Source organism: Epinephelus lanceolatus, chromosome 6 (genome assembly GCF_041903045.1).
Source record: "Epinephelus lanceolatus isolate andai-2023 chromosome 6, ASM4190304v1, whole genome shotgun sequence".
Taxonomy (NCBI): Eukaryota; Metazoa; Chordata; class Actinopteri; order Perciformes; family Serranidae; genus Epinephelus; species Epinephelus lanceolatus.
The window spans coordinates 28812462-28939249 of record NC_135739.1 but is presented as its reverse complement, the minus strand read 5'-3'; the positions used below and the strand labels follow the sequence as shown (position 1 = coordinate 28939249).

General features: G+C 39.8%; 2 protein-coding genes across 8 annotated transcripts; one reads left to right on the top strand and one right to left on the bottom strand.

Moving 5' to 3' along the window:
* The first annotated feature begins 11037 nt into the window (after nt 1–11037).
* Nucleotides 11038–99313, top strand: fcho1 (FCH and mu domain containing endocytic adaptor 1). 3 transcript variants are annotated; one of them, XR_004501469.2, is made up of 28 exons: nt 11038–11143; nt 29846–29896; nt 53473–53564; nt 58785–58859; nt 59762–59903; nt 60239–60391; nt 62666–62770; nt 64874–64972; nt 69673–69817; nt 69999–70116; nt 70287–70311; nt 73126–73186; nt 75373–75566; nt 76204–76228; nt 76392–76448; nt 77418–77469; nt 82196–82320; nt 83662–84777; nt 87427–87533; nt 87932–88127; nt 88686–88800; nt 89596–89751; nt 89837–89969; nt 90166–90362; nt 92964–93028; nt 94331–94498; nt 95118–95233; nt 99183–99313. XR_004501469.2 is itself a non-coding variant. In XM_033622846.2 (27 exons), exons 2-27 carry the CDS (start codon nt 29870–29872, stop codon nt 95144–95146), a joined length of 3729 nt encoding a protein of 1242 aa, XP_033478737.2. In that variant the 5' UTR covers nt 11038–11143; nt 29846–29869; the 3' UTR covers nt 95147–95736. The 3 variants fall into 3 exon arrangements, 2 of the variants coding, with proteins under 2 accessions (XP_033478737.2, XP_033478736.2); XM_033622846.2 differs by lacking the exon at nt 99183–99313 and having other exon boundaries at nt 69673–69769; nt 95118–95736; XM_033622845.2 differs by lacking the exon at nt 99183–99313 and having other exon boundaries at nt 95118–95736.
* Nucleotides 95739–124671, bottom strand: rfx2 (regulatory factor X, 2 (influences HLA class II expression)). Of its 5 annotated transcripts, none has more exons than XM_033622847.2 (18): nt 124512–124671; nt 112504–112612; nt 112025–112114; nt 110523–110605; nt 109037–109307; nt 107656–107730; nt 106430–106611; nt 106111–106230; nt 104692–104813; nt 104129–104247; nt 101330–101442; nt 101021–101172; nt 100257–100354; nt 99553–99702; nt 99177–99385; nt 98913–99066; nt 98741–98783; nt 95739–97863 (listed from the first exon to the last, which is right to left on the bottom strand). In XM_033622847.2, exons 2-18 carry the CDS (start codon nt 112609–112611, stop codon nt 97742–97744), a joined length of 2211 nt encoding a protein of 736 aa, XP_033478738.1. In that variant the 5' UTR covers nt 112612; nt 124512–124671; the 3' UTR covers nt 95739–97741. The 5 variants fall into 5 exon arrangements, with proteins under 5 accessions (XP_033478738.1, XP_033478739.1, XP_033478740.1 ...); XM_033622848.2 differs by lacking the exon at nt 124512–124671 and adding an exon at nt 124061–124198; XM_033622849.2 differs by lacking the exon at nt 107656–107730.
* Nucleotides 124672–126788: the final 2117 nt, after the last annotated feature.

Sequence of the window (126788 nt, the reverse complement as noted above, 5' to 3'; positions counted from 1 at the left end):
CTTCACATCAATATGATTTTTTAAAACCAATTTTAAATTTATTTACATATTATTTATCATATTTACTGACCAATAATATATATATGTATATATATATATATATATATATATATACATATATGTTTCCTATCCACTAGCATGTTAGTTGTTCAAGGCTGAAAACAACTATAAGTTTATCATGAATGTCATAAAGGTGTGACTCCATAAGATGAGCAGTGTCTTCTCATGCCTCCTCATCAGTGTGCATAACGTTTACATGATGTGACCAGTGCAGCCAAAAGTAGATTTTTTATTTCTTCCGTCATCTTATTTGAATACTTTTGAAAAATTTAAAAACTGGAATATTATCCATCAATTCATAGGGGGACAAAATAAGATAAAAAGACAGTGGGGGGAAAAGCCAAATATGTCTGTCCTGCATTACTTTTTACCATCTCCTGACCTGCCGGATTTATCTAGTGACCACTTGACTGGGTCCTGAGCCCCAGTTTGGGACCTTCAGTAACCTCATAGCTGCTTATTTTACCCTGTTCATGTATTTAAACATTCTCATAAACACATCAGTTAGAGTTCTATTTGGCTATTTAATATTTTACAGTGTCTTTAGGGTGAAGTTAGCTAATTTGGGACATCAGGTAAAATGGGACAAATGAGGTTTTTTGGCACTTCAAATATTAGCTGCCCTCACTGAACATAGTGTTGCATTGTTGTTAGAAATGTGCTTTACACGAAACAATCGTTTGTATTTGTCTGAGATAACTATGATGGACAAAGCAAAGTCAGAAAACCACTGGTCCCAGAAGTTGCCAGGACAGCCATGTGGCATGTTGATTTTCTCATTTTTTGCCTACTACACCTGAAGCAATAAAGGTATACACCAAAAATGGTTGTAAGATGTTACATTTCATTACCTTTTTGACCTACAATTAAAATATTCTCACAATACACTTGGCTTTTCATGGGAAAGGGTTTTGAGCGAGTGCTTAATGCATTCAGGTAAAATGGGACATTTTTCTGAGCTGAAACCAGCATGTTTTAAAGCTACATCATAAGTTATTATGCCATATGCCACCCCATCACATCATATTTTTGTCACTTAAAAACTATTAAAGATGATGCAGTGAGTCCATGTGAGCCACACTAGTCCAGAATCAGCCATCATTGTTACACACATGTATGAACAAGAACAGGAAGAACAGGAAAAGCATGGCAGAAAAGTTGGATGACCTTTTTTAATGAATAGTTGGGTTACACTGAATTAATTGACTGAAGTAATAAATATATTTAACCATTAAAAAACAGACATTTTACCTGAAAACCTCTTAGAGTGTTTTAGGGTCCAACATTTTTTAAGTATTTCACTTTACATCATATTTTCTTCATAGAAATATCACAGAGGGCCATGACAAGTAACACTTAAGGTAGTCGTCAGAATTCTAGGTGGTTTTCTTAGCAATCTACCAAAAAGTACCTTAAATTACCTGACTTCACCCCTATGATGTTCTCCATACCAATTAACTACATCTGTCTGTGTTTACAGAGTTACTGTGGGGCTTTTTTCATTATAAGGGAACAACGTGCAGGGTCCTTCATACCATACCAGACTGATCACTGTGAGGATGTATTTTTATAATTCAGGGCTGGTCTGCACTGTGGGAATTTTGTGGTTGGAGGTGCTGATGGATCATATCATGGCTGTGGTATTTTCCCATCATGTCATGGTCCAATTAGAGGAAAAGCGCTTATTAGTGCACTTGTGTCAACACATTAATGATAACAGGATCTGGTTGAAATGACTCGGCCTACCAAACAGTCAGGTAAACATAGACACTGTAGCACCATGAGAAAAGGAAGTATCAAGCCCTTGATATCGTAAATTGAATAACACTGACCCAGAGACAGCTCATGTCACACTGAGAAGTTGCCGGGGTCAAGTTTACTTCAGTAGAGTCAGTGCGCCCCCTTGTGTTCACAAAAGAGTTTCATTTCTGCTGGGCAATAGTTTGACATCTATAAGCTCAAGAGAGAAGAGTTTCTGAACACAGTCTCAGTGTAAAACTTTTAACTGTCAAGCTCGTGGTCCCAATTAAAGTTTGACAATTAAAAGTTTTGCACGGTGGAAGCTGTCTCACTGTTGTCTCTTTGGTCTCCCTCAGTGTCGGCAAAAACTGCTCGCTAGTTCAGACAATTTGGAAAATGAACCTGCTTTGATGTACTCCAGAGGATGACATGGCAGGCTTAAGATAAGAGAAACCAACTTGTGGTCCATCTGGATAATGAGTGAATGAATGAATGACAGAGTGCTCCCTGATAATAATGTCCCAAATGCTTGAGTGGTGCAACTTTGAAGTAGAATGTGTGTTTAAATAAAGTTTAACTGTGGTCATGCGTCTTGTTTTTGTAGCTCTACTCCCCATCTGTGAATCAGGAACATAACAAAAAACAAACATTAATGTCACAGATATAAACATGTGTCCTTGCCACTATCTCTATCATCATATTTCAGTAATTTCCTCGATCTCAAGCCACAAATTCATTCTAACAATACCAGACAGTCTGGCCACATTTCCCTTCATGAATTATACATGATATGATTCATGGTGAATCTTAATGTGTAAATAATTGTTTCATTTTTTAAATGTTGTTTTGGCTGATTGGTGCTGCATTGCTCTGTTTATTTTGTTCGTTCTTTTGCTTTTGTTTGTTTTATCCATTTTTCAATTTTCCAGTTGATGTTTTTATATTATTTTTTGAAACAACTTTCTGATCTTTCCTGTCATATCTGTACTACTTCTTATTGCATTTTTTGCTGTCATGCACAAACTATTATTTAATTTGTTGATATCCAGTTTATTGTGGCACAGGAGAATTGTCTAATGAGTCCAGAATAGCAGCACACTGAGTCTTTTGCTTTAATATGGATGCTGAAGATATACAATAAGTAATGCCTATATGCCCACAAGATATGTATGTAAAGACAGTTATACATTCTTGACAATCATACAAAAAATACAAAATAATTATTGACCAGGGGTGTTAAATTTGATCTTCATGGAATTCCTTTTTTAAAAATGGTCCTGGTGGCTCACAGACATGAGCAGCAGCGTCCCTGTTCACCTCCCTGCAGGCCAACAGGCCCACAGAGAGACAGACACCTGACACAGAGGGCCAGACAGCAAAAGGCAATAATATCACTGAGACGATGCACAAAGCACTTATTATCACAGATGGATGTCACACACACTGGATCTCCTGGGGAGATGATGAGAGGACCCCTAAGGGGAGAGTCAGCTTCTTTTTCTGGATCCAAAACTGTGTCTGTGCTTTGTCAGCAGTGAAGGCCATCTTCTGTCTTGGCAGCTTTAATCAGCCAGTCTGTTCAGAGAGCTCGGTGCGAGGCAGAAACACAGAGACACGCAGGAGGAGAGGTGATGCAGAGCATGTGGGTGTACACATTGGGCCTCATTCAGTAGATAAATTTTGCTCTTGCCGTCTCCCAAGTCGAATAGAGGATCAGTAACTTTCTGGCTGCATGCAAAATGAACATGCTGAAGTTGAAAACAGGAAATAACACAACTATCTCAGCCTGCTATCAGCAGAGGACAAGCACGGCACTTTGTCTTTTTAGAAAGCAGTCTGTTTGAGTTTAATTTCTATTCAAATTTATATACATCTGTATTTTACATGCTTAATTAAGCAGTCAAAAAGTGATCACACAGCTTCTGGATGACCGAGCTATTGAAAGCCGTTCTTTTAGCGTCTGCAAAATCTAAATGAAATAATGAAAAAGCCTGTCACAATGAATAGTTCACAGCATATTGATATGATGAATGAAACATGATCACAAAGGACCTTTAGAGGGAGACAAATGAAAGCATATCGGCTGGTGTGTGAAGCAACACTCACTCAGGATAAGAATAGGAACGTCAACAGGTGACAGCCACTGATGATACATAATTAAATCCGACAGCTCATTTCATTTTATTTGGAAGATTTTACTGTGGATTAAAGGCTTATCCTCCGTTTCATTTGTGTAAGCAGATGGAAGCGGGGGACACTGCCAGTCAGACTGTTTACAGATATAGAGTTTGTGTATAATCACACAGCTTGTATTTCACCCTCCTGTATGTCATCTTACACTTAACATATGGATTAGGAAACACTCTACGTGATCTTAATCTTGTTTTGCTTATATCTTGTAACACAAACTCTTACAGATGTCTTAAAAAATATATCTCGCCTCGTGACTTTGTGGTAAAATGTTCTCTTCCTGGTTGCAGCTCGGTGCAAGTCTGAAGGTGGAAGTGATAACAATCTAATCATCTCTGATAGTTCACAGGAAATGTATTCTAACTATAACCTTGTGCTGCTCCGCCTCGCTGTCTTTGACATTATGATCTGCTGCACCCTGTGTTTTTGATTTTAATATTGCATCACTAAGCATCACATCAAGCATCAGCACCTCCAGCAGAGGCGTCTCACTGCTCGTGTCTTTGATGTATAAGAGCACCTGTGAGGACATGTGAAGATGAAGCAGTGAGTCAGAACAGCTGCGACTGTGACAGGGCTCTCAGTGTCAACCATGACACCAGTTGCATGTACTTAAGATAGAAAATGACCACAGTTAGACATTTTAAACGTCATTAAAAATAGTAACTAATCTGTGAGGTTTTGCACAGATATTCAGCAGCAGCCACTTTATCTAAATCCTGACCGGTGTGAGAACCAAATACATCATTTAATTCTCAACAGATATTTAAAGGAATATTTCACCCACAAAATGACAAATGGTTAATCAATTAGTCATGCCGTGTTACCATGAATTCATGAGGAAATCTTTTTTTCTCTAGCATGCCTCCAAAGAAAACATTGGCTTTGAAGAGAGCACAGGTAGGTTCCACTTTCAGTTCAGTTGTAAACAGTAAGGTTTTAGCAAATATGCATGTATGTTAGGAGGTACTTCGCACATGACTAGACAAATAAGACTTGGATTATACTGCATGAGTTGTGTGAGAGTTTGTAAACTGATGTTTAGATATAGTTTTGCTGTTTTATGTGGCCACCAATACATCAATATGTTTGCCTATTTCCATGGAGGCATGCGAGAAGAACACATTTTTTTGTGTTTAATAGTACTTTTATCAACTAGTCTTTACAGAACTTGTTGATGCATTTATATTAAAATAAATTCCATTCTCATTCTCATTCAGACCTAAAATCAATTCAGTTTTTCTTCTCTTACAAAGTCATTATGTAAGGGCCCCATGTGTGAAGCACAACACTGAGAGCTGCTATAATTCACTCTATTAGATCTGCAGCAGGGTTATAAGGAGAGATACAGCCTTGCTCTGTGTCCTGAGTCATCTAAGACAGACCCAACACTGACTCAGCTGTTGATGCCAAGGTGATGACACAAATTCTTGCTTGTTTGCAAGAACTGGTGTCCTTCACTCGTGAGGATCTGAACAGCAAAAATGAACTGCACCATATGTATGTTAAAGGCCACACTGAAGAACTGATGGGAAAAAACTGCTTTACCTCCTCCTCAACATGCACCCCACCAGTGTTGCTGCCTTACCCTCCTCTGGGACGACTGTCAGGATTTCAGTCATCTTATCTGAATTTGATAAGCAGGTTGATCCAGAGGTACATATTTTCCTGTCACTCAAACCCTGAAATATATCCTGTGTATGTCTGACAGACATGCTGTCGTACTATCCTTCCAGCTGCAGTTCTATCACATGCATACATTTAGTGATTTACAGCTCCAAATCATTATTTCAACGGCATTTAAATGACTATATTTAACTGTGTAAGTCCTAATTTGTCTTTTGACATGCAAATCACTGACTCAGTGCTAACTGGGATGTGTTTAAATTACATACTTGTTTTCTGCTTGCACACGACTGGTCATTTATACATGTCTTTAAAGCTAGCAAGTAGGATGAATTGTTGTTCAGGCCAACAGTGGCATTATAAAAGAAATCAGTGTTGCAGCTGTGTTTAATGACTTTCATAGGTAGTCAGACACATTTCTTTTTTTTATCACACTGGTACAGTGGGACCCTGGAGGTACAGTATAAGTGTGACTGGAGGACAAGTCTGTCCCAAAGACGCAAAACAATTGAACAAAAAGATTGTGTTGTGGTTATAAATTACGCCTGTTGTGACTGTATGCAAGAGGTAGCATAAACATTTCTGTCTGTATTGGTGGTAAATAACAGGGTCTATTTAGTGCCCCAAAAGGCCTGACTGCATGGACACACACACAGAAGTCGATATGATGGATGAGCATTGATTGAAAAGGAAGTCGAAGCTGTGTTCCTTATGTGTTTCCTCCTGTCTTCACCAGCTGACTTCCTGACCCCTTAAACCTCACTGAACCTTTGGTTAGTCATTACATTACATTTCCAACCATACAAATATATCAGGCTAAATTTAGGGGGAATGTACATAATGATGCACAAGATATGTATAAATGCATCTGTGTGATAGAAGGATTCAGGCATACAGAAAGCATGGAGTCTTGACTTCAGATAGGTGTACAAAAATACTTATTTATTTGCTAGTTTATTTAACAGGGACAATACAGTTGTCATGTATGACATACATACAGCTACTGCAACTTATAGCCCCATCCCTCACTAGGCTTTTGGGTTCACAAAAAATCAACTAAACAAACAATTTGATAAAACAGTGTCAGGATAAAAATAATAAAACAGATAAAAAACAAACTGTCTACATGTGTCTATGTATGTACATGACTGTGTATGCATTGATATTTAACCTATAAGTCTGTGTGAGAGTGTAAGTAGGTCTATATGAATATGTTGGGGTATATGCAAGGCCGTATGTTTCGTTTCAACATTGGGGGGGGACACATATGAAATGGAGATTTTGGGGGTCCTTCGACAGAAAATTCTGAGCATTAATCTCTTAATTTTCTTGCATGATATCAGACTGAGTTGTCAACTCGTTACGCTCCATTTCCATCTTCATTCTGACATTGCGTCCACTGTAACTGATTTCCACAGAGGAGCATGAGTCGATTTTCCCTAACCAATCACTAGAGACCCACATATCCGCCTGAAACAAATGTCATCCACTGTAGGTACACAGCGTTACAACGCTAAATTTCAGTGGTAAAAGCGGCGGATACGTCACCACGACTTCATGGCCCATACAAGCAAGTCAAGGGAGACTGAACTGATGAATGTCTTTCAGGCTTAAACAAAATTGCATTGTGCGCATCACTGTCCATGCATTTGTCAACTAGAAAAGCTGCCATTGCTTTTGCCCTGTAGGCTGACATTGTTGTTTGTTTTGTCAGCTGACAGTTATGTGGATGCCGCTGGCTTACAGATCATGCTCCATTCAAACAGATTCCCCTGGCCCTTACTGTTACATTTTAAGCAGTGCGCCGGGGCAAAGAAATGGAGTGAACCCAGATGTGTAGTCATGTGAACATACATGTTTTGCTGGGGTTTTAAGAGCGGAAAAGAGCAAAGTAAAGCAAACTGAAATATTGAGCGATTCTGAGTAAACATGTCAACTTAGAACAGCCTCAATCAGCTCTCACTGCATCAGGAAGGCTCAACACATCAACCCATCCTGGAAACGCACTTTTCGAACTGCTGCTCGGTCTCAGAAAACTACCAAATACCAACCTTGAAGTCAGGGAATCCGATTCTACAGACATGGAACCTCAGGTAGATTTTTATCTCAATTCATTTGAAGAACAACTCCAAAGTGAACTGAATGATAATAAGGCCAAGCTCAGCCAAAGTGCGGTTGAGGGTAGACTCCTCCTGAACATCAGAGAGGACATGCTGGCCAGTTTCCTCAACAGACTCCTGGAACAGCAGGAGAATGTCGAGTGGAAACAATAGAAAGGGCTTTTGCAGAGGCAGATCAGTGATCTAAAAGCCCAGCTGGATTTGGCTCAGGCCAAACAAGGCCAGCGTCCAACCAGCGATATGAACTACCTTAAAACGCAGTTGGCCAGGATCAGCTCAAAGCTGAGACAAGCGCAGAAAGATCTGGAGCAGCAGGCAACCACCAACAAAGACCTGCATGCTCAACTGGAACAGGTGAGGAGAGCCAAGGACGCCCATCCCAAAGAATCCAAGGCACGGCAGTTGGAGCTGAATGCCAGAAGACAGTTGGAGAGCAACATGTCTGAAGCTCGGAGAGAACAGCAGATGCTAACCTCCTCAGTTCACCATCTGCACGCCATACTGGAGCAGATGAAGGGTGAGAAATTGGCCCTTCATATAGAACTGGAGGCAAAGAAGGTGGAGGTGCATCGTCACCTTCAGTTCATTGCATCGGCTAAAACCAATTTTGAGTTGGAATCAGAAAGCCAACTTAAAGTCGAGCGGGAGCAAGCCCAGAAAAATCTGGAGCAGCAGGCTTCCATTATCAAGGACACGCTGGCTGAATTGGAAGAGGTAAAGGGAGCGAAAGCTGCCTTTGAAGCTGAGGTGGAGTCCATGAGGTCGGAGGTAAGTATTGCGAAGCAGTTGCAAGCAGCAGCTGAGAACAATGCTGAGACGACCAAGAGCAGAGCACAAGTACAAGAGTGCGATCTAGCATTTCAGAGGGCTCATACCAAGAAGCTCAAGCAGAGACTGACTCTGAAGGGGGAAGCTCTGCAAAAGCAGAGGGAAGAGGCCAGAAAGACTCCGGAGGTATCCCAGGCCTACCTTCAAGTACAACTGGAGAAAGAGAAAACAGAGAACAAGAGGATCGCAGCAGCCTTGAAAAAAGCAGAGGAGCTGCTAGAAAGTGAGCACGTCAGCTTCCAGCTTGAGGAGGAGAAATCCAGAGCCTCTCATGTGGCTGAGATGGCCAAACAAAGAGAGGACAGCAACAAGCTCACCTTCTCTCTAAAGAAAGCAGACCAGGAAATGGACGTGAGACATCGCCAGTGGCAGGAAGAAAAGTCTGTCCTCACTGCAAAGCTGGAGGAATTGCAAAACCTCCATTCTGCGCAACTGGAGTCGACTGAGAGGAACCACAAGAACTACATGGCTGCTCTAAAGGTAAAATACGACCTGAAGCTGCAGAGTGACTGTCTCCAATGGCAGCAGGAGAGAACCTCCCTGCTGGCAGAGGCAGGACGTCTGTCCGTCCTGGAAGAGGGATCCCTCCTCAGTTGCTCTTGCTGAGGTTTCTACCACCCTTTCAACCTCGTTAAAGTTTTTTTTTGGGTGAGTTTTTCCTCATCCGATGTGAGGGTCCAAAGGACAGAGGGATGTCGTGTGCTTTAAAACCATCTGACGCACATTGTAATTTGTGATAACTGGTCTTGTGAACTGAATTGAATTGAATTTTACACTCCTAACCCCAGGAGGTGATCTCTTGGGAGTTAGGAGTGTAAAAGTGTAAAGTTATCTCTACACATTCTTAAAAAAAATAAAAATAATTACATCATATTTGTTTGTCTGTTGTTGAAACATTACAGTCATGTTTAATATTAGATGCTTTGTAAGATAAAGGAATCAGGGAACAGACACTAAGGAGTTGTCGTTTGCAAACTATAGCCTGAAAATATAAGTGTGCCTGGTATATTTTGGTCCAAATATTGTTATTTTGTCCAGGGTTACATGTTGGTCATCCAAAGAAAAACAGTGATGACTAAAGTGGCTAAAGAGCTTAACGAAAGGCAGGTTTATTCTTCGTCACAGAACCTTTCAAAAACAGCTGCAAATTAAAGTTTCACCACAAAGAAACGTACGAGAATATTTGAAAACACAGTATAAATGTATCAGTCAAAATGATGACTTATGCCCATAAATTAAAGGGCCAATAACAGTCCTGTTTCTTAGTGTCAGCAAAGTGTGGTCCATGCACTTATTGAAAAAATGAAAGGGTAGAGAAAGAGAGACAGAGTACTGATGGAGAGTGAGAAACTCCAGAGGGAAAAAAAAAACATTGTTTGACATGATACACAGGTTATTGTATTGTTGTCAAGAATTTCCAAAAAAAGCATCAAGCATCAAGGAAATGGGTTGGATTTGCATCAGCTTCAAACCTGGATCATTTGGTAAAGGTCAATTATCAGTTTACTTTTTGCTTCAAGAGTAATCAATCCGCATCTGTGGAAACATTCTCCCCCTGCCCTAGCAATTAAACCCCTTTAGAAATTGTCAACTATGTTAGCACCACGAGCTGTTCTGACCCTGCTAATAGTGTCAATTTGTTGTTGTTACTCCTCATTGGTTTCAACGCACCACTTGACAACACTTGACAACAACTTTACAAATGTCTTAGTCCTGCCCGTGGTGCTGACTGGATAATCGTTAGTCCCCCCATGGTTGTTCTTTATTTTAACTAGGAAACCACTGTCTCCTGTCATGATGCCAAATCAGAATCAGTCCACTTACACTCAGTGGAGTTGGCAGATCCAAAGGTCTGGACCCAGGTGATTCATTCCTGCATTCTGGTAAATTTTTGTGCATCAATTTATGATGTAAATGTCTTTAATCTGATAAAAACAAAAGTCAGTTACTTTCATGTTTTACTTTGTGGCAAATTAACATTTTCCAAATATTAAGGGGGAGGTGCCCCATGCTTTCCCCCCACCCCAAAATCTACACACGGATGTATGTGTGGAACAAGTGCATCCATTTCAAACTCATTCAACCGTGATCCAATTGCTTCACTAAGGGACTAGTGCAAGCTGATAAATAACATTTATAATACTGCCAGACAGTGTGAGGTAAAAAAATAGGTTACAGAAGTTGTTAAATGTCTAAACTTTGTTCACCCTTTGTTTGATCTTGTTCCAGAAAGGCAGGTTACAGTAGCTACGTCCTTCAGGTCCCTTGCATTTCACTTGTGAGGTCTTATTTTGTGGGCGTTGCCCTGGAGACAAACAGCCAATGGGCTGCTAGTATACTCTCTAAGACCCGCCTTTTTATGGTTGCTATGCCTACTACGCGTTTCTCTCTGATTGAGTACCGAAGCAGCCAATCGGCGTCGAGCTGGGCGGGACTTAGCGAGCACACTGAAAACTGCCTGGTGAATTTCTACTACTACGAACACACCGCTCAGGGTGCATACAAGTGTCGGACCGTGGCTGCAGAAAAGACTGGGGATGGAAAATGTACTATAAACGCTGCTGGAAAAGTCTATACAGGTAATGAATGAGTCCTTGTCTTTCTTACCGCCTTCTGTTACATTAATATATTTCAGAAATTGGCCCGAAAGACTGAGCTAATGCTAGGCTATTAAAAATATCGAGTTGGTCATGCATGGCTGTGACATTGTTGAATTGAAACTGGCAGCACTAGTAGACACGTTTGTTTGACACATGAAGGGAGGGAAAACACTGAAAGAGAAACTTAACGAGAAACAAGTAAATGTATGAGTTCAAAATACGATGTAAATCCACAATTTAAACTTTATTAGGCAATGTTTAGTCTTAATAAATCAGAATATACAAGATAATGACTCAGAATGAACATAATCTGCCCAAGTGGGGCAGGGCTTTATTGATGTTATTACATTAATTTGACACTCTGGCTCCCACTCAGAGGATATTTCTGTCATTTTATGTTAACTTAGAGACATTTTTGGATGAGTGAGTGAATTGAAATGGATGAATTTAGCCAGTCAAAGAATCTTCCTGCATTTAATGGCGTTTCTTTGTAGTGAATAAGTTTGTACAATCAGTTGAACCCATGACTTGAGCCCTACCAATACATGACTTCTGAGGCTGATATCCATACTGATATTTGAGAGCTTGAAATACCTGCTAATGATGTATTGAGCTAGACATTTTACAGCTGACAGAAACTTGTCAGTGCTTTGCTGTGGACTCTTTATAATGACCTCTTTGGCATTCATGTACTGCAGTGTTTTCTGCCAACATATACACCAATAATGATATATTTGTGATAGGCTGAAATTGGCTGATAATATTGCCTTGGGGATAAAGTGAAAACACTGTCTATTCTTATGGGGTGTAAAAATATATGTATACACTTAAAGCAGTATCATGGTTTGTGATACTATAATGATTCTTGAAAAAATTTAATGATTTTCTATTGATAGTGTGTAGGCAAAGATTTGTGGCAGTGTTTCAGTTTGTGTTGTATTTATACCCTGACCACTAGATCCTTCAGTGCTGTTGTCTATCTTCAGCTATTTGACTCTTTCACTCCATCCTAACAACATATTGCTAGCATGAACATAAAGAACACAGGTCTACGCAACAGGTAGAGTCATAAGGGGCGCAACGCTAGCATTGACAATTTTCCTAAAATTAGATTTAGAAAGTTGTAGTATATCACTTTGCTTACATTACGGCAGTATATTGCAGTATATTGAGTTGTAACCCTTGTACTGGGATACATATCACCATATTCTTGCCAGTACTCAGCCCTACTTTTCTATAAGCCCACAATCTGAATCAGGACCAGTTTTTGGTTCACTGCGGGAGATCATAGATCAGAGACCCATGATGGAGTTTCTAGGTTAGATGGAGGGAGAGCTGCTCATGCCTGCAAATATTAACTGGTCTGTCCTATCCTATGTGAATTCTGAGTTATGGCAGGTATTTGTTTGCCTCCACTAGAGAGTACAATACAATTGGAGACACCCTGGCTCAGCTCTTGGAAACAATTTTCTACTCAGGAAGGATCAGATTAAACAGAGCTCTTGATAAGGAGTTGTTTAACTCAGTTTGATACTGTCTTGGATTGAAATCTAGTATCTTGCTGCTGTATTGTTTTGAATTGACAACACTACAGTGGTGCCTTCATGTCATGCAGTATCATTATGGGCCTATCTTAAGTTTGTTCTTTAAAGTTAAAAGACACAACCTGTAATCCAAAAGGGTAACCCATTCCTAAACAATCAAGTGGAGGCTGCCATCACCCTCAAAGTGATGGGTAGGTTTTTATATGACTAACACTAAACAACAGCTCAAATTGTTAATGTTTTCATTTATCAGTAATATTTGTAAGAATTTAATTAAGAATGTGAATTTGCCTCAAACTTTTATAGTAAAACAATACAATACATTGTCAAAACTATACATATTGGGGGTTCACTGCGGCCTACTTGTCTGTGACCACAATATCCCTTATTTCCTCTCTGTCAACATTTCCTGTTTGAGACTATTGTATGCTATCAAATGCGATAAAAATGTGATGGAATTCAACTCTAAAAAAATACAGATTGTGTCATATGTCACCCACTTTGCTTCATTCTACCGGTATTTTATTGGGCAAAATGTCTTAAGCAAGTCTGAATGTTTATTTTGTTGAGTTCGGGGTTTTGAGGAGGCCACACGCTTCATTGCATCACTTTCAGGAGGTGCAACCACTGTCTGGTTGCACCAAAGCAACCAGACAGGAATTCCCCTTTAACTGCCTGACAGATGTTTAATTTCCAAACAGCTATAATCTACACCACAGTATTTGCATCTTCACATTGCAACACAGCTGCCTTCTTATGCTACAATAGACTGTCTGCTGGCGTTGTTTTTCTCTCTCTGCCTCTGAAAGCAAATGGCAAGAGTTGAGAGTTGAGGGCTGCCAGGCCTTTTGATATCAGTCGTAAACAACGCTCTCCCTGGTGCCTTGACTTCAACAGGAGATAGACCTTTTCCTTGCTGATGCTCAGAATGTGAGTCAGGGTGTGTGGGATGGAGAGAAAGGAGACTTAGTAAAGGGAGGGGAGGAGGGGCTCACAGTCATTAAATAAAGAAAAGTGCACCAGTGTAGGGAGGAACAGTTGTCTTTTCTCACCTTTCCTCAATTTACAGGCACAGTCTTGGCAAGCCACATTTGGTGCTGGTTAGTTCTTGATGATTGATGCTCATTCACTGACCAAAGGCTGTTTTCTAGTGCCTGTCCGCTGAGGCTCGTCAGTAATGTAATTTATTTTAATTGTAAAGGCATGGTTATACATAGACACAAGTTAGATTTAGATCTCAACCTATAAGGGTAGGTGCATTGGCTTGAATAAAGATTCTTTGTTCAAATTGTATGAATTGTTGTTGCTGTTTGCTTTACCAGTTATACAAAAATGGCTGCTGACATACAGAAATGTTTTTACCCATCATAGCTAGTGCTTCAATGATTAGATGATTAATTGCTTAGTCAATCGAAAGAAAATAAATTGCCAACTATTTTAATAATCCATTAATCTTTGTAGTTCATTTTCAAGCTGTTCATTTTCAAAACTGTCAGACTTTTGTTGGTTTCAATTCTTAAATGTGAGACTTTGCTGCTTTCTTCAGCATTTATAATGGTAAATGAAGAGTTTTGAACAGTTTGTTGGACAAAAGAAGCAATTTGAAGATGTCACTTTGGGATGTAGGAAATTGTGATGAGCATTTTTCCTAATTTTTTGACATTTTATTGACTAAATGATCATCAGTTAATTGTGAAAATAAGCAGCAGATTAATCAATACTAAAAACTAATCTTACAGCCCCAATCATAGATTTGGGGCTCAATGGTAACGGCCTGTTTTTTGATCCAGAGTGAAATATATCAACAACTGCTAGATGGATTGCCATGAAATTTGGTACAGGCATTCATGGTGTCCAAAGGATGAATCTTCATGACTTTGAACCCCTGATCTTTTTTCAAGCACCATCATGAGGTTGTCATTTGTGGTTTAAAGTGAAATGTCTCAACAAGTATTTGGTGTAGAGACACTTGTGGTCGTTGTAAACTTTTATTGTCCTCTGACTCCTCTGACTTTTCATCTAGTGCCACCATCCAGTCAAAGTTTAATTATATGCAGTACTTTGGCCTGTGAGCATTACAGCCTCAAAATCTATTAGCATGGCTGTAGACTCAGTCTTGTTTAAACTGCTGCCAATACATGAATTTAAGCCTTTGTTGAAGACGGTGGACGTCTTGCAAGACTTAAGACCCAAAATCTAACACTGAATATTAAATGTAAAGATATAATATGACCATTAGTTGTCTTGGAGACACTCAGTTGGAGAGAGAGGCTTGGACATTATGTTAGGGTGAGTGAGGAAGCTCCGGGCTAGATGCTAGCATTGTCACTTTACCAAAGATTATGATAAATATTTCATGGTGACATATTGCATAGTTCTACTAATAGCTCAACAGTGACCCACACTGTGTGACATGTTTACCAGATTCACAGTTCTGCAAAGGCACTGGTGATAAGGTGGGGGCAGTTGGACGTCTGACCTAACATCCATTGTAAAGCTTGGATATTTTCAGATGCCAGTGCTAATATGTTTTTATTTTGGATGTGCAAAGTCAAATTTGGTTTGAATAAACCCAGGATTTGTCAGCTTGTGTTACACTGCCAGACACACTGTTATATTAACTATGATTCATTGTTTTGTTTTTTTTTTTGTTTGTATTGCTCAAATGTTGAAATTATTGTATTCTGCAAGATATTGGTGCTGTCACAGCAAAATGAATAGCAATGCGGCATTCAACCATAAGAAGGGACACTCCAGTTTAGATATGTAGTTACAGTTTGTCAATGCTGCAGTCGCAGGAAGTGAGGAGGCTGGCCACCTGAGAACACAATATAGGTGGTTAAAAAAAGCTTTTGTTGACTGGCTGCCTCCTCACAGCCATGCAGCACACAACCAATTACTAAAACCAGAAACACTTCAGGAAAGCCCGATGCTTTTCAAGCCTGAGTTTCGCCTACCCAGACATCAGCAATTGCGGCAGATAGAAAGAAGGGAAAAGGTGAAGAGAACAGAAAGAAGCAGGTGCATAAGAAGAGTGTTTTGCATTTATATTTGAATGGAGCAACAATATTCATGTGCACACGGTTGCAGCCATGCATAGTTAATCAGCCGGACTCTTCACCTTGCCTGATTACTCCTCTTTCCCTCTCTTAGAACCATAAGGATCTTCTTACTCTTACTTATTGTGACCCTGCCTTCCCTCCTCCCCTATTGGCTCTTCTACAACACATTATATGGTGCCAATGACAAATATTAATTATACATGTGTAGCCTCTCATATGTAGGCTAGAGTGCTGCAAGGCCTGCCCCCTGCTTTGCCAAACAGGGCAGGACTCAGAGGCAGGAAATCTGAGGCAGGAAACAGTAAGGCTAACCTGTTACATAATGAAAACACAAACAAAACTCTTTCACTTCAGAGCTCTTGATGTACAGTGCAAAAAACTTCCAGTGCTGCTATGATTACATGCCTGAAAGTTCAGGTGACACTCTGCTGTGAAATTTTGTAGCTTGTAAACCATGACCTATGCCTGAGGTTGTGAATAAGCCCAGCCAATGTCCCCTCATGGCAGATGGGAGGCTCCTGGGGCATAATGGTCCTGGATCTACTTCTGGGTTACTGGTTCATTTTATGCTCTGCTGTGCTCAGAGGGCAAAAAATGATAAGAAGAGGTGAAAGAAAATTATTTTGTCGATGCACTTGATAGCAGCATGGAGGGTGATTTCAATTTGAGATTATTTTAATGAAAAAGTAATCAGCCACAGCCACGAGGAGGGAAACCTCGAATATCATGATCGGTTTAAACTTTGTTTTCATTTACAGGCGGACTACATAATAATGTTTGTAATTACCTGTTTTAAAATGCTGTTTTATCTTTTTCCTGTTCATTATTCATGGAGCATATATCAGATAACTAAAGCTGAAACAATTAGTCCATTAATCAATAGACAGAAAATGAATCTGCAACAATTTAAATAATACATTAATGAAGTTACTAATCAAGTAAACGTATCAAACACTGGCTGGTTTCAGCTTCTCTGCTGTAGGATCTGCAGCTTTTTTTCTGTCTTAGATCATTGTAAATGGAATATGCTTTGGTTTTGGATGGTTGGTCGGACAAAACAAGAAATTTGAATATGATAACTTGACCTGAAAATTACGTTCTGTATTTTTCAGTGTTTTGGTATATTTTATAGACCAAATGACTGATCAGGTGATCAAGAAAAAAAAGTGCAGATTATTCAATGAGGAAAACAATTGTGTTTTTGTTTACATTGTTTTCCATAGAATTAGATTCTATTTGTGGTAGCGAATTTGAGTTAACTCTAATTCAGCCAACGCAAACCACGCTCCCAGGGGGTCAGATCCCAGACTGCTTTAACTCCCCACTTGATCAGCAAACTTTCTGTTGCTGCTGTTACACAGGTTAGACCCAGTGCTGCTGCTGGGACCCCCCCAGCACTGAGTTTACCTGACTGAATGCAAGTTGATTCAAGTTGATACTGAAGGTGCATCTTAAGAGCTGTGGCCCACTCTCTCCCTCGCAAAGAGGTCTAGGTGAGGCAGAGGGAATGTGGGAGTGCGCTGGCTAGCTAGCTTATCTCATTTAGCTTGTTTCATAGCTTGTTTCATTTCTGGTCAAGTAAACAGAGGAAGAGAGCGACAGCAGGGCAAGAGGGTGCTGAAAATAGAAAATCGATATATGTATTGTGGTTAGCCACCACAAATAAATTGATATATTTGAAACACTGTGTTTGTGTATTTAAAATGCAGTCTTATCTTTTTTCTTGCAACCGTTTTGATAATCAGTTGATCATTTTAAGTAATTCATCAAGCTAAAATGCAGGAAATGTGTGTTTTAAGTGTAAGGATTTGCTGTTTTCCTCTGTTTTACACAATTTAAATTGAATATTTTTGGGTATCTAAGTGTTGGTTAGACAAAACCAGTGACAATTTTGCTAATCAATTAGTTGTTTAAGTTACTTTTCTCACAAAAATGGCAACTATGTTATTTCATTGCAGTTTTTTAATTGTATGTATGTATAAGTAAACTGGATATCTTTTGCAGCTAAGCTGTTGGTAGCAATTTGATGATGTTAAACAGGCATTTCACACTTTTTTCTGTCATCTAAATGATTGATTGGGAAAATTAAATGATAGCAAAAATAATTGTTAGCTGACGCCCTGTTAGTTTTGTTGGTTGGCTGAACAGCAACATAGAGAGTTGTTGGCAGTGATTCCAAGGTAAGATAATTTTTTAACACAACAGAAAAAGGGATGAAAACTTATCTTTTTTTAACAATGCTGAAATGTCATTTCCCCAAGTATTTAACAAATATCAGATGTGCTGTGTTTAGTTTGTCAAGTATAAAAATGAGAGGGAGCTGTGTTAATGGGTTACTAAGAATAGAGGCGAGTACGACTAAGAGCTGTAAATTTGCCCTCTGTGTCTCCTCAGATACAATAAACTGCAGTGTTAGACTCAGCTCTGTCTTAATTCACAGCTGCACTGCTGCAAACATGCTCATCTCTAGCTGCGTGTGGACGTCGACGTGTCTTGTGAGAGTGGCTGCTGTCACGCTGTGCACTCTTATACAGCTGGTCATGCCAGAGCTTGGAAGTGATGCCCGCCTGGCATGTTGTCATAGAGTGGACTGGACTGGGGCTGTATGCTGCAGTGACAAAAGCACATTCAGGCCAGGACAATGGGGAGCTGACAGCCTGGGTTGTGTTTATCACTCTGCTTCTCTCTCTCTCACACCGCCTCCTGTCTATTGTGTTTGCTGTCTCACTGTTTCTCTTATACGGTCTCAGTCACTGAAGGCCCGTGCACATGCTCACCCAGCAGGCTGTTTATCGCTTTAAGAGAATAAGCATTGCGCAGTGTTGCTGAAGCTGCTTTAGTCATTAAATACAGGGTGTAATTCTGTCGTCAAGTTGGCGGTGATGTGATTGCTGGTTCCAGTGTGTCATCGTTAAAGTGCAGGCTCTGGTTTTAGTGCCTGTTGTTGACGCATTTATCTTTGTGGGCGGTGTCGACAATTTTGGGGGCACTGAATTTGTTGTTGATGATTGTAGCAATCATTAGCGACAGACAAACAATGAATCACCAGTAGGATACTGCATGAGGTCATGGTCTATTGCAGACAGTTGATCTGTAATTTCAGCATCATGCATAGATGTTGGTAAGTTCATGTCAAGATAAGACAGAACGTGGCAGTTTGTTGATAGGCAAACTTTATGATAACTGATTTATTGTTCCAGTGATACACCAGACTACTAAAGACTCTTTAGTGTACCTTCTAGGGCCCGACCGATTTATTGGCCAGCCGATTTAATCGGCCGATTATAGCCATTAGAGAATTATCGATTGATGCTGATGTTAACATTGCATTTAAATGAAACAAATGTGTGAAAAGCTGTTCCTGAACCAAAGAAGGTTAAAGCTGAAATGTCTCAATAGCTTAATAATGGACTGCCATGAGGTGTGTAACAGACATTGATGTCTTACTGAGGATGACTTGTTAAAATTGTGGTGATTCCGCAACTTAAAATTGATAACTCAATACCTCATTTAGCTGCTAGAATGCCTGTGGACTCTAAGTCTTGTGTATGTTTTCCACCTTGAGAAAGATCCTATTAGACTGAAACTGGTTGACATTTTAAATGATACACCAGACTACTAAAGACTCTTTAGTGTACCTTCTAGGGCCCGACCGATTTATCGGCTGGCCGATTTAATTGGCCAATTATAGCCATTAGAGAATTATCGGCAATCGGCCAAAAGTTGTCCGATTGACGCCGATGTTAACGCTTATATTTTCATCATTAATAAAATGCAGGGAATATGGTGTTTTACTTAGAAATGATGTCCTTGTGTTACTTTTTGCACTATAACCTACCTCTGTTAAATTGGCAATAATAAGAACTCTGGTACTGTGAACATACATGTGAATGTCTTGATTCATTTAGACTTTGCATGATTATTTTATTTCCCAGAGGTTTACTGCCTTTTTGCACATCATATTTTTGATTTATTTTGTGTTCAAATTGTTCATATGCTGCTTGTTCCACACAATTTCTGAGGGGGGGGGGGGGTGTTTAAATTGAAAAACGTAAAAATTTAATCGGCCGATATATCGGTTATCAGATTTTTTTATTCCATAATATCGGAATTGACATCGGCCCAAAAAATCCATAACGGTTGGGCCATAGTACCTTCTGGATCACTAAGTAAAAATGTTAAACAGTCTGTTTTCAGCTTCTAAAATGAAAATTTATGTTGTTATTACTGGTTAAATATGATAGGTGGACTGAATATTTTCAGGTTTTGCACTGATGGTCAGAACAAAGACAAAATTTTAAGATGCCCCAGTGGGTGATGTGATACTGTCATGGCATTTTTGTCTATTTTCTAAAAAATGTAATTGATTTAATCCTGAAAATAATCTGCAAATTGCAGTGTCCTACTAGCTCACCAGGTATAGCAGGTACCATTAAGGCTGAGTCCTTACTGCAGTGGACAGTGTTCAAGTCCAACCAGGGCCCTTTGCCTTTCCTATTTCTTTCCTAAGAAATACCAACAAAAAAAAACTTAAAGAAATAATAATCTGCATATCAAATATAATAAATATAGCCTGTAATGAAATAATTCTAATAAGTAATATTGTAATTAAAATGGTGGTTAAAGAATGTTTCCCCTGTACATGACCACTTGTTATCATGTGACCAAAAGTTCACATTCAGGTCATGTGATGACTTCTGAGCCAGCTCTGTTCACTGAATGAAGACCATGAGATGCATTGAAAGCTTCGAATCATTTGTAAGTCGACCTTTTGAGCTTCACCATATGTTGTCCCCAAAGGTCAAGCATTCACTGCTCCCGATCCCCCTGGAGTTTATGTGTTTGTCCCGACAGTCAATTGTGATCTGCAGACAGATGAGTTCGGTTGCAGAAATAGCCTTTTTGTTTCCCCTTTTTGTGCCAAAAATCTGTTCTGACAACTTTTTTGAATGACATCACTCAGTACAGACGAACTGAAAGCCCATATTGGAGCTTGATTGATCATAACAACCCACATAGGTTTTGTATTCATGAAAGAAACTAAACGTCCACAGTAAAGTTTTGCACTAAATTAACAGCCACAGCAGTGAGTCATCCTACACTGGAAGATGTGGCAGAGGAGTGCAGAAGGCTGTGTGGTGGCAGTGAAGGGGAAATTAGGCCTGACACAAAATGATCTCCCCTCCACGCTTCACCACATCAGGTTTAAAACTAATACTGAGGGACAGACGAGTCGATCTGCAGTGCAGTAGACTTCTCCGTAAGCCTCCAGCTGCTCCATAAATTCAGACTGTTTGTCCTTGTCCTACCTCTCTCGGCGCCTCACACCTGCACATGAGAAAGAGAAGTTTGACTGCATTGCTGGTATCTCAAATATTAATGGCTGAATATATTTTTACAAAACATATGGACACCAGGGACGCAACAACTTATTTCCATTATCGGTCAATCTGTTGATTACTTTTGTGAATCATTACTTGCATAGTGATAAACAGTTTCCCAGAGCCCAGGGGAATGTCCTCAAATGGCATGTTTTTATCCAACTAATAGTCCAAACCCCAATGATGTTTGAAATGCAATGGGTAAATCCACAGAATTTAGAATTGAATGAGTTATCACCACTTGTCAGTCACTTTGGGGATTCCTTAACTTTTTATGCCTGCCATTATGGACACGGAGAGTATAGAGGTGGATTTCTCCTTTCTCTCAAACTCAGACCAAACTCTGATCAAACAGTAAAACCTAGGCTGTGTTGATCAAATATAAACCAAGATCCTGTTACTGTATTGCCTATTTCTCACCTAAAATGCCCTCAGAAACATATTTTAGTGCACTGTTTGGTTTTAAGGTGAGAGTTTGTGAACAAGAAATGGGCTCCATACTGTTTCCCTCCATAAAAACAGAGGCTAAAATGAGATAAAGTGGTAAAACTAAGCAGCGGTGATAAAATATGAATCAAAATTCTGTCACTGTTGCTGATTTCTCACCTCAAATGTTTTAAAAAACATATTTTCACTTACTGTTCAACTGTAATTTGAGATTGTTTGTCACCAGCTGGCCTCTGTATTGTTTCCTGTGTCAAAACGACGAAGCTGCATTACGTCACCTACCAGTGTGAGCATTTATTGGTGCGCTGTGGCGCAGTGCATTCGGGTAGTTGTAGAGTTTATACCTCTCGAGAAAAAGCAAATGCCACAGCCCTTTTTCTCTGATTTCTCTGGTCATGTATGACACCAATTTAAAATGTATTTGTGTCTTTCTACTGCATAGGCAGCCTGGTTTTATGAAAAGACCATCTTTCCAGCAGTGAAAAACATTAGCATGTTAGCATTGTCATTCTTAGCATACTGATGTTAGCGTTTCTTTAAAGTAGAGCTGCACAGAGTTGCTTGCATGGTTGCATGATTGACTGAGTATGCAACTAATTGTTTTGGTACTAATGGAAACCAGCAGTTTGTGAGCTGAGATAGATTACGGACATAGATTTTAGCAAACAGGATTCACCAAACTGTCATAATCCCTTTTTGATTTAATGTTATTTTGAACGTACCTCTCTTCAGCCTGGCTTTGAATCTTTTGCTGCATGTTTTAGGGAACACTTTTTAAATCCATCCTACTTCTGCCACAGCCTCCATGTCACTTCTTTTTTTTTGTCTCATGTCTTCATCTTGCCCTTCACTCGTTTGAAGGCTTGTTTATGTTTACCTCTTTGATTCTGCAATACGGCTGTGTTTGTTTTATCTCTGAGTCTCACCATCCGCCCACCTGGCCTCACTTCTCTATTTTTCACCTCTACCTGTCCTTTTCCTTTTTCCCTCAATTCCTTTGTGTCATTTCTATCTCCCTCCTGCTTTGCCCCGTGAGCTTGTGACAAATGTGCCTGCTCGGAGGTTAGTGAAGCATCTTTATTCCACACTCCGCTGTGTCATTACATTTAACCCAGTTCCCTTTTTATTTTGCTCTTTGAGCCAGAGGAGGAGGCTGTACTCCGGCGCTTTCACCAACAGCGTTAGGGGAGTCATGGGGTGTAATTCCTGTCCAACCTTTCTCATCTCCTCTCTCACCCATAGGAGGGAGGGAGGCAGGTGGAGGTGGTGAGAAGGCGGGAGTTTGTGTCTCCCTCCCCTCCTTCAAAGAGACATCTGGTAGTCGCTTGCTCTCTGGCAAAAGAAAGAGGAAAGGGAAATAAAACCAGAAATGCTTAATATGGGCGGAGGTGATGCACCATTTATTTCCTGCAGGAATTAAATGGGTTGTGGATGGTGTTTATCTGTCTTTCTTTCACTCTTCCCCATCTGCTTTTCTTCAGTCCTATTTTTCTACGGCAGCCATCTGTGTGTTGTCAGGCAGTGTGAGGGTGGCAGAGAGCAGGAGTAGGGGTTAGTGTGTCTCCATTGATAAGGTTGATTGCCTTGTATCTCTGACTGGCCTGCTGTGTGTCTGTTAATGATATGATCCTCACCTCAAACACAGTTTCTTTTCTTACTGTACTGTCTGTGCTGCTGCTTCCTCTTGCGCCATGCTCCCTGGTGTGACTCTAAGACCCGCCACACATGATCATTTAGCATAAAAAACAAGGAATCGATCTAGCATGATTAAATATAAACAGAGGTAGGGACACAGGACAGACATGGATAGTAGTCTTTTTCATGTAGTTTGCATTTAAATGAAACAAATGTGTGAAAAGCTGTTCCTGAACCAAAGAAGGTTAAAGCTGAAATGTCTCAATAGCTTAATAATGGACTGCCATGAGGTGTGTAACAGACATTGATGTCTTACTGAGGATGACTTGTTAAAATTGTGGTGATTCCGCAACTTAAAATTGATAACTCAATACCTCATTTAGCTGCTAGAATGCCTGTGGACTCTAAGTCTTGTGTATGTTTTCCACCTTGAGAAAGATCCTATTAGACTGAAACTGGTTGACATTTTAAATGATACACCAGACTACTAAAGACTCTTTAGTGTACCTTCTAGGGCCCGACCGATTTATCGGCTGGCCGATTTAATTGGCCGATTATAGCCATTAGAGAATTATCGGCAATCGGCCAAAAGTTGGCCGATTGACGCCGATGTTAACAGGGAATATGGTGTTTTACTTAGAAATGATGTCCTTGTGTTACTTTTTGCACTATAACCTACCTCTGTTAAATTGGCAATAATAAGAAGAACTCTGGTACTGTGAACATACATGTGAATGTCTTAATTCATATAGACTTTGCATGATTATTTTATTTCCCAGAGGTTTACTGCCTTTTTGCACATCATATTTTTGATTTATTTTGTGTTCAAATTGTTCATATGCTGCTTGTTCCACACAATTTCTGATAATAAAAGTATTTGAAAATAGTAAAATGTTCTTCCTTCAATTTATATCTTTGTAACGAGTGTTTGAACTATATTTAAGCCATCAAAAACATATATTTCGGGGGTTTTTAAATTGAAAAACGTAAAAATTTAATCGGCCAATATATCGGTTATCAGATTTTTTTATTCCATAATATCGGAATCGGCATCGGCCCCAAAAAATCCATATCGGTTGGGCCATAGTATCTTCTCCTTGAACCTTGCTCTGACTTGAAGTGCCTGATGACCACCGTTTCCTGTGACCATTTTTTTTTCAAGCATCTTAAGGTTCCCTGCATTTACTGCATGGGAAACTAATTGAGCACATCTTGGCCTCTGCTTCTGTTTTTTGGAACAATTCTTGCATTTCTGTTATTGTTAGGGACGTTACCAACAACTAATACCTCTCATATTTAAACGTATGTCTAAACTTAGACTCCGCGACTAATCTAAAACTAAGAAAACACACAAAACAGTCACAATGGAGCACAATTTCATCTATAAGGTTATGCATTGTCCACAAAAATATTGTGTACATTTTAAGAGCCATTTGGTTCTGGTAATCACATTTTTCCATAACAAAATCAATTTGTAAAATGCCGTTGAAATGTATTGCACTTTGCACTGGGCATTATGAACATTGCACATTATCCTACAGAACATGGCAACAACTCACGTGACAACTCAACGTGACTGATTATTAAATTGGTATTTTTGTGGGGTAAATGCAATCACATAAAATAACAATTTTAATAAATAGTTCAACAGAATAGTATTTCTAGTGCTGACTAGTAAGGATAGCAATGATTAATCATTTAGTTGACTAACTGTGCACATCCCTTGTATTATATAACTTACATTGAAATTAATTTGAGTGGACTATTACAGATGTTGATTTGTTCCTCGCTGGTCTGTGTTAACTTCTGCATCAATGAACAAATGAATTTTCTAAGAATTCTGGTTCATTTGAAACAACTTGTTTGCAGCATGTCTACAATTAGCTGTGATTTATTGGTTAAGAAAGAAATGAAATCTGTGAAGCACTAAGTTTGGGATTGACCTGTTTGTTTCTTACTTTCAGTACAATTTTTGTAATTAACTTGTTGTTAACAGAAGAAATGGCATTTTTTTGGGACACCCTACTTCTTCCTTTACTTTTTCCTCCTTTAAGTGCTACCATGCAGCATCATGACTAATATAAATGTATCTTTCTGCCGGTGACCTGATTACACCTGCAGTGTTCATTTGCACTCACAGAGGACCAGTAGCTGTTGTAAGAAAAGGCGTCACGGTATTGGGCTGAATTATCAGTTGAAATTCCATTATTGGAACGACACTATGAATAATTTCGGTTTCTCATTTATCTCAGGATAATACATCAGCCACCAGTTTATAAAGAACATTCCTGTCCTGATGCTTGTCTTTTAAGTAAACACACTGAGAGTCAGAATACTCAAAATGCATTTATTTAAGTTGTTTGTGGGTGTCTCTGTCTGTTTAGGTTTCTTACAGTTTTGTATGTCAACATTAGGTTGACATTTGCTGTTGTGATTAAACCATGTGTGCATGGGGACACACACAGCAAGACTAACAGTTGTGCGGGCATTTAATTTCTGAGTAAAAAATGATCTTGAGCCTGAGGAATCAAGGTCACAGTGTGTCCCACTTCTTCTCCGGGCTGCTTTGTTTGCCTCAGAGCACAGCCGAACGTTTAGTTGAAACCAGATGGAGAATGCTGGATGTCAGCTACTTCTATACATCCCACCGTGGCTACTATCCGCATGGGGTCCCAGCGCACACCTCTCTCTATGTCTTTGTTTCTGGATCATGTCGTGTCACAACAGTGAGGATTAAAACAAAATGGCTAATTAGCTCAGGTCTACAGTATGTTTCAATATGGCGCACCAGGCTGTCATAAGAAGAAAACAAGAGGCTTCTGTAATCCCTCACCATCATGGTGTGTCTGTTTTTATCTGTGGTCTTCCCTCTGTCCCCTCTCTCTGCTCCCCTGAAAACCATCTGCTAGTTGGGTCTGGATCATAGTCCTGCTGTGTGGGTATTTTGCATTTATTGGCAGTGGGCTAGTGACCTTTAGAAATCTCTCTTCACTGATTGGCTGTGTTCAATTTTGTCTTTGGTTTGTGTATGGTTTTAGGCCTACATATTCTGCAGAGCCTGGTGAAATATGGACTTAATACCAATATTGTTATCAATCAAATTAGGTATTAGATGGAATTTTGGTGACGATAATGTCAAGACACCACATAGTTTCGTCTTTTCCTGGTCTAATATACTGCATTACAGATAAGTGACACACTTTTCATTTGCAGTTCAGTAAAAGGTACATACAGTGAAAGAACTGTCTCTAACTACTCATTCAGTGTCAATGTTTTGTTTTTCTAAAGTTAAACTAGTTAAAGGAAATATAAGTATTCAAAATGCCTTTTGAAAGTACAAATAGTTATTGCCAACATGTTGTTAAGATACTGTGAAGACTCACTGGAAGAAGAGATCTATCTCAATGGGACCTTCCTGGCTTAATAAGGGATAAATAAAATAAATCCACACTTTCCAGTGATAGATAACCAGTTCAGTCAACCAATCAGCCCGTGGTCAAGTCCAGAAGTCTCTTATGGTGGTAAAACTATAAATTAGGACATAAAAATCAGACATGACCGACTGCATGAGCCTGTATTTTCTGTTTAGAGTACCTCATGTTGACAGGGTTGTCCTTGATAAAACATCATGTGGTGCACAGAAATATTTCTTACATTATTCATTATCAAAGTTATGCATGACATCAGACAAATCTTGCCACACATGTAAAAGAAAAACTTAAGTCACTAATTTAGTTAGTTTTTAATTACAGTGTGCTTTGAATCATTACAGGATATGATCATACTGTCACCCTACCATACCACTAAAAGTCAATAAATGGTAATACTGAATTATCACCAAGCTCTGACCTTTAATATTTCTGTCCTTCTGTACCTTTCTCTCGTGCAGAGCTAACCTGCTCTGCCAAACAGAATGCCGTCTGCAGGGGCCTCCAGTCTCACTGCTGAGCTAATTAACAAGGTGTGAGGGTGTGTGCATGTGTGTGTTTGATAGGTCTTGCTGTGTTTGTTTGTGTGTGTGCATTGTGGCTGCCTACTGCCAGGTCACCAGGTCTGGGCTGAGGCTGTGCCAATGCAGGTAAAGGGCTGTTGTCAACACGCACATACACACACACACACACACACACACACACACACACACATACCAACAAACACACACACATACAGATTCAGCAGAAAAACAGAATCCCTGTGTGAGGGCAGCCCTGGGGAAACACTTGCATGGATTCTCTTGGAAAAGGCAGGACCGCATTCTAGTGTTTTTGTATGTGTGTGTGTGTGTGTGTGTGTGAGTAGGGGGTCAGGAGGTAGAGGCTCAGCTGCTGCTACAATATATTCCCTACTGAACGTCAGCCAATTAAAAGTGTCTTTTAAGGTTTTGTTCCTTTGTGACTTTCTTTTTAATTTTTATGACTTTGTAGGTTAGAATCGGACATTTTAAAAGTGAGCTAAGGGATGGAATCTAATTCAAGGTCATGTCCTACATTATAAAATAGTATCAAAAAAATAAATGACTAGAAATGAAATGACTAAATGTCCACAAATACCTCCTCAGTCTAGTTGTTGTGAAATCCTTGTGATGGCTTACTGCCTCTTAAACAAATGTTGTTGAGTTATGTTAGCAAAAAGTAAAGCATGTATATCTGCAACATATTCACTGTGTAAATGAATCTTCTGCTACTTTGTTGTGCTGCCTATCAAAATAACAGACCTCTAACTAATAGCCAGTTCATGAAAGATCAGCTGCAACATGACTTATGTTTTCTCTTTGAAACACCTCATATCAAGAAGGTTTTTTATGCAAAAAGACATTTTTAGTTGGCAGAAAGTATGTGCTTTAGGTTGTCACCAATTTGTTTGTGGCAAAAGAAGAGCTAGGTATAGTTTAAACAACAATTGTAAGAGCACCACAGCAGTCATTGCTTACATACTGTACACATTAGCAGCGTAAATCACAAGTTTCATCAAGATATATTATTTTTTTCAATTCTACGGACAATAATACGATATTTGCTGATATAACAATTTCGATTTGATTCAGGGCCCTGCGATTGAAATGAGATGTCTGTAAATATCCTCATTGTCTTTTTCTTTGCTGCCTACCACTGTCTGCCTGGCGTCAGGCCACCAGCACTGTTTGAATGTTTTGGAAAGAGGTGCGCTTGAACAGAAATGGTGACACAGACATGCCATGGAAATTTCAAAATAAAGGCGTATCTTAAAGATGATGATGTATCAATGTGCTTTGCTTCACTATACTATTGAATTGTGGATCATTGAATTGAACTGAATATATCACTCCACATAACATGTACAGTAGGCCTGCTCGATTGTGGCAAAAATTATTATCCTGATTATTTTGGTTGGTGTTGAGATCCTGATTATTTAACATGACATTGAGTTACAATTTTTTTGTCTCTCAAAAGGTCGATTTTCTTGAACTTGAGTCCTTAATATAATTCTACTGAAAAACAGGCTCAAGGTGAACTAAACCTGCCACAGCCTGGCTGAGAGTAAGTTTGGGCTTTTAGGGAGGGGCGAAAGCGCACTGTATTAAAGGAAAAGAGCACGCTGGATTCATAACACAACACAGGAGCATCTACGCGAAACAGATTTCAGCCCAATAATTGTTTCATCTCAATGATCTTTTTTTCAGAATTGTTGAAAGCCAAAGTCGTACATGAAAATTTAATTATTAATCGTCCAGCCCTACCATACTGTATATGATCATACCCAACATATAGGAAATATGACTAATAAATAAGCTGATGTTGTTACCTTTCATGTTAGCTGTCACTAGTCTTGGTGCTAAGCTAAACTAACCAGCTGCTGATAACAGCATCATCATCATTTTTTCTTTAGTGCTAAGTTGTCACTACTGTGATGTTTTTGCACTCTGAGTAAGATAAATAAACGTCATCTTTTCCATCACACATTGCAGTTTTGAATAGTAAATAAACAAAGCGGTTGTTATACAGAAGGGAGCATTAATAATGGTATTCAGCTGGCAGATATGAATGCAGTCACAGATGTGAGCTATCAGCAGCAGCATGTGACAGAGGATGACTCAGCCAATCAGAGCAGAGTGCTGCTGCCTCCAGTTTCACAAGCTGTGATTATCTCCTCGGTGGCTACCTCCGCTTCTCCTGCCTCGCTCCCTCCATCGATTTATCTTCTCCTCTGTATTCCCTCCCCCTCCTCCCCCATCTCCCCTGTCACTCCTCCTCCCTGCTTCCTTCCTCAGCGCCCTGCATCCTCTGAGTTTATCCTTTGAAGTCATTTGTTAAGCTCTCCTCTGTCCTCCCTCAGGAGCTCCTTTCCTGCACTGAAGGTGTCCGGGGAGTTTTTATAAAGTTAGGATTCTCTGGAAGCTTGTTTGTGTGTTATTTCCTGAGACTTTGATTCTGTAGTTTATTGTCAGGGGGCAGAGAAGAGGCTGAATATAAACACCTCACAGATTTTTACAAGGAATTCAAAAGACATCCTTGAGGTTAAAATCCCAAGCACTTAGACTGTGACGTGGAGGAAATGAAGGTCAAGTGAAGGAAAAGTATTAATGCCATCTTCCTCTCTAATGCCGCTCTACTTCTTTTTCTCTGCCTCTTTTTATAGATTGCTGTGAATCTCTGAGTGAAGATGGCCCTCTTTAAGAACAACTTCTGGGTAAGTGTCATCTTGAAAACACCTGGAAATGAGTCAGTATAATGATGTATATTATGCAGATGGACATATGCCATTGATGGCTACATTGATCGGTCTTTTACATCTTAAGCCACATATTACTTATTCACCTGTTACAGCTGAATCACAACCATGAGTCACTGAGCTTTTCATTTATATTCTCAGCCAAGCAGCCGAGCCTCCGGCTCCCTGCTGCTCGTCAGGGATGCACAGGAAGCGCTAGCTGTCTCCCTCCTCCACTCACTTGCAAATAATAGAGATCGATTTTGTATTGAGCAATCTGCTTACTTTCTGCTACATGGGGAGCAGTGTCATAGAGATAATTCTTGTTGGCAGAGACAGTATCACTTTCTGCAGTATTAATAATGTAAAAGGCTATTTTCTGGAGCAGTTTCAAATGCTTTTAACGTAGCTGTTACTTATTTCAGGGAAATTCTTAAAGCTAAATCCTTTTACTTGTTTGGTATAACTCTGTGGTCTCTAATATGTGTAACATAGTTTTGTCATTAGGGCCAGTATGATACCTGCATTTCAGCACCACACCATAACAGTACTTTAGTTTGGGCATTATAAACTTGTTTGAACAATCTAGGGCTGCACCTGACTCAGAATTATGTCAGAAAAATCAGATTTGGCTGCTCAGTACAAATATTAGACAGTTCTTTTTAACCCCCTCCATATAAAGTTTTAAAGTTTGAACAGGCTCAGTGCGACAGTGGCATTCAGGTAATATGGTAAACAAGCTAAAAGTGCTAATCATGGATCAGAAATGTTTGCCAACACTAGATATCAAACAAAGGCCAGACAGACACTGTGTCCCATTAGGTTACTATGAGCTATAAGTTCACCACCTCTAAGCAGAAGAGAGAGAGGAGAAAATGTTATCTCGAAGCCTAATGGGGCAGAGTCTCTCCTTCTTTGTGCTGCTGCATCGTGTCCCCAGCTATGTGTACCTAAGAGCAGCATGAAAGTCAAGAGTGCTCACCCTGCAGCGAAGTCTGGGGACCAAAACGTCCCCAAAAGTACACTGCAAAGCACACTAACAAAAAACAACAACCAAAAAAATCTGACTGCTGAACTTGAAGCAATTTCAGTCGACAAAGGGGTCTCCGACTGATGATTAGAATCTCTGACTTTCAAGCGGCAGCTCTAGAGGAAGTTTTGTACTTTACAAGAATACACCAAACTGCTTAATGTGTTAGGGTTAAACAAAAAACTCTACAAAAACAAAATCTAGTAGTCTAAGGTTTGAAAAAAAAACCCTAAAGGTGTGTTCAGACAACAAATTTGACCTCTAGACCGTTTGTGTTTGGTCACCTCAAACAGCCAAAATATCAACTGTACCTACGTTTACTGTAAGCTAGCCAGAAATGGAAGCTTTGTCCATATGTGTGGGAGTTTAGCTGTGTTTGTTTGTGCTCCGTTCAGCCTCTGACCGACCCGAGAACTCAACAGAAACTCCCACTCTTTCTGATATTCTCCTCTGCTCTCTTTACATTTCTCCTGTTGTCTTTGTACTTTTATGACACACATTCATAAAGCCCCAGAATAAGTTCAGATTTTACACTTAAGTTCGATTCACACCACAGACATGTCTTTATGTCAGTTTGCACCACACCAGGTAAAATTAAGCTAATCGCATGTTTCCATTGATTTTTTTTTTTTTTTTTTTTTTAAACACAATCAGGCTTACTCTAACATTTGCAATCAGTGTCAACTTGCCTGTGTGTCGCCAATACGACACTTTTCTATGGACATATTTCTGTCAGTGCTCAGAAAGTGTTCAGCTTTGATACCCAGCTCTAGTCTCTGTCTTTGCAAAGACACAGTTTTAGAAAACACAGAAACTCAAACACATAGTATGGCAGAAAGTTGATCCTGGCGCCTGATGTTTCCATGTGTCCCCCCAGATTTCCTATGTATTAATATTCTAACCGTATAATCAATCATGACCATAGAGTTGAATCAACATCTCTCTAATACAATGTCAACCAAAAGTTTATCATCATGAGCCCTGTTAAGTTAGGATTTCTTATATGCTGTGAGAATGCTTTAGATTTTGCAAGTGTCCCTATTAAACTGGTAACACCATACCGCAATGCTTGTCAATATTGGCATTAATTAGATTCATTTGTGCAGTAATCAATGGCCTCATTAGCAACTTTTTATAGTTGTGTTAAGTGGAGGAGGGATATCTCTCTTTCATCTCCCCCCAACACCACCCTCATCCCCCAGTGACTTTGTCAGCTGTTATAAGGTCTCTTTCCCTCCCTCATTTTTTCCTCCATCCTCACTTTCTCCTCTTCGCTTTGTCCCTGCACACCTGGTTCATCTATTTCAGGTCCGCCCTACTTCTTACCTTGCCTCATCACACTCTGAAAAGTCCTCAGTAATATTTTAGTAGTTGAACTATAAAGTGAAGTGCTCTGAGTTTTAATTCAGACACAGAAATTAAATTCAGCTTGGGCAATGAGCAAATGTAACCACAAGGATTTTTAGAACATATAAGGTTGTTAAATAAGAGTATTTTTTTCCCCTTACTGAGCCTGTATCCAGGTTTTTGTACCTGAGGCCAAGAAATGGTTGTCTGTCAATGTCAGCATCCCGCAGAATTAAGCTGATTAGAAAAGTGGAGTTATTCATAATTAAAGGTTAAAGCAAGACACAGTAAGACAATGGTACTCAGAACACTCTGTTTGTGGTTATGCATGTGCGTCTTTGATTAATGAATAATATTGTGAGCTTTGTAATTGTGGCTGTTGGTGTCTTTGTGCAGTCGTGCAGTGTTTTTTTAATGTCTATTTTATTGCCTGCATCCCTCTGTGATCCATGGATATTGCAGTCTTTGTGCTGCAGGCAGAGTAGCAGACAAGCAGGTCTGCAGGCACAGAGGCAAGTGGAAAAAGCAAAATGAGAGCAAACTGGCGGGGAGGGAAGCAGGCAGACAGAGTCATGCAGCAGAATTTCAGCCAGGCAGACAGACGAGGCTGGAGAACTGCTGTGCTTCTGTATCACAGAGACGATTAAATTTTAGGCTTTGTCACAGCTCCTGAAATACACCTACTTTTTTTTTTAATCATTTAAGCTTATATGTGTTATTTGTGTACCTTCATGTACTGTACATATTCATAACCATGTTTCCCATCCAGCCTTCTTTCACACACAAATAGCTGTGTAATACAAACCCTTCAGTTAATTAGGCAACACAGCCGCTCGGGAACATGCCGCACACACAGAGCCTCGTCTTGAACAAGAACATTCACGGACGCTCACAAAAGCCTCCTCATAGCCCGCCGTCCTTTCCCATTAACTATGTAAGAGCTGCGGTCATGGCCCACAGGGGGACCATCAGCTATAATTAAGTACATCTTTAGTAATTTAAGGCTCTGTTAAGTCTCAGGAATAGAAATTCTTAAAGGATTAGTGCTGTTTAGTTATTCATGGAATTTAGAGTTTTCATTTTCAGAAACAATTTATGCAACACATCACAATTTGCTCATGAGAGATGATGGGGAAGGTCAGCAGTTTTTTTCATATATGATAAAGGAGGCTCATAAAACTCACTACTGTGGTATCACTATTCTCTGAACTCATCAAGAATGGATAGTCACCCAATAAAGTGGGTACATGCCTCAGGTCCTGGACTCTTATGTCTCCAAAGGCTGCAGGTCTACTGTAGTTTGGGGTCATTTGATTGCCTGGAAATATGGGAATATGCACCGCACACTGTTGGTATTATGAAATCTGCTGTAAGCCTGGTTCCATACTAGTGCTGCACGATTTGATAAAAATGTGCGATTTTAGTGGACAATATTGCGATTTGCGTTTGCAATTACAATTCAGTTGTCTCTTTGTCTTTAACGTTACTTGGCTTGGCTTTCACTAGCATGCATTCTTCGTTCTTTTCTCTGTGCTGTCTCAAGTGTTTGGTTGTGTTTCCGCGGCACGTGGCGACTTTAACCTTGCAAGTTTTACACAGCATGTCTGCCTGTTCAACGTCGCCGTACCTGGATCCAAAATTTCTATAGATGTTGCGTTTTTTCCACCACCAACTCAGCCTGTTCATGGTCATGCTCATGCTCCCTCTTCAGCGTCCATGTTGGTCACTGCTGCATGCCGGGTGGTCCCCTGAACATACTTGCTGCACACACCAGGGTAGCTTGTGGACATAATGTCAACAAACTCCACACACTATAGGAGACGTCACGTTCACAGGCATACATGTTAACATTTATTTACATGAAATTGCAAATCACAGCCTTTTATGCGGTTATGTAATCGCACAGCCTGACATCACGATTGCAACTGCGATTAGATTAATCATGCAGCACTATTCCATACCCCTGAATCTGATTTGTTTAGAGACTCAAATAAGTCTGGTGTTGTGCCTATTAATGGCTGCCTCCTTAGTCTGGAGAAACAGATGACCAATCAGAGCGTAGTAAGCGGGATTCAGAATGGAGACATTGTCTTTCCATGAAAATTTTAAACTGAAGAATGGTGACTGAAATGACAACACGTGTTTATTGGACCGATGCAGCTGAAGTTGTTGTAAGTTCACTTACTGAATTAACAACTCTTAAATCGGCTGGATTAACAGTCCTTAGCAAGGCTTCTCAGCTTGTGTGTTGACTGAAAATGAAGTTGGCAAGACAAATACATCACTTGCTGCTCATTGTCTAGTGCAAAACAAAAGAAAAAATCCTACCCTATTAGAATTTGGCTGACATGAGCTCAGTGACAGAAACAGAAACAGAAACAATTTGTCTTCTGATTTGCCATTCGCACTGGTCCTGTTGGGTCATCAAAGGCAACAGGACACAGAGTATAAACAATGCATCAGAGGTCAATTCATTCTGACATCTTAGATGCTGTATGTTATTGTTTATTGTCCTTAATACTGGTGTATAATCAATAAAATGATTTGAGAAAGAAAGAAACGATGCAAAGAAAATCTAAAATAAAGTCAATAGCAGCCACAGCTCATATTTGACCTGGTGCTCCCCAGTAGATCAATCCAGTCCTGGTTCTCGTAACATCATACATGTATCAGTATACTGCTTTGTACATTTTCTAGGCCACATTTATCATGCCCTTTTTAGCAAGCACACATGGTTATAAGATGATCCCATCTACAATTACAAGTGCCGTGTCCTAATATCACACTACACACTAATTGTAAACAGTATGAACTATGAACTAATCTTTATCTGTACACAGTTTTTGCAGTTAGTAAGAAACAATTCAACATATGTAACCATTTTATACTAACAAGAAATTATACTATATACTTGTGCCATCACATGTCAGTCTAACTCCAACATCAGTGAGCTGATCGCATGTAAAGTTAGGAAAGAGACAGTAAAACGTTTTTCCACAAATGTTATGAAGTTATCTAGGGCCTCTGTGATTTAGTGGATTTGTGGGATTTGACAGTAAAAATGGAATCAGCTGTAAAATGTAGAAACTCGTGAAATTTGCCTTATGTAGATGCAGTTTATAAAAATCGGGACTTTACCTCACATTATAAGCGTGAGTTCTCACTGCGCCTAAGCTAAATGAACAGACAAAACTATGTTGCTATGTTTTGGTGTCATTTACGGGCACGCTGCTTCTGTCTGTGTTTCACTGAGGGCAAGGCCTAGCCCCCCACACACACCGGTGCCAGTTACGTCAGGCCAGTAAATACAATCAGCTAGTTGATAGGGCCAGTGCACAAAAATGAAAAGAAATGTCATTTCATTTAGGTAATTTTCCAGACATTGTACTGTATTGTGAGTGAGGTTACTGCTCTACTCACTGAGACTTTGCTCTGCTCTGTCCGTGTCTGTCTCCAACTCAAGCGGCAGCTCATTGACCACTGAGATGCGGGTGACAGCTAGCTTGACTGCAGTCTTTTTCTCAGTTGGCCAAGCTGAATCAGGTCCTGTCATCTGTGATTCTCAGGTTGTCCTGAGGCAGCATCTGTTGTTTCTGTATCAAGCTAGCCATTATTTGCAACTCCATCGTCAAACTGACCACCGCTAAAGTTGGACTGACCTGTAACTGCGCTGAAGTGGCCCAAGATACACAAGACGACATTCAGTATTAAATTGTTAGTGCAATGTAATTGCATACTGAAATAAGATTTATTGGATTATATTCACATGTTTCAAACACGTTACCTGTGCCCCTAACAATTAACTAACAATTCCACCAACTTGTGAGGGAAATTACTTAATTCTGTGATGTTAGGTTGCTGAAGAACAAAATCCTGACAATGAACGTTATTGTTGGACCTTGGAGTCTGTCATCCAAAAAACTGAGGAATTCAGCATACTAACAGCTAAATTTAGAGCAGAGCGATGTGAAGCTCAGATGTGAAGCACTTTGTTTTACAAAAGGATGTAATATTTTTTTGTAACTATATTTGAATTATTTCTTATGTAATTTTTAAAATTTTATTCATCTATCACATTATCTGATGACAAAAAATGCATAAGTGGTAAAGCACAGTATTCAGACAAATTAAAATGGAAAACACAGAATTTGGGAAAAATAAAAATGAAATTCAGATAAAATTTAAATAGATTTCATAGGGCCCTAGCTTGTTTGTTTTCTCCACAATTATTTTGCAGTTGTCAGCAGCTCCTCCATTTCTTTGTGCATTGATTGCACTGCAGAACAATAGTGTCCATCAACAGCACACTCATAAATAAAGGGCTTTTTAGTTTGCATTTTGGCTGTTTTGACTATATTTATTACACACTACATACTCAAAACATGCTCAGATTTAGTATGTAGTTTGGAATTGAGATGCTGCTATAAACGTTAAGCTCACTCATCATTAGGAAATTCAGTTTGAGGTTTCTTTGAGGATCGCATTGCTTTAAATGTGAAGAGAGGGAATAACTTGACTCTTTTCAACTGTGCTTTTGTGCCTGGACTGCTTCACTGCAGACAGCAGCCTCATTCTGGTGGGATCTCAGTTGGTGGAAATTAACGACACACAGCTGAGAAATGTTTGGATTCATTATTAAGGTGACCTGAAGAAGGGGTTTTAATGATATTCCCATCTCTCCTCTCAGTACAGACTGTGTATTCTCTCTCTACAGTGGTGAACAGACCAGAAAAAAGTCCTTGTTGTGAGTCTGCGTGATATCCAAGGGGATTTAAATGAACTATTTCAAAGAATAAAAGTAAAGATCTGCAAGCTGTTGGATTTTGAGACTGTACAGTTTACAGTATTGTTTTCTGTCTTCAAGTGTGTGTGTGTGTGTGTGTGTGTGTGTGTGCAGAAACACACAAACAAACAATGCCCAGTGGGTTTTTATTATTGCCTGCTTCTCAGTTTAATGATGCCAGCGTTGTTGCCCTCCCGTCACTTTGAGTCATGGGGTTTTTCTCTCCGGGTGAAGAACAGTGAACACACAGTGTGAAACTTTTTTTCCTCTCCATGTTTCCCCCTCTAAGTTGCTTCTGCCTCTTTTCTAATTTTATCTCTCCTCCCCTCCTCCTCTGTTTTTAACGTCCGCCCTTTTTGTTCTGTCTCATCGTCGGTCCTCGCAGATCTGTTCTGTGGCAAGTTGGATTAGGAGCCCAGACAGAAATCGATATAAGAGTTACTGTATTTGTGTTCATGTTCCAGAGTGTGATAAAGAAACGGAGAGTATAGGACACTTGGAGCATGAAATGGTTGTTGACAGATTGGAGTGGGTAAAAATTTGTCACCCATCAGAGATTTTACTGTATGTGATGCATTACCTGGAGTTTTTTCGGAAGTATTTAATTCGCTTGATCAGCCAAAAACAGACATTCTCATGTGATTGTTTTATCTACAGTACAGGCTAGATCATTTCTGATTCTAATTTTCAATAAATAAACTATATTATGTTATATATATCACGATCATTCAAATTATCACAAGGTATGTGAGCAGTTAAATGTCGCTAGAAATTCTATTTAGTTTAACTTATTATTATTTAAAAAGATAAGATTTAGTTATTAGGGGTGTAACGGTACACAAAAATCTCGGTTCGGTATGTACCTCGGTACACAACAGTTTGTTTTTTTAGGTACAGTAATGAAAAAAATAGACAACTATTACATATCTTTTACTTATTGGTAACCTTATTAAAACGTACCACCACAGCAGTTAACTCTTTTTACACAATTTTTGAATGAAACAAATATATATATATAAAATCCTGCTTTTTCACATTGTTTGAATGAAAATAGAAATATAAAAGTGAAAAATAAAATCCTGCTGTTTTTTTAACACATTTTTTGAATGAAAAATATAAATATAAATTTCTGCTTTAACAGTTTTACTCAATTAAAATAAAAAGTATAGTGCAGCTGGTCAGCTTTAAAGCCTGCTCAGATTCAGTTTTACTAGCAACTTACTTAGCTTTCCCACTTTGTTAAAGTGCAGTAAACAAAACATGCTTATATCTAAAGTGCAGCTTAAACAATTTTACTCAACTCCAATGGCGTTGATTATTTCTTTAGCGCGATGGTCAGGGAAACGCTCTTTATTTTTAAACGACGATGATATCGTAGTTTGCACCAGATTGCTTTTTCTAGTCGTGCCGGTTAACGTTCAAACTCGGGTGGTGTCGCTTTAGATGCGTTAGCATGTTAGACGTGTTTCCAAGTACATACCCGACCGCTGTTCTGCAGTGTCGACACACTGCTTTTGTCTTGTCCACTTGTTTATTTCCATCTTCGTATTTTACCCTGAAACCAAGTGTTCCCAAACGGAGGACTTAAGGTTTGCGGGTGGGTCTTCAGGTTCGTCAGGCTCACTTGCCATGTTGTCAAAATGCGAGAACGCGCTGCACAAAGTGAAAGCGGAGATTTACGGTCGGACTCGGTCCGTCACTCAATTATGTCTGTCGGGGAACTAGATATTTTAAATGGTTCGGCTCGCAAAAACAGAATTAAAATAAAATAAAATAAAATAATATCCTGCGCCCAATAATTCGGTCGTGGGGTCGTGCCGAACTGAAAGTCGCGTACCGAACGGTTCGACAGAAATACATGTACCGTTACGGCCCTATTAGTTATTGAAAAGTGTGATTAAAATTTTGAAATGGCGCTCATAACATGCAATATTTTTTTGGACGATGTTTAACCTGATAGAATAAATTGTGCTCCATTTCGATTGTTTTCTGAGTGTTTTCTTACTTTTAGAAAAGTCAGCTAGTATCATTTTAAACTTCCATTGAATTATCAGGGAAATAAGTCGTCAGGAACATCCCTAACCATCACCATTAAATATTGCATATAACATGAAAGAAGATAACTGCAGCATTCCAGGAACTATCCACACAGTCTTCTTATCCTGCTCTGAAACACAGCAGCATCATGCAGAGATGAATTTTTCAGATCGGCCTGCACAGCAAATTAGTCGAGAGCCATCAATGATGACAGGCTGCTGCTACCTGCTCCTGATGTTATTGACACCTCTCTGCTGTGGGACTTGTTCAGTCTGCTCGACCTGCCCAGTCAGCAGAAAAAGTTTCTATGAGTCAGCTAAAACTCACAGCAGCACTGACAAACTGGTCAGTCTGCTGGTGGGATGGCTCGGTGATATACTGTCTGATGCAGGGGTGGAATGTTTTCAGCTCTACTTTTGACTGCAGCCTGATTTATTGCAGCTACATTGTGTGACGTACAGAGCTGCATTGTATGCAGTCTCTATATTGATCCATTTGTCAAAAATTATGTGACAGAAGGTAAATTTGATGTAATTTACCTGTGGTAATTTTGGCCCCAATGGAAAGTAGTTCAAGTCGCATGAAGAATGTGATGTTTGAAACATTCACATACACAACCACAATTTTTTTTTTGGCACCTTGATCATGTTTTGTGGGACAAATACTTTACACAATACCTTGACAAGTACCTGTGACAAACATCTTGGGGCAGTTTTGCCCTTTCCTCCCCAGTTATTGGATATAAATTATATTTTAAATATATGTCTTTACACCCAAAATTATATTTTATAGAAAAAAATAATTATTCTGGCACAACTGAACTCTTCTTTTAGAACTGTTGTTCAATTTTAGATTTATTTCTCTCACAAAAAAAACTGATAAAATGTTCTTATCTTGTGCAGAAATTCAAATGCATTTTAATCTGACCTTCTGCAACAGTCACCTTAAACAAATTAGTGACACCATGAGCAGCTGTCCAGAGTGTGTGTGAATGTGAATTCTCATAATTCATGCTAGTTATAGACAGTTGTTACCTTTACATGTAAATTACAACCTGCTAGTTGTTTATAACAACTGAACATCTCAGAGCCAGGAGAAGCCTAATTCCAGCTTTGTCTTTTCTCTTTTGTTCTGCTGAGTACCTTAGTTTCATATGATTGAAGGGCCGTAGGAATGTCCCAGACACTGGATCCGGTCACAGACGGACTGTAAAGGCAGATTTGACAAATAGCCAGAACTAAAGGCACCACTCTAGACACTGCCAGAGAATGAAGCACTGTGTTATAAAGCCTGAGCCAAGCTGAGCAACACTTCACTTTCCTGGTCACACTGTTGAAATTGGAAGAACAAAGACCCACAAAGCAAAAAACAGAAGTCTAGAAGAAGCATCTTTTTCCACTGGGAATAGACATCTGTGGAGGAAATACTCAGATCTTTTACTTAAGTAAAGTAGCGATTCCACAATGTAGAAATGCTCTGTTTCAAGTAAAAGTCGTGCATTCAAAATTTACTCAGTTAAAAGAGCATCAAAATATTCAAATTAGTATTACCATTTCAGAATAATGAATGCCATTGTATTGGATTAAAATTATTGATGCAGTAATGTATACATTGATTGAAATGTTTCAGCAGGTAAAGATGTGTTTTTGTTTGTTTGTTTACTATATATACTGCTGGGTTGCTTTTAAATCTCAACAAGAGATCAATAAAATCTTTATTGACAATAATAAATCATGATTAATTTTTGATTATATTTTGCATTATTAATTAGAATCTGCAAATAAGTTTTCCAGCCCACATGACCATAGGTTGTCTATATATATCTTAGGTTGATTTACGTTGTGATATGGACAAGGGATGTTCCTGGCGACTAATTTCCCTGTTGACTAAATGAAAATATTAATTAAGACTAGTCAACTTGTCTAAAAAAGGAAAACACTAAAAAAAAGTCAAAATTTAGCACAATTTATTAAGTATTTGAAACATTGTCCCAAAAATATTGTATGCATTAAGAGCCCTTTGAAGGCTTCAGTCACAATCTTCAACAACCATGTTGGATTTTAAATGCTGCTGTAGTACGAGACACTTTGCGGCGTGCAGTATGAATGTGAACAAGACCGCAACTCAGTCAAAAGTTAACCACTAAAATAACATCTAAAATGCATAAATTGCCTCTGAAATGTGTGGCACATTGAACCTTGCATATTATATGACAAAAATGAAAGCACTTTAAACTTAATGTAACAACATCTAAATTATAATTGAATTTCAGCCAAAATGAGAGGCATTTAGCGCTATGCAGTATAAATGTAAACCCTGCACATTATCTGACCACAACTCACTTTAAGTTAACAAATAATATAACATCTCAAAAAAGATAAATTGCTGCTGAATTCATTTTCTAGATCAAAATACTGCCAAACTGCACTGGTTTTGCGAGAGGACATCTCTCCAGTTTCCCACTGTGCTGTTTTAAAACTCCGGTCTACTTGAGTATTACCGCAGTGAGGGAGACTGCTGTCTGACGGCTTTGTAGCCCCCACTAGTGGCGGGCAGCTGCATGACAGTTAAGCGGGCTTGTACATGAACAAAACACTAATTGGTTTAACCGACTGATATTTCTGGTGCTGGCTAGCGAGGGAGCGGACGTTTAGAGAATCGTTTATACGACTAATTGCGCGCATCCCTAATAAGGATTCAGATTGGTTAGGTTTAGGAAAAGATCATGGCTTGGCTTAAAATACCTAAGTTTGTATGGTACAGAACATGACAGATGTTTCGTCAATTAATGTTACTCACAATAACTACATTGACTTTGGCTTCACATGGGACATGGGCACCGCTCTCCTGGGTCAAAGTCCTGTGTTTGTTTGACATGTCTGTCCAACCTGACCACTTCCCTACAGACACTTTATTGCTCTTTATAATACGTTCACCTATGCTCCCGTCATAATTATAACAGTCACTAGAATTTGCGGCCTGATAATAATTGTAAATATGGGTTGTAATAAGCTGCTTTTACAAACAATTTATCGTGTCGCTTTTGGGGGGAGGACAGTCTCCCTGCAAACTAAGTAAAGACCTCCATAATGTAGTTGAGAAGTATAAAGTGGCATAATATGGAAATACTAAAAACCTTAAAACTGTATTAAAGTAGAATCATTGAGTAAATGTTCCTAAGCCCTAGGAATGGCTGAGGGTTTAGATAAACTACTTGTTGTAATGCTGAGATCACAGCGTCTTGTCTGTGTCATCAGTATACTTTTGTGACAAAGCATTTTCTGATGATGAATGATTTGAGTTTTTGGTACAGGTTAAACTGACGAGCTCCGCTAACTCCAGTGTTGAAATCAGCTGATTTTCTGGAGCACATGCTGTCCTGTAAAATCTAATTGATAAACACGTTGTTCAGGTTTTCTTAAATGTCCTACGTTTATTCCCTTGGGATGTTGAAGAAGAGCCTTGGAAAACTGTTTACTAATTTGATTTTGATATGCTTGTACTTGTCTCACGTTGCTCTGCGCCTCGCTTTGTGTGTTCTCACAGTTAAGCGGTACATCAGGTTAAGTCTTCCATTTCAGTCTGATCTTTTTGTACTCGCAGCACCACTTAAACAGTGTTCTCTCTTTTGTTTTTCTCTGTAGTTATATTTGTCTTTTGCCATTTTTATGTGGATTTTTGTGCCTCAAATATATTATTATACAAATTTTATTTTGGTGGACATTTCTGGAGGAATGTGATGTTTCTAAAAATATCAACCATATATTTCAAGTTTGAAAATCAGACGCAGAGTGATCACTGACAGCTCAGTGAGTAATGTGTTGATCCAGTCAGAGGGGTTCATGCTGATATCTGAGTGAAGGAGACAGCTATCAATCATGTGTTGTTCAGTTTATTTGAAAGCAGATGCCCTTTGTGTCAAGCACAGTGAAGAAAGCAAAAATTGTGGGCAGGTGTTGGTGTTGTTGGTTTTAGGCTTTTAGGTTTAACGGGGCTAGTTTTGCTTTATAGAACCTGATTTTGTGGATGAAATGTTTGCAACAGTATGTTTATTTCATGAGGAAACTTCAGCTGAAACCCCTCAACGCCTTCTTGTCACTCACTCCTTCTGTCTTTTTGTGGTTGACTGCACATCTCAGACATGTAAGGCAAACATGCAGATGAAGACCTTTTATTTGGAGTAGTGAAGCAACTGTGATGCAGCGCAGCACAGAGTTTAGTTCAGCTCGGGTTTTGTCACTGTCTGTAATTAGTTTCGTATAAGCCTGAGGGGAAGTCTAAAGATGCCTCTAATTAGAATCAAGTGAGAGCAGTTAGATCGGCAAAACTCTGGAGAGGCATAAAATGCACAGGCACACACACACACACATAGAAGTAATACAATGATTGCAGTGGAAAATTGTGCCAGTTGGCTCAGACAGTATAGAACAAGAAGCTTGTTTGATGAGTTATCTGAAAGACTGTGTGCCAAAGATAAATCATAGGAAAGATTAGCAGGCCTTGTTCTATTTTACATGTCCCTACAATAATGAAAACTTTTGTCTTATTACAGTTGCATTTCATAACAGCAGCCCTAAACCCCTGAGACCTTCTTTGAGCAGCAAGTTGATGTTGGGGATGGAGAAACGTTGGCTTGTTGGCCAAATGTGGTCTTAGATCTATTTTATTCAACTTGTTGGTAAAATCAGAAACAGTCCTTCATCTATCTACAACTAAACTTTTTGATATGTTTCGGAAATTGACTACAGGTATTACAATATAGATACTGGAAGAGCACTCAGAGAGCACAGACCTCCGCCAAGGCCAAATACCCTGCATCGCAATGTTAATTAAAGTGAAAAATAATTTGTGTTTTGGCCCAGGGATAAGGATATGCTCCGACATTTCTTCCTTGGCCCATGCTACAACCTTCCACCAAATTTCATTGAAATCAGGCCAGTAGTTTTTTGGTAATTCTGGTGACAAACAAACACACTGAACTGAAAACGCAGTCTTCTTGGCGGAGGTATAATTCCCTCTTAAAATTCATATGCCAGGCTATTTGTGGCTAAAATGAGGTCTAACAAAACAAAACAGATGACTAACAGAAGAAAAATAAACTCACGTCATTAAAATCAAACAGTACTCATTTCTTTCACTCTAAAATCCCATTTTCAACTAGAGAAAAAAAAGAACTGCGTCTCAGACACAAATGACGTGTATCATTTTCAAATGGCAATATTTGTGATGTAAAGACGATCACAGTGACTTTGCACTGCCAATAATAAGATGGAGATATACTTCTCTACCCTTCTTTTGCACCATTTTGAGTGCAACATATCTTAAAGGGAGCATGCAACGTCTTTAAAGGGATATTTATTTGATTTTCAACCAGCTTTGTGTCGTAACAGTGTGGGCAGAATGAACTGTGGTAAACTTCGCCCATCTAATCAGTGCCCAGATCTCCCTGCTCATCTCCCAGCTCAAATCCACTGGGTGATGTGTCCCCTCTGCTGATCAAATATAGACCAGGATTCTTACTTACCTCTTACTGTATTGACTGTTTCTCACCTACAATGTTTTCAGCAACATATTTTAGTGTACTGTTTGGCTGTAATATGAGGATTTGTGAACGATAAGTGGGTGCCAGACTGTTTACTGCGTTGTAAAAAGTGAGATCAAAACTGCTGATCAAATACGAACCAAGATTCTGTTACTGCGTTTCCTACTTCTGGCCTAAAACGCAGTGCAGCCCTGGTGGTTGTAGGTTTCTTCCTCTTGAGCAAACTTCTCTGTTTTTCTGGTCACGTAGCACCAATTTCAAAAGTATTTGCATCTTGTTACTGCATAGATGGCCCAGTTTTATGAAAAGACCCTCTTTCCAGCAGTGAAATACTTTTTAAACTGTAACCTGTGGCTAACAGAGGACATCATTAACTAATCAAACATATCGTGTTCAGTTTGTCAGTGTCTTAAATTCAGGTAGCCTATATCTTGGAGTATAATCTTACAATGAACTACTACATAGACCAGGCTAAAGAAAATATATTCAAACGTCAATCAAACTGTTTTCTGAATTCAGATATTTTTATTGTGTGAAAAATATAAATATTACAATGTTTTAGTTTTTAGAATAGTATAGAATAAATATATATGGCCTGTGTCTCCACAACACATCTAAGCCTGCAGTGTTTGCAGTGTGCTGAAAGAAGTGACCCCTGGCTGAACCTAGCTGTTGACCCATGTTAATATGTTTTTTCCTGAAGACCTCTGCCAGGCCTTGGATTTGCATTTTGAGTGTTTTGGAGTGGGAATACTTGGATGTCAAATAAACTGCAAATGTTTTTTATTGAAATTTGTTTTGCTTTGAGATTTGAGAGTAAAGACCATAACATTTGTTTTTTTTAAAAGAAAAACTCATTAAGTTTAATAGCCTGACCACCATAATAATAAACAGTTTGAGGAAGGGTTGGAAAACTGGGGATCCTAACCTCTTAACGGAGCAGTGTTGGTGTCTGATTTACTGAGATAAAATAGAATTTCCCTGCTGCTTACCATCCCCCTTAACAAATTTCAATAGATCCCCCACAGCTTTCAGCTGGTCATCAGGAGACTTCATGAGAAAATTGTCCCTGTACAGATTTTACACCTCCCCGTACATCCCCCCACTCCTCTGTTCTCCTCTCCCATCATCCCTCTCATTGTCATGGTAATGGACTCCATCGTGCGTGACCAAAACGGTCAACTTAATTGATGAAAAAGAGATCACCAAGAGGAGAGAGAAGAGGGGGTTTGCATATATCAAACATGAAGGATTTTCATTCACTGAAGGCTTAAGGAATACATTAGGGCACTTGAAGACACTTGAAGAAGACGGTCATTGGGTTTGCAGCTCTCATGTTATGTGCCATCAGATTGTTTGGCATGACTCAACTTCCACAAGTACTGACTTCCAGCTGTGCAATCAAGAAAATGCACACTTGAACATGTACGAGTATAGTTCCAAATCAGAGGAGAGTTTCTTGTCAGCGTGGCAGTCTGATAAATTCATTTTTGTTGTGCCTGCCAGTCTGAGGCATGTGTTCACATACAGTAACGCATATTATAAAAGCTGATGGGACTCTTCTGTCTCTGTCAAGTCTTTGACTTGGGGCAGTACATATGTGTTTTTATGCGAGTTATTTATAAATCTATAAAGAGCATATTCATTGTTATTGCCGGATGAGTCTGGTGATATTGGAAAGATTTGTTATTGTTCACAAATGTCAATATGAAAGCACCAAAACCAACAGTGACTTCTGACTTTCCTGTCTGTGGCACTCAGTCCCTCAACGTGTTTATTACTGTTGAACACATTTATCTTTAACAAATCACAAATAAATAATTACATATTATTAAAAAAGGCTCATTAATTTCATTAAACAGTTGTCATTTTCAGCAACAATTTTAAAACTGGAGTAAAGCTGCGGATTGGTAAACATTTAGTAACATTTGAGTGTTTAGAGTAGCAGGATGGTGCATTTGGGATTCATTCAAAACAAACTACACACACATCAACGTTTTGTCAAGATAATCAATAAATGAAAGTTATTTTCGGGAAGAATCTCATGTAACAGCAATAGCACTATCGGCAATTGGCATGGACCAAACAGTGCAGGGCAAATAAACTGAGTGAGCATTGAATATGATTATTGTCTCAACCAACACTCACCTGTAGAGATGATCGACATAGCTGGACATGTTTGCCATAGAATGACACAAGTCATGGGTATTTTTCTACAGGGGTGGACGGGGTGAAAGGCTGGCTGTTGTTGAAAGATGGTGGGGGAATGTATTTTTAAAATGAGTGTAACAGTGCACAGTTTTTCTTAGAAGACAATATTATTTACTCTATATATGCTTCCTTTAAGTAACATCATTAGAAATCACTCTATAAATTTCCATTGTTATGCGGATGATACACAGTTGTATTTATCGATGAAGCCAGAAGAAAGTAATCAATTAACTAAACTCCATAACTGCCTTAAAGACATAAAAACTTGGATGAGCACCAATTTCCTGATGTTAAATTCAGACAAAACTGAAGTTATTGTTCTTGGCCCCAAACAACTCAGAGACTCTTTATCTGATGACATAGTTTCTCTAGATGGCATTGCTCTGGCCTCTACCACTACCGTAAGAAACCTCGGAGTAATATTTGATCAAGATTTGTCTTTTAATTCTCATTTAAAACAAACCTCACGGACTGCATTTTTTCATCTGCGTAATATTGCGAAAATTAGGCCTATCCTGACCCGAAAAGATGCAGAAAAATTGCTCCACGCTTTTGTTACCTCTAGGCTGGATTACTGTAACTCTCTATTATCAGGTAGCACTAGTAAGTCCTTAAAAACTCTCCAGCTAATTCAGAATGCAGCAGCACGTGTACTAACAGGAACTAAGAAACAAGATCATATTTCTCCTGTTTTAGCTTCTCTGCACTGGCTCCCTGTAAAATCCAGAATTGAATTTAAAATCCTACTGTTAACTTATAAAGCTCTAAATGGTCAAGCATCATCATATCTTAGTGAGCTGATAGTGCCATATTATCCCACCAGAACACTGCGCTCTGAGAACGCAGGGTTACTGGTGGTCCCTAAAGTTTCCAAAAGTAGATCAGGAGCTAGAGCCTTCAGCTATCAGGCTCCTCTCCTGTGGAATCATCTTCCTCTTGCGGTCCGGGAGGCAGACACCGTCTCCACATTTAAGACTAGACTTAAGACTTTCCTCTTTGATAAAGCTTATAGTTAGGGCTGGCTCAGGCTTGCCCTGTACCAGCCCCTAGTTAGGCTGACTTAGGCCTAGTCTCTGTCTCTGTCTCTGTCTCTGTCTCTCTCTCTCTCTCTCTCTCTCGTATTCTATTACTGCATCTTGCTAACTCGGCCGTTCTGGATGTCACTTACTCGGCTTCTTCTCCGGAGCCTTTGTGCTCCACTGTCTCTCAGATTAACTCATATCGCAGTGGTGCCTGGACAGCGTGACGTGTGTGGTTGTGCTGCTGCCGTGGTCCTGCCAGATGCCTCCTGCTGCTGCTGCCATCATTAGTCATTAGTCATACTTCTACTGTTATTATACACATATGATTATTGTCACACATGTATACTGCCAGATATTAATACATACTTTCAACATATTGTACCACAGTAGCCAGAACTATAACTATAATATTATTACTTTCAATAATGTTGTTGTAAGCTACTGTCATTACCTGCATCTCTCTCTCTGTCTCTCTCTCTCTCTCTCTCTCTCTCTCTCTCTCTCTCTCTCTCTGTCTCATTGTGTCATGCGGATTACTGTTAATTTATTGTGCTGATCTGTTCTATACGACATCTATTGCACGTCTGTCCGTCCTGGAAGAGGGATCCCTCCTCAGTTGATCTTCCTGAGGTTTCTACCGTTTTTTTTCCCCGTTAAAGGGTTTTTCTGGGGAGTTTTTCCTTATCCACTGTGAGGGTCCAAAGGACAGAGGGATGTCGTATGCTGTAAAGCCCTGTGAGGCAAATTGTGATTTGTGATATTGAGCTTTATAAATAAAATTGATTGATTGATTGATTGATTAGTATATTCGATCAAAAAGTGACAGAAATAGTTGTGTAACAAATGAAAAAGGAGACGGTGTGAAGTGGGTGTGAGAGTTGGACCCCCTCCTCAATCTGAAGCTAGAGAGGTGTGTGGAGAGGTTTCTGACCGAAGCTATTTGACTATCTGACAGACACGTCTGATGAAGTACTCAGACAGCTTTAAGGGTGTAAAAACTGGAAACTCGGTGTGTCGACACTCTGAAACTACTTCATGTGAAGTTATGACGATGGAGTCTTTGTGAGCAGTTTTCCTGACAAGGTCATGAGTAAATATTAGATCATTGGCAAAAGTAAATATAATATGCTAAACAGTTCAAATGCTGCTGTGATAAAGTTACGGCGTATCGCTCAGAGCACAGAGGGCTCATATTTGCTTTGTCAAATTCTTCCCGACTTATCGTTACCAAATACTGTTTGCAAAACCCTTTGAGCGCTATAATAATCTCTATTTGCATACAGCCGACAGACTAGCCTGCTAGCAGCGGGGGACGGGTGCTGCTTCTAGCTGAAGAGAGGCGTGTGTGCTTGTGTGCGTGTGTGTGTGTGTGTGTGTGTGTGTGTGTGTGTGTGTGTGTGTGTGTGTGTGTGTGGCTTAGACTGGCAGCTCACCTTTCTGTGGTGAGGGTAGAGTTTCAACAAAAGGCGTCTGCCAACTGCACCTGCCAGTGAACAAGCTCATGTCAAAGCATTCAACAATTGTGTAATAATACAACTCCTCGTCCTTTTTTTTTTAAAAGGGGTGAAAATAGGATTGAACATGGATGAGAAAGGGACAACTGATATTGTGTGTTTGCTGTATTCATTTAGCATAACAATAACTATTAATCAAACTTAAGAAAAGTATAAAAGGTCAGTTAATCCAAATCATAAAAAAGACGAACATATTTTCTCACCTGTCACTTGTGGTATCTTCCCAGATGCAAATAGTTTCATTTTCACCTAATAAAATTCTTCACAAACATTGAGATATATGAAATATGAAGGTGAGGATTTCTGCCACCACCCTGATATTAGCACTTCTGGTGCTTGTAACACTGAAAAATGACATTTAAGAAACTAAACTCCAACATGTTTACCCAGAAACATTGTTCAAATAATCCACAACATCTTTCATTAAAAATGCACCGTGTTTTTTGCGTTCTGTGTGAACTGACCTTTCAAATACTCAGATCTGACATTTGCCTCAGAAGATGCAAATATTACCACAACCTTATTATTTGCTATTTGTTATGGGGGAAAAAAAGATGCAGGAAGGAAGCTGTGTGCACATTCTGCGGAATGTGACATTTTCAAATTGCTTGATTTGTCTAACAAATAACCCAAAACTGAAAGATATTCAGTTTACCGTGACATAAGAAAAAGACGAGAAGCAAGTACTCACAAGTGAGAAGCTGGATCCAGAGATTGTTTGGCTGATTATCAGCTAATGAGTCAACTGATTTTAATCAAAACTTTATCTGAAGGCAATGTTTTGACCCTACAGAATCAGTGTCAAAAATATTGTCATATCGTTGCCTCTGTCAAACATACTCTTTTTTTGGACATTATAAGGAAAAGCTCAGAGAAAGTGACCATTTTCATCTGATGTTAGCAGGGACTCTTCAGTGGCTGGACACGCCTGGTGTTTTCTGTCAGGTTTTGTGTCGTCCAGCTGTCTGAGACACCTCCCAGAACAACCGGTTCTCCTCCTGACCGCTGGGAGTCTAGAGCCCAGTGAATGCGTCTGTGCTTTGAATGTGCAGGTGGCCTGTGTGTGTGTGTGTGTGTGTGTGTGTGTGTTTTTGGGTGACCCTTTCTTGGCATTCCAGCCATTCCCCTGGTACCTGGGAACTGGTCTGTTCTCCGACAGGGTATTTTTAGGTCCTTAGAAGCAGCTGTCTGTGTCCCTGTCTGTAGAGACGGCCCAGCCGTCTGTTGACTGAAAAATGTGGTGGTGCTCAAGAAATGACACGTGCTATTTGTAATAGCGCTGCCTCAGTCAGGCTCTTTTTCGGATTATGAAGGCTTAGGTTAACACAGGTGTAGGTTTGTGTGGTTATGACAGTGATGGGTGTGATGTGATGCTGCAGTCTGAGTAAAAGCTGCAAGATAGGCAGCTTCTCTCTGTCTGAAAAACAGCCCTGCGCGCTGTGGTTTCCCCACATTTTACAGAGTCATGTTGGCATTTGCTCGACAGATGAACAGCAAACAGCGAGGTAATTTCCAGTGCAGCAGCAGCAGCATGTGCACTAGCTGAACCTGACAGTGAAACATCAGCAAAAAATGTTGTGTTGGGATTCATCACAGCTATTGTTTAAACCAAAAGCAACAAAATGCCTCGAGTCAACAAAAGATTATGAGAGAAGAACATAATTGGTCCTTTGGTTTTGTGATATTTCCCAAACCAACATTTAGACAGTTACGTTTCACATCCAGAATGCCTGTTAATGTTGTACATCAGATAACCAAGGTTAACAAGCAAGCATGTTGACAGAAATACAACATAGAAAAACATTTTAAATGTATAAAATGAGTCAAAAAAGGCTTAAGAAACAACACGGTGGAGAGAGGGTTTATTACACATGAGCTTCTGTGTAAAAATGATCTGTCAACATGTTGCTTATCTGAAAACTAGCTCAGTGAAGAGAGGGGGAAAGCCACTTGATTTTGTTTTCTATCTGTCAGCTGACAGAAAATTAGTGTTGTTAACTAAACAAAACTGGTACATATGTACTTATGAGCAAAGACTAATGTTTTGCTGTTAACTGCCATCAGTTTCTTACTATGAACAAAGGGGTCCTACATATATTTTTTGCCAAATGACTTTGGTCATGTCTGTAATTTCATTGTCTGTATTCTTCTGTCACAGACAGAAAACTATAACCAAAAAAACGTAGGGGAATACACATGGTTATAGACAGAAATATTAAGTAATTAAATGTATTTGCAAAAAATAGTAGCAAAACTAAGTATGTGTAATATTATCCAGTAAATCTGTGGGGTCTGTTTATGTAGTAGTGTCAGCTGTTGCACTAATGCATTCTCCACCTATCAGGAAGTAAAGGGAGACACAAATACACAAGTTGATGTTGAGCTCATAATAAATAATAACAAATCGCGTTCTTTCTTAGTTTAAACATTGATTGTTGCATATTCAGACTTAAATTTTGATTACCTCATAATCTGTTTCTCTATTAATAGTATACAAAATGACAGTGAGACAGAAGGGAGAGAATAAAAGAGGGTGCAGGAGCATGAGAGAAAGGGGGCGAGCATTATAACAAACTTAACAGAAACTAAAATGTAACTTTATTTGGTTTGTGTCTATAATTCAGGATTTATACTACTGCATCGAATTGATGTCGTACCTATGGTGTAAGCTCTACAGACCTCCTGTCTATTTTTGTAAGCTGAAACCATTTCCCTCAGTGGAAACAAAGCTTTTATTTACTTTAATTTCATAGATAAGAAACAAACTGTGAAGACAATAAAGACCACACAAAAATAGCATTTCAAGTCTTGTGTGTGATCTAACCTACAGGGATTTATACTTTGGAATTTGTCCTGGCTTTATATGAGTAAAGGAAATCCTCGCTCGCCACTATGCTAATTTATACAATGTAAAATGCCATAGGCTTGTGCGAATAACGTTAACATGTTATATTTGTCTGGAAAATGTATTTAGTAGAAGTCAGTTTTTTTGTCAGTGAACCTTGTGAGTTGTAACGGAGCCGAATTGTGTGATGTTACCTTTGTTAAATGTTGCTGTTGTCCCTGGCTTCATATGAGTAGAGAGAAGCCACTAGGCTAATTTATACAATGTAAAATGCCATAGGCTTCTGCTAAAAACATTAGCATGTTGTATTTGTGGGGAAAATGTGTCCAGCAAAAGACAAGTGCTTTGTCTGTGAATGCTGCGAGTTGTAGCAAAGCTGATTTGTGTACTTGTACTTGAAATTCTCCCTACTAAGCCATGTTTGAAGTGTGTTTTGCGTGTTTTGAATCAATTAAACTTTATAGCACTTCACAGAAACCTTTGCCGCCAACTAGTGTTTTGGAGGTGTAACTGCAGAGTGACACAGACACACAAGTATAAATCCCCTTAAGGTGGTAACACAGAAGGTCTTGTAGTGATGAGCTACTTTGTCTCAGAGTCAGTATATTGTTGTGTTGTGTGTGACAGCGAGTGGTGAGGCAAAATCTAACACTGATTGTGCCAAGTAATATATAAAGGTAAATAATTAATGTGTAGTGTTTTTGCCAAATCATATCTTTTTGTGTGTGTGCACAGATCACAGCTGGCATTTAGAATTTAGTTTAAAATGGGTCCATGTTTTCAATTATGATCAGCTGAAACACATAGATACAAGTTTTTTCTTACCTTACAGTAACACTTTGTTTACATATATTGCTGCCATAAAGCAAATGCCAAAATGGGCCTCTACACACAACTATGGATGTAGTATTGATGTCAGTGTTGTTTCACACTAAACAGAATTTAAAGCTGGTTTCATATGAGTGTTTCAGTGCTGTAGGTGTGCATGTGACTGATAGTGTAATATTTCCTGGGAGCCAGTGAGTCTGACTGACTCTCTTTTAGAGGAATATCAGTGGTAATGTGTAATATGGCAATTCAGCTAAAGCTCAAAACAAATACGATATTGCTGTACTGAAGCACCGACTGACATCACTCTCTTTGACTTTCAAATGTTGGTTTGATGTTCCTCATTTGGGTGCTAACAGACGGTGTGTGTGTGTATCTTTATTTCTACCTTGGCAGGGGGAGAAAAATGCCGGCTTTGACGTGCTTTACCACAACATGAAGCATGGCCAGCTGGCAACCAAGGAGCTAGCCGAGTTTGTCCGCGAGAGGTAAGGTTTGTGTGTATTTGTGAATATGTGTGGGAGGTGGTGCTAGTGATGGGACTCTGGTGGATAAATTCTGCATTCTTGACTCTGTATACTTATGCTCAGAGATGATATGTGAACTGTTTTGGATTTCATCCTTCGTTGCATCTAACAAGGTGTTTCAAAGTCCTGTCAGAGAACACCAAACAAGTCTGTCTTTGTTTAAACTGTGTTAGTGGTCCCTCTCTGCTCTGATCTCTGACCCCTGTCCTCACTTCTGTGCTACTTTTGAAGCTCTCAAACACTCAACACACTCACAGGTCTGAAAGGTTGATTATTTCTGTGCGACCTGCGGTACAGACTTTTATGTTTTATCCATGTTTGCATTTGCTGGGTTTAAATAATCTGAGTAAGAGTTGGATCGATTTCTAGTTCTGCTGTAACGGTCTGCTTAATTATTTTTCCGAGAATGGTGAAGGCATGACCCACCCTACTCTCCCTTCGGCTAATACTTGTTGCCTTTATTGGTTGAGTTGGTTAGGTTAAGGAGGAGTGAGAAAGGTAAGGGTAATGTAAGGGTAAGCCAATCAGAGGCAGAGTAGGGCGGGTAAGGCCTTTGCCATTCTAGGAAAAAAAAACTTTTGTCCAGTCTTGTGTAAGAGTTTAGACTGGTTTGATTTAATGCAAACCAGCTGAACCGATATTGGTCATTATGACACGTTCTAGTAAATTAAAAAGTAGCCTACATCAGCAACCTCAGCCTATTGTGTCACAGCGCTTGTATTGTGCTAGTAATAAACAATATGACAACATGATTAACATAATATTATGCTTGTAAATAAACAGACTAACTACTGTCTGACATGTCAATTTACTGCCGAGCTCAGAGTGACTCCATGAGGAACATAACATTTTTGTAGAGGTGGGAGAGGGGAAGATGAGAATGGCACACTTTGTGTTTGTTTACTAGAATGCTCATGTGTTTTCAGGGTGACAAGACATGGCAGAGTTAGTAAAAGAAAATTAAAACCGCAACCAATAAGGCAACATTTTGGATTTGAAGCTGATGAAAGCAGTTTGCCGAAAAACAGATGAGGCAACATCATTTGCCTGTTGATACTGGTACAGCTTAATTCTCCGCTTCCTCTTATTTAGGATTTATTTGTGGTTATCAGACCAATTTAGAGGTGCATTACCTCCACCAAGTGGACTGGGGTTGCGAAACTCTTATTCATGGGCTCTCTCAGTGTCAGTATGTTCCACTTGGGAGCGGCTGCTGAGTCACGTGCAACAACAGCAACCAAGGCTGCACAATCGATAAGGCACGCCTGTGAAGTGGAAACCATTTCAGGTGACTACCTCTTGAAGCTCATCGAGAGAATGCCAAGAGTGTGCAAAGCAGTAATCAGAGCAAAGGGTGGCTATTTTGAAGAAACTAGAATATAAAACATGTTTTCAGCTATTTCACCTTTTTTTGTTAAGTACGTAACTCCACATGTGTTCATTCATAGTTTTGATGCCTTCAGCGAGAATCTACAATGTAAATAGTCCTGAAAATAAAGAAAACGCATTGAATGAGAAGGTGTGTCCAAACTTTTGGCCTGTACTGTATATATCTAAACAGTTAACTAACGTTAGTTCAAGTGGGTAGCAAAACAACCCAGTTTTATACATCCAAAGAACTTATAAAGATTGACTATTTGGCAACCACACCAGGCGTCTAATTGAGACAGGCCTTTTTTGTCAAAATGTGTAGCTGTGCTGGGCTAGAAAAAGGGACTGAGCATTTCATTGGGACTAGGCTTTTGAGTTTGAGTTTTATGGTTTTTAATTGTAAGAGGCTTTGTTTATTTTTTGCATATCGTGCAGCCCTATTAATAATGGTAAACCTCATGATAACAGCATTACTTGTCATGAATAAACAGATCTTAAAGTGTACTCAATTCAGCCTTTCTGCTGCTTTCAGTATACTGCTAAAATACAACAGATAGCGTGCTGAAAAAATTAAAGAAAACTTTTTTCCACAATTTTTTTATTTAACAAATTGAACATTGAACTGAACACAGAAATCACCAATTAAAAAATCTCAAGTCTAACAGTTTTTTACTGATACTCTATTAACTAACTCAGCTCTTACTCTGGGTATTGCATGAGTTGACATTGCAAAAACAATTAACAAAGGATATATTGTGCAGCTCTAGTGAGAACTGACAGGCTAACTAGTAGTACCAAAGGGTGAAAGTCAATTACCTAATTAGAATTGTCCTCTCAGAGTGGGTAGTTTGTTAAATACTCTGTCCTCTAATTAGGAAGTTATCAGTGAGTAAATTGAGGGTATTAATGAGGTTCCCACAGGAGTTTTTGCTCTCACAGCTGGAAGTTAACATGCACACACACAGCGCTCTGTCAGAACAGTGATATAATCCTGACATTGATTCAGAGTGCCTGTGCACATTCCTCGCAGGGGGAAATTCACTTATCTGCTTGGACAGCAGCAGACAACAAATCAGCCGTCAGGAAATGAAATAGGGCCACTGTGGGTAAAATAGCGTGTGATCCCGCAGGACGTAGGAAAGGCAATTGTTTTGATAAATTTCCTCCATCTTTCTCTCCCTCCACTTGCCTTAAAGGTCAATTTGATAGAGGACACCATATAAAACACTCTGTTAAAGTACCACAACAACTCCAACCTCATTCTCAAGGCTTCTCAGTTAGTGCATGTTGTATTTACTACCTTCGCCCTGATGCTCAGTGTAATGGAGATATATTGCTGCTTCTTGTTAGCGAGGCACCATTGATAGTGGGAACACAATTGGCATCAGGCTTTTACAAGTGCTGAAACAATGACCATAGGGCTGAAGCAAGTAAGTAAGTCAATAAGGCTACTGACAGAAAACTATTTTGATGATCAGTTAATCCTTTCAGTCATTTTTTTAAGCAAGAATGCATCAAAACATTCCCCAGTGCTAGCTTTCTTTGTCTCCTTTATGATAGAAAATATAATATTTTGGGGTTTTGGACTGTTAATTGGCAAAACAAGACATCTGAAGTCATAACAGTGGGCTTTAGTAAGTATTGATGGACATTTTTCACTGTTTTCGGGCATTTTATAGACATAACAATCAATCAATTAATGGTGAAAATAACTTAAAGAATCGTTATTTGCAGACTTAAATTGATTAGTTGATCAATGGTGTGGTGCTCAAAGACCAATTATTTGCTGGTTCCAGCATTTCCAATGAGAGAATTTGCAGCTTGTAAAGAGAAAACTTTTGAATATAGAGGGTGTGGAATTATACACATCGTGTATGTAAAGGTACTCAGGTATGTATATTGGAAAGAAGTAGATGCAACAAAAAAGATTAGCGGCTGCACACTGACTCCAAACCACAAATTTATTCAATTTCAATCTGATTATGTGATCAGAAGCTCTTCAGAATGCTCCAGGAGTGAGTCACGAAACCTGGAAATTAGTTTTAGCATTTTAGCACTCCCCATTTCCTCGTTTCAAAGTTAGTGGGTTTTTTGAATGGGTTTTTGGTTAGATGCCTGAAATAAGGTCTGTGGTTAACACAAGCTTAACAGACTTTCACATTTTGTTCTACAACATAAAACACGTCAGTAAATACCCCACTTGTGAATTTTGAAGCCTTTGTGTCTTAAAAAAAAAGTTGCTAACAAGTGACTAAATTAGACAACAATACGTCATAACTTCTGGCGAGGCTTCAGAAGCATAAAAGTGGTGTCCATTTGTGAAGATTATCTCGTTGAACTAAATGTGTAAGTACCATAAATGTTTGTTTGTTGCAGAGCTTATTTTCTGCAATTATCTAAAATCCAAAGGAGAAATCCCATAGGTTTTTTGACGAGGGAACAGGACGACTCCACGCAGGCCTACAGAGAAATGTCATCCCTGGAGCACTCTTGTCAATTTTAACCTGCCATAAATGTTTTTTTGGCCACTTGGGGGCAGCAGAAACAATGTGTGAATGCAACAACACTGACATATCACCACCTTTTAAGTTGATATGAAAGCGAAAAGTTCTTTTTTACGTGTTCAGCAGTGAACATAACCATTCATGTGGAGTCGTGTTTCTGGACACCTGTTGAATTCAAGTGCAGCACTGACTCCCCTTTTTCTCTATATTTTCTGTCTCTATCAATTCCTGAGAGAAATAACAGGCTCTTTAGCTGCTAAATGCTCTGCTGTGTAAGCCAGCTAGTCCCTAACTGTGTCTGTCATTTGGTGCTGAGCATAAAATGGGCCATTTCTGGAGCCTTCACCTGCTGAGCCTGCTGCGGCTGAAAACTGTGCTATGAGAGCAATGAGAGTGAGCTGAAACAGTAGTTGCAGGACCCACAGCTAAACAATGAGCTGAAACTTGATGTATTATAAAGCTTTGTGAAGCCAAGAAGAGCTGTACATTTGGGTGATAATTTTGATCATAGCCACTTTGAATAAATTTGTAGTTTAAAAGACAATATGCAGGTGTTCTTTATTTTTATTTAGACGAATGAACAATTTGAAGGCATCACCATGAGCTTAATTAATTAAATATAAAAAAAACCCTGTGATTAAAAATCAAATATCTATAAAAACAAACTGTGAGAAAAAAAACAACAACAACAATGAATATAATTGAAAATTAAAATACCTGTTAGTGCTTCTCGTGATCCAATTTCTGTTCCAACACAATGTCAGCATCACTGCTCAAGACCGATATTCTGTTTGTTTATGACTCACAGGAGCAAGTTGTTGTGTTCGCCCTCAGGATATTTGGATCAATGCTCCTTCCTCCTTTCTCTTCAGGGTCTACAGATGGTTATTAAAGTTTCATGCCCAGCCTTGTAAAACCAGTCCATTTATCATTTAAATGTGGCTTATTGCAACATTTACCCAACACTGATGAATATAAATCTTTTTCTTGCCGACTCTGATGGTGGATGCACCGAGTTTGGGCCAAAGCAAGCTCCAGATAGGGAACATAACATATGAGGCCATTAGCAGAGGCAATAGTCTTGTTGGAAGTGCTACTGGAGTACATTACAAGCTCCAGTCTGAAAAGTCATTCAGACAAATTTACATTTTCATTTTTAAGAATGCACACATTATTCTTACTGCTGGGTTACTGGCAACCAAAAAAGAGACATGCATTTTCTGACCTGCTGCACTTCTCTTGGGCAGCCCTAAATTAGAATTATAGGTTACGCCATTAAAGGTAATGTGTGTGTTTGTTTTTGCAGTACTGCTATTGAGGAGACTTACTCCAAATCAATGAGCAAACTGGCCAAGATGGCGAGCAACGGAAGTCCACAGGGGTGAGTAACGTCACGTATAGATAGGACAGTACAGCGGCTTCACCCAACAAACCCTCATCATCCTCTTTAGTGCCTTATAACTGAATTTATACTGTTGGAAGGTGTTTGTTACTGTAATTAAACATGTAGTGGTCATATAGCTGCATATGAGATATGAACGAGTACCATCTGCATCAACAAATGTTTATATTTATGATTAACATAATGTCCTCTTCAATATTCATCTTATACAGTATTTATGTTTGCGCTCTTCTCATTGGTTTACATTAGACCAGGCTCAGTCCACACCCACACAGTCCTGATGGAGCACAGTTTTTGAGCGTTAATCTCTGTATAAATCATTCATAAGGATTTTTTTTCCCTGCTTTCAATTTCATTGTTGCCTTTGTAGTCTTGACTGTTGAAGGGTAAAGAAAAACACTTTCCAGAGGCTTTTAGATAAATGAAAGGGCAGCTTAACAGGAGCAGAAAATCTTGTTTTTGCTGACCTTCACTGGTTAAACCAACTCACCTCGCTGCAGTGATGTGGAAGTGTACACCAGGGTCGGTCAGCATACTGTCACATTGCTGCTGGATGTGGTAACAGGTGCAGCAGAGCAGTGATTCCCAACTTTTTCAAGTCACGAATCCCCAGAATAATCATCTTTGACTCTCACAGACACACTCAATAAAATCTGTTGAGTACAGGGAATGTGGTGTAAAAACCATTCTCCATTCTAAAATACGTTATTTTATTTTTAATAGGCTTTTTCTCTCCACAACTGTCTAGCAACCCTCAAGTTGAGAACCACTGCAGCAGAGCACACTGCTGAGTTTGGTTTTGGTATTAGAGTATATTTAAAAGGAAGGCAGAACATAGCAGTCTAATGTGTGTGCTTGATGCTTGTGTATGTATTTCCTAGGACTTTTGCTCCCATGTGGGATGTGTTCAGGGTGTCGTCAGACAAACTGGCCCTCTGCCACCTCGAGCTGATGAGAAAGATGAACGATCTCATCCGGGACATCAACAAGTACGGCGACGAGCAGGTCAAAATTCATCGCAAGGTACGAGAGAACTCAGATGCCTCACCACTAATCTTACGAAAAATTGGCCGATTTTTAATGCCTCTGAGAAAAAGTAGATAGACTTGTATGATTTCTCATTACTTGCCCTTCATGGAGAATCTGTCATCCTGATCTAATTTATCTCACAGAAGATCCCATTACTGTCTTCTCCCTTCGTGGTAATTGCTGCCGTTTCCATTAAGTATGAAGTTCAGTGATGATCTGTACAGGATGTCCATGTGTTGTCTTTTCATTTGTGTGTATGTGTGTGTGTGTGTGTGTGTGTGTGTGTGTGTGTGTGTGTGTGTATGTGTGTGCGCACGTGCATCACCTAGACAAAGGAGGAGATGGTGGCGACAGTGGAGGCGGTGCAGGCGCTGCAGGTTCAGAGCGGCCACCTTCAGAAGTCAAAGGAGGGTTACCATGCCAAGTGTTTGGAGCTAGACCGGCTCAGGAAGGAGGGAGCTCCACAGAAAGAACTGGAGAAAGTTAGTCTCTACTCTGTCTACTTTTACGATTGTTTTCAGGTTTTAAAGAGAACAGGAGCTAATCAAGTATCCTCTGAAAGAAAATCAAATCAAAGGGTTTATTCACACAAATTGGCAAAAGAGCCCTGATTTCTCACCCACTGCTTGTGTTGAAATAGGTTTTATTTTATTTGTTCAGGTGCACAGTACATTTTCAGAAAGATCTGCAGCATCTCTTTCCAGAAACTATGTTGTTTATTTACTGGATAATTCACTGAACGTAGCAAAGGATCAATACGCTTTGTTTACTTTGTTTGAAGTTCTTTTGAAGTTCAAATTGCTGTAACTTAAGTCTTTTCTGATGCAGAAGGAAACCATCAAACATATTTTTGCTAATGCATGAGCGCAAATCAGCTAGAAAAATTACTGAAGAAGTAATTCCCATAAAAACTCTTGACAGCATTATTTTGCAGTTTGGGGGATCAAGCTTCAAACAAACAACACATCTGATTTTAGAAGAGCTAAAATCCATTATTTACACTTGTTCAGAATTGAATTATTATCATTTGACAAAACAATCCCAACTCAAGATCCACTCATTTGTTTTTTCTGAAGTCTTAAACTGTATCAGTGGATGATGTTTGTTCAGTTGTCATCTGTTGACATTCAGTAGCTGTTATGTTTTCATCCATCTGTGTTAGGAATCAAATTTCCCTGAACAATGTTGGGCTAAAATGAATAAAACTCAGCTTGTTTAGAAGTTTTGACGGTAAGTGGAAGTCATTAGTAGTATGAACATGTAATGAGAAATATTTGAAACTCAGTCATCACTTGAAGCCCAGCTTTGATATGATCATTTATGGTTAGGTTAAGCCTGAAAGTTAATTCTTGACTTTGGAAATAAGTAGTTTGACCAAACACTCAGGGCGCAGTTACTACTTTTCCTGGTGCTTGCAACCATAACACACAGCCTACTTTATGATCTTTATTCATAATAATAAATCTGTTATTCCTTTGCTATGCAGCATATTTGTATGACTGTGATGATTATGAACTTATTTTTATATTAATAACACATAATACTTTTGAATAGTTGCCCCCTTCTTATAATCATCACAACGCACCCTGAGGAAAACTCGGTGATTGGGCTTTTAAAGGGATAGTTTGGATTTTTTGAAGGAGGGTTATATGAGGTACTTATCCAAACTATGCACTGTACTGCTGTGGACAGGGGCAGCAGCAGAACCTATTTTAGCCACCTAAAAAAAGTCCCACTTAAGATAAATTAAAATTAGTTCAGTGCTCTATGTTGGGAACATTTTCACTGTCAGACGACGACTTCCGACAGGGAACTAAAGTTGTAATCTATGCTCTCTTTAAGACCACCAGACTCCTTGAACAAAAAGCTTGAAGAACATGGGAGCTGCTTTTCTACAAAATTTCTACAAAATTACTGTTTTTGTCAAAGCAGTCATGTTGTTTTGAATAGAGCATAGATAACACCTGTAGGTAAGAGCTGTGTAACGCAAGGTAAAGTGTTGAAAATCTTCTAATTATAGCGTAGCCTTCTTGATTTTTAAAAAAAAAAAATTTTAAGGCCAAAATCTGTTTTCCTGCTGTCTTTCCACAGTGGTACATTGCTTAGTTTCAGTGGCAGTACTTCTGCCTTCTTTTACAAACTGGGGGTGTGCCTACTGTATGTAATTCACTGACTGTGGTACCTGAGAGCCACTTTAAAAATCTGATCTATCCCTTTAATCTCATAATTTCACAAAAGTAATGAATCAAAAAGCAAAAATATATAACAGTACTTTTTGCGAAATTGTATTAAAGTAAATAAGAGTCCAGATCTATTCCATATGTCTCTATCTTGTCGTCGGCCGGATGTGAACTTGACAGATCTCTGCAGAAGCGATTTCTTATTAAGCTCTGGGATGTCGGGTTATTATGATCTGTCTTGTGACCCTTAAATCCATCTTAAGTGTGTTTTTGTGGTCCACTCATGAGACAAGAGTGTCTGTTTAAATTGAGGTTAAATTAATTAGACTCATCTTGTCATCACAATTACGGAAAACAACATTTCGTAACCGCTGCGCTCCTCGCTGTCAGCTCTCTGAATAAATTGCTGTTCTGTCTTTTTTATGGTACGGACTGAATTGTGAATGCAGTAGTTGTAATCGTGTGGCAGAAATGGTTCTCACTCACTCATTGAGCTATTCATTCTTATTTCAGGTTTGTGAATGAGAGACTGTAGCTTAAGGCCATATTTTTTCTTTTCCTTTTCTTTCTCACTAGGCGGAGCTGAAGTCTAAGAAAGCGGCAGAGTCATTTGCGTTGTGCATCGAGAAGTACAACCGCGTGGGAGGAGAGTTTGAGCAGAAGATGAGCGAGTCCTCCCAGGTCAGCTCCGACTCCAGCAGGGCCGAGGACCACTTCTTCCTCTGTCTCTCTCCCACCCTCTGATGTGGTGTTTTTTTCTGCATCTCTTCTTCTCTTGGGCTTTATCGTTCTCTTTATCTCCCTGACTCACCCTCTCCGTAACCTCCCACCACACAAAAACTCCATCTTATCCTTTCATTTATTATCCTATCATGCCTTCCCCTAAAATGGCAACCTCAACCCCCGACTCCTAAACACCCACCCACTCGCACACGCATGCACATCCTGTCCCCCGCTCATTACCTTTAATCATTGCCTCCACACTTCCATGGTTACTGCTGCTGTTTCCATGGAAATCTTCAACAAACCTCAACGAGTGCTTCTGTGTTTTACATTTGAAATGATGACTGAAATCCTTGTGACCAATTATCTCTTGTAATAGCTTTGAGGGGGAAGATTCGGTCATTAGTATGAAGGGTTACGTGGTTCCTGCGAGAAAAACATGTGTCAATAGATAAAAGAAGAAACAGAGTAAGACCAAATAAATAACGGACCAGTAAATAAGAGACCAAGATACTTTTTATCAAACACAAAACTAAATTATTTTCACGCCTGTAGTTTGGTTCATTTGGTCCACACTAAGGGAAATTAAGACACATGGTTGTCTTTTAGTTTTGTTGCAGTTGTATTTTTACTTATCTCTATAATTAGATTCTGGATTTGTAACCCAAGCATTCTGATTTTCGTTCATAGTCCGTTTGTAATTCGAGTAATATTGACCAATCATGTTTGAGGCACAGGGAAGCAATCCATATGAAGAGCGAGCTGGCCGAAATGCAATCTCAGAACCCATCAGCTGTTGTCTGACAATGATTTGCATTTATAAATATCAGTTCACGGAGATTAGGAAAAGTCTTGGATCAGATATCTGCTGCCGACTCCGGATCTCCAAAAATACTGTCTGTTGCTCCCCAGAGGCTTATTGTCGTAAGAACGATAGCCGATGGGTTTTGAGATTGTATTCATACTGGCTTTTTTTACCAACAAACTAAGAGCTGTAATCATGAAGTCAAACAGACTGACAGTTAACTTGTTGATTGGACTGTTTTGGCAACATGGACCCATGTAGGGAAATTAAATGCCAGTGTCTGACGGCAACTTGTGCTGCACACTGCTTCTTATGAATATATTTATCTTCTCTGATGTTCACAAAGAGCTCTCTGAAATGTCTTAATGCAACCAGCCCCTGGAGTCGTGGCAGATGGGAATGAAATGCCCTGCTGAAGGCTGACAACAGTTGTGAGGAGTCAGCGGAGAATGTTTTATGTTTGCACTCTCTGCCCAGTTAATTGGGGAAAAGAAATTGGCAAAACTCTGCTCACGAACTCACTTCTCGAACAAAAGCCAATGGCACTATATCAAGACAATTCCTCTGAACCAGACAGCGACAAACGAGCTGGCTGAATAAAAAGCAGGATCAAACTTAAATACTAAATCCTCTCAAATTATCGCTGGTTTAACGACCTGGCAACCCGCTGCCTCCTCTGCTGGCTGATTGCCTCTCTGTAGCTGCTCCTGAATCCTCAGATGTCGTTAAAAGTGTTCTCACTTCATTGCATATATGTGGAGGGTTAAGTCTCTGTCTTATTTGATTGTGGCTGCTTCTCTGAATGCTCATGAGTGACAGGAGGAACAGAAACAAACAGTTACAACCACGACAATGAATATAAACAAAACACATACCAAAAACAAACAGACAACAACTGAAATAACACGACCAGACAAAAACACAAAATCAGTTGTACAGACGACCTCTTGTCAATAAACACATGCTGTCTATCACCAGGCCTAACCACATATTTATTATTACAAATAAACAAGACATTAAAAAAAGGACTAATTTAGTTGAAAACAGGAAAATGTCCTGTTTTTAGCGACTTTAAGTATCAGCTGTGTTTTTAATGTCGATGTAGGTTTGATGTAATGTGCTTGGTCTTGAAAGGATTTAATTGGCACAAAAGGTCAGAGAGAAATGTCAACCCACAGAGACAGATAAATTAACTGAGGTTTTTTTTTCCTTTTCTTCACCATGGTGTGAATGTGTGTACGTGTTTGTGTGAGCAGAAATTCCAGGAAATCGAAGAGGCCCACTTGCGGCAGATGAAACAGCTGATCAAAGCTTACTCCCACTCCATAGAAGACACCCATGTTCAAGTGGGACAGGTATGTTGTAGTGGACACTAAAACCTGCTCTGATAATGATGCAGCATTTGTTGTTACTCTCTAAGAGATTGTATTTTTAATTTCTTTATTTTATATATTTCTATAAAATGTTTTTCTCATATTCTTATGAAAGCATATAGGATATGTGTTAGAATTTAGGAGCATGTTGTAGAACTTACACTTGTGTCACTACTGAATCTCGTACCATCCTTACCGGTGCTTACCACTATCCGTGGAGTAATGTTTAGTGAAAGCTCAGTGTGATAACTTGGCACAACACTGGCAAAATGTAATGTAGTTCCTCCTGTTCCTCCATGATTGATGATGTTAAACAACAAGCAAGTGATCGCTTGCATGTTAAAAGTGGAATAGTTAAAATGCTTAATATCAACATTATTATCAACAGGATTTTAGTTTAAAAGTTAAAGGGGACCTATTATATTCTTTTTCAGGTTTCTACTAGAGTATGTTTACATGCTTTAATAGTCTAAAAACACTTAATCTTCCTCATACTGCCCGTGCTTTGACATCTGTATCACCCTTCATCTTGATTGCTCTGTTTTAGCACCTGTCTCTTTAAGACCCCCTCCCGGAAAAGCCCAGTCTGCTCCGGTTGGTCAGCTTTTCCAGATCTTCCACTTGTGTGCTCTTGGTATCCCTGCCAAGCCCTCAGGAATAGTGCCAGGCTTTGAAGCCAATTTTTCACAATGGCTAGACTTGAAATTACAAAGTGTAGGTGAAAGAGATGTCTGTAAATCAGTGGATACATTTTATTGAGCATCTCAACGACTAGTTTCATCATCCAGATTTGATTCATTTGGTGTGATAACATTTTGAAAGTCTAGATGTGTTGCATGAATAAATCATTTTACCCCCATTTAGTTTGTTGGAGCACTAAACCAGGAGTAGCTGCTTGGCCGGCAGAAGTAAGCCGCTATTGTTTCTTGAATGCTTACTGTATAGGGCCATGATGTAGAAGATATAAGTAATGTTATACCTAGGAAATCGAGTTTTTTCTTTGCCACAAAGCAACTTTGATAGGAATGAACAGGGCCTCACCTCCATGGCTGTATCCGGTCCTTCCCATACATCTGTGATCCCTTCACCATCATTGCAGCAGGGAAATGGCTTTAATGGAATAAAGCAGCACTTTCTACCATCAGAAATCACCAATAAAACCTTCTAATCCAAAATCATCACAGTCAGATGTGTTTCAGCACAAATATAATCAAATCAGCGAGAAATGAACATTGGTAACCAAGATTACATGTTTCGCCAACGTTAGCATGTAGCTACATGAAGCAGTGTAGGCGACAGTAGACTCACAAGTCAGCCTTTAGACGCTTTGCTTAACTAAAGACTGATGACTTTCTCCCTGATTTTGTGTTTGGATGGGCGGATACAATTTCAGAGTTTAAAAAAACTCCCTACGTTGCAGAACCAATAGTAAATCTGCAGAGTGGTCCTTCGGTGGCTCGCTGAACTCTTGTGCTTGTAAACATAGTCCCACTAGAAACACGTGTAGCGGTACAAAATGGCTCAGCCGCGCTTGCAGAAAACGCCGTCAAAGTTAGTGGATATTTGTCGCATTTGCGGCGACACATTCTCGCCAACTAAAAGAAACAAACATGATCTTTTACAAGGCCATGATTCATCCATCCGGCCGGGCTATAGAGGGAATCGCCTTGTTGTTCACAAATACTTCCGGGTAGAAAACCAGCAGAGCTTTTAGCTATATATATAGCCTATATATCACATTTTTCACATCACTGTATCACCGTTTGGACTAATCCGATGTTTGTAAAGTCTATAAACACAATGATTGAACAAACATTACTATTTCTGTGTGCAAGTTTAGCTGGGCTAACCGTTAGCTGTTAGCCGTTAGCAGTGTCTGTAATAGGTAATAACTCATTAAACGGTCCGTGAAAAAAATCTTTTCCAGCGGATATCTTAGTTACAACATGATTGAGCTAGCAAAGCAGTTTTGTGTTGCTATGTGTGGTATTTATTCAGTTTTGGGAAATCACGATGTCTAGAAAGCATCAGTGGCTGCAGCTGACAGGGACAGCTAACACTAGCAGCAAAGCTAACATCAGGACGTCATCTGTTAAAAGCCTCCTGTTGTCGGATAAGACATGAAACTACTCCAGTTAGCTCAATCATGTTGTAACTAAGACATCTGCTGGAAAAAATATTTTCTTCACGGATGAGCACACGTTTGATAAAACGGAGTTAAATCTCTCGGCATCCATTTTCAAGCTCTCTGTGTGTTTGTTTCCTTGCGGACGAGAAAAGGTGGAGCGCAGGCGTGTCCTTTTCAAAAATGCAAGAGGCGTTGCTTTGTTGCCGGCCGTTTTCGCCGGTGTGTTAAACACACTTTAGAAAGGAGTGTCCCCAGACTATCAGAAGGCGGAGATCTCTGATTGTCTGGTGGCGAGACTAAGGCGACAGTAGCGCACATGGAGCAGATGAACATGTAAAGATATCCATCAAGAGTTGACACCAGCTTGTCTCAAAAGTGGTAAACACAGTTGGAAGCAGAGTATTCAGAACAATCTGTCGCCTGAGGTTTTTGCTCACAGTTGTTACTTTTTACATACGTTTACCTCATTATTTAAAACTTTGGCTGCAGTTAATATGACCAGCATTGTAACTATATATATATATACATATACAGTACAGGCCAAAAGTTTGGACACACCTTCTCATTCAATGCGTTTTCTTTATTTTCATGACTATTTACATTGTAGATTCTCACTGAAGGCATCAAAACTATGAATGAACACATGTGGAGTTATGTACTTAACAAAAAAAGGTGAAATAACTGAAAACATGTTTTATATTCTAGTTTCTTCAAAATAGCCACCCTTTGCTCTGATTACTGCTTTGCACACTCTTGGCATTCTCTCCATGAGCTTCAAGAGGTAGTCACCTGAAATGGTTTTCCAACAGTCTTCAAGGAGTTCCCAGAGGTGTTTAGCACTTGTTGGCCCCTTTGCCTTCACTCTGCGGTCCAGCTCACCCCAAACCATCTCGATTGGGTTCAGGTCTGGTGACTGTGGAGGCCAGGTCATCTGCCGCAGCACTCCATCACTCTCCTTCTTGGTCAAATAGCCCTTACACAGCCTGGAGGTGTGTTTGGGGTCATTGTCCTGTTGAAAAATAAATGATCGTCCAACTAAATGCAAACCGGATGGGATGGCATGTCGCTGCAGGATGCTGTGGTAGCCATGCTGGTTCAGTGTGCCTTCAATTTTGAATAAATCCCCAACAGTGTCACCAGCAAAACACCCCCACACCATCACACCTCCTCCTCCATGCTTCACAGTGGGAACCAGGCATGTGGAATCCATCCGTTCACCTTTTCTGCGTCTCACAAAGACACGGCGGTTGGAACCAAAGATCTCAAATTTGGACTCATCAGACCAAAGCACAGATTTCCACTGGTCTAATGTCCATTCCTTGTGTTTCTTGGCCCAAACAAATCTCTTCTGCTTGTTGCCTCTCCTTAGCAGTGGTTTCCTAGCAGCTCTTTGACCATGAAGGCCTGATTGGCGCAGTCTCCTCTTAACAGTTGTTCTAGAGATGGGTCTGCTGCTAGAACTCTGTGTGGCATTCATCTGGTCTCTGATCTGAGCTGCTGTTAACTTGCCATTTCTGAGGCTGGTGACTCGGATGAACTTATCCTCAGAAGCAGAGGTGACTCTTGGTCTTCCTTTCCTGGGTCGGTCCTCATGTGTGCCAGTTTTGTTGTAGCGCTTGATGGTTTTTGCGACTCCACTTGGGGACACATTTAAAGTTTTTGCAATTTTCCAGACTGACTGACCTTCATTTCTTAAAGTAATGATGGCCACTCGTTTTTCTTTAGTTAGCTGATTGGTTCTTGCCATAATATGAATTTTAACAGTTGTCCAATAGGGCTGTCGGCTGTGTATTAACCTGACTTCTGCACAACACAACTGATGGTCCCAACCCCATTGATAAAGCAAGAAATTCCACTAATTAACCCTGATAAGGCACACCTGTGAAGTGGAAACCATTTCAGGTGACTACCTCTTGAAGCTCATGGAGAGAATGCCAAGAGTGTGCAAAGCAGTAATCAGAGCAAAGGGTGGCTATTTTGAAGAAACTAGAATATAAAACATGTTTTCAGTTATTTCACCTTTTTTTGTTAAGTACATAACTCCACATGTGTTCATTCATAGTTTTGATGCCTTCAGTGAGAATCTACAATGTAAATAGTCATGAAAATAAAGAAAACACATTGAATGAGAAGGTGTGTCCAAACTTTTGGCCTGTACTGTATATATATATATATATATATATATATATATATATATATATATATGTGTGTGTGTGTGTGTGTGTGTATGACAAAAAATAAAAAATATATAGGATAATAGGCCCCTTTAATATTAGCATCCACCAGGGCTCTATAACGTTTATGTTTAGTATTCAGAAGATAAATACAACTCAACATTTTTCGTACAGCACAACAGTTTCATGTATGTGTTCACCAATAGTATACTTGAGATCATAAGGCATTTCTGTCAGAGTCATGTGTTAAACTAGATGCATCATTGCATAAGACATCGTCACACTGAGCTTTGATAACAAACTATTTTTCATGGCACCTTTTCTAATACTACAAGCTTTTTAAAGGACCAAATAATCATTCTTGCTCTGCTCTGCTGCAGGTTCACGAGGAATTCAAGCAGAATGTGGAAAACATCGGCATTGATAACCTCATCCAGAAATTTGCAGAGCAGAAGGGCACGGGCAAAGACAGGCCAGGTACAATTCAGCTCCCTAGGATGGATTCTTGGCTTGCTTCTAGTAGAGGTGATACAAAAACACAACTTCAGCAGTTCACATAACGCTAAAAAAAACTTACAACACCAACACTCAAAACAGAATAATGGAGGCAGAATTATTCATTGTGACAAAATACAAGACTTGACTACATACATATATTGTGTTTTTGAATGCTCTTTGTTCTTGTCAAACTGTCTGTCGTCTGCAGCTCTGGTTGGTTTTGAGGAGTACATGACAGCTTTGGCACCAGAAGGTGGGAAGAAGAGTCGAGCAAAAGCCTTCAGGATCCCCGGCCTTGGCAAGAGGGACAAGGAGCCGGACTCTACGTGAGTGCACGCACACACTAACACAGAGGAACAAACATGCTGTGCTCTATGAGCCCTGATCTTCTGAAATTGAATCTTGATGTTCGTTCTTTGCCACTGACTTCGGTCCGAGTTACTGCTGAATAATGAAAAATAATACATCTATGTGTTTTGTTGTTTCGTATTTGCAGAGATTCAGCAGTGACGGAGACCCCGGTGAGTATCAGATATAATTCACACCCAAACACTGCAGCTCCAAAACCATTGACTCAATTATCAGTTCTGTCTGACTCCTAAAGCTGCAGTTATCCCCACAGACAAATGTGTTGTAGAGCACTTCTGTACTGTGAGAGGAGTGTGTGCGTGTATTTTTTCGCGGAGGTGCGAGGAGAAGCATGCACAGGAGTGTGTTTGTATTTGTGGAAAGAAGGTGAGTGGGAAATCACGAGTGTGTGTGATAATGACATTACTGACGGTGTGGGGTTTCCCAGGTTTATTCCAGTACTTCTGAGAAGAGGTTTCTGTGATTCTTTGGCAGTGACAGAGGAAATGCGTAACTGCGTGTGAGTGTGTGTGTGTGTGTGTGTGTGTGTGTGTGTGTGTGCGCGCGCGTGTTTGTTTGTGAAAGGGCTTTGGACGCTGCTATCTAACAGACTGATGTGGTAGAGTAAACTGCAGGTCACAGAGCCACTGGTGCTGCTATTTTATACTTTCAAGGGCATTAAGTTTCTGACTGTGGTGTAACAGGTATTAGTAATATTGGCAGAGGTCCATTCTACAGTCCATTCACCGTCTATATTCAACATTATGACAGTTATTATCAGAAGAAAAAGAAAAGTTGCAGTAATACAGATTGATTATTGTGTCTAGCTGCTGTCTTTAGATCATAATAGTCTGTTAATTACTTAAGTGTTTTACCAAAAATATAGAGTGCTGCAACGACAACGCTTTATTGAAGGTCAGCCCAGAAGCCTGGGTTGCCCTGGCTGGTGGGATTTTTCCATTGGCAAACAAAGATTTATTATACTCACACATTTTGTTCAGTATGATAATCTTAGAGAATGAACACCAATTTTATGATTTTTGGATGCGAAAGCAATTGCCATAGTTAGCAACACCCTTTTTTCCAAGACACCTAAAAGCTTCAAAAAATAAAAGTTAGTTAATTACTGCTGTATTTTATTTCAGAGAATAGAAATATCTCTTAAGATTGTGTTAACCACAGACATTTTTTCAGGCATTTAATCAAAAAAATTAAAAAATGTATTAAATTCAAGACATGCAAACATGCTAACACATCTCCAGGTTTTAGAATTGATTCCTGCAACACTCTATATTATCGGGTGTCTGAAGAGACGCTGACTTTAATGAATCAGTTGCTGGATGATATTTAGATACTGGGGAAAGTTACAGCCTGTACAACTTAAAGCTGCATTTATTGATTTTTGGCCACCAGAGGGCAAAAGACATATCATTGCCTTATAAATGTACGAGTAAGAAGTTGGCTGTATCAGTGTTAACAATTGCCTACTTAAGCCTCATTTCCACTGAGCAGAACAGTGCAGTTCAGTTTGGTACGCTTTTTTTCCGTTTCCACTGTGAAAAGTTGTGGATGGTTCCAATGCAACCGTTCCATACTGTCCCCATTTTTGGTCACTATAACTGTAGTAACTATATAATGAAAGGATGTTTAGCAGCAGCTGTAGTCTGAGAAAAAAATAACTTAATTCACATGGTTGACTGCTAGCAACTTTAAAGGTGGAATGTTATCTTGTTATTTTACTCAATGTGTGTGTTTGATGGGACTCATCAGCACACCCTAAACTTCATGTGACAACTTTGACCATTCCATTATTTTTCATTGTCTCTCATGGATGACATATTCTTTTAGTAATGAGTGGATCTTTAAGCGTTTAAAAATATATATTCATTTTGACTGGAATATGTGAACTGCATGTATCCCAATCCTCACTTGGAGGAAAAAAAAGCATTGCATAAGTCCATTATTCACTCTGACATATCTGACTCTTTAGCTGCTAACTCCACTTTGTTCACCAGCTAGTTGCTAACTGTGTCTATCTGCTGTTTGGTGCGGAGCAGGTAACAGGCAGTGGGTTTTTAGAACTTTTCGCTGAAAGACAACTATTTGTTGTAGCATAACGATGCCACGGGAGCACTGAGAGTGAACCAGAACAGTAAAGTTGCGGGCCAGACAGACTGACAAGATGAAACTTGCGATAAAGCTCCATAAAGCCAAGTTGACCTGCAGATTTAGGTGTAGGTTTATCACTACAAGCAACCCTTTTACTTTGTTTACTACTACCTGTAGTTAATTTGAGTCAAACTGTAGTTAAGCTGCTCCTGCAGTTATACTTTTAAAGTCTAATCACACAGTTATGCATTAACTACAGTGTTCTGAGTGTTCCTCAATCAGATTTCTTTCAGTGTGATCTGATCAAAAAAAAAGAATGGATACAGTTACACTTGTCATATCAACTTAACCTACCAAGATCTGTTTACTGAAATCAGAATCAAACACCATCTGTATATGTCCACACTTAGTCTAAAAATAACTGCTCCCACGTTGGCTGGATTGTAAATCAGGCCTCCCTCATGTCTTATTTTGAAGATCATATGACTATAGCTGACGTGTAACCAGACATCCCGGCACGTAGACATGATTTAAATCAAACTGGAAGCACACCTGCAGCTTTATCACACAGCTGTTTGTCCTCCTTGCAGTAACGTATTTAACAGTAGCTAGGCACTGACTAACACCTTTCATAACAGTTGTAGTGTCTGTGTTTTCACTCACACAGACTCCGATGGAAGCCTCTCAGCGGTACACGCAAGCTGCTGAGTTACACAGTACGACAAAGCACTTCTGTGTGTCAGATATGTGGCTGAAGTGCCATTTGTCTCCATGTTGCTGACCCAGCTGGTGTCTGACTCCCTCTCTCTCTCCTGTGTGTGTGTGTGTGTGTGTGTGTGTGTGTGTGTGTGTGTGTGTGTGTGTGTTCATTCATATAGAATTCACCCCTGGAAGTAGATGACGAGGGATTTGTCATCCGAGCTGACAGCACACAAAATGATATCCTTTTTCTGCTCAATAGGTTTTTTTCTGTGCCACACTGTGAATGTAATTACAGAGGGTGAAAAATTAAAGAAAAAACAATGATTGTCAATTAGTCAGATTTCTTATCGCTTGAGCTCTGTTGGACAGATGAACATCATTCTTCCAAAAGATTGAATGCAGGGATACTCAACCTGCTTTGCCCAGGGGCCACTTTTGCAAAATGACAGGAGACCAGCAGCCAGTTAATAAACAACCATTCATAATATTTATCAGTACAAGAATGTTCTGTTTTCAGCCTTTTGTTTGCTGTCCTCATTTTTGCAAAGTGGCAAATCCAGTCAATGCAGCCCCACACAGGTTAGCTGTATGCAGGGGCATTTTGCCCGGACCTCTGTCAGTGGGTCAGAGGGATCCTCCTCTGGCACTATTTTGTAAAATAAAAAACACTCTGGCACCTTATTTACATTCAAAGTAAAAAACAAAATCCCAGTGTGAACCAATTTATATTCATGTGAATTACAAAAACAGTTGACATCCAGTGCCCTGTTGTGGGCCAGATTTGGTTCACAGGCCACAAGTGTTTTATTGTCGTGATGATGGTGGAGAGTGCTGTCCAAGACATCAGTCCAAACTGTTCCACCAAATGACTGTGAATCTTTTTAAAAATCCAATTAAGTTGGAAACACAGACTAATTTTAGATTCATAAAGATATCACCTTGTGATATCGCTCGCCTCGCTGAATAGACTCCAAAAAGGCCCGTAACTAAGATGGAGGTTTTTTAAATGAGGAGTAATCAGAAAGCCAGAGGTGAGAGGCGGATTTAACCAATTTATTTACATAAATGGCCGAATTCATGGCCTCATTAGCTGTAGAGCTCTAGACAATTATAAAGGCCTCTACCCTATTTGTGGGTGCAAATGACTTAATGCATCCCCCTCGTTAAATGCAGATGCAGGGGATAAAAATGAATTGTCCTCCTAACCTCAATACTCCATGTCCTAACTCTCCAGCCCTGATCCATTTATCAGCAGCAGCTCTCAGTCTTGACAGCTCAGAGATAACAACTCTTCCTGACTTTGTCATCCCTCCCATCGAGCCCCCCGCCTGCTCAGAATAGATGGTTCACGTTCATCAAAAACCCCCATGTTGGAAAACGTCCCGTAGTTTCTCTGAATCTTCTAAAAAACACAAGACACACCTCACATAACATGACACAACACTTTCACGTGCAGCAGCGTGCCATCCAAACAAAGAGGAAGGAGAAGTGAATTTAGCTGTGGGGGTGATGGTGCGGCAGGAAGTGGCGGTTTTGCCATTTGAAGCTCTGCAGCCCTCACCTCCATTTGTGTTTTCAATTCAGTTCAGCTTTATTGTCATTTCACTGTATGTTTGTTGTGCAGGGCAGAATGAGAGGGCATTTCTCAGAGATCTCAGATGCAAATGGCAACAGGGGACAAAAAGTGTTTATGCAGAAGTCATTATCTGAAATAATATTGATAGACAACTTAGATATATATTGAATTTTACCGTACTACTGTAAATATAGGTAAGAAAGTCAAGACTCTGACCTCACACAGCAGAACATCCCACATTCATATGAGATGAAATGAAGACGAGAATGATTAGTAGACATTAGATGTTGATATTTACATCAACTTTAAGTTTTTCAATGATCATATAAAATACATTTGTCTTTCAGTAATACAACACAGTGATCCTGGAAAGTGATAACAGTACAGTAAACCACAATTAACTCTAATGTACAGTAACAGACGCTCAGTGCGTTGTAACATATTGACAGTAAGCAGTAGTTTTTAATCTTTCCACAATTGTGCACAAGTAAGTAAGGATTTATGCTGCTTACCTTTGAAATGTTATTAAGCTTCAAGGTCATTCTCGCCATATATGATACTCAATATACAGGAGAACTGATGCAGTAAAAAAAAGACAAAAAGAGAAAAGAAAGTAAAGTGCAAAAATAATAAGTAACAGAAAAATACAATGCTTGCAATCACATGTAGCACTGATTCAGTGATCTATACGCTTAGTATTAAATGTGTGCTGATATTAAGTGGCTGTATTTGGAGGTGTTTGCATTTGATTTAGTGTTTTGCACGTTGCATTAAGTTTCAGTTAAGCAACAATCATGAAATACTGAAACATGAGCTTGTTCTCCTTGACCGTCCTCTCTCTCTGTACGCTGCTCTGAGGAGAAGGAGAGCAACTTTTACTCCAGTGACTCGGACTTTGATGACGAGGAGCCCAAGAAGTTCCACATCCAGATCAGACCGGTGGCGAGCAGCAGTCGCAATAACTCCGCTGCCACAGAGAAAGAACTGAAAGCCACCATTGGGGCGCTCACTCTGCCGCCCAACAGAGGGGTCCGGCAACAGGTTGTGTTTCGTATTTCTGTCACGTTCTGTATGTTTGTTAGGATCCCTCTGAAGACATCAGCATTTTACCCCAACATGCATAAATCTAAAACTTCTCATTGTCAACAATTCCCACAAAAAAAAAAAAAACCAACAATGAATTGATCCTGCCCACAAGTTTTGTCTGTATAGCCATAGTCTGATATAGTATCTTAGTCATCCTCTTGTTACTATTAAAAACACATCACTGTCCCACTGGGAGACATGTTCCTTCATTTCGATCAACAGGGCACTGCAGATTATTTTGAACCCTGCTGCTGTAAATGCTAACAAGATCCCCAAATGCATGTTAATTTGCAGCTGAAAATAGTCCAGAACAATCACGATTTATTCCTGTTGGACTAACTCAAATCTACAGTGTCCAGCTGTTTTGGGAAATTACGTCCTTGTCTTCAACAATAGGAACCAGTGGGCTTGAACCTGAATGCAACAACCGTGTACAGGTGTCAGAAAGTACTGAGAAACTGATTTATTCTTTCTTGTTTTTTATCTTTTTGTGGGACTTTTTTACATTTAAAAAAAACAAGAAGAACACCATGTTTTTCCTTTACATGAATCCACTGTATTGACCAAATCTGTCTCCCTCTCTTGACTTCAGGTGTCAGTCAAGCGGCATCTCTCCAGTAAGTTCAAATGTGTCTGAATATTTTCTGAGTTATTAGTGTTTGTGAATGTGCAGCAAATCTCTTTCCTGCACAGTAAAGCAGTGTGAAAAATACAGTATGTTGTAGTCTATTTACTGTATCTTAAGGTAAAGACTTCTGTAAAGCTGTTGTGTCTCTGCAGGGAACTCGAGTACTGCGGGAGGTCGCTCAGAAGAGAGCGAAGGTGCCTCCCACAGGGGTGAGTCTGATTTTACTGTCTTGTTTTCCATGTTTATGTTCCATCTGTCTGTCAGGTTCTTTTTTATATATATATTTTTGTATAAAGCTGAAATGATGAGTTGATTAATCAGTCGATCAATCAACAGAAAATGACTCTGCAGCTCTTTTCATAATTTTGATTCTGTCACCTTTGGCCTTTGGAAATAATAATGGGATTATTTTTTGTTAACAATTTCCTATGTTCTTAAGGCCAAAAGATAAATTGGTTATCAAGAACATAATCATCAGATAATAATTATTGCAGCCTTAATTTTGTAGCAATCGGTCATGTCATGTTGTGCATTTCTACCTGGAATAGGTGTTTGAAGTTTCTATCCTTTCATTCATTAACAGGATGGAAAACTATTTCTTACACACAACCACATCTGTAGATCTTCAGTGATTATTTCTTCCTGCAGCGTCTCTCTACCTCCAGCAGCCTGTTTAGACCCCACCTTTCCCTCCAGACAGCAAATCTCCTCTTTGGCTGACCTTGCATGAACAGCCACCCTCCATTAGTCACACCCGGCCCTCTGCTCATGCTCCACAGCATGTTTTATCACCGTCAGGTTCGTTAGCTGCCAGCAGGTTAGACTGGAGGCTACAACCTGCTGCTTCACATCAGCGGGGAGTCGCACTGTCTTAAATCCAGAGGCGGCAGGATTAACAATAAGCACCTTATTAAAGCGGTTGCTGTGCAGTGGTGGCTGGAGCTGAGTGAGACCGGGCTAATTGCTGGTATTTATCAGAGAGAAGGTAATGGCTGATGGGTTTTCCCTCACGTCGCCTCATCGCTCGATCTCATCCTCCCATCAACGCTGTGACGAAGAACACCGAGCTGCTGATTAGTCCTGATTAGGGAACATCCTCTGCAGTGAGTCACTGCATCTCATTGTGTGTGTGTGTGTGTGTGTGTGTGTGTGTGTGTGTGTGTTTTGTCTCATTACAGATGGAGAGCAGGAGGGCCTACGCAGGTCCACCTCCAGTCCCGATCACAGCAGGTGAGACGGCTCTGCCCTTCATATCTCATATCTGTCTCTGAGTGGTACAGAGAGGGAGACGTATTTGGAGGTTAAATTGCGTCATCAGTGGCCTTTTCAGCGGTTTGAAGCTCTTCAGGTTTCCTCCTCAAAGTGTTTCCGATGTCACCATCCTTGTTTTATTTTTGTCCGTCTGCTGGTTTTACCTTTGTCACCTCACTTTTCTCACTCTTCTTTCCTTTGTCTTACATTCCCCTGCAGTTCAGACAGAGCACCATTTTCTTATACTTGATTTTAATCGTTTTAAAGAGCACCTTTGCAGTAGATACAATATATCATGTATGCCTATGTGGATATCTAAACATTACACCCATACGTGGTCTTGTTACAAAATCATGGGTATTAATCACTTGCAGTAACTGCCTCCCTTTAATCTACTGGGAAGATTGTGCAACCTGGCTGTAGGAGTTTGCTCCCATCCCAGGCGCAAGAGTGTTGGGTGATAAGGTTTGCCTTGTTGTCAGCATTCCAGATCCAGTACTCAGTAATTTATTTGTTGTATTGCATCCACTTTTCATAATGTCATAATGTCAGATGTCTAAGGTGCAGGACAAATTTCTGATTTTTTCTGATAATAAAGTGAATTCGAATCAAATGTTATGCTCAGAACTGCCACACTCAAAGGCGGAGTGAAAAGTGAGCCATCATAGAGAAGGAGGGAGACACAATAATGGTCAAAATATGAGTATAGTAGTGAGGGACAAAAAGAACATAAAATATCACTGTTTGCTGATGATTTATTAGCATTTATTAGCAAACCAACATCATCTATACCGGCTTTACTGGGAGTCTTAAATGAATATGGAAAAATATCTGGCTTTTTGACTAATGAAACTAAATCCACTACAATGATGCTATTTGGGGAGAAGCCAGCTATTAGAGGAAAAAATCAAGTTCCAGTGGACCAGGAAAGGGTTCAGGTATCTAGGTGTGACAATAACACCCAGGACATCACAACTATTTAGAACTAATTACGAAAAATTGATTACAGAGATAAGACGAGATTTGAAAAAATGGGAGCTGTTACCATTGACATTAATCGGCAGAGTGGAAACTATATGTATGAATATTCTACCACGCTTGCTCTTTATGTTTCAATCACTCCCATTAATCATTCCAAAGTCTTCCTTTATAGCTCTGGATAAAATGATTTTAAATTTTGTCTGGCAAAATAAAAGGGCAAGAGTAAGTTATAAAAGGCTACAAAGTTCTAAAAAGGATGGGGGCTTAAATTTACCAGACTTGCAAAAATATTATTGGGCAACACAACTCAAAACAATAATGTCATGGATAACAGAAGACACAGATACATTATGGGTGGAAATGGAACAGAACTCTTGCCCAGTACCACTAGGCTACTTACCATTTATGAGTTCGAAAGAATGGAAAAAACTTAAATTAACAAATGAATGGGCTGAGAAAACATGGAAAATATGGTCTAAAATAAGGAACAAGCTGGGAGTTTCAAACTCAGTATCAAGAGTTACCAAAATTGCAGTAAATCCAGATTTTCACCCATCTAAAACTGACAATGGATTTAAGAAATGGATGAACAAGGGGCTGGTGTACATTGATCAACTATTTGATGGACAAGTACTAAAATCATTTCAACAACTCATTCAAGAATTTAATTTACAAGTTCAAGACCATTACAGATTCCTACAAATTAGACACTATCTTCAGAAAAACAAAGAATGGGAAAGTATATTAAAGGAACCCTCTAAGACAGAACTGTTCTTGATAAAATGTGAAGGAGAAAAAATGAAGAAAGGAATTATCTCAAGGTTTTACAGAGCTTTGCAACAAGATCTTAAAAACAAAGATTTAGAGAATAAAAGAAAGTGGGAAATTGAACTGAACATACTAATTAGTGAAAATGAATGGGATGAAATGTGTTTGTCTGGTCATAAATTAACAAATAGCCCAAATTGGAGAGAATTTGACTGGAAGATTAAAAACAGATATTTCAGAACTCCAATTATAACAGCAAAACATGGCGTTTCATCAGCACTATGCTGGAGGGGTTGTGGCCACCAAGGGGACCTCTCACATATAATGTGGGCCTGTCCAAAATTGCAGGAGTACTGGGACAATGTTAAAAGGATAATAGAGTAAATTTTGGATATAAAAATAAAACTTGACCCAAAGTTATTTATTTTGGGCATCCCTTCAGGACTCCAAATGGGGAAAAAGAAAACATATTTACTGAGGACCCTGCTTTTAATAGCCAAAAAAACTATTACGGTATTATGGTTGCAGCCACAACCCCCCAACATAAAACAATGGCAACAAAAGGTGAATGAGGTATATATTATGGAAAAGATTACAGCTGAAATTCAGCTGAAAACTGACTTTTTTATGGAATTATGGTCACCTTGGATGTCAATGCAGAGCTCAAGATTTTTATTAATTTGATGGCATTTGCCACCAAAACTCTGTTCACTGCCAATAATAGGAATGAAAAGAAGGAAAAGGATGGAAGAGAAAAGAGAAAAAAATATATATATAATATGTGGTGTTGAGCCAATTCGTTTTTGTGTTGCTTCTTTTCTTTTTTTTTTTTTTCTCTGTTTTTCTTTCTTGCACAACTAAACGAAGTGCTATGCTACTAATTTAAAATTTTATGGCAGTAATGCTATCAGTGTAAAATATTACTTTTGAGCCCTGTAACTAAAGTAAGGGAAGGAGGGGAAGGAAGAGAGGGAAAGAAAAGGAAAAAAGGAAGAGAAGAAGGAAGGAAGGAAAAAAAAAAGAAATTGTACGAAAAACATAAAATGGTTATATCTTTGTCGCTTGCACACTTACTGTATATTTAGTTTTTTTTTTTGTTTTTTTTTCTCTTTTCGCCTTTTGTTTGTGTGTTTGTTTGTTTTTTAGTACTGGGTATTTGATTTATTGTATCGTTGTTTTTTTCTTTACTTAAATTCATACAAAGTTAAAGAGAAATGCGAAATGCTTATTTGTGAAAAGATGAAGGTATGAATTGCACAGCATAAATAAAAAGTTAAAAAAAATATATATATGAGTATAATAGTATTTTCACTCTGTTCATATGAAGTGACAAATAGTGTCAAGAATGAACAGAGACCTAAAGAGAGTGGTTAAAGTGCTGGCTCCTTTCTCACCTCCACTCACCCGATCAATCATGGTATGAAACGGGTAGGAATGTCAGATTGTTGGTTTCTGAAAGTTCTGGAGGCAGATCCTCCCAATCCAGTATTAGAAAGGTGTAGATGGAGGAGGTTTCCTAAGCTGTAGACCATTCGCCCTAGCCCAAACCATGTCTTTGGCCATATGCTGTAATTTCATTCATAATGAGGACAGGTTTATCTCATATTAAAGCTACAGTTGGTAGCTTTTATAAAAATAACTGTGTCATATTTGCTGAAACTGTCACTGAAAAAAATCATGTCTCTACTCCCCCCCCACTACTCCTAATGGCATTTGCTAGAATCAGATTGTGGTGCGGCAGCAACAATCAGTCAAAGCCAAGGCGTCTCAAGTGCAGCTTTCAGTCATATCAATTGCTCCATGAACTGCAGTCAAACTTGGCAGCGCTGATCAAATATGAATTTAGTCTGTTACTGCATTGCCTTTTTCTTGCCTCATATTTTTTTAGAAACACATTTTAGTGTAAGCTACTGTTACGCTGTAAAATTAGAAAGCCGGTCTGGCTTGTGGGCGAAGCTTGGTTCTCCGTCTAACTGTATTTCCATGGCCAGGTCACAAATTTTCTCATTTTACAGCTGAAAAGTACCTTAAAATATGTTTCTGAAAACATTTGAGGTGAGAAATATGTAATGTAGTTACAGAATCTGAATTTCTATTTGATCAGGGCTGCTTAGTTTGATAGATTAATCGCATTTCACGGAGTAATTGACAGCTGCTTTAGAGACTCCTTGGCTCTGGTTGTTTTTCTTCACACGCAGCAAGGTCATTAGAAGTGCTACATGGCAATAGAGTAGGCAGAGGAGTTGGATTTTCACAGTTTATCTGTCTCATGTAGTGCTGAGTGAATATAGTGACAGTTATAGCAAATATGAAAAAGGCTATTATTTTTTTTATAAAAGTTACCGACTGTGGCTTTAAGAGTTACTTTCCTAATTTTCAGAGAAATTGATGTGTAGTTTTTTAACTAGAAGGCCACAAATCTCTCAGAGTAGACCTTTGTATTTTAATTGTACATTGAGAAAATAAAATGCTGTACTCTGCATTCAGAATGTCAAGAACTGGAAAACTCCCAGTATTCTGAACTGGGAGTGTTCACTTATTATTCCAAGATGGTCAATGCACTGGTTTGTTGGTATGTCAGCAATTCTTCCTGCCAAGTAGGAGATATTATTTGAGTTACAACTCTGAGTTTGGTGTGAACGTTTTCATAAAACAAAATCATGGACAGTAAATCATTACAATACAGTTTCTTTAATTTTTATTCTTACATTTACAATTACAAAGTTTACAGACTTTACAGTTATGCAGAAGAAAAAAACAACTCAGGATTTAGAGCTGGATTGTGGTTATTTTCCTGTTTTACGATGTTTATTTTCATCCTTCACAATTCCCCAACTTCCTCAACTCTCACTTACACCCACATATCTGTTGTCACTTTATCACATCTCCTCCTCATCACTCTACTGCTCTCACTCTCCCTGATCTTCTTCTTCGCTCCCTCTTTGTTCTTCATCAGGTTAAGTTCAACGGCATCGGGTTCAGACAGTCTCTTCGGACCTCCGCTGGAATCGGCCTTCAAGTCCAAAAGCTTTGATGGTCGGGAACAACTCAGAGAGCAGAGCGCTTTTGGTGCAACTGAATGTAAGAGAATATTTTCATTGTCTGTTCATATTGAATATGTATTGGCCCAAATATAAGACCTCCCCTTTTCCAACTGCTTTTTTTTGATGTAAATAAATACTGCCACAATCAGACTAGTCCTGGTGGGAAACGTCCCTGGGAAAAGATGGTCTTTGTCCTTTATCCTCTCACAAAAGTTAAACATCAAATACTAAAATTAAAGGAAAGTCTGGTAATGTACAATGAGTATGACTGTAAAGATTGTTCAAATAAACTGTATATTAAGCCACACTCGAGGGCATGTAAATCAACTTAGTTGCAACCGAGCTGATTTGCTGTCTGATATGATCAAAAAATGGACCCCAAATGTGCAGTATGACTCAGATGACAAGTACTTAATCTCCCCTAAATAAAGACAGGAATCATATCAGTGAGCCACTTCTTAACACAAGAAGGCGAGGTAGATATCCATTGTCTCAAAATAACCCTTTTAGCTATAATCATAAAAAACATTAAAGCCTTCTGGGTCTCATATGGCAGCTTTTAGGGAGCGTTCAGAACATCTCAAAACAGCAAGTACTGTACACAGCCTGGTCCATTAGTTCCCCAATGATTATACTGAGTAAATGAAATATTTCCTCCCAAGCCCAGAAAGGATGAGCTTTTTTTTTCTTTTTTACAATTGTCCTTCGATCCTATTAGGTCCGGCATTCTAAAGTGAACTGGCTGAAGTCTCGCATTAATAGAACGCTCTTTAATCCTCCATCCCTTCATCCCAAAGCTCATCAGATAAAGTCGGAACCAATTTCCTTACTCCAAACCTCCTTCAGATGACTACAACAGATTGGGATATCAGATGTTCACAGACAGGGATGTGAGAGATGTGGTTGTAGGAAGTGTGTTGGAGGGGGTAACGTGTCAAACTGAACAAGAGACTGCTTTACAACGTTTTTAACCTGCAGGAAACAAAAGAAACGGCTATTGGAGAGACCAAATTTAGGCTATAGCTGGACAAAAGAGGCACTCTCTTCCTGTTTATAAAGAGGTCGCTGATTGTGAATCATTTTTTCAGACTCTCTTTGAGGTTTTTGGGTACTTGCTCCGCTCAAAGAGAACACCTGCTTTTATGAATATGTAAATGTGTAGTGCTCAGAATTAATATACCCCCACTCTTCATAAGAAATATCCAGGAAAAAATGTTATATTTGGGGCAATTTGGTAAAATGAGGCTCAGATGTTTGATATTTTGAACTTTTTTGTCCAATTACATTTTTACAAGTTCTCTGTTTACTGCTGGTATTGATAACGTCTGAATTTCTGCATAGTGTTGATACCCTGTAATGTGTTTAATGTGTGTGTCAGATGCCGCTTTCTCGTCTGACTCCTCCTCTCCGGAGAACGTCGAGGACTCCGGCCTGGACTCACCTTCCCATCAGCCCCTTGGGCCCTCCCCTGAGCCAGTGGGTTGGGCGGCTTGGCCTCCTGTGTCACAGAGTAAAGAGCAGACACAAACACTGGGACGACCTCCGGACCCTTTCCTCTCTGCTTTCCGTGACCCCTCCCCTGGTCGGAGCCCTCTCTCGCAGGACGACCCTGCCAGCGTCTGGTCCATCGCCTCATCACGTCCCTCTCGTGTCCCCCCAGACATGGACCCCTCATCCATGCGGTTCCCTGCTTTCTCCCAGTCCCTTCCTCCACCTGAGATGGAGTCATCGGTGTGGAACTGCAAACACATTCCCCCCGAGGACCCCTTCCTCGCTGCGTTTGAGAGGACTGTCACCCAGGAGACTTTAAACCTGTCTGATGCCTGGGCGCGCCCACCACCTCGCACAACCCAGGAGGGCAGGGGGATGGAGGTGCGAGGGGACCCATTCTCCATCGCCCTCGTCGACACTAAGACACTCCCAACCTCTTCCTCCTCCTCTTCTTCCTCCTCCTCCAATCGTAAAGACAGAGACAGGAAACGAGACCAGAGCCTCCCGCCTCCTGTTACTTCTGATGACCCGTTTGCAATCACAATGATTGGCAGCCCAACGCACCAGTCATCGCTGGCTGCAGCAGCTGGGTTAATCCCTGCACACAGCAGCAGCAGCAGCAGCGGCAGCAGTAGTGGTGGTGGCTCTACCAATAGCAATAGGCTGGTACTTGATGTTAATTCAAGCTCTTTGCCTACAGCTCAGCCCAAGAAGGAGCTGATGCACTGGAACTCTGTCCACAACCCGTTTAGTGAAAGTGTCTCTGGGACGCTGAGCAGCTCCAAAACACAGGAGGGAGGAGGGAAAGGAGAGGGAGGGGGAGGAGGAGGAGGAGGAGGGGAGAGGAGGAAACATCGATCATCAGAGAGTGAGCCACGCAGGAACGCCCCTCCACTCACGAGGCATTCGGGACCACAGGAGGATCTGTGTTTTTCCACAGACAAAGATCAAGACTGCCTGGATCTGAACACTCAGATATCGTGCAGTATCACCTCTCACAAGGGTACTGATTTCTTTTTTCTTTTCTGGCATTCAATTTTTTTATTGAGACAGGCTGCAAGTCGATCTTTACTCATTATGACAGGGTTTCATGAGCAGACATGATTAATAAACAGGGTGTAGAAAATACATAAATAGATAAAAGGTACATGCAAAAGTGAGACACCCTGTCAACAATATGATGAAATGAAAAGAAAACCTGTCACATTCACAGGAGGTTCTTAGCTATGATTGAAATCTAAAAATCACGCGTCCCAACATGAAATCATTTCCTCCAAACTAAGAGTCCAAGGATGCTATCTCTACCCTACAAATGAGGTACAGTCCAAGCCACACTATATCAAGTAGAAGCCTTCAAGCATAAGTGCTGCAATGCTCAGTTGCATCAGACTTAAGTCAATCGAGAGATAAAGAGGGAGGAAGAAAGAATGTATTTGGTGAGTAAGAGGTAGGCCTTCATACGATTTGTAATGACAGAGCATGATTCTGACGACTGAATGGAGTTCAGTGCCTCGTTCCACCACCGAGTGAGCAGCAGTAGAAGTTTTAAAGTGACTGTTTGATTACTAGGTGTTCATTTGCAGATTGTAATGAATGAAAGAGAGTCCAGGTTGGTGGATGTCATGCTAGTGGGTGCTCTATAAGCAAGCATTAATGACTTGACTTTAATGTGACTAGCAACAGAGCCAGTGGAGAGTAATGACGAGTGGAGTGACATTTTGGACCATTTACAGAGGTTGCATGTTCAGAGGGGCATTACAGTAGTCAAGGCCAGTGAAAGGTAGACTCTATAGGAAAAAGAGAAGCTACTGAGCTCACCTCAGGCACACTGCCGTCGAGCCAAGCATATATGGTTAAACACCATAAAAGGAGAACATCGACCACCTTCGTTCCACACTGAGTCTTTGTCATGGTGTGACTGGGGGAAAAAAAATCAACGAAAACGGGAAGTTGTCCTTTCTCATATAGTCAACTATTAGCCAGGCTAAACTACATCAAAATATCATACAGTAAATATACCACAAGTTGGCTATCGTGGAAAATAAGTTAATATTCTCAGTAAAAATTAAAACCATAACAATAAAATGACCTGAAGTTAGATTCACTGAGTTTTTACTGTTTTCCAAAACCTTCCAAAACCAACCATAGTAACTGTAAAACATACACATTATGAACTGTTTAGTATTCTAGATCTGCCTCCTTGATAAATCAGAGGTCAAACCATCGACCCAGGAAACACTTTCACATACGATGCAGAAAAACTCTTCTACACTTCACTTAAATTCTGACTGCTAATAAAAGCTCACCTCTGAACTGAGACAGCATTTTTAATTAGTCAACATGAAGCCTAATCTTCCTATCGGGGGCCTGCCTGCTCAGTTGTTCATAAGGGCTTATTCAGCTAAACCTTCTTTTATTAGTTGATAAATTAGCTGCAAGGACTTCTTTCTTTGTTAGAATTAAATATGCATATTACCTGGATGATGACAGAAACTATTAGCTCAGATCGTTTAATGGTTATTAGTTCACCAAGGGTCTATTTACTCACGTGCTGTCAGGGTGAGGATGATTGACTGGTTTGAGGGCTGATTAATTTGTGAATTGACAGGAACTATTTTGATAATTTATTAATAATTGACAATTTGTCAGGCAGAATTGCCAACAGTTATCTGGTTGAAGACTTCAGGAAATTGTGGGGAAAAAATGTTTGTTATATCTGCTATTTTCTGACAGTTTTTGAAGAAATAATAAATTAATCAACTGATCAGTGATTATCATCAAAAACAATTATTAATTGCAGCTGTAACTTACTATGTTTAGATTATTAATAATATGAAAAATAGTCATTTCGGGGCATCGGTGGCTTAGTGGTAGAGCAGGCACCCCATGTACAAGGCTGTTGCCGCAGCAGCCCGGGTTCGAATCCAGCCTGTGGCCCCTTGCTGCATGTCATTCCCCCTCTCTCTCTCCCCCTTCACGCTTACCTGTCCTGTCCATTAAAGGCAAAATGGCCCAAAAAATATCTTAAAGAAAAATACTCATTTCATCATAGTTGCTTAGATCTTTAAAGAAATATATATCAAAGTACATTTTTAATGTCTGAGTCTGCATATTCCCATATATAATTATTTTTCTCAGTAGAGACATTGCAGTTACTTTAAAGTTCTTACACTCCACTACGTCCCATTGACAAGTACATCGGGTCAAAACTCTGACTGTAAAAGATAAATAAAGAAACCAAAGAAATCCTAAACATTGTCGATCCCTTCTACTCACTTTATTAACAGGTAAATCACTTTTTAATCAGATAAAATTCAGATTATATCATGAATTCAAATTATGAAATGTTGCTCGTAAACAGAGTGTGAGGGATGCAGAATTTTTTTGTTCTTTTCTCATAAAGAGGAAAATTTCTGAAGAATATTCAGATACCAACAGCATGCTAAATCCCTCAATTAATCCAATACAAATAAAATGTTTTTAGGTTTAGTGCCAGCTTGTGTTTGGCAGCGCGTCTCTCTCAGCTCGTCTCCGGCTGTTCTGAACACGACTTCTGACTGATTTCAGAGGATGTCTGTCTCCTATAATCTTGTTTCGCTGTGTGATTTCAGATTTGGCTTTTAGTCATCTTGTGTGTCTATGTGTTTGAAAGGGTCCAAGCATAACTTCAGACAGGACACAGCTGAAGTGGTCGCAGCTGCTCCTCAGAGAGCGGCCCGGGCCAAGAGGACCTCAGGCCAACTCAGCGGCTGCGAGAGAGTGAGTTAATAATCATTCTTTTATTGATACAACTGTGTTAAATATCACAAACAACTTTAATCCTGAAGTCTCATTTATTTTTCCCCACAAGAGCTTCCTAAATACTTTGTTGTTTTAGATGTGAAGGGCATCAAAAATTAGAGAAAGCTGTCAGTGATTGCAGATAATTGTTTGCTGCAGGAATTTTATTTTAGCCCTATTTGAGTCAAACTCACTCTGATACTGTGATACTGTAAATATCACCTTTAAAATGGTTTTCATGTTTCAAAATTGTATCATATTATCAAATTCATGTAAAGAGTATAATTGATGAAATTCCCTCCTCAATATAAATGTTTGAGCATCGTCTCTATGAAAACAGTAACCAGTATTAATTCAGCTTTGTCCCTGTGTTTCAGTCCCGGTCCCTGTGCTCTTCCCCGCTGCCAGAGCCCAGCCCTTCCCTCACCTCCTCCTCATCCTCTAGCCCCAGTGAGTGGGGGCCTCAGGCCAGGGACAATGACTGGGCGAGTCAGAACCGAGCGCCCAGTCCTGCCAGGGCAGGCCAATCCTCACCGCTGCCCTACCAGCACCAGGACCATCAACAAAGACAGTGTAAGCCTCAGCACGTGAATACAGTTATGCTACAGAATGGAGAGACAGATGAATCATTTGAGAGTTTGGAAAATACACTTATTAGCTTTCCTGAAGAGAGTTAGATGAAAATATTGATACCACTCTCATGTCTGTACGCTTAATGTGAAGAGGTGACAGTTAGCTAAGCATAGTGACAAGAAGCAGAGGGAAGGGAAACAACATCCCTGCATCCAAGAAATAATTTGTCTCATAACTCCCCAGAAAAAATGCAATTTAATGAAATGGTTAAACAAAACACAACATGTTCATTAATGAGAAGGTGTTGGCCCGCAGATTTTGTTACCTGAAAAAGTCAGGTTAGCTGTTTCCAGTATTTGTGCGAAGCTAGGCAGCTGCTGCCTTTAGTTTCATATTTACTGTACAGACCTGAGAATGGTATCGATATTGTCATCTGACTCTCTGCAAGAAAAGCATTTCCCAAAATGTTGGATTACTACTTTAAACATGACTTGAATGATGTAAAACCAGCTATGTATTAACAGCATGACTCGGTTTTATCACCTCTGTTCTCTGCAGTGCACCTGTCACGAGGCCCCAGCCCCATTTCCCTCAGCACACAGGAGGCCTGGCCAGTGGCAGCAGCCATAACAGAATATATAAATGCCTACTTTAAAGGTGGACAACACAACCGGTGAGCATGACAATACCTTTTTTTAAAAAAAAAAAAAAAAAAAGAAGAAGATCACAAAAAAACTAATCTTAAAGGGGAACTACTCGCTTTTACACATCACAGTCTGTTGAATAAAGTTGTTTAAAGCCTTTCATGGCTACAGAGGGAGGTAGGTGAAGATAAATTGTCTCAAGTGATGTCTCCAACTGAACTGTCTGTGGTTGAGTTGCATTGTGGGTAATGTAGGCGGCAGATGTTTGACAAGGAAGAAGAAGAGTACATAGAATATGAAAAGATATCTCTGGTTCTGCTGCATCAATTTTGATGCTTTTTTTAACTGTCCATTTTGAGTCTGACAATCTTTAAGGAGTGTGATGCCAAATCAGTGGAGTGGTTTTTTTAAAGGTGTACTTTAGTGATTGAGTATTGCATTACCATAAAGATGGGGGACTTGTGAAAGGAAGACGAAGGAAAAAAAGGTCAGAATCAAAGCAGCAGAGGCAGAAATATCCCAACTTTATTGCAGAATGCAGTTGATTGCATCTTCCTCTGTCTGAGAATCACCCATGTCTTTGACACCCAGTTTGTAGCCCAGGCTTTCTGTTCAGAATGTCGTGAAATCATTAGGATTATTACCTGACTTTGAAAAGCCTCCTCCAGTGCCTTGTAGGGCATTATTCAATGCTCTGCGTCAGCTGAGGAGCACTTTTGTTGACAGGGATGTGTAAAATGTGAGTTCCTATTTAATGACATCTATAATGCCTATTAGTTGTACTCTTGTTAATTTAAACTCTGTGCGTTTCCTTCGTTCTCCAGCTGTCTGGTGAAGATCACGGGCGACCTGACGATGTCCTTCCCTGCCGGCATCACCCGGATCTTCACAGCCAACCCCAACGCTCCCGTGCTCAGCTTCAGGCTTGTCAACATCTCAAGGATTGATCACTTCCTGCCAAATCAAAAGCTGCTCTACAGGTCAGCTGCCCTCTGCATGTTGAGTCACAACTGTGTTCAATGACTATAATGTGATCCTTGACGTCATGTCTCTGTATCTCTACAGTGATCCATCTCAGAGCGACCCAGACACCAGAGACTTCTGGTTCAACATGCAAGCTCTGCAGCTCTACCTGCAGAGAGAGGCTGAACTCAACCCTCAGGCCTCGTACTACAACGTTGGTCTGCTCAAGTATCAGGTCAGGATTTCAAATGAGTATTCTCCATTACTGATACTTTAATCTATCTTTGTAGACGAATGTAACATTTCTGCTGTGCTCTGACTGCAGGACTCTATGTTATGGTTAATAAGAAGTGTATTAACTCAAACCTGCTCTGGACTCTTAATTTAACATCAACTCAGTTAAACTTCAAAAGTCTCCGCTGCTTTCTCAGGTGTCGTCTCAGGACCCGGGTAGAGCTCCCCTTCTGCTGTCTGCGGAGTGTCAGCGCAGCGGCACCGTGACCCGGGTGTCTTTGGATTACCACTGCTGCCCCGCCACCGCGCCCTCCACCCAGCTCGCCGCTGTCCAGGTGCTGCTGCCATTAGACCACACTGCCACAGACCTGCAGTGCCAGCCACCCGCCTCCTGGTGAGTGATGATGTGGTAATGGACGGATAATAAGCAGCTTCTGTTGACTGTCAACTGTCAGTCGCCTGTAACCGGTTTAGCAGGAGTCTGCCCTGATATTTACTAGATTCATATAATCAACAAGATTATTTGTATTGTGCAAATAGAATTAGAAATGAACCATGTAATCATAATATGTGAGTTATGAAACCACATAGCTGTTATCACAGTTGAATATATTTTAATAGTGCACATATAAGGGCTGCAGCTAAACAGTTTATTTATCAAGAAACAATCCTGATTCTGACCAGATAAAGAGTCTACAGTCATCGTAACAGTTTTGAGTTAAAGGGGAACTAATGTTTTTTTCAACCTGGGCCCTATTTTCCGATCTACTTTTGTCTAAATAAGTGATAGGATGTTCAATATTTGACATTTCTCCAGTACGAAGCTAGGGCTGACCTGCCTGCAGCCCGTGAGCGCGCGCTATATTAAATAATAGGGCACTCAGACAGCGTCAAACAACGTCAGAATACATCCACCAAAAGTGCATTTTTTTCACACAGATCTCGGATTGTTAGTATAATTATCCGACAACATAACAGAAAGGAGAAATGAACATCTGTGTTTACCTTTAGCTGGATTCGGACATGTTCCTTTGCCTGTTGCTGCTCCCTCTCTCTCCTCGTCCGCTCTTCAATTTCAATGAGCTCTGCATCCGTGTACGTCCGTGTACTCCGTGTTCAAATAAATACGGGCAGTCATCAAATTAAAATGGCTCATCCAGATCCAGTTGGTCAAAATTGGGTAAAAATTCAGCCATGACTACTCCAAACAGAGTAACTCCTTGCGTTTGTAAGGTCACTCCAGCGGTAACTTCCTGCAACAACAACCTTCTCAGTTTAGTGCATAAGCATGCTATCATCTGCTAGTTAGCACAAAACACAAAAGTATACCTTTCTTTTTACTTACAGTAGTTACTGCAGCTGCTCTTACAAAGTACGCACAGTTGAATGCAGTATGCACACAATCAGGATGTACTGCTTTGTCATAACACTGCACCCTGCTCGTTGACCCTTTTGCTCATATATGTGTTAATTTGGATATAAATCAAAACATCATCTGCCAAGCTGGTCAGAGACGGAGGTCAACCTGGAGAGGTCTGCTGTTTTTACTTTTTAGTGCATATGGTTGTAACTCTTAAGTTATGACTGCATTCATCAAAGATTCTAACATATATTCACAACAGTAAAATTACATCTGCATTTGTCTGTCATTGTTATAAATATTACCTATAACAAAAGGACATAACTATGAATATAATTATTTTGTTCATTTAAATACCGGTAATTACTATTCCTATTAATAGTATTTGACTGGTCACCAGTTGCTTGAATGCACTGGCAGCCATCTTTGCAGCTTCTGACAGCTGTCAACAAGCTGTAAAGCTGTCATCTGTTTGCAGCTCAGTCGATGTGATGTATCTTTCACTGCACAGAGGATTGTGGTTCAAAATAGCTAGAAAAGCATGCTGGTTTGTGTTGTGCCCAGATACAGAAGAACGTTCTAGAAATTTTGGCATACTGCATTTGACAATGTTGAATGTTTTTCTGGCACAATATGTAGTATGGTATTGTGGGTATTGGAATGCGCAGAAAACACAGCTGAGGCTGATGAGACTGTCGCTAGTTTTGCAGGTATTTGGTGATAAACCAAAATATTGGTCCAATTAAAATGGAATGATGATGCTGGAGGAAAAATTAAAGGATCATTAAAGTGATTACAAATTAATCCTGATGGGGAACATGACTGATTTTACCAAATTTCATGGCAGTCCATCTAATAGTTGTTGAGCTGTCTCACTCAGGGAATACCAAAGTCATTATGGTTCATCCTCTGAGGAACACGAATACCTGTACAAAATATCATGGCAGTCTGGGCCAAAGTGGTGAACTGAATGACCCATAGTTTCACCCCTGGGACTGCTAAAAAACACCAATCATTTTTTGTTTCTAGCTTCTCAAAATTGAGGATATGTTGTTGTTGTTTTATTGTTGTCTATGTTTTTTGTGTTACTATCTAAATTGGTAATCTAGAACAAAACTGTTCTGATGGGCACTTTGTAGTATTTTCTGATATTCTACAGTATACACTAAGTGATTAATGAAAAACACTTGATAATCAACGGTAACATGCGATTTAAAAATGTGAGGATGACTGTAATGCAGAACAGGGAAAAGGTGGAGACGAAAGGCCTTTTGACTCTGAAACTTTAGTCTGTCTTTAAAGTTTTTCGGAAGAGGTTTGATATTCTGCGTTTTTTCTCAGCCCTTAAAAGCCTTTAAAAGGGTGTCTGACCCAGAAGCAGTGAAGAAAATGTCTCGTGACCTGCGGGACACATTCATCTACAACAAGAGAGAGGAACAGAGTGCACAGTATCACTTCACAACTCAGATAACACCTACTCTCAGCAGGTCAGATAGTAACATTCAGGTGGATGATGATGACGAGGAGGAGGATGTCATTGAGGATTAAGACTGCATACAGACAGAGAGGGACGTGGTGTGCAAAGGCCTGAAGAAGCAGGTTAGGCTGCACTGACTATTAATTTGTCCCCTGCAGGAACGCTGAGGAAAGACGGCTGCTGTGGAAACTCCCCAACCTCTCCCCGACCAATCACAGCAAAGGTCAGAGCTCTGCTGCTTTCGTTTTGCCTCTTTGCTTTTATTTCTTTACTCCTCATTGAACAAGGAAACCTACTCACAGAGATGCACATACTCACACGCTGACATCCATCTAGCTGACAGCCTGTTTTGTGTCTATCATAAGCAGACATCTGATTCTTCGATTTGCCTCCTCATTAAATACAGTGCCAGAACTTTCTACTTCATTTCCTCCTTGTTGGGCTTACATCTCCACATTGTGTCAGACAAATGTAGAAATGAGTAATTAAGATCTCTGCACTCCACATCCTTTTCTTTTTAAAAAGCCAAAGTCTGAAGGCGTATCATTACCTTTTTAACAGCAGCATTAGCATTTGAACGTGGCAGCTGCTCTCATCCGGCGACACAAAGACAAGCATGAAATGTTCCTCTTTTATTTTGTGTCAAATTGATTGTTGCTCATATTTCACGACGCTAATGGCGCACAGATAAGAGACGGCGTATAAAAGAATCTTTCAAGGCTCTAATTTAAGATGGGGAAAGTCTAAAATTAAATCAAACTGGAGCTCAAGGTTTCCTTCACCTGCATGCTTCTTTGTATCAGACACCCACATTGCTTCTTTTTATTTTGCTCTTTTTTTCTTGTGATGATATATTATTACCTCGATGTGAAGCTGCAGAAAAAGAAAGACTATTCACAGCCTTCAGTGATGGATTGGATGTTAAAATGTTTATAGTTAGAGGACTTCTCTGGTTTATAAGCCAATGACAAAGCACTGAAAGGTCACCATAACTCCTCCCTGCCTCTTCTGAAAAATCTGCTTCTTTTATCACTACAATGTTAAAGTGCTGCTCTACATGAATAATGTGTGGCAGTGTTGGGTCAATAATTAATTCATTTTCCTGGGCGTCTTGTAAACTGAAGCAGCCACATTGGACAAGACATTTCTCAGCTTGACGACGATTGAGAAGAAGCTGTACAGTATCCTAAATCTTCTCAGCATTTCTACTCAAATTCCTTTTTATGCTGCATGTCTTTATCACACATCATAAATCTATGAATGTGGAGTGTTTGTGGCATTTCCAAAGATGATAAGACTCCTCGGTTAAGGCGGAGCTAAATGTGGTTGAAAAAGGAAAGTTTTTTTTGATGTCTTGATAACAGCAGTAACATGGCTGTATTTCAGTGTGAAGCTCATGATGTTGAAACTGCTGTCGAACTGTTAAATGTAATGTAGATGGCTAACATAACGTCTTGTTTTGTTATTGCTGTGAAGTGGTGTTCCTCATGTCTCTGTGTCTCTCTGCCTGTCGGTGGTGTCCCAGGCTCAGGGACTCTGTGTGCCAGCTGGCAGTGCCTGGAGGTCCCCCGAGGCCCTCCACCCAGCCTGGCTGTTCAGTTTGTGGGCTCCGGGGCCTCGCTGTCGGGCATGGACGTGGAGCTGGTGGGCAGCCGCTACCGCATGTCTCTGGTCAAGAAGAGATTCGCCACAGGTGACACTGAACAGACACTCAGACATATGACGTGTGTATTTATCCCCCTGAGATGCGGGAATGTGCCTTGTGTTATCAACTTTTTGTGACATACTATACTATGACTTTTTTTATGACATACTATATTATGACCTTTTTTATGACTTTTTTTATGACATACTATACTATGACTTTTATGACTTTAATGACATACTATACTACTTTTTATGACTTTAATGACATAATATACTATGACCTTTTTTATGACTTTTTATGACATACTATACTATGACCTTTTTTTGTCTTTTTAATGGCATACTATACAGAACTATGACTTTTTATGACATACCATACTATGACCTCTTTATGACGTTTTATGACATACTATACTATGACTTTTTTATGATATACTTTACTATAACTTTTTTTATCAACAACTGTTTTAGAACATTATGACTTTATGACATACTACACTTTATTACAAAATGTAATGACATACTTTACTATGGCTTTTTAAAATTGCTTTATATGACATACTATAACTTTTTTTTTTAAATAACATTTCTGACATACTATAATATGACTTCTTTATTAACCTATTTGGCTTATTTTGGCTGTGCATTTCCTTTTTGTTTTACAGGGAAGTACATGGCCGGCTGCTCGTTGTGAATCGTGTAAAGGACCATTGCTGCAGGTTCAGAGGACTTCACACTTTTTCTCAAGTCAACAGCCAGACAGAAGGAGAGATTATTCCTGGTAAGACATTAAAACTGAGGACTGACATCTCAGCCTTGAAGGACAATGTGCACTTACTTCTGACAGTGTCCTGCTGTTCTAGGACCAAGCCTTTTCTTCTTCTTTTCCTCTAATTTAAGTTGTGTGTGTGTGTGTGTGTGTGTGTTGTACACTCAGTCCTGCCTTTAGCAGGAGCCAGGAAGATAGCTCTTTTTCTATTCAATCTCCTCTGTTCATTGTGCTCTGAGACTGCAAACTGAGGTAGATGTCAGAACTTTTCTTAAATTATAGAGGAAAGGAAAATAAAGTAAGTCTGGAACTGAGTTGCCATGGAAACTAGGATTTTTCAATTATGTAAATACTATATGGAATAAATCTCTAGAGCATCTCAAAAGATCAAATGAGTCACTTGTGAGTAAAGATCTTCTACCAAACCTTAGAAAATGCAATGTTTGTAAATCTGCTGTTTGTTCCAAATAGAGGTTTTGTGATGTTGATGTTTGATAAAAATAAATGTGCTCAAACATTTTGGTGTACACCAATTTATTACACATTGTGACCAAGTACAAAATACAGCTGAACTATGCAGTTTATTACAGACCATCATCTGTCCTTAGGATAGTTAAAGTGTAGTCAAGAACAGGTTTAAAAATGCACAAAAATAAGGGTTCAGTATACTTGTAAGAAGAACCAAATCTAGTTCAATAAAAAATAATCCTCCGCCAAAAATCTAAAACAGCCTTACAAAACATTACAAAGTACACACAGAAATTACTTTTTTTTTCTCCAAAGCACTTGAAGGCAAATTACTGTGACAGGCACAAGTTACAAAAAGCCTTAAATAACTCAAGCTCAAGGATTCTCATTGCTACAACAAAATCATCTGAGGGGAAAAATAAATCAACCAAACCAATTTTCAACACAAAGCTGATGTCAATCAAATCAGAATAGTTCATATAAATAGGAATTTCTCTTGTGACAGTTTAATAGCGTACTCGGGTGCAGTAACGCCACAGTAATAATTGAATTTTACACATTGAACAATTGAGATTGAAAACAAATTTATCACACACGCCAGTCTAATCAATTACACATCAAAGCATTTTCTTCTGATACAACGTGACCAACCAAGTACAGTGTGAGGAGAGAGATTAGGCAAAGACTGAAGGCCACAGAGCACACACTTTCTACATCATACAAAGATATATATTTATATATATATTTATATATATAATTTATTATGGACAAACTCCCCAAATAACACACTGTATATTTCTATCTAATTCAAACAGAACATAAGACTTTAATCTGAGTAACAGCATGAGGTCAAAGTATCTGAAGTCGGGGAGCGTGTGCCGGCTCAGATGCCAACGAGATCCTCTTTCTGTCTAAGAGTTTTGGTTTTACAGGTCCAACGCTCTAACATATATTGATTTATCTTCCGAAGATGAAATGTATAACCACTTTTTTTTTAATCACAAAATGAGGCTCAATGAGACAGACCAGATTCCAGTTTAGGTTGTAATATCCTATATCCATTAAGTCGATTATTTTTTATTCCCAACTCTGTGGCAGTTGAGTGAACCCCCACAGGTCTGCACATATGAGTCATTGCATCAGGACTTACTCTGTGGATCCGTGCAGCACACGGAGGAGCTGTCACAGGATTTAAACCATTTGTGGACAACTATTTACATGAAATGAAACAGGATTGAGAGACACAGACTGCAACAGTGGCTACATTTGTTTTTTAATACTTGCCTCATGTCATCTGAGCCGAACAGCATAGAAATCTATTGAGGTAAACAAACCAACATCTTACACAGCCAAGGTAACATATGACTGAGGGAAAGGTCCTTTGGGTCAGTAGGTTGCATGTTGTTTTTATTTTTATTTTCTTTGTTGTGTGTGTTTGCTGCGAGCTGCAGCAGAGGCAACAAGGAGTATACACACCTACACCTAATCAATGTTAAAGGTGCTTTGAATGTCTGAGGTTTGGAGACGATACATTCATACTGCGGTAGAGGCACAGCTGAGGGACAGATTGACATCTGTAGTGGTGGTTTTAAAGTTAGTGATCTAAGGCACTCAAATGACACTATGGCACAGCTAGTTAAGAAAAAAAAGAAAAAAAAAAAAGAGAAGACTCACAAACACCACATACCACCACTCAAGGTTACACATCCAATAAAAAGGTACTGCACAAAGTCATTCACAGTTGCAACAAAAACGGAAAGAAAATCAGACCTGTGTTACACCCCTGTGAGTAAAAAAAACAAAACAAAACAAAAACAGATGTGAGCTTCCTGAAAGAAAAATCACTGTCCTTATAAACGCTAGTGAGGGGAGGACTGACACTGCTACTTTCTTCTCTATGTACATTGCACACACTGACTGCAGAAGGACGCAGTGTGCTCGGCCCAAAAAAGCCGCTGCGTCCCGAAGGGCCCCGAAGCCACTTTAGTGTCACCTTTTCAGGGAGAGATGCTGGTCGTAGTGGCTTTCAATCCGGCCCCTTTCAGACCAGACTCACATCTCCTGCAGTGGGTGGCTCATTTCAATCCTCTCTCTTTTCACTGCAGGTTCAGTAGGCCCTCTGGATGCGTCAGCATCACTGCCCAGGTCACTCATCTCATCAGAGAAGGATGCATCTAGAGGCACAGGGAGAAAGGGAACAGTTGGAGTTTAGTATTAGGATGAGAGCTGACATTTGACCGTTCACATTACTAACCAGTGTGGGATTATAAGAAGCATAAAGACAAATACAGCTGGGCTTAAAGCTGCAGCACTAATCTATCACCACAATATAAAAGGTCAGAATAAGGATTATACATAAAGCATCTTGAGATCAATACTGTCTGACCTCCCCACCCTGTCTGTGGCTCTCAGTCCCGAGCCCATTGATTCCTGCTGCAGACGGAAGTCTTTAACTCTTAAATGCTCCCACCCACAGTGCCTTTGGGCACGGACAACATAAGTCCTGTTATTCCTCAACTGACAACACAGTTTTTTAAATAATGAGCCTCTACTAAACAGTAGAGATGTCTAAAAGCAGACTTCAATCTTCAGTCTTTTTTGTTACACATCCCTTTGTGGATAAGAGTGTAAACACATTTTAAATATAATCACAACAAACAGTTTTAAATGAAAAAGAAGTTACCAAATAGTCATAAAAATAAACATGTAATCTGCAGTTTAGTTTTTGTAGAATGAGACTGTGGTGGGTTTTTTCACAAGAAGAAAAGTTTTTTTGGGTGATTGATCCTCTTTTTGTGGGTTTCTACAATCATTAACTTGTTTTTTTTATCTTACATACTTCAATCTAGACACACTCTAAGGTAGGAGTGATCAAAGTGAGGGATACCAATGTCAACAAATGTCATTGTGCTTAAGTCTGGCTTTGTTGAACCATGATTACCACTATTATCAGTATTACCCTGTTTTCTTACCTGTTTTTTAAACCCAGAGCTGGTTAGCTAGGACACACCAAGACTAATATGAAAACTAGCACTGTAAATAAAGGCTTACCTTTTTCCATGAGTGAAGGCATCATAGAAGTCAGGTCACTGAACTGTGATTCAAGAGATGAGAGCACATTAGTCAACAAAACAACAACTTTCAACATCATTTCCATCATCATCATTAAAGTGTTGTTTACAACCAGAGCAGAGCAGATATATATAAATATCTTCCTTCATACCTCTCCCATGACAGCAATAGGAGTTTCTCCGGTGGCCTGCGCCACACGGTGTTCCACCAGGTAAAACATGTACTCATCATAGAGCAGGCGAATCAGGTGAAAAGAGCCAAAACTAGCTGCACTGCGCAGGGTCAGGTCTCTGATCACCATGGAGCTACAGGAAGGAGAGAGAGAGAGAGAGAGAAACAAACAGATAATCCATAAAATGCTGTTTGCAGTGATTTTAAGGAAAGTGTCAACAGCCTAACTGTTCCCCCTTCGTACCTGTAGAAGGACCATTTGAGCAGGAACTGGCGTGCAGCTTTGGGGAAGCTGGGGCTGCCCTGGTGAGGCTTCAGGACCTGAGAGACCACATTGTCGAGCCAGGTAGCCCACTGGTCCAGAGAGCTCTGCTGTTGCAGGGTGACCTTAAAGTCCTGCTCCAGACGCTGAACCACACTCTCATCACACTGACACACCCATGATGCCTGCTCCTGGTAGACACAACAAACACACCCAACCGTATTCAGCACGAAACCAAAACACAGCGAGAGACGGAAAGCAGAGAGAGAGTCGACACGAGTCAACAGTCTGCACCATCTGACATTTTGACATGAAGCCTTGATGCTGAGTAAACAGGGAAGCTGTCAGACATGTTTACCTGGACGTTTGCAAAGTCCACCCGGTTGAGGTCAGAGAGCATCTGGTTGATCTGGGAGGTGTTCTGGAGGACGGCGCGGGCCGCCTGGGCCAGGTGGTTCAGACTGGTGTAACGTCTCAGTGTCTGGGCAAACGCACTGACCACCGCCACCTACACCACAGAGCCAGAGACAGAGAGTCATCCTAAAAGTTTATGTCACTCGAGGTTTTTATGTTTTATTATCATAACCAAATTATGTCAGACTTAAATGGGACCAGTTTTGGTTTCTACTAGGGTTCTCTGTGCTCAAGTTATTTATTTGTCATATGCACAACAATTACAGTGAAGCAGTGCTTGGCAATGAGTATCTTAGATCTTAGGCTCCCTCGAACAATCCTCATTTAATATGTATACAAATAAAAATCACAAGTACAAAAAGTTAAAGCTTCTGGCACTGATGAGTTTCCTGTGTAACTGGATTGAGCAACATTTCATACATGCACATCCACTCATATTTCAGGTAGAAATTAACGTGGTGAAAATAAGATGACATATCTTGCATCTACATAAACGATCTTTACTGCATAGATCGAATCAACAGAGGTGGCAGGGACTGTGCAGAGTAACACATGCCACAAATGGATCACAGACAGCTGCATGAGATGATCACAGGTGCGAAGAAATGTGACAGATTTAATGATCTGTCGCTGAGATTTCCCTATTACCTTGGTGCGAATAATCTCTTGAGGAAAACTGGTCATGGCGTTAGTCAGCCAGCCCTCCAGACTCTTGGCAAAGTTACGGATGGCCTGAGTGAGAGTGCCTGAAGAAACAGAACAGCCTGGATTACAAACTGACAAAACCCTTTATTACTTACAAAGTTTTATTAAACACCTAATCATTGCTGTTTAAACAGGAATTTAACGGCACAGCTGACACCTGAATATTTGACTTATTACCATGACATTAATAGAAATATGCCTGACAGTGGATACATATCTGTTTGCAGCACTACTCAAAAACTCCTTTAAAAGTACTTATGTGTTAAAGTAAGAAATAAGATATTGTCTCATGCTTAGGCCACCTTGTTACTTTTTATTTGTGCTAACTTAATAACTCAATAAAAGCCTTGGCTAATGTGTTAACACTGTTGGCTTGCACAAAAAAGGTGGGAGAACAGGCTGGATTATTGAGGGACTTGACTTCAATTAACTGTGTATAAAGCATTGTAAGTAGAGTAGTGAAAATGCAGCCAACTGCAATATAAAAGACTCAATTGGACTGTACTGTTGGGTGTGGTGTTAGTGTATTATTGAGGATGCAAAGAGAATCCTGGGACTTGGACTGTGCTGGATTAGTATTACTTCATCAGTGTGTATTCAGAGGTTTTGGGACCACAGACAACATGCACAAATGTCTCCAAACAGAGTATCCTGTTAAAGATAATCTTATTAAGATCTTAATGAATTAAAATATCAATAGTACTGACTGGGAACAGGACGCAGCACATCAGGGATAAGGATCTCTACCAGAGCCTGGTACAGGATGTGGTCACAGCTCCTCATCCATAGTCTGACTGGTTCGTATTTACACAGAGCCACCAGCTTCTCTCTGGGGATCACACCCTCCAGATCATCATCACTGCACACAGACAGGAGGAAAAAATGAAACTCAATAAAAAGGTTCAAGTTGTTGACTTGGTATACTATTAAAACAGAAGACTTGATTTAGCTGAGACATGTAAAATTAAGTAACAGTTTTCTTTTTAACAGTGAAATTCCTGTATATGTGATCTGACCTGTTGGGAATGGTGGTATTTCCATCACTAGATGGCGGTGTTGAATACCAAAAAGTCTGCCAGAGTTTCTCAATGTAGTGGAACTGGAGGTTCATCACCACATCCAAAGTAGCCTGCAGGAGAGCAGCGAGGGAGGGAGGGAGGGAGGGGGTAAAAGAATGAGGGGGAGGGAGAAGAGAGGGAGGAAGGGGGGGACAAAACATACAGAGCTGAACCATGGCAACCAGACACACAACAAAGTTTCTACAGGCAGGCAAGCAGCCTCTCGCTCACTCCAGGCCCTCCTGGTTAGACAATGAGCCAGCTCAAACACAACTCCCTGCACATTAATCATCAGGAGGATCCTAAAGGCCACGTTCAGGCTTCATCTGGAGGGGTTTTTTTTAGTTGATTTCACTCACTTATTTTTTTTCAACTTGGTTTCCTTTATCAGGCAGATTAGTCACATAGATTTATGTGTGCATTTGCCTCCTTTTAGTGACGAGGCGCTGACCCGAACTAACCCATGTGATTTCCTCTTTCCTGTTCATATGTATGAGGCTCTTAGAAAGTAGAGTATACTGCACACAAGTGAACACTGAGTGCAAAGGAAGCGGTGGCTAGCTGGTGATCTAAAATGATAAACTACAGCTTGAGTGTGAGTCAGAAAAAGCAGTAACCAGGTTCTAAAAAGAGTTAACAGATAAACTCTAAACCCCAACACACATATATCAAAGTAAGACATAAAAACCAGCGCTGTAGAAGTTGCTGAGGACATTCACAGGAGCAAACGTCAGCCTGACTCCACATGAAACAGAGGTCAAACTCTCTTGTTTCTGAGCTCAAACAGTTCAGTATATCTCTACGTTGAGCGTCAGTTGAGTACGAGCGTATGATTCACGCCGTGCCCAAAGATTCTCTTCTTTCTCTATCTGGCAGGACATGCACTTGCCGCTGGATCTTGTTACACAGCAGTGTAGGCTTCAATCACATGATATGTTTTTGCTTCCTCTCCAGCCGTTGCCATGGCAACCTTGTTTACGGTTGCCCCAAGCAACAGGTCAAACACAGAACTCCTAAACAAAAGGAGAATTCCCCATCCCCTCTAAACAAGAATGTTTTGCCTCCGCAGTTTTGCGCCACGCAGGAAAAACAACTTGCCTTCAAGAAAAGAAAAAAAAAGTGTGGAGGAGAAATACCACATGTTCACATGCACGGTCATACACACACAGACGAGTGGCAGGCAGCAGAGATCCACAAATCTTAACCCCTCACATCTGTGCACACACACAACAACTACTGTGGTTTATGGTGTGATTTATTACCCTTGAAGTTTTATTAAACACCTAATCATTTGTGTTTAAACATTAATTTAATAGCATGGCTGATACCTGAATATTTGGCTGTTACCATGACATTTATAAATACATGCCTGACAGTGGATACAAGTCCATTTACAGCCCTGCTCACAAACTCCTTAAACTACATGAAGGTAAAATAAGAAATAAGATTTTTTTTTTTTTAATTCTTGAGCCAACTTGTTATTTTTATTTGTGCTGTAACTTTAAATGATATTTATAAAAAGTCTTGGCTAATGTGTTAACAGGTCACTGTTGGCTCAGAAAAAAAAGGAGAAAAAGTAAAATGCATAAACATTAAACAGACAGAGGCAATGAGAGCTGTGAGAGTGACAGAAATGCGCTGGCAGACAAAGACAGGAGCCCATGTGCCTGTCCACAGACAAGGCGGCACAAAGGCCCAAGGGGAGACCACCACAAAGACACCAAGATGTCCACCCAGCGCGCTGAAAGGTTAATTGGCATGTCTTGAAAGCTGCACAGAGATGAAAAGACGGCTGGAACAAAAGGAGCGTGGTGAGGCTGGACAAGGGGAGGGCAGGGATAATATGATAAAGCCAGAGCTTCGCTGCTTTAATCACAGCCTCTTTCCTGCCTGTAAAGCCCCCAAATTTTAATGTTCAATATTATTTCTACTCTTTTCACTGCCAATCCGTTTCATCCCGGAGAGTTATTCTTCTGCCTACTCGAATTCATTGTCCAACCAAGAGACTATGAATTATGCCCTGCAACCAGTGAAATGTCATTACGCAATATGCCATTTCTTCATAGCTATTTCATCATACATTTTCCTAAATACAGTTCCTCATAAACGCTCAAAGCCAGACACCTGTTGACTGCTGTAGTTTGCTGTATTTTTTTGCCTCTTTTTTTAAGGATATGTATCAGCCCTTATCAAACCAAGTCACCACGATAAGGCCAAGATTATTCTAGATTTTGCAGGTTGTCAAGAAATCCCTTGAAAAGTCCAAATCAACATTGTTTTGGTCTATTGCTAATAAAAAGTATTAACTAATTCAAAGTCAATCTTAAAAAAAATGGGTCACATCACAAATATGGTTAGTTGTGTGTTTTTTTTTTATAAAAAGGTTCAGTATTTTTTTAAACAGCTAAGAACTGTTTTAACCAAATGATACTCAAACAAGGAGTAAATTGTGTATTTTTAGAGGACCATTTTCAGCAATGGATTTATACATGTTGGTGCTCTATTTACAGCAGCGGGACAATGTCTGTGGGATCGACTTGGAATAAACAACAGTGCCAGTGATCAATAAAGAAGCATGTTACACTTGAGACAATCAAACTTCAGTTAGCTCCCTCTGAAGCCACATATGCAGTAGTACTCCCAAAGACCTGTAAACAGACTTTCATGTGTAAAATTAGAGAAGGTCCCCTTTAAAGCTGTTCCATTTATATAGACGTCAACATGGCCTCGGTTACAAACATATTCATAGAGCTCTACCTCGCAGTGGTCTCTGTAGAGTGTCTGCAGCTTCTTGATATCATTCATGTTGATACGCTCAGGCAGAGGCTGGGTGCCCAAGTCAGGGTTGGGAAATTGAGGCAAGGTGTGGGACGTATCTGCATAAAGTAAAAAAGCAGACAGGTGTCACTCATTTCACTCACCCTGACACACACAGACAGACTCATGGATCCTGGAGACTGAAATCACATGAAAGTTGTACGGCCAGATCATCTAGTGTCAACAAAGAAACACATATCCTATAATTTTCTCAACAAACAAGATGTTTGACAGTTAATTTTACCACTCTGACAGTTATTGCATGTGTTTATAATTAATGTTTGAGTAAAGCCAACATGTGGGCGGTAGCTGTGCCACATATGATTTCACAGGCACTGATTTAATTAAAAGGTAAAAAGTTTGTAACTTTATCAAAGATGGAATCAGAAAATGATCAGAAGAAAAAAAGAAGTAGTGAGACTTTAAAACACTTCTCTAATCTTAAGTGTCAATCATTTGTAGACAACTAGTTGTCGTGGCAACCACCTAGCTCCTGTCCTTACCTATGTACTGCTGGTGGTGTTGACTCTGAGCAGCCACGGACTGCTCTGGAGTGCTGTTACAGTGCTGAGAGCTCCCACACAGGCTGTCAGACATACCGTCCACCTTCTGCAGAGGTTTGAACCTACACACACATTACGAGACATGGCAGGTATGTTAGCTGGTTTTTAAAGGAATAAGAAGGCAGGAATATGAAAGAATGTGCCATTGAGGGCTATGTAGGTTTTCATTCCAATGAAAACCCACACAATCAACTCCCACATAAGCACATCTTCAACCAAAGTCTGAATTAGTGAATAACCAGGGGTGTGTTTAAAAGGAAAATAGCATTCGCAAACAGTTGTTTCGAGTTACTAAAATGATTCTTCCCATCAGTGCAAAATGTTTGCCTCAGCTTGGTAGGTGTGTCATGGGTGAAAACCAATACATTCATAGTGAAAACACAATGCAGAAGTGACCTATATACATACAAACTACAGAGAACACTGAAGAGTAACTTAAACCCGGGGCTAAAAAGCATTTTTTTCCACTGTCCTCTCTGATTCAAAGTTTCAAGTCTCTTTCACCTCTGAGACATTGTGTGGTCAGAAGTGTGCTTTGTTGATCCTGTAGCCACAGCCAACAGTGATGTCATGATGTACTGACACATCTTGGAGTACACTTCTACATCACTGCAGCAAGGTGAGAGACATCAAGGAGGTCAGCAAAAACAAGATTTTGACTTGACAACTATACATACTATTTATTTATCATAAATCCCTCTCTAACATCTGTTTTATTTTGCTGTGTAAACATGAACAATTTTGTCCTTCATACAACTGTATCTATTCAAGTTTTTCACTAGAAACAAAATTTTACAAGTTAACATTCTAGCCTCCTAGCTGTTAATTCCGGCCACAGTTAACTAGCTCTCCTGCCGATTTTAACACAGATTTGCTGTTCACAGTGTCACTTTATCAGGGAAAATGCGTCAATAATGAGTTTACTGCATCCCTTCATCCCTATGGCATCCCGGGGAAGATCTCTGTTCATCCCAAACACTTTGTCTATTGTCCCTGGGAAGCCGTTAGTTTTGAACGGCTCTTTTTAGCCTGTGCACAATTAATGTGACACAACAGAAAAACATAAGCCACTGCCAGTGGTGAATGTCCTCTTGTTTGCCAATATGCCGCTGGCAGTCAAAAAGGCGAATATCAGAAGATGCTGATGTTTGGCTGATAAGTCGGTGCATCCCTAATCAAAAGTTAAATTTTAAATTTAAATTTAACTTGTGATCTTAATTCAAGAAACACTTAAGAACAAACTGTTGCCATCTGACAAAATAAAAAACAAAATGGCATAGGATGTGACAAACAATGTGACAAGCCGCAGAACAAAGCAAAGGAAAAGTTAAAAATAGCAGACAGGGAGAGAGTGCTGACCTCTGTTTCTGGTGGACAGGCTGCTGCCTCATGGCCATGTACTGGGTATCTTCCTGCAGCCGGTTCAGCGGTGAGTCTGGCTTCACCCGGATGCCATAGTAATGATACTTAGAGTTGCCTCTGGTAGATTCATGAGAGAAAAGCCAGAAACCAGTGAGGAGGAGAAGACTTGCCATCACTGTAATCACTATCATTACCCTCTTCCATCAGCAAGTCTCCAATGCCTATAAGCATCATCAAACTCGTCACATCTATAATGATTACATGATTACAGTTATCAGAATCGTCGGCATCGGCAACAACCCTTTCCTGTTTGTACCTGGTGCCGAGGCGGCGGGTCCTCAGGCCCATGAAAACAGAGCGGATGAGCTTGCCGAAGGAGGCTGCGTTGACCGGATCCAGCTTTTGTTCCTGACAGTGCCGTAAGTAATGGTTATACAGAGAGCACCGGGGCAGGCTCACTCCCTCCGCTGTCTCATAGTTGTCCAGCAGCCACTGCAGCTGAAAACACACAGAAGAAGACACAGTCACACAATGAGTAAGCACCAGAGAATGAACTCTTCTCTGTGATAGTCATCTGGCCAGAAATGAAGAGGAGCAGTGCATCTTATTATCACATCAAAAGACAAGATAACACACACACACACACACACACACACACACACACACACACACACACACACACTCCTACACACGCATATTGCATGATGACCTGTTTTAAGAGGTTAAAAACTGATGAGACCATTGCTCTCCGGCTGTGGCTACCCTTAGGCCTTCATATTCTTGACTGATGCAGTACGTGACTACAGCATAAAGCATGGCTGATTGAGTGAACACTCAAACATCTGAAGTGCTATTTATTCTATCGGACATGTCTCCAAGAATGTTATTATTAAGGAGGACAAAGTGATAGCTCTGTCTGGTACAGCATATTCATAAAGAATTTGCATAAAAAGCTCAAATTATAAAATTGCAAATCAGATTTAAAGCAGATACCTCAGACATTATTCATACAAATGATGTGGAGATTGTGAGATCACAGCTGAGGTTAAGAGTTGGAATGTAGGGAATGAATCTAAACCACAAATTTCCCATGTGAGTAAAAGTCTGGATAGAAATACTACATAAATCTTATTTCAATTTCATTATACGTTTGAGTGACAGCCTCTCAACACAGAGGAAAGGTAATACTGCAGTAAGCTTTTGTGACACTGAGCGCATGTCTTGGTGCACTTAGAAGTGAAATAAACAGAAACCAATCAATTTAAGTCCATGCAGAGTATTAAGAAATATATTCAAGATGCATTATTAAGCAAAAGTGATAGCCAATGCAAGTTCAGATCAAGGATGAAAGCTAATTCAGACAATTACGCATGTCAGTGGGACAGTGCAGAGAATGTAAAGCTAGCAGTAGGTAGTATGTTTAACTTTGCAGAACACAATTCGAACACACTGCCTAAATGCTAAGGGCTTTTGTTGTTGTTGTTGTTGTTGTTTTTAATTTTCTCTCATGTCCTTTTCAAAGAAAGTTCCTGGTTGACTTACATGGCTGTTGAGCAGGCTGCTTTTGTGACTTGCAATTCCTTCAGACTTTTGGAGGTTTTCAATCGCCATTTCAAGCTAAAGAAAGAAGCATGCAAAAAAAAAAAAGAAGAAAAAGTGGACACAGAGAAAGGAGGAGGCAGGAGAGTGAGAGAGATAGAAGAAGGGGACAGAAATAAGCAGGGGTATATGAAGAAAAACACACACACACACAAAAAAAAAACAGATAAAGGAAATAAGACTGTTAGCGAGCAGCCAGATCTCTGCATTTCCATTAAAATCAGTCAGTGTTGTAGCCAAATCCATTATTGGCTCACAAAAGCATGCAAATCAAGGGACTCATTGGGTTAAGCTGCTCAGTGAAGGTTTGTGGTCAGACACTCTAATGTATGCAAATAGGAACCACAAACAGGGGCACAGGTCACGTCAAGTTTGAGAACAATAGGTCAACAAGGCCTGACCCAACCCCGCTCCATCCCTAAAATTTATCAAACAATGTAACTTAGAAATAATATTTGAAAAACTAAAAATCACAGAGAGTGAGTTGTAACTACAACAGAAGCAAGAGTGTCATGGCATTAAATACACTAGCATATTATTCTGTCTTTGGAAAACAAAAAATAATGGAGTCCAACTGGCGGGCAAAGTGAATGACAAAACCAGGGACATTCTGTTGAGCCGTAGAAGAAAATCAAGTCAAAAAAAGAAAAGATATGTGGTATTGCAGCCAAACTGGAGACACAGAAGAAAAGGAAAAAGAAGCAGGCAGCGTTCCAAGCCTTAAGAAGGCTCCAGAGGGCTCATGGCCAAATGGTAATGAGCCCCAGGGGTTGCTTTGTTTCGCAGGGCGCTCAAGTGCCTGTGAAAACCTCTGAAACAAGGCAGTGCTGAATTATTTAAGCCAGTGTCCCGATTCTACAGGCTCTCTGCCCTGTACTGCTCTGCTCTCTGTGTGTTACTGCAAAGCCAGGAGGCCCCAACTCAGGTTGCTGTAAACCCTGTGTGTCTCTCCCTGCCTTTCAGGCTTGTGCGGGAGCCTGGCCAGACTGAACACAGGCTCAGGTAGCGGTGATGACAGCTAGCACCAGCGTGCGTCTCACAACACCATATGTTAGTGGGGATCTCTGCTCAGTAAGCCATGTCGTACTAGGAGTTAGTACTAACAACTAATTTATGTACTTCAGAGAAAAGAAACTTGAATTTGGGCGCATAGCAGATGAGAAAAGACAAACAATCCCCAGAGTATATTTGGTCAGTTATTCAATCTTTTGTTTGGTGTAAACCTCTGAGTCACAGTTTGTTGTTTTACCGGCACATTTACCCATTCTATTGGAAAAAAGGTGCTTCACAGTACCACAGAAACATTGGTATGAGTGTTGCTCACCATAGCTGAGGAGGAGCGTGATGAGTGCGATATGTGGTTGCGGCTTCCTTCCATACTGCCTCCATGAATCAGGTAGGTGCTTCCGCTGGAGATGATGTGGCTGCTGCCCACATCCATAGCGATGCCCACCATGCCATGAGGGGGCACCCCACCACTGGCAGAGGAGACCACCGTGGTGACATGAGCTCCACTGGCCTGCGAGTCAAAGTAGGTTCCCCCACTGCTCTGCCCATACAACTGAGCCTCGGGGTTGTAGGAGTAGGCTGTTCGGCTGGGGGGAGATCATTGTCATGAGCTGTCGGTGATGTTTTTTTATGATGATGCTAAACAAAGTACACACAGGCTGATGGAGAGCATTTATACTCTTCTGATTTTCACTTCTTTGTGCAAGGGTACAGGATTACAGTACTGTTTATACACAGGATAATCAGGGTGTCTACAGGTATCAGACACTTTAATTTAAGATTTTTAAGGCCTTTCAAGATAATTTTTACCAAATTTAAGACTGATTTTTAGACAAGTATTTTTGGACATTTTTGGTAAGTATAGAGGTAAGCAGGGATGCAACTAACAATTAGTTAATTGTCGATTAATCTGTCAATTATTTTATTGTAGGTGGGTGTTATGTAGGAATATGGTTATTACAGTCAATTGGGTTAATCTACATTTTGCCAACAGGTAAATGTAAGTATAAAGTAAAAAGACAGTATTAGGTCCATTGGTAGGGTAAAAAATTTGTAACATCTGAAACTTTCACGCAGTAGAGTTTGACTCATTTTGAATAAAAGAAATTATGAGATGGATAAATGAAAATAATAAAATGTTTGTAGCGATTAAGACTTTTTTTAAGAATATTTAATAACTTTCAAGGCCTTATACTTATAAAAATCAAATTTAAGCCATTTTAAGACTTTTTAAGAGCCTGCAGACACCCTGATAATCTTGTTGACACAAACGGTAATATAACTGATGTCATGAAAATATTTGGCTATGCTGGAGTCAAATTAAACATCAAACCGTGTGAAAAAAATCACTTTGGCTTCAATTAGCTTTAATGGCATTTTAATTAGAGACACTTTAAAAGCACTTGAATTCTAAAATGATGAGAAAAGTGGTCTGGAATGTCTTACTTGTCATTATGCTTTTTAATCCACCACCTATTTATTCATAATTCAAGATTAATTTTGCATTTGGAGAGCAGCCAAATATTTTGGACAGTGCTGTGTCTGTTTAATTTGAAAAATAAAAACAGTTTTAAATTATTTTATTGACAAAGTGGCATTTTTAACTATGGCTGACATGTTTAACTCCCACAAACTAAACAAAATAGTTATCTTTTACTGTTATTACTATAATCTATTTCAACACAATCCGATGTTACACTGGGTTGAATTAAACTTTATTTCAAAGTGTACTTGAACTACACAAATAAAAACATGTATTGTTTTCCTTCATTATAATTGTGGAGTAATGTAACATTGCTTACATAGTTCCATTAGTGTAAACAGTCTCTCCACTTTCTCCTACATATTGGACCTGGGACGGGTAGACATGCTGAACCTGCTGCACCTACAGAGAGAAAACAGGAAATCAAAGCAGGAAAAGGGAAAATCTTTATTCAGGCCTCCGTAAGTGAGTCTCCAACTAAAACTGGAAGAGTAACTGACTCCTTTTAATCATGCAAGTACTGCGTAAAATTAAAACAGGCAGGCATGTGCAAACCTATTACAGACAGTATGTGAAGTGCAGTGAAAAAGTCTGTCTACCCCTTGGTTTTTGAAAAATTACTTGTGCGAAACAGAAGACAGATATCATTTAACATCAAAAGCACTGCCTACCTTTTTTAAACCTACCAATGTTAATTATGCATGTTTATCTAAATAAATATGTTATTGTGAACGTGGATCAGGGGATTTGGAACAATGCTGGATGGGAAAAAAAGTTGTTAAGTTGATGAAAATATACATTTTCCCTGAAATTTAAAACAGTGTTGGTGGAATCATACCTGAATTGATTCAAACTTAAACTGATAAAGACATACATGGGGGTTAAAAAAGACAAGGTTAAGTTGACAAACATCACAACTGATAAGGAATGATATACTGAAGGATAAACAGTGTGAAAAGCAGGTAATAAACTGTCTGTCTGCTATTAGCTCATCATTCTGGCATATGACATCACCCAGAAATATAAGGCTGGTACCTAAGATGAACTAATAGCAGAAAGTCAGGTCAACTCCTGGTTTTCATCGTTAGACGCAAAACAGCACACAGATTTTTTGTTGGGATTTGGTTCAAGCCTCCAAGAATCAACGGGCTTCGCAGCAATTATACCCTGGGACCCAGAGAAGACTTTATGCCATAAACACCATCAGAAAAGAAGCAGCTACAAAGCTAAGAAAAGTCTTCATCGTCACACACATTTAACTTACTCTTTTAATTTCGAAAAATTGGGGAAAATGGTTATTTAGAAGCTACCAAGAGTTGTAATAACAAGTTATTTTCATGTTATTCATGTACGCAGGCAGTGGGCCAGGCTCAGCCAGAGAAAGACACTTTCGCACAGGGGGCACAGGAAGCAGGAGAAACATTTTGGCACATGCTCTGAATGAGCAGTATGGCTGCCATGTTTGGGATCTTCATTCCGTGTACACAGACTTGTACTGGTTACTGTTTAACTTGTTAACTAAGGCCAAACCTACACTATTGACTGCTATAATTTAATTGCAATGTAAATTCTGACCAAAATGAGACATGAAAATTTGATCAAATATTTGTAAATGACACAAATAAGTCCTGGTGAAACAGGCTATATGCTCATCTCTTTGTTACGTTATTGGAAAAATAATAATAATACTTTTAAAAAAAAGAACAGTATAGGACTCAGGCTCAGTCACAAAAGTCAAAATAGGTTAATTAAGAAAAAAAAATGCCAAGGGGTGCACAAGTATTTTCACAGCACTGTAGAAGTATGTACAGCACTGTGTACCTGCTGAGGGACCTGTTGAACCCTGGGTACTGAAAGCTGCTGTACTTGTCCTCCCTTCTGAGCTGAGCCTGTAGCTTGAACCAGCACCCTCTGTGTGGATACAAGACATAACTCAATTACATAGGTATGCACGTACAATCACACATGTACAGACTTAATTGTAAACATATGACAGTCGACACAAGACGGGAAAACATTTCAACAAACCCTCCTCCTCAGGACTTTTTTATGATTTATGCTCGTACAACAGACAGAATACACAGTACACACTTCTCCGTGCCAGTCATATCCCTGAATGTCAATACAGGATGTGTTTAGTTCAGCACTGCATTTTCACAGTGTGCGCCTCTGACTGTGCGGTTTCTTTTCAGACACCATGCACAAGTACTACTATAGCAAGAAGCTCATTTGATTTCCAAGATAAGTAGTCGTCAATACCTAATGTTTGGAAAGATTTAGGATGGAACATAGAACCCTACCTGCTGGGAGGCTGGGACAGGCTGTACCACGGGGGCCTGAGCTGAAGATGATGTCCGCAGCGCTGCCACGCTGGTCGTGGTGTCTGACCCTCCCTCGGAGCTCTGCATGCTGGTTTGCATGGGAGACATGAAGAAGTGGAAAAAGACATGAGTGGGGGGGTGATTCAACACTAAACTGAAAAAATACTCTTACAGGTAATGCTGAAGCTTGAAAGAAAAGAATAAGAGTATTCCAAGCCTATACACATGGACAGCTATACTAAATAAATGTGCGTCCACTTCATCCTGGCTCTCTCTTGGAGCCACCAGGCCATTCATTGTGCCCCAGGGGGTTTCTGGCTTTACCAATCAAGCTGAGTCAGTGAAGCTCTCAGAGCCCCAGAGGCTGCCCACCTTTGGCCTTAATCACTGGGAAAATAAGCAGCCCAACAGTATTACACAGACACTCCTGGTCCTGCTGACAGATCAGACCCAGGTGGAAAAGTTACAGTACAGGAGTTCATGCTACCAACAGGACTGAAATGCTTCCTGAGGACCAAACACACTGCTACCATTCGGCTTTCCACTGGGTGACAATGTGCACAGCATAGCAAAGGGGAACTAAAAATGGAGTGACACAAAGGCTCTCTTTAAAAAAAGGACAGAGAGGGAAAGAGTGGGAGTAAGGCAGGGACAAGAGAAGAATGGAACTGCAAGGGGGAGTAAGTAGATAAAAAACAACTTCCCCACTCCCTTAAAAAAAAAATAGAAAAGAAAAAACGAAGGGGGGAAAAAGATGAAAATGGCAGTGGGGCTCCAGCCCCTGCCAGGGTCCTGATGATATCCAGTGATTGTTTCGAACGAGAGCCGTTCTCTGAGGGCTCCAATAATCCAGCTGATATGAGGAAATTCCTCAATGCTTTGTAAACGTTTGTCGGTTGCTATGGTGAGGAATCCATGACGACCACCCCCAACTCAACCCCCCTCCTCCCCTTCCCGTTCACTCCTCTATTTTCCCCCCCTTTATAAAGCTCTTGCACAGGAACTTTCGAGTGCGACTGCAAAGAGAAGAGGGGGTGGAGGATTAGAATAAGGGAGAGGGAGATACGGCACAGTTGGGGGGTGGGTTGAATTGATGAGGAGAAATCCAGGAGCAGCAGGAAAAGTCAGTAGGTAAATGAGAGAATGGTGTTCACCAGGAGCATTACAGCAAAGGACTGCAAGACAAAACCTGCTCTAGACATGCTGTGATTAGTCATAACACAAGACATGCACTACAAAGTTATTTTAAGTCAGAGAAAAGATCTGACAAACACTACTTAGGCTGCAGTAAGCGGGAGGCTGAGCTATTAGATACAAGCAACAGGTGCAGCCATTCTTGTTTTTTGCGTTCTTAAACACCAAACTAAACTTTCTGACGGGGCTGCATGATTAAAGCTATTAAACTTTTTCAGTTCTCTGCTTATGTAAGAATTGAGAAAACCTTCCTGCATCCGTTGCATCAAACCACGTGCTTTAAATTCATTCATGTATATCAAGGCTGTCTGTCTTTGTCATGTGACAAAATGAACTTAGACAGAAACAAATCTAACATGTGACTTAGAGAAGAGAAGAATAACACGGGCAAAATGAGTCAGAATCAAGTACACCACCCCGTCTCCTGTGATGGAGAGGAAGAGGAAATAAATGTAACCAAACCATAGTTCCAACCAAAATGTTGTGCTCACACCAAAATAGGAGTCACATCCTCTTTTGTGGAACATTTTCAGAGTTCAAGGCTGTGCTGATACAGGATAACACCACTCATTTATACAACCACCTAATTGTTGCCACTAAATACAACATGATGAAGCCATCATGGGCACAGCCACAAGATCTACCACCCATAACCAAAAGTTCCCAAAGGCAAAAGGAGATGGCTAGGGTAAATGTTTTACTAAAAAATGTTTTCTCTACAGCTCTGTACACAGAATCTTTAACTGGACAAAAAAATAGTGATTCTTATTTTATGCAGCAAACTATGCAGGACAGCTTTTGACAAGTTCAAGATTTTGTCCGAGGCTACATAAATGTTGTCTCACAGCAGAAGTGAATCTGGCACTTTCACTTTTTTTTTATATTGAGTGTTAATTATAGTATCGGTGCAAATATCACAGCTCTCTATGATAGGTGATCAAAATACAAAGTACTAGGACATACAAACTGGCAGTGAACATTACACTGTTGGTCTTAAAAGCTACATCAAGAACCAAAGAAATCAATCAGATTGGACCTTGAACCTCTCTGCATGCTATGCTGTTGGACCTCATTAAAGATTCACTACTTCAATTTTTTCAAGTGACCAACAGCACACAAATACACATAATTAATTTCCCTGCTAGCTGCAAAACTAAAATATTTAAAACTCAACTCTCAACAGTGTTAAGTTTTACACATCAGCAGTAACTTGGGGCGATATAAACCCCAAAAGCCCTTGACTCATTTCTTTTACAGAGAGTATGGGGAAAAAAGCAAGGTGTACCCAGGCAGGTAGCTCTTACGCTCGGGGAGGTGCTACAAAGTCCCTCTGGCAACTAAAAATTTATTTAAGAAGTCCTTCATCCCAAGTGCCATCAATAATTTTAACTCCACAAAGTGAGTGATGAGAGCCATGGGCACTGTCATAAACTGTTTTTAATGTGTAATATGACCTTGTCTTTGTGAGCCAAAGACAGATTTCCACCCTGGTGGGAAAAAAGAAATACCCTATTCTAATGTATTTCAGGTTTGGGGTTCTATTGGATGCTTTATCAAAATCCTAGAGTGTACCTTTAAGATAGAAAAACAACAGATTTGGGTGTGCCACCACTGGCATTTTCCATGCGTGGAGATTTTGCCACAGGCAAAGGCACTGCACTGCCTTCATGACTAACAGACTGAGTGGAGGAGGCCTATGTTGAAATTCCTGATATGTGTCAATCTTCAGACACACATGGTCTTAAGCACCATATCCAGTCTACCCTGAGCAGCCCTCTGAGTCCAACTTCAATGTATTTGTTAGCACAGGGCACAATTACCACTTATATGTGAAGCCTCTTATATTCCATTAAAATTCTTCTTCACACTGCTTTCTTGTATGTTATTAAAGTACCAAAAGACCATTATCAGACTGATGCTAACAAGGAGGGGGACATTTTAAAAGTTGCTGCATTGCTCAAGCATCTTTCTGAAGCAAGGAATTTGTCTACGGAGTGTCACTTGAGTTATAAATAAACCTGTAACAATCCCATCATTTATCTTCAGACTTGTCATTTTCACCAAAGGAAGTAACACAAGCCTGAGGGTTTATTTATGCCATTAGGGAGTGGGTGGCATGGCAAGATGGTGGGGAATCAGGAAAGAGAGCACTGACCTGCATGTTTTTATCCATTAAAGCTCAATTAAAGCACTGGCTTTAATAGATATGGTGAAGTGTACCAAATCACTGACTTGAAGGGGGAGAGAGGAGCCTTTCTGCTCAGGGAAGGTTAAAAGCCACACAAATTCCCCACCAGCAGCTCTGAAAGGCACAAAGGTAGGACACAGCAGGAGACGTAGCACACTGCTACAAAACTGCTACTCTGGATGGGCTGCTGTCTAGGGCCAAACCTTTCTGCTTTAAACGCAGAGACAACTTCACACACACAAGTCCGTTTTCATGTCTGGCCTGTGAGCCTGGTTTCATTCAGGCAAATCCCAGATGAGCACTTAACAACATTACAACAACAGCCCCTCCTTTCAAGAGTTACCTGAGTTTTAAAAGCTAAACGGAAACAGGAAAAGACACATTTCAAAGAACCCAAAAGCCTAACAAAAGCTCATTAATGCCATAGTCTACAGTGCTAACAGTGCAAACTAGATTTAAACATATGTCACTGACAGATCTAACTTAAACAGGGCTCAATCAGAGAAAAACACATACAGATGTTCAATTAAAAGCAGGAGCCCACAGTCTTGGCTCATGTTTGCACTGGCCCACATTGTTTGCAGAGCAACAACGGTTGCTAGTGGCAACATCGTCCACTCCCGTTTCCAGGAGCCTGTTGCTATGCAACCAACAGAATACTTCCCAAACCAAACAATGCCATCCCCCCACCTGATCCCTCTATCTCACGCTAAGTAGAAACTTACAACAATAAATACTATGTAAGCTATTAATTTCAGACACCAGGGGACACGGAGGTAGACTTATTCCTGTGTTGCAGTTAAATAAAAATGTACAGACTTTATGCTGGTTTAGACTTGATTGAAGAGGACAGGATGAAGTGCTCTGTTTTTATAACTACTTCATGCTCAAAAGAAGGAGGAATGTTTAAGTCATCACGGAGACAACAGTTTATTCTTCAAGGTTGCTTTACACTCATGCCACCCAAACAAAAAAAAAAAAAAACACTTCTAAAAGCAAGTCAGATCTATCCAAAGTTCCTCAGGCAGAGGAGATAGCAAAACAGCTTGAGCAAAGCAATACTTTTCCCAACCCTGGGTAAGATAAAACAAAAGCCACTTGTTGCTTTTAAAGGGATATGTATGGGGGACATTTGTACAGCACTTTACATATATATGTATCTCTTTGTCACACCTTTTTGTGCAAAGAGGAGCAACAGGTCTCTGATGAAGCTTCAACATGTGCTTCCTAATTTCAGAATTATGTTTTTTATTGCATGACAAATTCACCGTGTTTTTTTTTTCTTTGATTTAATTTAAAAAACCTATAAGATCACAGAGGCACACGTGCTCACACAAAGAGCGAATTAAGATATGATAAGAGATTTCCACAACAGAGGCTGTTCTTCAAGCCTGTCTCATTAATTCATGGCTAATCCAATCAAAGCAGCTCTTGGGGTCTGCAGATGGCAGAGTTTAAGGGGGAGAGAGAGTGGGAGAGAGAGCAGAAATAGGAGGCACAGACTACTGCCTCTGATCCAAGCGCCCCCCCCTCCCCTCTCCAGCTCACCTCCCCACTTCTGGTCATCAGCACAACCTGTCCACTCCGTCACCATGTGCGCTGCAGGCCTGACAGCCACAGAGAGAAAGATCAAACCGTTGCCATGGAGATTGTGTGTTCGTCCATGCTCTACACTAGCAACTTCCTCCCCCAACGCCCTACCTCTCCTAACCCTTTCCAGATTTCCACTGCCCCCCCACCTCCACCCACCCCCAGCCCTCATCCTTAACATTCAAAATCTCAAGATGAAGAGTGAGAATTTGAAACTGAACATTTTGTGAAGTTAAACTGGAAAACATAACAAATGCGAGCTGGAAAGGAGTGGGGGAGATGGTCACAACTGGAAATGTAATCAGGCTATACTCATACGTGTGGGCGTCTCTCTCTTTCACTGGGATTTATCCAGTGTGATCCAAGGCTGCCATATTGATGACACAAAGGAGGGAACTTCACTTGAGTCACCTGGAAGCAGTGCTTCAGGAGATGATTGAGACTAGGGTTGCAGCAATATACTGGTTTTAAGGTATACCCTGATATAAAAGTTGACGGTTATTAAACGGTGTACATTTGCTTATCTACTATATTGAAAAAAAGGAATGCAACGGGATAGAGTCTCTGCTTTATTTTAGTTATTTTTGCATTTACATCCATTAACAAAATGGTTTAAAGTTTCAATTATAGTAATAAAACATTTGTTCTACCAAAAATAACCATTCCTTCATTCATTTAATTCCTTTAAGGTTCATTGATAATATTGTAAATTCCGCAATACTGTGATACTATGAAACCACAATATTTTCTGAGACAGTTATTGTACTGTGAAAATCTCGTACCATTGCAACCCTAGTTGAGACCTAAGAGAAACTGGAAAATGCTAACATTTACAGCTCCAGTTCTTGTATATCTGTTTAGGTCTTAATTTTCCAAAATGTGCCGCATACCCAAAACCCCATTACGACCATGTTACATTTTTTCTGATCCTTCAAATCACTTCAGGGCCTTTACATTAGTATCTGCACATCACTGCTAAATTTAAATTTCAACAGGCACAGCCAGATCCGAAGTACATAGTATGGGCCCAACTTAAAGTTACTACATCACTGAACATATTAACAGAACCAGAGAGAACTCACAGAGCACATACCTTGGCCAGATAAACTAGTATTTCATGAGAAGAAAGAAAACATATTTGAAAATACACTTGTGATGTTGAAATTTCTGATTTTTTTTTTATGGTGCATCCACAAGGATCCAACATCTAATCATTTATACCTTGGGCCACAGCCAAGTGTTTCACCTAATTTTATGAAATGTGTTAACAAGTTAATGAGATTTTCTGTTAACTATCATTCAAAAGAAAAGACTGCAAATATAACCTCCTCGCCGCAGGTAACGTTGCGGTCTATTTGATTGCATTAAATCAAAACCAGTCACCAAACCTGACATCTTGGAACAGATAAGTATCCTAACACTTAAGCCTAGCCCAGACTTGCATTCTTTTCTGTGGAAGTACAGCGATACTCACTCCAAACACAAAATGGTCACACCAACATTCTTTCAATCTGCTTTCACTTGCTCTTTTTTTAACAGGTGTGTTTCCAACCTGTGGAGTTTTCTTTCATGGGGAAACACATCTGCAAAGATGACCTCAGATGCTGGCAGTGCGCAGCTTGACCAATGAACTTGAGATAAGCATTTTGTTGCACTGGAGGAGTCTGCCTTTCTGGCAAGCATTCACTCCACACAGATATGACTGAAAATCATCATGCTGTATGTACAGTATGCTTTCACAGGCACTACTTGACACCAACAATGAGTCATCAGTTAATGCTTGAAATCTGAGACAGATCCAAGTGTCTGTTGTTCATGCAGTAAATATTGCGCCATGCTGAATACTTGCCCTCAGATTTAAGCATTTAATAATTCTTCAGCACAATAAAACCCTGTAAAAGACATGACACTAAAATATAATTAACGTGTGGCTGATTCTGCATTTGATAGGTCATTCCACAACAGTGGGCACAAGTAGTGGGGTCACTACCAATCACAAGAGTCAAGTTTGCAAACAAGTTTTTTGTAGTAATACTGCTTTAGTAACCCACAGCTGCAACACTTAGGTGCTATTTAATGCCATTAATACAGTGCTGTCTTAATGGTGATTGGTGATTCAACATAGAGCAATGTTAATACAGCAATAAAACTCATATTTTTGAATCATTTAATCAAACTAGCATGTAACCCTAAATTAACTGTGATCAACCATTCATAGAGAAACTTAACAAGGTCTGCATTCTAAACCATCTTTTCTACAGCCAGCAGCCAGATCCACTGACATGCTTAATACTAGTAGCATTCACACCCTAATGGCAAATCCTATTCAGTCTCATTTCCAGAACATTAACCATAAGATTACCTAAGGATCTAACAAGTGTTCCTGCATAGCAATTTACATCAAGATGGCAATGATAGATCATACAGTAAGTGGTGGTGACAGGATTCAGTTGACGGCCTGTCTATTGGTCTGCATACTTATGCTCTTTAAATCCAGATATTTCTTATCTAGTTGCTTATTTATTTCTAGAGCTGCAATGATTAATCAATTGTCAACTTCGAAATTAATCTGCCACTAAATTAACAGTTGATTACTCTGTTTGAGTACATTTTTAAGAAAGAAAAAGTCAAAATGCTGTGATTCCAGCTTCTTAAATGTGAGGATTTTGTGGTTCGTTTCCTCTTTGGGTTGTGGACAAAACATCTACGGACAGCATCTTCAGCTTTGGGAAACAATGATGGACATATTTCACCATTTTCTGACATTTCAAAGACCAAACAATTAATCGATTAATTGATAAAATAATCAAATGATGAATTGGTTTGGTAATTATTGGTTTGCCTTGCATTTTGTTGACAGGTTTTTCTTTTTTATCGAAAATAATCCATAGGTTTGACTACTTTGTCAGTGGCAACACTTCACTGCCAGGCCTACAACCCTGACTACACTTTGCAACACTCTTCCTCTTCAGTCAGGTGACACAGATGCTGTTAACTCTTACATGAAAACAATTAGCATAGAATGCTGCTTTTAAATTGAAAATTGCAACTTTAACATTTCCTCTCCTTTGAGGTCAGTGCGTGGAAAGAGATGGTTCACAAAGATCGGGAATGGGATCTGAAAGCTGCACTACACAAGGACATCCGCTATTACAGCGAAACCAGGTTGTTTCCACCTGTGACAATGGCATCCTCTGCACCAACTCTCCTAATTAAAGAGCTTCTGAAAAGCAATGCTCAAGCCCCAGCTAATTCAATCTAAAAAATATTGTCTGGGTCTACTCCTTTCCAAATCTGATCAAATCTCACTCTGCTAAAATGCCTAGTCTTGGTTCTAGTAATTATTCTGTTGTTGGTTTACACTGACAGAAGTTCTTTTTTAAACCAAATAAACATCTCTTAACAAACTAGCATAAAACTCTACAAAAGAAAGGAAAAGTGGGGAGAGGATGGGGGGCTGCTACTATCCCTGCCTGAAATAGAGAGGGAGGGGGGTCAGCCATTGTAATGCAAATGTCATTGCCTTGTCTGCTGTTGTGGCAGGAAATTTAATTAGCAGTTGTGTAGCTACGATATAAACAGGTGGAATGTTAAGAATGCTCGATGACACACAGACAGACAGAAGAGACAGACTGAAAAACATTTCATTTCACAACAAGTTTCAACTTGTTGCCACTGTGCGCGGGCCAATCAGTGGCAACATTTTTTTGGTATATGACAAGATTTGTTTCTTAGTATCCTAGCAGCGTAAGCCTTCAATGATTTCCAAAATCTCTCTAGCTGGAAGACGGGATGTGAGAGTCACAAGGACACTTAAACCATTTTCCTTTCAACAGATTCTTATAAAACGGTAACAGCACATCACTTGAAATGAAAAGCCCTTCACAAGTAAATGAATTATGAAGATTATGAAACTGTAACATTTCATATGAACAAATAGCACTATTAATTTCCACTTAACAAGCCCCACAAGGCATTCTCCTCTCACTTCTTCAGCTTTGCTCTGTGATTTTCTGACATGCCTTTGACTAGAATTATGGGATAACCCATTAAATCTGTGTTAATATCAGAAAATGAAAAGTGCAAAAGACAGGCAGTTCAGTTAGCACAGCAGGAGGTAAATGCAGTATTATCAACTGTAAACAGCAGCGACAAAACTGATGGCAGTGACTAGGTCTGTGTCTATATCTGTAGCAGGCCATTGGATTGAGAACTTCTCCCCAGGGCAACAGTAGGCCTCATCAAGATAAGCTAAATACAGCATGAGCAAACACACATACACAAGCACATCCACACAGCACACACACTCTCACACCACATACACACATGCAGAACATGTGACCAAAAGCTGTGTCAGGTCACCCGCTGCCCAAGAGACCACTGCAGCTGTCCTATTGATAGCTGAACTGTACTACACAAATGGGTCCATTAAACACTCAAAATGGCACACGAGTAATGGTGGACACTGCTAGACACACTTATACGAGCAACTGCACAGATAGCTTAAAAGAGGGCTAGAAGAGAAAGGGTTAGGCCTAAAGAAGCAACATCTCTGTGAATCATAGGCCAGTGAGGCTTTAGTTTCTGAAATGGACCTAAGTACAACCACAATCACATGTTCCAAGTGAAACTCAGGGTACAGTCAGACTACAAGTGCTCTACAACTGAAGAAACAAAAAAACTGACATTCTCATTGATAATTTCATGCACAAGCTAGTGAAAAATGTCAACATAACTGTCCAACCATCAGCTGCTTTCCACTTTAAGTCTCCTCTCTGAGCACCATTTCTTTCTGACCTGCCTCTGCAAGCCAAAGCTATTCACTCTTACCACAAAGGGAGAGATGAAAATAACCTGATTAAAAACACTGACTTTTAAAAGAATAACATTTCGCCCCCTGGCCCACTCCATCCCTTTTCTTTCCATGACTTGGGTGTATTTGTATATCAAGTTGCCATGTAAACATAACAGTGTCACGCTCAAATTGGGGGGTGGGGTTGGTGGGGGTTACACAGAGTTTCAGCGCTGTCATCTCTTTATTTTCTTTGTAGCTGCGGTGAGTTGTCTGACCAATCAAAGTTAGGGTTCTTTCTAACAAGCAGAGTCTTCTCCTAATGCACATTCAATTCATCCCTAAAATATTCAGACCAAAAGGGAGGAAGCTTCATAAAAATATAATGCAGAGATATTAATTATGATTAATATAACCATACTCAAACCTGTGTTTTGACCCCTTCATCACATAAAAGGAAACAGATATTGGGCTGCATTGATAATACATGTCTTTAAATGAATCATTCAGTTCTTCATTTACAAGAGGAATACTTTATGTAAATACACATTGGCAGTTTATGACTCAATTCAGTGAGCAGAGTAGGTTTTAATTAGAGAAATTTTCACGCTCAAAGGTTCTTCCTTGTTTGCTTCAATAGCAAACAACATTACAAATGACCGAGCACCTGACGGCTGTCTCTGAAAAGATAGTTCATAAGAATTAATGTACCTCTGGGGACAAAAAGAGACAGAATCCCAAAAGGAGAAAAAAGGTATGCAAAGTGATGGAAACCAGCCACAGCCACACTATAAAGCCAGTGAAAATGGGGGGGTTAAGATCATTAGGGGGTCTACATTTCCTTGGTTTCTCATTATTACCATAGCACAGATTGATACCTGCCTTCAGCTCTGAAGAGAGGTCAAACAGCAACCCTAATGAGAACTGCCATTTAAACAATGAAGCAGTGCCACTGCTAACAACTTGGCTATTAGCAAACAATTTGCCTATGGGTCTGCTCAACGGGTAAAGCATCAATAAATCTGGAAAGATTATAGAAGGAGCTGAATGAATTGTGAGTGAATGAAAGAAAGTATATAAATCTGGGTCCAATTCACTGAGCTTAATATATAGTTTACAAGTGTGTCTTAATTGGTGCATAGTTTTAAAAAGCACATTGAAAACTACACTTTAAATACTCAAGACTGTAAAAACAAGACAGAGCAGTATAACAGAACCATCATAGCACCACCTAGCTGTAACATACCCAGTTATTCAAGACATTTCAGAAATATTAAAAACACCCAAACTTTGTGAAGTACCAACTTTGTTTCCTTAAGAAAACAAACGTTGTATAATCTGATTGACGGACACGAGCTCATCTTGATAGTTTACCATATCTCTCCTGAGATAGAGACCAGTGGAAGCACCAGGTTTGGTAACGTTTTAACGGTGAGTGTCGCAACGTCGCCGGCAGAAGTTCACATATTCGTACTCGACAACGTTATGTTTTTAACCCCTATTACGACAAAATTAGCGAGTCCAAATCACGTAAAAGGAGCTGGCAAACTCTGTGTCAAAATGAAAGTTGTCCTCCTGCTGAGTTCAGTTTGCTCGCGGTGGACGTTAGTTGCAGTTTGAGCACCAGCACCGACGTTGCTAACGCTAGCTAGCCACATTTCCACCTGCTTGAAAACGGTTGTTGAGAAAGACACACCGAGAATGAAGTTGGTCAGTGTTGTGACAAACAAGACAGAACTGCCGTTAACAACGCGACAAACGGTTGAACTCACAAGTGGACTCGCGCTCATCGCTGCTGGTTGGCTGGGTTAGCATTAGCTGTAGCTTCACTGGTAGCCTTACCACCCATCCTACTGAGACTGAGCTGGAAGTGCGTTCACAGCTCGACACACACACTGCACAACGTAGCAACAAGTGTAAAGTGATACTCAATCAAGTTGGAGTAACGTTGCCGCGGTGTATAACGTTCAAGCTAAGTGTAGCCAAATAAGTAGCAGAGGTGAAACATATTTTTCCAGGTGCAAAAATCTGTTGCCAGCAATAGGTGAACGACATTTAAATGAGGAGTGAAAAGCCGTTCTCAACTTGTGGCCGTTGCCACAAAGAAGGGAAAGTTATGTTGTGGAAAATAACCAAGACTGCTAGCAACGCACTCAACCCCGGAGCATTTGTCTCCACAGTTACATGAATTCAGCATCTAAATTCTATTAAGATAATAGTCACCTTTGCCTTGAGAAAAGTTCTGCCCTGGCTCTGCTCTCTTTCCCCTCTCTCCCACTCGCTCGGTGACTTCCAGATGCTGCTGCTGCTGTTGCTGAGTGTTGCGCCCGTTGGTAAGTAACTGTCTCCACGGCTACAGTCACTATGGCGCGACGGGGTCTCGAGGCAACTGTTGCTACCCTCGAATGGCTACGTCAGGGCCCTCACTATACAAGGGAGGGGCCAAAAGGGACAAGAGTCCCGCCCAGATAAATAAAAGCTGTGAATTTAAATCTAACCACTAGAAGGTGCTCTTAGCTAGGGAACTGGTGAAAGTGCATCATTCAGAGAATTTAGTTTATTCATAAATTATGCTTATTATTTAAAGCAGGGGTGTCAAACTCATTTTAGTTCATGGGCCACATACAGCCCAATCTGATCTCAAGTAAGTGGCATAATAGCCTGTAAATATATAATAATAAAAACACCCCCAAATGCCTCACTTTCTTTTAGTGTAAGGGACTGTTCGTTGTTTATGAGGAGAAAGGGGGTAATGCATAAAGGGGATGGCGTGTGATAATTTTTTAAGCACTGGGGAGGGTGGGTTTTTTGGCTTAGGGAGGGCCATACAAATTTAAATGGTTCTATCTTGTACTTATTTTTACCACAGATTTTTAAACACAACATGCCTGCAGGTTTAGAGGGCATGTTTTCTTTAAAAAACACCAGTTTTGCACCATTTTTCATAGCCAGAAACTGTAAAAACAAAAATTATTGTTGGATTTTCAAGTTTCTGACAAACCTTGGACGCATCATGTGTAATGAACACTTCTGTCAGCAAAAAACATCTGAGTTTAAAATCATCATATTTCATCAAAATCACTTTATTCTAAGTCTCATTTAAAATCTGGCCAAAAATAAACTGTTTGCACGTGTTAACCAGCATGCACAACAAGAGTGGAAAAACTGAGGCTTTTTGCAGCTCTAGGATTTCATCTTCAACTTTTAACTTTCAAACATCAAAATCTAATAACTAATTTATGGTGAAGGGAGCGTCATGCGTTTTACACTAGTAAAAGAAAAAAAAATGGAAGTCACACCCCAATCACCCCCTCCTCTGATACATAAAGAACAGTCCCTAAAGAAATACAAGTACTTTCTGGAAAGACTATCCATGTACAAAACAGTCTGAGATGTCTTAAGGAAAATATGTGCAATTTCAACAGTATGTTTTTTTCCCACATTCAGTCAGTCTGCTACTCACCGCCATTACATGTGCATTTTTCCATACATTTCCACTACTGTATAGTCATTCAGGCATCATCACATCAAATTAAAGTAGAAGCAACTGAGGAAGCAGGTTGAGTTATCCCCTACCTGACAAACCATTTACAAATCCAGACTCTTGGCAGTTCCACTAAAATAGTTTAAGAGAGAAATCCACTACAGATTTGAGGAACTTGAGGCTTCAAAACGGCAGCCCACAAACCAATGTTTGATGTCACAGTAGCTACATCCATAATTTATACAGTCTATGACTAGCACCTTTTAGTCTTCACAAGTGTATCAATAAGGTGTGCAATGTCATCCAGTGGGCCGAATGAGACCCTTTTGTGGGCCCCAGGCCATATGTTTGACAGCTCTGATTTAATGAAACTATTGTAGAACAACTGTTACACTGCCCTCAGTTATGTAAAGATGGTATTTATTGTGTTAAAAAGACACAGTGTCTCCATAATTAAACTAGCTATAATGCACTCACTTTCTTGGTGATATTCAGCTATATTACACTTACACTGTAATTAAGCTTCATTAAAGGTAGGTAGCAAATATTTAAAATATTTTCAAAAAATATAATAAAAGTCTTTCATTTTAAAACAGATACATTGTACAATTTTTTTTTAACTTTTACACTTTCTTTTTATTTTCATTTTCTCTCACCAAGTGTATTGCTATGCACCAAAATACTGAGGCAAATTACTTGTATGTAAAACATGTGTACATATAATTACTGTATTTATAATTGTTTGCATTTTTTGAGAGGTGAAAAGAAAAACAATCCTAATATAGCCTACATGAAATTTATGTTGTTGTTGGGTTTTTTTTTACGTCCTTTTGTTCTTGCAAAAGGTGCAACCAGCCACTGCGTTTCATATTTTCAGCACATGGTGGCAGCATATATCTATATTGTGACACAAGCTGGTCAGCGTGTGTCAGATGAAGAGATTACTTTATTGGGTGTTCCTGATAGACAGAAGACAAATGCTCCACTGAGATACAGTAGATGCAAGGCACAATAAG

Excerpts from the sequence above, each read along its gene's own strand:
- rfx2 (XM_033622847.2), bottom strand. The coding sequence starts at position 112,611 with ATGCAGAGCTCCGAGGGAGGGTCAGACACCACGACCAGCGTGGCAGCG. Across the intron at positions 100,355-101,020 it reads TGTGCTGCGTCCTGTTCCCA|GCACTCTCACTCAGGCCATC; the intron begins GTCAGTACTATT and ends CTGTTTCTTCAG. Across the intron at positions 99,703-100,256 it reads AAGAGATTATTCGCACCAAG|GTGGCGGTGGTCAGTGCGTT; the intron begins GTAATAGGGAAA and ends TCTGTGGTGTAG.
- fcho1 (XM_033622845.2), top strand. The coding sequence starts at position 29,870 with ATGGCCCTCTTTAAGAACAACTTCTGG. Across the intron at positions 29,897-53,472 it reads TCTTTAAGAACAACTTCTGG|GGGGAGAAAAATGCCGGCTT; the intron begins GTAAGTGTCATC and ends CTACCTTGGCAG. Across the intron at positions 88,801-89,595 it reads AAAGGTGGACAACACAACCG|CTGTCTGGTGAAGATCACGG; the intron begins GTGAGCATGACA and ends TTCGTTCTCCAG.